The sequence below is a fragment of the Indicator indicator genome, chromosome 1 (genome assembly GCF_027791375.1).
Source record: "Indicator indicator isolate 239-I01 chromosome 1, UM_Iind_1.1, whole genome shotgun sequence".
NCBI classification, from domain to species: Eukaryota; Metazoa; Chordata; class Aves; order Piciformes; family Indicatoridae; genus Indicator; species Indicator indicator.
Window position 1 is genome coordinate 94677636 of NC_072010.1, and position 139103 is coordinate 94816738.

The 139103-nt window shown below is 45.1% G+C and overlaps 3 protein-coding genes and 1 non-coding gene across 4 annotated transcripts; 1 reads left to right on the plus strand and 3 right to left on the minus strand.

The window, feature by feature from the left end:
- The first annotated feature begins 1531 nt into the window (after positions 1-1531).
- LOC128971831 (alpha-2-macroglobulin-like protein 1) lies at positions 1532-33024 on the plus strand. Its single transcript, XM_054387538.1, has 35 exons — positions 1532-1602; positions 2955-3141; positions 5220-5382; positions 6142-6194; positions 6496-6516; positions 7892-8045; positions 8495-8579; positions 9107-9227; positions 10878-10995; positions 12450-12559; positions 12897-13067; positions 13891-14115; positions 14244-14307; positions 14952-15097; positions 15243-15392; positions 16168-16365; positions 18701-18788; positions 19536-19689; positions 21409-21637; positions 22237-22360; positions 22546-22667; positions 23076-23127; positions 23600-23683; positions 24073-24249; positions 24536-24617; positions 25225-25381; positions 26532-26606; positions 27369-27540; positions 27988-28202; positions 28501-28716; positions 29121-29236; positions 29897-29987; positions 30263-30331; positions 32174-32276; positions 32984-33024. Exons 1-35 carry the CDS (start codon positions 1532-1534, stop codon positions 33022-33024), a joined length of 4404 nt encoding a protein of 1467 aa, XP_054243513.1.
- Positions 33025-35726: 2702 nt separating this feature from the next.
- Positions 35727-66981, minus strand: LOC128971840 (alpha-2-macroglobulin-like protein 1). Its single transcript, XM_054387550.1, has 34 exons — positions 66923-66981; positions 66026-66209; positions 64875-65037; positions 64311-64363; positions 61972-61992; positions 60666-60825; positions 60112-60196; positions 58060-58171; positions 54848-54962; positions 54313-54422; positions 53632-53799; positions 52447-52552; positions 51964-52109; positions 50847-50996; positions 50554-50697; positions 49372-49456; positions 48298-48412; positions 47568-47793; positions 47323-47449; positions 46432-46553; positions 45888-45942; positions 45203-45286; positions 42950-43126; positions 42728-42809; positions 41652-41808; positions 41350-41424; positions 39940-40102; positions 38598-38812; positions 38246-38461; positions 38017-38141; positions 37616-37706; positions 36289-36357; positions 35886-35988; positions 35727-35767 (listed from the first exon to the last, which is right to left on the minus strand). Exons 1-34 carry the CDS (start codon positions 66979-66981, stop codon positions 35727-35729), a joined length of 4104 nt encoding a protein of 1367 aa, XP_054243525.1.
- A 10977-nt stretch (positions 66982-77958) lies between these two features.
- Positions 77959-78116, minus strand: LOC128975134 (U1 spliceosomal RNA). Its single transcript, XR_008489351.1, has one exon. It is a non-coding gene; the product is annotated as a U1 spliceosomal RNA (small nuclear RNA).
- Positions 78117-79682: 1566 nt separating this feature from the next.
- On the minus strand, positions 79683-105710 carry LOC128973783 (alpha-2-macroglobulin-like protein 1). Its single transcript, XM_054390253.1, has 35 exons — positions 105649-105710; positions 105102-105285; positions 103983-104145; positions 103604-103656; positions 102702-102719; positions 102003-102162; positions 101350-101434; positions 99839-99953; positions 99385-99499; positions 98862-98971; positions 97997-98164; positions 97452-97682; positions 97003-97066; positions 96010-96155; positions 94488-94637; positions 92380-92496; positions 91410-91557; positions 90862-90979; positions 87857-88082; positions 87613-87739; positions 87219-87340; positions 86667-86721; positions 85712-85795; positions 84680-84856; positions 84447-84528; positions 83934-84090; positions 83666-83740; positions 82882-83044; positions 82218-82435; positions 81814-82029; positions 81206-81330; positions 80728-80818; positions 80140-80208; positions 79816-79918; positions 79683-79723 (listed from the first exon to the last, which is right to left on the minus strand). The coding sequence occupies exons 1-35, from the start codon at positions 105708-105710 to the stop codon at positions 79683-79685; spliced, it is 4338 nt and encodes a 1445-aa protein (XP_054246228.1).
- Positions 105711-139103: the final 33393 nt, after the last annotated feature.

The following is a 139103-nucleotide window of genomic DNA, read 5'->3' on the forward strand; positions in this document are numbered from 1 at the left end:
ACACTGAAAACACAAGCCATCTCCTCCGGGATCTTCTCATGCACTTCAACCTTAGAATCATAGAATCATTCTGGTTGGAAAAGACCTTAAGATCACCGAGACCAACCATTATCTAACTCTGCCATGTCTGGTGATAATCCTTATCCTTCAGCATCACATATCTGCATCTTTAAAAAATCTCCAGGGATTCAACCACCTCCCTGGCAAGTGTTTTCCAGTGTTTAAGAACCTTTTCAGGTAAGATGTTTCTTTTCATCTCCAACCTAAATCTCCTCTGGCACAGCTTGAGATCAATTCCTCTTGTCCTATCACTTGCTACTTGAGAAAAGAGACTAACTCCCACCTGCCTTCAACCTCCTTTTCAGCAAGATGCAGAGAGCCAGAAGGTCTCCTTTCCTCAAACCTATTTCCTTTTCCTGGGTGTCAGCAGTGAAGTGAATGGTGCTTAGATATATCTGCCTTCTAGTTACAACCTCTTCTGAACGTGGATGTCCTCATCCTGCCCTGGCTCCAGCTGTGTTTTTGCTGAGCATGATAGAAGGTACACAATATAGACTGGATTTGCCATTCACCCACACTTTGCTCCCAGCTGAAGCAATCTCTTGGATTTACTTTGGCATGACCCCTACATGTGTGCTTAGCACTGTGGTGGGTTGAAACCAACCCTTAGCATACAGTCTGATGAAACAGGAGCATGTGAGCCTTCAATCTAGCGCTGACGGAGATAATTCACGGGTTTAAAGCTCTCTGTGTCACTGCTCTGGGAGTGCATTTCATTCTCTGAAATCAGCAGGGTTTTGAGTCCAAGCCTAAAGTAGCAGGATGAAAAATAATCTGAGTTCTGTCTCATTTCCGAAACACTCCCGGTAGCCCTGTGTCTCTGAATGGTCATCAAAATGGCTGCCTTGGAAGATAAATGGGAACAGGTGAACAACAAAAAGATAATAACATAGTAAAGTTCTTCTCTTCTTCCAGAGAGGAATGGCAGGGCTGGTCTTGGCTGGAGGCTGCAGGGCAGAAGTGAAATTTCTGTAAGAAGTAAATAATGCATGAAAAAAGAAGTTCCACAGAAGAATCCTGAAGCAAAGTCCACTGATATTGCAAAGAATCATTTTGTGCCAGGATGTTTCTGATGAAATCCTGGTAACAACATCTTTATAAAAATAGACCCCCCCTGTATCAAATGTAGTAACTGAGCACTCTTACTGTGCTGCATAATACAGAGAGTGAGACATCTTCCAGACATATACCAATAAACGCAGCAAAACCTGAAGGCAAGTGCCTTTGGTGTGTAGGCAACAAGTGTTGTCTCCACCCCTGCCACCCGCCCACCTCCCAGCCCCAGCCATGCGCAGCATGATTTCCACCTTCTTGGTTTTGAAGCCAAGAGACGGGCACCTGGGCAGGAGCTGTGTAGTCCTTCAGCTCTGGATGAGGAGGAGGGGAAGAAAGAAGACAGCAGGAGTAGGGGCAAAGGAGGGACGGAGGAGAGGCTAAGCTTTTCCTGGAGGAATTTGACTTGCCATCAGCAATGTGGAGCATCGCTTTCCTGTGGGGCAGCATCCTTCTCCTGCCTAGTATGGCTCAAATGCCTGCAATGCTGTAAGAATCTCAGCTTCTTCCCCTAAGTGCTTTGGTCTGTGGGGAATCCTGGGAGGGTGGTGATGTAACAGAAACAGGATAGAAGTCCTAAGACAAGGAATGTTTCCCCAGAGAGGAATAATTTCACATATTCCAAGGTTTCACTTGGTTCTCATGCACTTTCTCTCACTCTCCATAATCCCATTACTACTTGGCTTTTCCATTAGTTCCTTTTCTGTAGACCATTTATTTCTGCAAGAACTTAGGCAGAGCAGTTATGCCAGCTTTCCATACATGTTTCATTCTGACCTGCTAACATCTCACATCTCCTGCTGTGCTCCAGAATATCTTTCCTTTAGGGCTATGCTTTTCTCCCCACTGGGAGACCATTTAAATATTTAGTGGAAAATGCTGGGTGCCTTTACAACCCTTGTGAACTTGCTTTTTGAAGGCCTTTGCTTTTGCAGCCATGGCATGAGTGCAAGCAGAAGTATGGCTGTGCTCAAGTATTAGATGTTACAGTGGGAAATATGTCACTGAGTCATAGCTGGGTTCCCTTCTGCCATGTGTAGCATACACAAGTCTTTTCCAGTGGGAGTACATCCTCTTCTTCTAGGAGATGTTTCATAGGCTGACACGGCTTCTGCTCAGGTGATACTTTACTACTACCTGTTTCCCCCTGCTTATTGTGTTAAGGATAAGATCCTGATGTCTGCCTGTCTCAGAGCCCAGGACTCTTACCAGAACTACTTGGCAAAATCAACATTTCGCTCTCTTTTCCAGTGCCCCAGTAAGGACTTGCTCTGACACAGCTTCAGAAAGTTAAAACAATCAGATGGTTTAGTTGTTCAAAGTGACAGATGCGACAGATGTGACAGATGCAACAAATTAAGGATTGCCTGCATCTGCAGGCAGGCACTGACTGCGAGGTGATCTTGGGTTAATAAATCCTGTGTAACACCTTGCAGCCAAAAGTTAGTTGATAGGACAAAAAGCATACAACCAATCAAGCAAACTGATGGCAATACCTAATGTGATTTATGGAAAAGTCTGACGTCTCAGGAAACCTCCAATGTAACCAAGTTCTGCTGCTGATCCCTTGGGTGATGTGGGGAGGTCTTTTCACCTTTTTTGACTTTCAGTTTGGGAACAGTGACTCCATCTTTCTGTACGTACATGCAGCATGCAATGCAGACAACGTTAACCTAGTATCTTAGCTGAGTATCTCTAGATGAGAAGAACAGTGTAATCTTGTCACACTGGCATTGGAATGAAGGACTAGAAATCTTATTAAGAAGTACCCAAATCCTATGGTCAAAGTACGTCCTCTTAGAAAATCAATTTCACTTGATTTTTTTTTTCTTTTTAAATAGAAACTATGCTGTGGCAATACCATCTCAGCTCTACTATCCCTTCTCAGAGACAGTGTGCCTCCAGCTCAGCAGAAAGCAAGCAGTCCCAACCCACGTGACAGTAACCTTGCAAAGCAGAACTAGGAACGAGACTTTGATCAGTCAGTCCATCTCTCAGCTCACCTTCTTTCATTGCACAAGCTTCCAGGTGAGGAACAGATTTTCAAGGATTCTCAGTAGGGTGGATAGTGCATGAATTCTGCTCTAGCTGGGCAGGAGGCAATGAACTGTATATGTTGTTTTTGTGCCCCGATTTGGGCTGCCATTGGGCAATGAATGAAGGCACAAACCTCATTGCCATATAAGCAATGAGATTCAAGAAATTAAGAGAGCAGAGAATCTCAGAAGTCCTCCCAGAAGTCCTTTATTGATGCATTGTAGAATCCCCAGCATTACAGAGTCTCAGAGTCCCACTTACAGAAGTAGTCCCAGAAGCCCTTAACAGATGAAACTGCTAACAGAAGCCCCAAGCACATCTCTTGCAGCATCCCTACACGGAAGCCCTTGCCAGAAGAAGTAGAAAACCAACAGAAGTAGAAGTCCCTAGCAGCCGTAACCCCCCCAATCTACCTGGATAGCTCGAGGTGGCTGTTTTTATACTCGTTGTTATCAATCCCTTAACAAGTAAAATCCAACCACACATATAAGCTAAAATATTTTCCCAATAAGAGGTGCCAGCATGTCAAGGAGTTGGCTTCTGCAGCATGTTCCAATCAAAGTGTGCCAACATGAGGATGTTGTTCTTGGCACACATGGAATGTTACTATTTTGCTTTATGCAGCTAAGGAATTGGTCATCTAGGGAGCCATGCACTCTGCACATGTCCAGCAGCTGCCCTCGGAACAGTGGCTGCAACATCTATCTTTCCATGGGAACGTCTTAATAGGGAAGTGATTGTTTCTCTGTACTCAGAATGGAGAGGCCACACCTTGAGTACTGGTTTCAGTTTTGGGGTCCTAGAATTGAGGTCCTAGAATAGGTACAGAGGAGGGCAGAAAGCTGGTGAAGGGTCTAGAGAACAGGTCTTGTAAGGAGTGGCTGTGGGAACTGGGGTTGTTTAATCTGGAGAAAAGGAGGCTGAGAGGAGCCCTTCTTGCTCTCTACAACTCCCTGAAAGGAGGCTGGAGCCAGGTGGGCGTTGATTTCTTCTCCCTAGTAAGAAGTGTTAGGACAAGAGGAAATGGCCTCAACTTGTACCAAGGGAGGTTTAAGTTGGCTTATTAGAAGAACCTTCTTCACTGAAATGTTTCTCAAACACTGGAACAGGCTGCTCAGGGAGATGGTTGAATCCCCATCCTTTGAGTTGTTTCACAGTCACAGAGAAGTGGTGTTGAGGGACATGGTTTAGCACCAGACTTGGTAGATGTGCTGGTTTGAGGCCAGATCGTCTCTTGCCCTGAAAGGGACAAAAGAATGACGATCACACAAACGGATTGGAGAGTGATGGAAAGTTTAAATGGAAAAGCGATTGGTGAAGCTACAGAAGACTACAAAGCATAGTGGCAAAGAGTATCCCAAAGCGTACAGAACCCCTCACAGAATTCCCAAAGGCTTCCCAATCCTCCCTTCCTCCCATCTAAGGGTCTACTCTAAACCCCCAGGGCTCTTTCTTCCCCCCCTTCCCATTGCTAGGCGAGTCTCAGGCTGGCCAGGTCTGAGACTACCCTCCCTCCATTCTCCTCCTGGCATTAGGCCTAGACAGGCCTAAGAGGTCTTGAGGATACTCCCCCGGCATTACCCGATAAGAGAGCATCTCCCATGGGAGCAGAGAGGGAAGCAAGAGAAAGAGAGTGATTCTGCAGATGGATTTATAGGGTGCAGGATTTATGGGTACAAATACGCTGTTTCCTGTGTCCACCCCTATTGGGTGGACATTCAGGACACTGGAGGTGTAACATATGTGGCAGTAGCAGGGGGCACACAGCCTAAACTGCAACATATGTTAGCTAATGGTTGGACTCAATGATCTTAAAAGTCTTTTCAAACCAAAACAATTCTGAGATTCTGCTTTAGCCTCTATAGATCTGTCAGTGTCCTTCCTGCTAAAACACCTGCTCCACAGGTGTTTTACTAGTCTAGAAAACATTCTGAAAGGTACCATGAGGTCTTTCAGGGCAAGAACTCGAGCAACATAAAAGCAGTAGCATAGGTACTATTCCTGGGGATAATGCCTGGGAATGCATGAATGTGATCGACCCTGAATGATGGTTGCAACTATTCCTGCAGGTCCCTCTTCCTGTTGGAAACCCTGAAGAAGTGGCTTTTATTGTGATCACAGTCCTGGTGGCCAACTCAGAGTTTCAGAAGAAACAGAAAGTTCTAATCAAACATGCAGACAAGAAGACTTTTATTCAGACAGACAAACCTGTGTACAAGCCTGGTCAGATTGGTATGGACAGTATGCCATATCTTCTGAGCTTTCAGACCGCAAAATATGGGGTAGCCTCTAGCACTTGGAGTGGGTCCTGCTCTACAAGGGAGATGGGTCATAGACTTCTTCTCCTTTCTAGGGTTTGAGGGATGTGGGGATGCATGTCTTCTACATCAGAATGGTGCATGTTTTCTGTAGTAGTAGCCATACTTGGACCTCATACCAATGTGTTCTGGCTGATGCTTGAGAAAAGGTTCTGACACTAATGTGTTCACAATTGCTCCAGTCAAGTCCACAACAGTCTGTCAGTGCCCTAAATCCCTTTCTCTCACATAGACTTACTCAGATGAAGATCATGGGGTCCTGTGGGCTACATCACTTCCCTATCACAGCTCATATCACCACAAGGTAGAACTGTTTGCCCCATGGCCCTGGCACCCTTTTTACTGGCATGACCTTTACTACAGGCAAGACTGAATGCACCATCACAGGCCCAATGCCCAGAAAAATGATGTTTCTCACCAGCACAGCCAGCCTTCCCAGAAACCCCATATCAGCATTCCTACCAGGCTGCCAGCTGATAACAGGGCTTTGAGCATAGACTCAGGAGTGGATGGCTCTAACTGCTGCACACAGCTTCGCAGTGAAACACATGGGCTCATCTTGGTTACCATCCAGTCTATCCATATAATAACATCCATATTATTATTATTAATATTATTATTTACAGACTTGATTTAATTTCATCCAGTCCTGTTTTTTTCTCTTGCTCTATAGTCAAATTGCGAATTGTAACTTTGGATCGGAACTTTATGGCCAGCAATGAAACGGTAAGTCAAGAAGGGAAAAACTTTAATAAACCTGAAGATGATGTGGGCTGCCTCCATGGCTTCTGGATCAGTGTTTGAACCATCTAGGTGATCCATCTCTGGACAGCTAATCTCAGTGTTCAATTTGGGGCTTACAAACAACATTTACTACCACTTGCAAAACAGGAGTTGCTCATGACTTTGGGCCAAAGGCAGTCCCTGGGAGTTGCTTAGGGAAGGCTGGGGAATTAAAAATGCCTGGGAGGTGGGTGGTACCTTACCTGAAAGCATCCCACCAGTAACTGTTATTTCCTCCCCACAGCATCGCCTGGTGGAACTGAAGGTAAAGCACTTACTTTATTGAAAGTGGGGATCTCAGGTTGGGGAAACCACAGGTTTGGAGATGATGGTGGGGAAATACAGATGCAGAAGGCTAGTTATCCCAAAATGAATGGGAACAGTTTGACCAGTTAGTTTTGTGGCTACAAACCTAGAGAAAGTTTCTAAAGCAGCTTTCAGGAGATTGTTTTTTAAAGTATGTTAGTTTAGTTTCAAATATTATGGATATGTACTGCAATTATCTGAGCTGATGAAAGACACCTGAAAGCAGTGGGGAGTTTGTAAAGACCCATACAGATAGATCACAGTTCCAGCTAGCAGCTGGCACATCTGCCATACCCACCAAACAACCAGAAACACATGGTTTCCAAGACATCTGTCTAAGGCTTTATGCCAGTGTGTACAAAGGTACTCTGATCCAGCTTCACCCTTTCAAAACACAGTTCCCACTTGTTCCATATGTTTATAAAGCACTCATCAGCTCATCACTAGCCAGCTGGATAGTGTGACTGAAGCCCGAGTTCTGCATCTTGACCTCTCAAGAATCAGCAGTGGGAGAGCATTGTCCACCAGGGACTGAGTGTGATAGTCAACAAAGCCTTAAAATTCACTTGTATCCCTGGTCTTTACATTCTCCATTCTATACTGGGCCTCATGGTCCCCTGCACGAAGTCCTGCACTCATCCCCAGAATTTCCTGGGGATTCAATTCATCAGATTCCTCAGTAGTTATTCTCAAGTAGCCCATGCTTTAGGCAACATACTGTCAAGTACTGTCAGGATTCATCCTCTCCACAGCAACCTTAGGGCCAACTCATATTGCAAAAGAGGCCTTTAAGAGGGACCACATCTATCTCTCAGTGAGACAGGTGGGGGGGAAGTAAACGACAGTTTTGCAGCAGTAAGTGAGATATTGGTGTGTGCTTTGCAACCTACATGCCTCAACAGCATTGTGTGAATTATGTGCAAATTATGCTCAGTGAGCCATTTGTCACTGATGTGCAAGCCGAGGTCTGTGTTGCTTTTGCAAACATCTCTCTCCTCCATGGCATTTCTGGGCATGCTTTAGTGGTCATGGTTGGCTGTTGGGCTCAGTGATCTTAAAGTACTTTTCCAACCAAAATGATTCTATGATTCTATGGCTGTGACACCAAAAAGCAACAATAATATCCCTATCTCATTGACTTTGTCAGTGACACAGGGAGAAAAGGCCTACACTCCTCAAGCTCATTCTCACCTGAGCACTGCAACTGTGTCAGAGACCTATAAACCTAAGCTCTCAGGACAAAAGGCTATGTGCTCAGACCATGCTGTGGTAGCTTGGAGCAGAAAAGTCTTTTTGCACTGGGAAATGACTGCTCTTGACAACTGTCTACGTAGGATCCCAAAGGGAACCGAATTGCACAGTGGCTGAATGCTACCCCTGTGGGAGGCATCGTGGATCTGTCCTTCCCTATGGCTGCAGAAGCACCAGTTGGAGAGTACACCATCAAAATACCTGACCGCACGCATACCTTCAGGGTAGAGGAGTATGGTAAGAGTCTCAGGGAGCTGAGGGCAGCTGAAAAAAATGTGTTCCCCTCAGTTCCCCACTTCTCTCACCCAGAGATGAGCGGGCATTGAAGCTGTGAACATCTGTGTTAGTTGTGCTAACACCTGAGATGTCTTACTGCCTCTGCCAGTAGATGTAATCACTGGCTTTCACTCAGCCCACTGGCTTTCTCCTTTGTCATGGCCTGAATACATCCTGAAGAAGGACTGAGGCATTGTCCCACAGCTGTGCTCTGGGGAGGAGACTAAAGCTTGTCTGCTCTCGCTGCACTGTCTTGGCTGGGCTACTGATACATTGCTACCAAGCCCTGTGCTGGTAGTCAGGGAATGAAAGGAGATTACTTTTCTGTGGACAACCATTTGGAGAGGATAAAAGCAAATAACTTTTCTCTCTGTTCTCACTGAATTCTGCTTCTCTCTTTTTTCACACAGTGCTGCCCAAGATCAGTGTCACCGTCCAGATGCCTCAGGTGGTCACCATCTTGGAGGAGAACTTCACTCTCCGCATCTGTGGCATGTGAGCTGACTTACTATGACAGAAGGTGCCTTCTTACTAGTTTGGGAACTTAACAGCTATCAATAACTGAGCTCAAAATGGTCTCTGCCAATCATTCCCCCACCCCAAAGTCTGGTATTTTGGCATCCTTTGAGAAGGAATTCTCCAGAGCTCTTACTTTTCCCATATTCTCTCTCCCTTCTTCTTCCTCTGTGAGTTTGAAAGTTTGAAAACGTAGTAGTGGATTCCTTCAGTGGAGCATGTGCCAGTGTGGAAGGAATAATAACAGTTTGTGGCCAGCACACCAGTTCCTAGCTCTGCCTAGTGGAACTAGTGTTGGCTTGGAGACAACTTGCACATCACTGACTGCCTTCTGTTTCAATCTTATGAAGTAATTTTAACTTTTTGGCCTCAGTTGAGCTCATGAACCATGAAGATACTGCAGGCAGCTGGGTTGTACACCAGCAAACCAAAGTTAGAGCTGAAGTTATTCAGCCCTTAGCCAGTGTTTCTGCACGTGAGCTTAAGTCCTCTCCTCTGTTTGCCAGGTACACATATGGGAAACCAGTCCAAGGTAGTGCAAAGGCTGCAGTGTGCCGTAAACATATCCACTATAACAAGAGGGCTTCCAACGCCAAGAGAAGTATTTGTAAGGAATACACTGGTGAGGTGAGCACCTGGGACATTCACTCCTCTTGCAAAAGAGAGGAACAGGGGCAAAGAGTGCTAGAGGATGAAGTGGGACAGACATCAGCTATTGAACCAACATATTCTTTGCTTGAAGGTGAATAACTGGTATGTCCCTAACTCCCCAGTGTGGCAATCTTGTCCCCACTCTGGTTTCTTTGACTGCACTTAGATGCATCCGAAGGAAGAAGCAAGCAAATAGCATCTTGGCCTGTGTAAAAAATAGTGTATCCAGCACGAGTTGGGAAGTTATCCTATCCCTGTACTCAGCACTGGTGAGGACTCAGTTTGAGTACCATGTTCAGTTTTGGGCACCACAGTATAAGAGACCCTGAGGTGCTGAAGCAGGTCCAGAGAAGGGCAGCGAAACTGATGAACAGGTTTTATTTGTAGCATTTGAGGGAACTGGAATTGTTTAGTCTGGAGAAAAGGAGGGTGAGAGGAGAACTTTTTGATCTCTACCACTACCTGAAAGGAGGTTGTAGTGAGGTGGGTGTTAGTCTGTTCTCTGAAGTGATATGACAATAGGAATGGCCTCAAGTTTTGCCAGGGGAGGTTTAGGTTGACTATTAGGAAAAATTTCTTTACTGAAAAGGTGGTCAATCACTGGAACAGGCTGCCTTGTGAAGTGGTGGAGTCATCATCTCTGGAGGTGGGGGGAAAAAAAAAAAGCGTGGACTTGGCTCTCTCGGACATGGTTTAGTGGGAATGGTAAGTGTTGAGTTGACAGTTGGAGCTGATGATCTTGGAGATCTCTCCCAACCTTAATGATTCTATAATTCTATTATTCTATTGCAGATTTGCCTACAAAAGAGGTATTGCAACAGGGAGATAAAAAGTACACTGTCCATATTGATAGCCTGGATGCTTTTTAGGACCACCTTTCAATCTGGTGTGAACACCTATGTGCTGTTCCCCAGGAGCAGCTGTTCTGGAGACACAGAAACTACTTCTGGCACCTAAGCAAGCAGTTGCAGTTCAACACAGTGTTTACTCATTCAGCTCTAGGATGGAATGAACATATTGTTTGCATATTTTAAAGTAACTTGGCACATATCTATTAATGAATCATGCCATTGTAGAAAAAAACATGTTTGTGGGAAGAAATGACAACTCATGGTTGCTACTGGCACATGGCAGAGCATAAAGATAAGACAGGTGAAACAGCATCACCTTCTAGTGGCTTCTCCACAAGAAAGAATTATGTTTCATGCCAGTATGGAACCTGCTTCTTTAACTCCTGTCTTAGTCATGTCCTTTTAAACTTAGGATGGGGCTAGGCTATTTTCAGTGGTGCCCAGTGAAAAGACAAGGAGCCAGGACACAAACTAGAACACAGTAGGTTTCATTTAAATGTAAGAGAAACTTATTTTCTGTGAGGGTACCAGAGCACTGGAACAGGCTGCCCAGAATGGTTGTGGATTCTTCTCTGGAGACTTTCAAAACCCACCTATGTGACCTGCTCTGGGTGACTCAACTTTATCAGGGGAGTTAGGCTAAATGATCACCAGAGGTCTCTTCCAGCCCCTACCATCTGTAATTCTGTGATTCCTGGGCCTTGGATTTAATCTGCACTGCAGAAGGGATTAGTGCATTCATGGTTGCTTAATAGATACCATTTCACATCCCCAGACTGACGAGGATGGCTGCTTTGCTACTGAGGTGGATATTAAGGTCTACCACCAGAAACGTGGTGACAGTTATGATTTCAACCTGGAAGCTGTGGCCTTTCTGAAAGAAAGTGGAACAGGTAGCAAAAATTAATTCTACACTTCATGGAAAATCTTTTACTTTACAGTCATACAACATTCCTGTCTTTGTTTTTTCATCTGTAAGACTCCTTATAGATCCTTTTGTCTTCCCATCAAACCACTGAAGGTTTACCTTCACTGGCTGCCATGTAGTCAAGTGGGTTGTGTCTTCCCTGCAAGCACCACAGCAGCAGGGATGCTCTCGTGTACTATACCACCCAAGTCAGACTTAGATAGGACATGCAAGTTCTCCGAATTGCAGGATGGCCTTCACCTGTGTGCTTGTTCCTCCACAATCTGTTGTGGCCAGTCCAGCTCTGATAGTCACCTGGGCTGGGCAGATATGGGAAAAAGCTGTTTTTTTTCTAGTATTCTAGTCACAGCAGAAATGTGCACAGAGGTGGGCTGGGCCAGCTTCTCTTGTCCTTTAGGGAGGTGCATTGGAATGAGGAGATACTCAAAACAACCAGTGATAACCAAGGTCCTGACTATGTACTTTTAATACCTCCTTGTCAGACTTATCTCCACATGCCCAGATGGGGAGATGAAGCTACTGTCCAGAGCTACTGTCAAATATTGCATCCTGTAAGGTTTCCTCTCCTGCAGTATTTTACAAACCTTTCTTCAGGCCCTTGCCAAAAGCAGTGACACACATTCACTTAGCAAATAGCTGCAGTGATTTCAGATGAGCACCACCTTACAAGACAGCAAACTGACCTGGTGAAGGCAAGGGAAAATGTTGCCGTCTAGTGACTCTTCTGTGAGAATGGGAGGAGAAGGTGAGTAAGATCATCTTGCAGGACTTCAGGAGTGGCTGAGGGAACTGGGGTTGGTTAGTCTGGAGGAGAGGAGGCTGAGGGGAGACCTTCTTGTTCTCTACAACTTCTTGAAAAGAGGTTGGAGTGAAATGAGTGTTGGTGTCTTCTGTCTAGTAACAAGTGATAAGATGAGAGAAAATGGCCTCAAGTTGCACCAGGGAAGGTTTAGATTGGCTCTTAGAAGAACCTTCTTCAGTGACAGGGTTGTCAAACACTGGATCAGGCTCCCCAGAGAGGTGGTTAAATCTTCATCCTTGGAGGTGTGGACTTGGTTTAGCACCAAACTTAGTAGAGTTAGATAACGGTTGAACTCAATGATCTTGAAGGTTTTTTCCAACCAAAACAATTCTATGATTCTATAACTCTGTCTTAAATAAAGCCAGAAGGAGCATTTGAAAACTGTCTGGCAGTGACCTCCTGGTTGACTGCTGTCATTCTAGAATTTCAGAATGTAGGATGCACTACTGCCAAATGTGTGTGTATGTGGGGGGGTGTTAAAGGACTCCTGAAGTTACATGGAGAAATTACAGTCTCCTCCCTATGAGTGACCATAAGTCCCTTACCTCAGTCCATCCAATCTTGCTGCCTTTGCTCAGACACATGATATTCATGCATGCACCTCCTGTCTTTCCTAGGAGTGGAGTTCAACACCACTAAAAACTGCAGGGTCACTTTTGAGATCACAGCTCTACAGTTCTGGGGCACACGCTACTACTACCAGCAAGGAACTCCCTACTATGGAAATGTAAGTGGAGAGGGTAGAAATATGGAAAGCCTAGTAGCTGTGCTGAAAGGGATGGTGGGCACAGAAATACTGAGAGATCCTCTTGTTTGGAGCTGCCCAAAGCTGCTAGCACAATCCTATGTCCCATTCTCTCCTTTGACCCCTCTGCCAAGAGGTGGTTCAAAAATGTGAGCACAGGATAGACACATGGCACTGCCTGATGAGATAGATGGCTGCTGCGTAAATGGGGAGGTGTTAGAGGGGTTCACAGAGAGTCACTTTGCAAAAAGGGGAACTGGGAGGTAGATTTTCAGTCCTGAGGCCTCCAATTCTCTGTCTGTTCTCTGCATCATTACAGCTGGAACTCAAAAGTCCCAATGGGACACATCTGAAGAACAAGGAAGTGGTTCTTACAGTGTCCTATGGTAGCAAGAAGCAGACCAAGACCTATTTCACAGATGACACTGGGATGGCCTCTTTCATTTTAGAAACATCAGCATGGGACAACAGCAGCAAAGTTCTACTACAGGTGAAGCCAAATAAGTACACTGAATTTGAATTTGCACATCTCAGACCTGTTTTCTATGTCATTGTCTTGATATAGCCAGGGAGATGGAGGCCTGGAGCAGTGAAATGACAAATCCAGGGCAAGAATAGCCCACAGAATAGCAGAGCCAGCATACTGACCCAGGGTGCCACACACTTAGTGAGCAGTCAGGAGACATGGTGAGAGATGAAGAGAGAGATGAAGCTGATACTGAGGTCTACCAACATTGCTCTTCTGTCTGAGGTACAACAGGCTTTGTACAGAGACAGAGCACAAAGGAAGAACGCCCACTTGGAATAGAGGGGAAAAGTAGGAAAGGAGCTAGGGAAGTAGTATCTGAAAATACATGTGGAGAGGAAAATGTTAATGACCAGTTTGCATTATGTTTCCTCATAGCATAAGAGTTAGGCAAGAACTGGAATAAAAGAGACATCAAGTTTAGGAGAGACAGAAGGCAGGCTAATAAGGAAGCAGTTACTGCAAGCAGGTAACCAGGATGGACCTAACAGAATCCAACAAGGAACACAGAGATAAAAGTTTGTGTCTGCTTTCTCGTGAAACATGAAGTCTCTCTTGCCTGGTTGTAGTGGTAGGATTCTAATATCTGTCCTATCTAAACATTCAAGGTCAGCCCTATCTCTTTATCAGAGTGCATAGAGTATGTTAGATGATGAATCCTGGCCTTGCTGGAAGTCTACAAGGTTTAACTATCATAATGTCAGTGCAAATAGGTCATAGGTGCAGGATGAGCAAGGCTGTTGATTTTCAGTTGTCCCCTACCACCTCTACCTTTTCTGTGCTGCAGGCAAAGAGCCACCCGGAGGACCTGAGAGGTCGAAATGTTAAGGTGTCTTACGGCACTGCATCCCTCACACTGAGGGCCTTCTACTCTTCCAGCCGCAGCTCTGTGAGGATCCAGCCAGTGAATGCAATGCCACTCTGCGGGGACATGCAGCAGGTCACTGTGCACTATCTCATCCTAGCCACAGAACTGGGGAACAGGGCTATCAGAGCAGACTTCTACCACTTGGTGAGTGCAGGATAGTGCTGGACATGAGGTCAGCTTTGCAACAGGTCTCTGTCAGCACAGAGCATTTGCTGGTCCAGAGACATGGAGCAGAGGCACTATCAACCCTTTGTCTGTTCATTACCCTTTAGGTTTTGACTAGAGGATCCCTTAAGCACCACGGCCAAACAACAGTACCTCTTGATGCACCATTAGGTAAAAGCATTGATATACCAGGAACAGGCTAAGGATTCAACAGGAAGGTCCTTCCAGCCTAAATGGGGAAGGGGAGTAAAGAGATCTGAGATCAATAAGAAACAACAGATATACCACCAAAAAACCAAGAGGAAATGGCAAATATACTCTCTTCTCTCTTTTGATTCCCCTATTTATTTTTTTTTTCTCGATTCAGATGATGAATTGTCAGATGATGAAATTGTCAAAGCTTATCTGCCAAATAGGAATTATAAGACACCTGCAAGAAAAATCACAGAATCTTTTTTGCTGGACTCAGGTGGAGGGTAATTTCTCTTCCATGTGCATACTGTGGCCAAGACCATAGAATCACAGAATCACAGAATCGTTTGAGTTGGAAGGGGCCTTTAAAGGTCATCTAGTCTAACCTGCTTGCAGAGAACAGGGACATCTTCCCTTCATGATGTAAGGTCACTACTACAAAATTGCCCAAACCTACATCCTGGTCCAGCTGTGGCCTTCTCTGAAGCAAGGCAGAAGAGTTTTGATCTAAGTAGCTGTAATACTTCTGTATTATAGAGGATGGACATGTTGCTGCTGTGATTCTTGGTGACAGACTTCCTTGCTTCTTCCTACACTTACTCCATTTCTCCTGCTTCCTTCAGGTCAGTATAGTGGTGCCTTCAATGTCACTCTGCCCATTGACCTCATTTCACCCATGGCAACCCTCTTTGTTTATGTTCCCTTCCCTGATGGACAAGTGGCAGCTGACATCTTCAGTCTGAAAGTCCCCAAGTGCTTCAGGAACCATGTAAGTAGTGCTGAAAACATAGAGGGGCAGGTAGGCCAGATGCAGCTAATTAACTTCAAAATGGCAATAGATGTCCAGGAGAATCCAGTAGCCACAGGCCCTTTTCTTCCTCTGTCAATGTGTTCAGTCCTTTGTTCTGTTTCAGGTGAAGTTGGGCTTCTCAGACACAGTGGTTCTCCCAGGATCGTCTGTCCATCTCCATTTACAAGCTGCACCAGGCTCCCTGTGTAGCATCCGTGCTGTAGACCAGGGTGTCCTGCTTCTGAGGCCAGAAGCTGAGCTATCCAAGAATAGTGTGAGTCACCTGAGAGCTGAGCTTTGCTGATGTTGGAGAGATGCCTTTTGAGTGTCTGATCACAGGCACTAGTTAATAAGGAACAGTACTACAACAGGGAGAGAACATGGCTTAATGAGAAAAAAATTAAGACCATTATCAAACACAAGTAAAAATTTCCAGTCTCTATGGAGAGACCTAATAAAATAACCTCCTGTCATCCTTAAGAACAACCTAAAATCATATCCTTGTTAAACTACATAGTGCTTTGCCACAGAGGCAACCAGATGGCAAGAGACTTCCATCAAACTGATTCATGACAGGGCTCTGAAAAAAATAGTGATGAAGGGGCGAAAAAAACCCAATGTGTGTTAGGTTCTGTCTTTGTTCCAGCTGCTGTGAACCAGACAGTTCTTCCATTCATACACTGGAGTGAAAGTGGTCCCATTTCTCCTCTAGACCTGGAATGCATTTGGACTTAGGACCCTAGACTTGCCTCTTGACATTCTTGGTGGATCAGTCAGACAGGAAGCTATCTAATGACCCTTACAGGGAAGGTGTCTTACCTGTGTCCATTGAGATCGCAGGTACCATCCGTGAGCTAACGAAGGGTTCGCATTCATCTCTGGCGTTATGCATCTGAAAACTTGCATGGTCTCTCTGTGAAACTCAAAAACCTTTGGGCCTGGGGTTTTGTGGCAGGCAGGATCCAAACTTTGCTTTCTGCAGTCACAGAATATCTCTGGATAAAAATGGAAAACTTTGCGCTTATACTGTTTTTGTTCTCTGTCTTTAGGTATACAACATGTTCACCTACCCGCAAGAGCACTCCAGCACCCTTGCAGACTACTACAGTGACTACTGTACTATTCACAAGAGCCCAGGAATCCTTGACTCCCCTCAGCCCACCATTCCACCAGGAACAATGTCACCATTTATGTATGACAGATACTCTTATGCGGTGTCCCAACCAGATATTTATGAACTTCTGAAGGTAAATCTAATTTCCAGAAAGACTGAAATATCAGAAAAAATATCATACCCCAGGTCAGCACTGTGTGGCTTTGCAGATTATCTTTCCTCTAAACACTGGCAACTACAGGGTCTGAGTTTGCCAAGTGTCTCAACTAAGAGATCTCTGACACTCCGTGCTCCCAGACTGATAAATTCCCATTGATTAGGAAGATGCTTAGAACACAGCTATCCCAACCACAAGACCTTCAGATTTTCTGGGGGTAGAAGGAAAAGCACCTGAAGGAATCATAGAACAATCTAGTCTCTGGCAACTTAGCTCTTGCTGTTCCTTGCCCTCCTTTGTGTTTGGGCTACTACTGGCCCAGGTGAGTGTTTCTAGCCCCAACAGAACAGCAATCTTAGCATCCTCTGGGGCCCTTGAGTCAGAAATTACTGTCAGTGAAGAAGACTTTAGTGATTGCGGCCCGGTTACCAGGAGTATTTGTCCAAAGAGAATGCTATTCTCCTACCAACACCATTCCCAACCCATATGCCTTTTTTTGCAGACTAGTTTCAGGAGCTGCTCCTAGGGAAGCCTCCAGAGACTGCAGCTGGCCTCAGAATTCCTGCCCAGGGAATATACTAGGTTAGGATGGGGACAAGAAATTGCTTCTACAGGAGGCTTCACTCATAGTTGCTGGGAATGAGCAACCTTAATTTCCTGGAGACTCTTGCTTTCTGCCTAGAGAAGATTAGACCTATGATATATTTTCAGCAGAGAAGGGATCCATAGGTGTTACCTTCCCTGTGAATGGCAGTCCCTGTTTGTAGAATGAATGGAGGTTGATAAACTCTATAGACTTCATTCTAGTTGAAACAGCAATTCCAGATATTTCCATAGTGTTCACTCCTGTATGGAGAAATGAGAAATCTGTTAAATGCTAACAAAGGTCTTAGGGAAGCAGAAGACAGGAAGATGCTCCAACATTATCTACAATATCTACAACTCTAAAGAGGAACTCTAAGAGGAGAGGAAATGTGTTCTTCTACATTTCCCTCAACCTTTTGGGGCCCTCTCCTTCATGACACAATGCAGCATACCCTGTAAGTGATGACTGTTTAGTTACAGACAGCTACACTGTAGATACCTAAAAGTGGCCTGAATGACAACCATCCAGTGTGGCAGCTTGACTAATGGACACCTCCAGTTGCCAAAGTTAGGTGCACATTAACACTGATACTGAAAACTTGTTGCCAATATTACGTCAGACTACGAGGGAGCAGAATGGCATTCCTTACAGAGGGAGTGTGTCTAAGCAATCCTGTATCAGGCTTAAGAAATGAGAAGATAAAGGTCTGTGGGTAGGAGCTACCTGTCAGGAGCACAGAATCATGGAATCGTTGAAGTTGGAAAAGACCTCCAGGATCATCCAACTGTCAACCCAACACTGCCATGACCACTAAACCATGTACCCAAGTGCCATGTCTACACATTTTTTAACACCTCCAGGGATGGTGACTCCACCACCACCATGGGCAGCCTGTTTCAATGCCTGACCACTCTTTCAGCAAAGAAATCTTTCCTAATATCCAATCTAAACTTCTCCTCTCACCCTTATGGCCCTCATACATGCTTGGATCACCTGACTCAATACTGGTGAAAGGCTTCCCCACATCATTGTCACCTAGTCATTTGCTCTTGTCCTATCACTTCTTACTTGGAAGAAGAAGCCAACCCTCAGCTCACTACAGTCTCCTTTATGGGAGTTGTAGAGAGCAAGAAAGTCTCCTCTCAGGCTTCTTTTCTCCACACTAAACAACCCCAGTTCCCTCAGATGATGCTCACAAGACCCGTTCTTCAGATCCCTCATCAACTTCTTTGCCCTTCTCTAGACCTCTCCCAGAGAAGATGGTCTGGGGGAAAGAGGGAAAGAACAGTAGAACTGAAAAGAGGTGAAAGAGGAGAACAACTCTGTGTTAGAATGGACAGTAAACTGTGGCTGCAAAATAATGATTTTGCATGCACATGTCACACCGACAATTCCAACTGGAAAAAGCCTCCTTTGGTGTGAGATGCCAGGACTAGGCTTTGGGAGGAGGATAGCTCTTCATTCTCTCTGTATATCTGTTAGCAGGTCAGGCTGAGGTGCAACAACACCATGTGCCTGATATGCTCAGAAGTGTAGAAAGAGATGGACCCTCAGACACACTGTCCCATCAGACACACTTCAGGACATGATGTAGTGGCCATGGTGGTTTTGGGATGATGCTGAAGTTGATGATCTTAGAGGTCTTTTCAAACCTTAATGATTGTATGATTTTATGATCCCCCTCTGCTGAAATATGCCTTCTTTTCTTCCCCTTCTTCCCTCCAGAATTTAGGTCTAACAGTTTTGACCAGCCTTAAAATCAAGTCTCCAATTGAGTGCCGCACCCAGACCACTTTCCACTACGACTACATGTGTACATCTCGATTTATCCTGTGTCTTTGGAAACCATGGGTAGCAGACAGGCTGCACAAGGGCAGCTGAATGTGCAGTGTGCTGAGAGACTGGGGATGGCTTCCAGGAGTTAACACTGGAGATTCGCACCATGGGAAGAGGGGAAGGGTCCTGATGTGTTTGTGTTTCCAGCACAATTGATGGGTGGAGGAATGGTGGCATAGGAAGAACCTGCCAAGAAACTTGTGCTGGCAGGCAGACATAGTGGTGGAGTCACCTTCCCTGGAGTTAATTCAAAGATATGTAGATGTGGTACTGAGTGACCTAGAATTATTGAATTAATGTTTGGAACTGATGATTTTACAAGTCTCTTTCAACCAAAACATTTCTATGATAATATGGTCAAGAAGAGAAATGAGGCAGCTGTCTGAGGAAGGAATATCTATTTGTAAGATTAGGAAAGGTCTTGCTGGAAATGGAGAATGAGGCAAGATTGGCACTAGGCAGTATCAAGCCCTTTCTGCTGGGACTGAAAGCAAAAGTGTAAGCAGGTAGTTTCTCGTGGAGGATTACACACATATTGGAATCCTTGTGGGCTCCTGGATTGTCTCTTGGAAGAAAATAATGAAGTAGATCGAGGACATCTCAGAAAGGACAAGGGGGATTGGAGTGGGAATGGGAGGAATGAAGAACTGAGCTTTTGTAAACTGAACTCTATCCTGATTTCACAGTTGCTCTGCATTTGAATGAATGCTTGTATTCCCAACAGCTTATGATGAGCTGGCAGACTTGGACTACTTGGACACAGAAACAGATGCTGCTGTTGAACGTGCTGAGTCTGAGCATGTTGAGTTGGGCAGTGAGGCAGGGCCAGTGCGTGCCTGGTTTCCAGAGACATTCATCTGGACTCTGGCTCCTGTTAAGTAAGTATTTACAGGCTGTGGACACACATAGATCCAGACAGACCTCCTACCAGCCACAGTGAAGAGGGAACAGGCAGGAGCAGAGCCAGAATATTACTGCCTTCTATACCCACAAAGAAAAGGGAGATGTGAAGAGCTGGATAAGGACAATGCAGGTTTGGTTCAGTTCCTTGTTCTGCCTGAAATTTTTCAAATTATCTTGGGGAATTTAAACCCACATATTCCTATAGGATGGAAGGGACCTCTAAGAGTCTGTAGTTCAAAATCTTGCATAAGGCAGGTCCAGTTAGATCAAGTTGTAGTCAAGTTCACATCTCCGGTGATGGATATTCCACAAACTATATGGACATTTTTTTTCCCAGTATTTGACCATCCCCCATGGGATTTTTTTTTCTTAAGTCAGAATTTCACATGTTCCAACTTGCAACTGTTTTCTTTCATCCTATCAACATACGTCTCAGAAGAGACCGGTTCCATTGTCTCTGCATCTTCCCAACTGGTAGCTTTATAAAGTTGAAAGACTGTCCTTAACCTTTCTCTCTTAAGTTTGAAAATCCCAGTTTTTCATCCATTCCTTTTATGTCAAATGCCCTCTGACCTTTTTTGTAGTCCTCCACAGGATGTATTCAAGTATGTCAGTATCTTTCATATACTGGAAGGCAAAAATGAGACAGAGTACTCCAGATATGGTTCCACCATGAAGGAGTACAGGGGGAAAATAATTTTTGTCAACCCAACGGCTGTAGTCTTCTTAACAAAGTCCAGAGTACATCTTTCATTGCTGTAAGAGCACATGACACGAGTCATGCTCAACTTGTCCTTCACTTCTTCTTAATAGCAACCTTTCCCTCCAGCACAGTCTGCAAATACATAGAATGTCCTCTCTCCTATTATCCAGGTCATTAATAAAGCCATTAAGCAGTATTTGATCAAGTATCAGTCCCTGAAGGATGCCATGAGTCAAGAGCCACCAGTTGGACATTTTGTCACCAGTAACTAACCTTTCTCCCCAGTGGTACAGCAAATTTCCTGCTCACTGTGTTATCCACTTGTCCAGTTCACACTAATATGACTACAAGGATGATGGCAGGGGGGTTGGAACTAAGATGATCCTTATGGTCCCTTCCAGCTCTGATTAATTTTATGATTCTATATGGGAGACTGTGTAAGAGGCCTTGCTGAGGTCAAGTTATGAAGCATCCACTATTCTCTCCTTATTCACACTTCCCAGCTTTCTTAATTCTTCAACATGCCAATGTTCTCCATCTGTAAAACAGAATGTCTACCTCTCCATCTTGTTTGTCTGGATTATGCCCATTTCAGGGCAGCGACCATTTTCCATTTTGCGTATGCAGATCTGTAAGTGACACTTGCAGTGAAGACTGATGAATTGTGGCTGAGATTTTGGGTGGTAGTGTGGTGGAAGTGTCATAAGGCACAGGATAGGTATATAATATGGATTCTTTGGAGCCTTGCTGCCCACACAAAACATGAATTTGGCATGAAATAGTGTCCAGAGGCATATTTTGGGTTTCATTTGCCTCTCAGACCTTCCTTGGCCAGCTGTTTTTTTGCTATCCTTCCCATACTTCTTTCCTATTTCCTAGGAATCACCACACCTTCACATGCATTTCCAGTTCATAGGCGTTTTGCATTTGTCTTCCCAAGGGAAATCTTTAAAGGGATGGGACAATCCCTTCTACTCTGTTTTCTCCTCAGTGATTCAGGGACTGCTGAGCTAGATGTCACAGTACCTGACAGGATCACAGACTGGAAAGCCATGACCTTCTGCACCTCAGTGAGCCATGGACTGGGAATCTCAGAGACCACCACCCTGCAGAGCTTTAAGCCTTTCATCGTGGAGCCCAGCTTGCCCTACTCTGTCTTCCGGGGAGAGTCATTTCCCTTGAAAGTCAAAGTCTTCAGTTACCTGAAGCAGTGCATAGCGGTGAGTGGCTCTCTCCAGGATTACTTTGGGTAAGGGGATGTGTAGTAACAGTATTTCGCTGACAGAGACCCAGACAAGGGGCTGCCTCCTCAGGAACTGGGCAAAAGACACCAAAGAAGCTCTTCACAAAGCTCCGTGCAGAGCCACCTGTGCCCAGCTTATCCTTCACCATAAGTTCAACTCTACAGGACTGCAATATCCATGGGCTGTTGGTTTCCCACAGATATTTCTACAGGACCATCATTGTGGTGGTCTCAAGCAGCACCAGAAGAGGTTTAGATTGGATATTAGGAAAAATTTTGTACTGAAAGAATGGTCAAGCATTGGAACAGGCTGCCCAGCGAGGTGGTGGTGTCAACATCCCTGGAGGTGTTCAAAAAATGCATAGACATGGCACTTTGGGACATGGTTTAACGGTCATGGTGGTGTTAGGTTGATGATTAGACTTGATAATCTTGAGGTCTTTTCCAACCTTAATGATTCTATGATTCTGTACTCACCCTGGGCTTCTGGGCTTGACTGACATTTGGATCAAGGAGCTAGAAAGAAAAACCCAGAAGCAGCTCTGTAACTCAAACTCCCTTCTGTTTCACCTCTAGATTCAGCTTAGCCTAATGGACTCCAGAGATTTTGAATTTGTACATGCAAATGTCAGGTTCACTGGTTGTCTGTGTCCTAATACAACAAAAACATTTTTCTGGGATGTGAAGGCTACCAAATTAGGTAAGGAGACAAGGGATGGGCAAGAGTGGGAGGCACTGTGGCAGAGATGCTTGAGGAAACCAGAGCTGGGCTGGAAAGGAGAGCTATGGCTTGTTATATGAAGCATGAGTGAACTGCCTTGGGCTGGGCAAAGTAAAACATCAGCATGGATGTGCCAGTTCGCCTCTCAATGTTTTGTTCTTTAGGGAAAGTTAATTTCGCTGTCACTGCTGAGGTGATGGAACAGGAAGATATTTGCACTGGGAGTACAGCCATTATGCCAGAGTCTGGAGCGAAGGACACAGTGGTTAAACACCTGCTGGTGAAGGTCAGAGTATGCTTCAGGGTCTTGCAATGTCAGACTCAAAATGAGCTGGGGGGTGGCTCTGGGAATGGAGAGTCAGCATGTCAGATAAGCACATTCCTCAGAAGGTCTGGTCAAAGAGTGATTCTAAGGACAGGTTGGGATGGGGCATGAGTTAAGCACCTCCACTCCATTGGACAGAGAAGTCAGAACTGCTTGCTAGCAAGGCAGTGGGGGCAAACAGGATTTAGCAGCTTAGAAACCTGCTTCCCAGTGAGACCTCACTGCTGGCAACTATATCCCTGCTGTGTGAGGCCCTTTGCATGGCTCATGAGGACATCTTGCAAGAAGGTGAGGTGGTGTGGGGCTGCTATCTCATATTACTGCTCTCCTGGAGCTCTTACTGGAGCTGACCAGACTTCTCCCCACCAGGCAGAGGGGCTGCTGGAGGAAAAGACTCATACCTCACTCCTGTGCCCTAAAGGTAGGTGCACAGGTACCTCAGAGACAGGGGCTGTACATTCACACAAAGGAAGAAGATGACACAGAAGCAGTGTGGTTGGGAGACTATCTGGAAGTGCGTGGGGAGAGCAAAGTCAGTGATTCTGGAGCTTTTGTGAGGAGGCAAAACCATTCAGCTCTATCCAGTTCTACAAGCTCCTAGCAGTACCAAGCCACTGCCTAATCACACCTCAGTTGCTCATCAGTGAGTGGTCTGATCTCTGTCATCCTCTCTTTTGAATGCTGGTTTCACCAACTGATGAAGTGATCCTAGCCTTATTTACACTATCTCTGGGGGATGCCTGTGGGTGTTTTTGTTTAGTAGGTGGTGTCCATAGCAAGGAGGTTGGAACCAGGTGATCTTTAAGGTCCCTTTCAACCCAAAGTGTTCTATGATTGTATAATTCTATTCCATCTCCCTCCTGCCTGTTGTTCTGATGCTTTGCCATTTGCAGGAACATCACCTTCTGAGACAATCACTTTCACTATGCCAGAGAACACAGTTCTTGGGTCGGAGAGAGCTCACATCTCTTTCTTAGGTGAGATTTGGGGGGATCTTGGAAAGGAAGATTTTTCACTGCAGGAATCTTTTTTTCTGGTGCGACCATGTCTGCTCTGTCTGAGAAATAAGAGGAAATGTGTACAGTATGATGTGATACTGGGGCGTTATGTCTTCCAGAGAAGCAGTCCTCTCTTATCCAAGTGACACAGAGCCAGATGGATGTATATAATTTCATCCAGCCAAGGGAAAGATGGACAAATACATTATCACTGTTTCTACAGGACTCTATAGACATTAGAGTGACAGTAATGTGGCCAGAGGTGAACTGGGACCAGTCTTAGCGGGTTGTCTGGAGAATCAGTGAGACCAGATGTTTTTACATGCAAGAACACGTAAAGCTCCCGATGCTGTGCTTCTGTCCTACAGGTGACATTTTAGGGCCTGCGCTGGACAACATAGATGATCTCCTCCAGATGTCCAGTGGCTGTGGTGAGCAGAACATGGTTCATTTTGCCCCCAATGTGTTTATCACACGATACCTTGAAGAAACAGGACAACTGACTCCAGAAATCAAACAGAAGGCAATTGGCTATTTGGAAAGTGGTGAGTAGATTTCTTCTCCTGTTGGATTATTAAATTGGTGATGTCCACTGCAGTAGATTGTGTGGTGGGGGTCTCAGCAGAGGTTTGATGATGAACAGGATTTGTGCAGCATCACTTGTTTGACATCATGGGAATTGCAGCAGTGCAAGTCATGCCCCGCACAGCACGCTTTTCAAAGCCCTTTGTTGAATTTCTCTCTACAATGGTCAGCAGCATTAGTGGGGCAGGGTGACACCTTGAGAATACGACACAGAGCATCTTCACTACTCCCATTCTCTTCCTGTAGGATATCAGCGGCAACTCCTGTACAAGCACACAGATGGCTCATACAGTGCCTTTGGGGAAGGAAGTGAGCCAGGGAACACATGGTAAGCAGAGATATCCAGACGCAGCTGAGGAAACACAGCTTGACCTAGTCAGGCTCAAGCTGGCTTAGATTTTGGCCTGGGGAAACTGAGGAACTTTGGAGGTCTGGAGTTTTAAACTGGAACTCCTCCTGAGACTTTCTGGAAGAGAACTGTGCCAATGAACTGTTCTAAGGTACTCCTGCTTGATTGTTTGTGCTTGCATATGCCAGCTTAGGCTGACTCTGAAACCCTGTTTGCAAAGACAGCCTCTTTCCAGGTTTTCTAGAGTGCTTTGTGCCCAAATAGGATTGGGAAAAGGGCTGAGTGAGCTCACTAAATGTCAACCCTCCTAACTTGAAGTCACATTAAGTGCACCCTGTTGGAATTGACAGACCTTTGGGGGAAGCGTGGAGCTGTTGGTGTTTTTTTTAACTCTCTTGCTTCAAACAGATCAAGAGTGTGTAACTCATATGCATTGCTTCCAGTTCTCCATCTGTACAGAGGCTCTTCCCTGCTGGTATTTCTCCAGGGATGAGACAGAAGGAGACACAGGGACCACTGTCTCCTACTGGAGATGGGCATCAGTGACTGGTTCAATTCAATTTTCTTCTCCATTTCTTGGACCCAGGCTTACTGCCCTTGTCCTCAAGACCTTCAGCCAAGCCCGGGACTTCATCCACATAGATGAGCAGAATATAAAGGATGCTGCCAGTGCCCTGATAAAAAGTCAGACTCACTCTGGCTGCTTCAGGAGTGTGGGGAAGCTCTTCAACAATGGTCTGATGGTATGAAGTGTCCTGGCTGTTCATTAGGTAGCTCAGAGCTCCTTCATATACTGGCACAATTTGGGTGCCAAGAACAAACAAACCCTACTGCAGGAGGGAAGCTCTGATGTGCCCAAGATCAGTCTCGGGTGACTCTCAGGATTGTGCTTAGTCATGGTGGCACTTTTTTGAGTTATGAATGATACATGCGTGGGAACTGAAACAGTGCCCTTCCATTTCAAAAGCTAACGTATTCCCTTGGGAAACTGGCTTAGGTTCCTATCCCATTATTGAGCTGCTCTTTCTTCTTTCAGTTTGAGTTACCACCTCCACAGAAAAAGTCAGAAATTAAGTGAATGGAGATTGATGGCAGCCCCTTAAGTGAGATTCACCTTACTAGGGAAATGTCCTACACATTCAGAATCACAGCACAGACACACAGAGTGCCACCAAAGTAGAGCCAGCAACAGTTCCAGTGGTCAGGACCTCAGACAAATAAACTTCTAAGTGAAGAGAATGATGCCTTTCACTTCCCCTTGCAAGATGTGTCTTTTCTTCTGTTCCTTCACACCCTTGCCACTGTCTTGGCCCTTGAATGAGGTGCCAGCTTTCAATGGGGTTGTGGAATATCACTTGCTCCTGGAACTGAAATCTGCTACTGAAAATCTTATGCAGGGGAAGGGGAAGGGAAAGGAAAATGTGTTCAGAGGGAGAGAAGCAGCTGCCCAGAGGATCTTGGGTCACCATGGCTGAGAAGTGCTCTGGGAAGCAGGACCTGCAGAGCAAAGACCAGCCCTGATACTTCCCTAGCAGAAGGAGGAAATGGCCTCAGTTTGCACCAGGGAAGGTTGAGGCTGAATATTAAAAGACACTTCTTCACTGAAAGGGTTCTCAAACACTGAAACAGGTTGCCAGGGAGGTGGTTGAATTGCCAATCCTGGAGGTATTTCAAAGACACAAAGATGTGGTGCTGAGAGACATAGTTTGGCACCAGACTTGCTGGAATTAGATGATGGTTGGACTCAATGATATTAAAAATCTTTCCCAATAAAACCAATACTATGAATAGGATCAGCACCACTGCTTGCACTGGCACTGTGTCATGTTTGGGGATCACTTCACCTTCTCCCTTCTCACAGCAGCCTTCTTCTCTGTCTTGGGGTGGCTGCAGGGTGCAGTGGAGGAAGGACTGGGGCTGAGCTCTGCAATCATCACAGCTCTCGTGCACTCAGGGATGCCACGCTCTGTGAGTACCGTCTCGGGACAGGCTGTGTGTGCAGCCTCTTGGCAGGCAGTGATGTCCTTGCCTTTGTGCACACAGTTACTGGTTTTCTCCCATGTGTCCTGTCCCTCTTTCCACCCTCCTTTGCACACATCAAAGCTATGTTCCTTCCCCGTAATACCTGCCAGCAACCAATATGCTTTCAATTGGAAAAAGGGGCAATGACACTGGTGAAGGGTCTAGAACACATGTTCTGAGGAACAGCTGAGGGAACAGGGGCTGTTCAGCCTGGGAAAGTTTTCTCACTCTCTACAGATCCCTGAAAGGAGGTTGTAGTTAAGTGGGGGTCAGTCTCTTCTCCTTAGTAACAAGTGATAGGAGAATAAATGGCCATCACTGGAGATGTTCAAGAGAAGACTGGATGAGGCACTTAGTGCCATGGTCTAGTTGATTGCTTAGGGCTGGGTGATCGGTTGGACTGGATGATCTTGGAGATCTCTTCCAACCTGGCTGATTCTATGATTCTAATATTCTAAGTTGTGCCAGGAGAGGTTTTGGGTGGACATGAGGAACAATTTCTTCCTGAAAAGGGTTGTCAAGGCCTGGAACAGGCTGCCCAGGGCCATGGTGGAGTCCCCATCCCTGGAGGCATTTAAAAGCCACACAGATGTCATGCTGAGGGACATGGTTTAGTGGTGACCTAGCAGTCATGGGTTAATGGTTGGACTTGATGATCTTTAGATTTGTTAAAAAACATTTTTGTGATTATGTTATTCTGTATCCTAGGACCCAGTTTTGCAGAAAGCTCTGAAATGTATAAAGGACATGATCAGCTCTGATAATGGCAGCTCCAACCTCTATGACTTGGCACTAGCTGCAAATGCTTTTGCAGTAGCAGGTGATAAGACGTTCAGGCAGAAAATCCTTGACAGATTGGATATGGCTGCCATAATATCAGGTACTAAAGACTGTGGGGCAGGAGAGAGGGACATCGACAGAACTGTGTGGAGATCCCAGGGCTGACAATCAAGGGAATGGAACACAGGAGTGAGGAGCACTGACAGAGCTCTGTGGGGAGCCCAACACTTTAACAACCTCTGTTGGGCCAAGGTGTATTGGTACTGTGAGACAGACTTTCTCTATGATCACACCCCCCTCTGGCAGAGGGGTTGGACTCAATGATCTCCAGAGGTCCCTTCCAACCCCTAATATCCTGTGATCCTGTGATACTGGGAAAAGCAGGGTTCAGGGGACAAATAGGGAAATATGAATCCATATCGTGCCCCAGTGCACATTTTTACTCAATACCTAGGCCCAGGGGTGGAGCAGCACTCCAAGGTCATTACATACAGTCACACTCCATAAGTGTTTTCACACTCCATAAATGTTTTCACTCCATCTCTAGATGACCAAATATTCTGGAGTCAACAGTCCAAAGATGAAGAAGACTCCCTATATTGGTATCGGGCTCCATCTGTCAATGTGGAATTGACGTCTAGTATTCTCATGGCTCACCTTTCAAAGACAAGTTTGTCTTCAGATGAAATCAAAAAGGCATCCCAGATTGTGTCATGGCTCATCAAGCAGCAAAACCCTTATGGAGGCTTTGCTTCAACCCAGGTAATCTCTGGGAGCCATCAGCAGCAAAGAATCAGCTGTGGTTTGTGAGAGCAATGGGTTCTACCATTCCCCATAGTAAAAGAAAAAAAAAATTAAAGTTGTGTGGATTTATAGCTCCTGGGAGCTGGGAAAAGGTGGATATTTGTATTCCCCTGAGATAATCCTGTGCTAAAAGTCCAAAAGGAAAGCTTAACCCTTACTGTGCTGTAGCTGCAGCAAGAGAGAGGGAAGGGCTGAGGATTGGAAATGCAGAAGAAGAAGGGATCCTATTTTGCCCAGTGTGTTTCTCTTCTCATAGGACACAGTGGTTGCTCTGGAAGCCTTAGCCCTGTATGCAACCAAGACCTTCAGCAAGGATGGCCCTGATCTTCAGGCTTCCCTCTCCTCTGAGGGTTTCATCCAAAACATCAGAGTAGACAACACCAATCGCCTTCTGCTGCAGACAGTGGAGCTGCCAGCCATTTCCCAAGATTATACTGTGCGTGTACAGGGCCACGGGTGCCTCTTCCTGCAGGTAAGCCCAGCCATGGAGTAAGAGTCTGTCTAGGGAAAAGCCTTGAAAGCCAGGCAGCTTCTCACCTTGCTTTTTAGCCAACACTGAAAACAAACTGCTACAGAGGCTTGCAAGAACGTGGGTTCACAGCCAGCATCAGTAGCTGAGATCCAACAGGAAGGGAATAGCAATTCCCCAAATGAAATCTGGACCATCTCCACCCAGTCAGAGCTGCTCCTCTTCTCCAAGAAGTCTAGTGAACACCACCAGGGGCACTACGCCAGAAGAATCTTTGCTTCTGCCGCATAGTTCTCTTCTACATCTGCACAAGACTGCAAGCAGCAGTCAAATACTAGACAATGATACTCTTCACCAGAAAGAAAACATGCTGTTCTCTGCCAACTGGCTTCTTTCTATCCTGGCAGGCTGTCCTACGGTACCACATCCCTCCACCGAGGAGTGAAGACACCTTTGCTGTATCTGTGCATACAGAGTGCACTGCACCCAATGCCACCCAGTTCTCTATCACCGTTCATGCTCGGTAGGAGACACTTAGTTGCCCCTCGTATCCAATGTGCTAAGAAAATTCACACCAGCCTCTTAATGGTCAGGATTCGCCTTCACTCATCAGGTCCACATTCATTTAATTATGCTGTCCTCAGCTGGGTGAAAAATGTTAAAGCCCCAGAGGGACGGCTCAGGCTACAGATCTGCCTGTTATTACAACAGTCACCACAAATTTTCACAAGGTCTGTGGGTTTCACTACCTTCTAGGCTTAGGTCTCAAATTACTGGTGATGGGAAAGTCCTGTGGGTCTGACTGCTGACACTGATTCCTAAGTCTTCCCTCCTCCACTCTTCGTTGGCTGTCAGACCACTCTTCTCTGCCACAGATCTGGGACAGGTATACTTGGGGCAGAACTACCAAGGGAGCAGGCAGAGGATGTGATATTCTCTGACATATGTAGAAAAGGTAACTCCAGAAGTCTTCCAAGGAATTTCTTTTCCTTGTCTCAGCAAAATCAAAAGAGAAACTGGGGGAAGCACAAAGATTTATTGCAGTACAGAAAAAGGTATGTTTACAGGAGAAACACTGAAAGTGAAGGCAGATTCCTCCACCTGAGTGACAAAGCTGGGCTGGAGTATCTGGAGATCATGGCTCAAAAAGTAACATTAGTGCTGTCCCGTTTTCCTGCTGCAGCTACACAGGGAACCGTGTGTCCACCAATATGGTCCTGATCCAAATAGAGCTGCTGTCTGGCTACAACCCCATGCCAGGTTCACTGGAAGAGGTGAGACTGTAAGTTTATGTCCAGCTGGAATGAGAATAATGATGAATGTAGGACTGTATGCAGAACTGTGATCATTCCTGTGGGCAGAGAAACACAGTTATTTTCTTCTCAAGAAATGTTTACAGCCTAAGCCTCTTTCAGACCACATTTTGCCTTCTCCTACCCTAAGGGCTCCTTGGCCATGAGAACATTTTGCCCATGCCCTCACAAGGACAAATATGCCTGAATATTTTTGCTTTCTATTAGTCTTTCTGACACTTTCCCTCTATTTTCAGTTAAAGAAGATGCCTTTAGTGAAGAAAGTGGAAAGTAAAGCTGAGCAAGTTGTTCTCTACTTGGAAGAAGTGAGTGGTAAATTTATACTAACATCATACATTGTCATTAAAAGGGCTAAGGCCTGGCAGACAGATTTTAGCCTACTCTTTCATCTTGATTCAAATTAGTATTTTAAGTTTCCAGAGCTGTTGCTCCTGCATCAGCCATATTTGGTGACCTGTCAGTCTGCAGCAGTTCAGCTATATACAGGGGCACTTCACTTGGGTAAAATGAGGATAACACTGATGGCTCAGCAAAATTAAAAGAGAAATCAGGGGACACACAAAGATTTATTCCAGTACAGCAACACATATGCTTAACAGGAGAAACACTGAAAGGGAAAGCAAATTCCTCCACCTGGCTTAAGCTGAACTAAAGTGATGCCCACATGTTGTGAGTCCCCAGTGTCTGATTAGGACTGGGGAGCAGTAATAGGATCCATCTTGTAAATTCAATTCTTAGAAAGCCCTTAAACAGCCTAAATGTAGTAGGGAGCAGCCAAGATTGCTTATGGAGTTTGCCAAGACCACTCAACATTAAAGCAGATGGTCGTGTCAGAAGCAGTGCAGGCTCCACAGCCTCATTAATCAACAGATTAACAACCACTCCAGCCTTTCCGTAGCTACATGCACACCCAAACAAAAGGGGAAATAAGAATGAATTAAAAACGTTCATAATCTCCAAGGAGAACTTTTAGATTTCGATGATTGTTCATGTCCCCCTCTACTCAGCACTGGTGAGGCCACAACTTCAGTACTAGGTTCAGTTTTGGGGCCCTCACTACAAGAAAGACATTGAGGTCCTGGGGTGGATCCAGAGAAGGGCAATGAAGCTGATGAAGGGTCAGGAGAACAGGTCTTGTGAGAAGCAGCTGAGAGAACTGGGAATGGTTAGCCTGGAGACAAGGAGGCTGAAGGAAGACCTTCTCACTCTCTACAACTCCCTGAAAGGAGATTGTAGCCAGGTGGGAATCGGTCTCTTCTGCCTAGTAACATGTGATAAGATGAAAGGAAATGGCCTCCAGTTTCATCACAGGAGGTTTAAGTTGGCTATTAGAAGAAACTTCTTTACTGAAAGGGTTCTCCAACGCTGCAACAGGCTCCCCAGAGAGGTGGTTGAATCCTCATCCCTGGAGGTGTTTCAAAGATGCAGAGCTGTGGTGCTGAGGGGCATGGTTTAGCACCAGCCTTGACAGAGTTAGGTGATGATTGGACTTGACAATCTTAAAGGTCTGTTCCAATCAAAGTGATTCTATGGTTCATCCCTAGCTGCCCCTAAACTGAGCTAAGCTGGCCTCATGGTAAGTGTGTTACCATTCTGTGTATGCACAAGAGTTGCAGAGATGCTGCTTTTGTTACACCTACAGGAGAAAGGCAGCACAAAGATTTCAGCTCAGGTTATCATGTAGCACGAGGTGGATCCCAGTCAATGGCAGTTCATGTAAATACTATCATCCAGCAGACATCTTGCACTTGTCTGCTTAATGATGAGGGTTATGCAAGATGAGAATAAAAGCTGATGTAATGGGACTATGCATGAAAGTAGCCACTGAGGTAAGACACATGAAGGAGCTCAGAGCAGAGATGGATGGAAATGTGAGATTGTTTGGGAACACCAGTGCTACACTGAGATACTTAATGCACAATGACTGTGTGAGTTTGTTGTCTCTCATAAACTAAGTTAAAATTAGTGACCGAAAAGGTGAGACGGCCACAGGGTGAGAAGTAGAAGATATTTCTGAGATGGACTGGGAAGCAGAACAAATCTGTCACAGCGGTGAGGTCTTCACAGAGCCTGAGGGAGAACAGGTGGAAGGGATTGTCTTGCAGGGATTCAATTCTAGCTGTAATCCTTGCATCTCTTGGTCTTAGCTGACTAGACAGCCCCACACCTACACTTTGCTGGTGCAGCAGGACGTGCAAGTGAAGGATCATAAGCCAGCTAATATCAAGGTCTACGATTACTACATGCCAGGTAAGTTCAGATTGCTGTATTGCAGACACAACCCAATTGTACCACTGGAAAGACATTTGTTGAAGTTGTAAAGTCTAAGACAATACCATCCCTTATATGTTTATCTAACTGCCCCTGAGAAGCTGTCTAGTGACAGACTTATCCTCTCGGGTTTCAAACTGTAGGTCCTTCTTTGTCTGGTCCCAGAACTTGCAAGCTTGAAGTTGTCTTGCAGACCAACTTAGGTTCTAAGTCTCACAACAAGAAGGGAATACAGAGCTCAAAGCCATTCTTTTGTACACTCATTTTGTGAGAGGTAGCCAAGGCAGAGGGACTGTGATGAGGGGATGGCTTAGAAGAATGAGTGCCCCCTTGAAAGAGTAACACTGTAAGAAAGTTCTCTGTTCTCTGGGGTCCCTGGTGGGGATAAAAGATAAAACTATGTCAGGGCTTGCTATTGCTTCAGAAAGTGAGGAATGCATAAATGTAATGGAGTTGTTTGGAACTTACAGCTTCAGAAGATCACCAGCCCCATGACCCGGGTGAATCTGGACTAGCTGCACCCAGAGTCTTTGACAATACCAGTGAATTTGTGTGTCACAGTAGAAGGGAGTCACAGTCTGTAAGCTGAGGGAGCACCTTTCCTAGGAACAGAGGCATGATGCTGGGTTCCTTTAGTGAGTTTTTGGCAAGTGTATCTCACCAGTGCTTTTTTTTCTTTCTTCCAGAAGAAACTACAATGATGAGCTACAGTGCCTTGTGTGAGTGAGGTAAGGACCTCTTCTGTTGCCATGGTCTTGAAGAGTCTGGAGATACAGGCAAGGCCAGAATGCAGGTTGATTGAAAGCGATTAGCAATGTTAAATACGAAGGAGTTCCTGTATCCCAATGGTTAAACTAAAGGAAAGGGAGAACTGAAGTGGAAGGTTTGAAGTGCTGAGCTCATAAAAGAGTTGGAGGTACATTTACAGAAAACAAGGACTACTTTTCCTGACTCCTACAACCAGTCCTGGCATTTTGCATCAAATATACTTTCCTCAAATCGACACAGTTCCTTTTCCTGGCACTTTCCTCTTGCCAGGATGGGTAAAGGCAAAACTTGAACTTGATCAGTGCCTGCTTCTGTTCTAAATTCTTCTTCATCGGCATGCTTCCTTGCCCACAAACCATGAGACAGAGAGAAACACTTGCTTCATGAATCACCTGCCCTGCCCTGGAATTACAGCCACAAACCCTCTACCCTTAGTGAAGATTCTACTACAGTTTTGATATGGGTAGATTCAGAGTGAGCCCTCTCTTTGATGGCTTAGCAGTTTCCTTTAGTCACAGGGTGCAAAAAAACAGGTTCCAAGTCATTATATTTAATACTTCAGGAACACAGACTTATTGTCTTTTGATGTCTTCACAGGGATAAGGATAGAGACACCCTCTGCAGTCTCTGTCCATCAGTCCATTGTCACCCTGCCAACAGCCACCATGTGGAGATGAGAAGCAAAGAGAAAATATGTGACATTTCCTGATGAGCAGTTTCTGAAAGGCTTGGACTGTGCCTGGCATCTTATTAAATCTCAGGAGACTGAACTGTCTGATTGAGTGCTTATTCAGGTTTACTCTTTATCTCCCAAACCAGGAAAACTAAGAGCACCAGGATAAAAATAACTTCTTCTCTGCTCTGTGTGCATGTGCACATGCAACATTCTGCTCCTTCAGTTGCAGACTTGCAGAGGAGACGGTGGAGCATGCACCAAGGCAGAGTTGGTACCCAGGGAAGATGAGCATCACACAAAGAGGAGCTGAAGGCAAGGGATACCTGGGATATATTCCCTTGGCTAGCAATTTGGAGAGCATATCGAAACCTTTTTCAAGAGCAATTGGAAAGGTTGGGCTGCTGGGGAGGGATGAGGAGCAGGAGTCTCAACACACTGCATTACTATCTGAAGACTGCTTCCAAGTAGAGCTGGTGACTCAGGAGCTTGCAGAAAAGGCACATGAGACACAGCTGTCACAGCATGTTCAGTTGTACTCCAGTGCTGAGTCCTGCTGCAGGAAGTATTAGGAGAAACCATGGGAAGTGTGAGGACTGAGCAACAGAGGAGATAGAAGTTTTGTACACTCAAGGCAGAAATTATATTTTCATGGGCTAGGCTTGTAGTTCATCAACAACTGTCAGCAAGGTCACGGGTCTTGCTTACTTCAATTCTTCCCAGGTGTGTACCAGATACATGACACTCCCTCCACCACCACCCCAGCCAAGTTCCTCACAGTCCAGACACAACTGCTAGCCTGTTGTGATCCCTCATTCCATCCACTCAAGTGGAGGACCAGGTGAGTTGTGTCCCAGCTGGCTGGCATTTCCTTCCATTCCATGCCCAACCTATAACATTATAATACTGGGCAAAGGTAGGAGTCATGATGTGGCGATTCCTCTCCTGTCCTTCATCACAAGTTTGGGAGTTCCTCCACCTCTTTATGAAGAACCATGTGCAGTTGTGGGGATAGAAAGTAAAACAAACAAGGAGGATATGATTCAGCCCCTCCATAGCTATCATCAGGCTGTGCAAAGCTAGTTGTAGGGAATGGCTCTCTAGGCAGGTCCCTAGGAAACATTCTGTCTATGGTGCCAGAATGCAGCACGCACTTATTCTTCCAGAAGGGACTTCTTCAGACCCTTCCTGGCTTCAGGCTATTACTAACGAGCTCTTCCCTTTCTGGCAGATGGATATGTCACCCTACAAGACATTGTATCTTCCCAGCTTCAACGTACTCCTTTGTCACCCTGAATTCCCCCTCTTCCCACCCTACAATGAATATAAGTGGGGCTGGAGGGAATGGAGCCATGTTTGTCTCTGAGGGCCTTTGTTAGCACAAGTTGCTATAGCTCTGCATTCTTACTCCTTGCAATGCTTCCTTCCTCACTTTCATTTTGAGAGACACTGTCCCTGTCTCTGCCTTCCTCCAGAGCCTTTCAACTGCCTCACCAGCTGCAAAAGAGCTCCATTCTAGATCCACATGCACATCCACAGATAAGTGCCAGATCCTCTTTCTATCTGGATATATACTCCCCACTGATCACCATCCTCCTTCCCATAGAGCATAGAATCATCTTGGTTGGAAAAGTCCTTTAAGATAATTAAGTCCAACCATTATCCAACTCTACCAAGGCTGGTGCTAAACCACATCCTTCAGCACTACATCTCTGGGTTTTTGAAACACCTCCAGGGGCAGGGATTCAGCCACCTCCCTGGGGAGCCTGTTGCAGTGTTTGAGAACCCTTTCAGTGAAGAATTTTCCTCTAATAGCCAACCTAAACCTCCTCTGGTGCAACTTGAGGCCATTTAATCTTGTCCTATCACTTGTTATTAGGGAGGAGATGCCAACACTACCAATCTTTGATTGCTTACATTCCTTCTCTCTTGTCCAAGACCCACCACTTCCTGGTGTCACTGTGTCACATAGAGACTTACTGCTTACCTCAACTACAGACAGCACTGTATTCCACTGAGGCACGCTCCTCTGCAAAAGGAAATGAGGAAGACAGTTACACAGAGAAGAATGCATGATGTCTTTTCCCAGTCAGAGAAACAGGAACACAGCCTCCCAGCCCCAGAACAGGAGGAAACCTGCAACCCACCTGGCTGGTAGTAATCATAGACTTTGACGCTGGCTGGCTTCAGGTTCTTTACATGAATTACTTCATCCAGTTGCAGAATGAAAGTCTGAGATTCATCGTTGAGCTTATGTAGATGAAAAGAAATTAGCAAGGAATGGGAGAAAGAAGTCATCACATCTCCATCTTCCCTAGCTTGAATGTTTTCTTGCACTAAATCTCTCTAATGCATTAAAGATTCTAGAAATGGAGTAAGTGTGAGGAAAAGCAAGTGCTAACCCAATGATAATGAAATTGGGCAACCTTCCTTTACCCACAATTCTTTTTCCCCATACCTAGTGCAGTCTTGAACTTCACACAGAGCTCTCCCTGTCCTCTGACCTCTTGCTCTTGCTGGGCCAGATGAAATGCTTTTATTCCAACATACCTTCTCCAGATAAATGTAGACCACATCAGCTTTCACTTCTAGTTTCTTAATGATGGTTCTGTTCTCCAGCTGGGATAGGAAACAATAACACATGGAAATTTGTCAACACTTTCCTTAGGGCCTCTTGACCTGAGGGACCCACTGTTGGTCTAAATCATAGAATAACTGAGGTTAGAAAAGACCTCCAAGATCAAGCCCAACACCACCATGACCACTAAACCTTGTCCTCAAGTGCCATGTCTACACTGTTTTTTAACACCTCCAGGGATAGTGACTCTACTGCTTCCCTGGGAAGCCTGTTCCAATGTTTGACCACTCTTTCAGTAAAGAAAATTTTCTTAATATCCAATTTAAAGCTCCCAACTTGAGTCCATTTCCTCTCGTTCTATGGATAGTTACTTGAGAGAAGAGACTAACACCCACCTTGCTCCAACTTCCTTTCAGGGAGTTGTACAGAATGAGAAGATCTCCCCTCAGCCTCCTCTTCTCCAGACTAAACAATGCCAGTTCCCTCAGCTGCTCCTCATAAGACCTGTTCTCCAAAGGATCACTGAAGGGGTGGTGTTGAGATGCACTTCATGTGGAACTGTATCTTTCTCATGCATGACTGGTTTGGACTAGATGACCTTTGAAGGTCCCTTTCAACACAATCATTCTATGGTTCTATTATAAGTGTTTTAGTGGTTGTATCTTTGATAGTGTCTCCTGGATATCCCTTGTGAGCATTTCAGGAATGAACTATGCTGTTTCTTCAGTTAGAGCAACCTTACCTTCCCCCCTGGGGACAGAAGGTCATGTGAATAGTATATAGGACCTGATTCACTGGTTAGCAAAGAGGAGCAGGCACCAGTAAAGATTTTTGTTATCTCATCTTACTAACTGCTAGATAGCTCTGAAAGACCTGTCTAGGTGCTGTGCAAATTAAGGATATTTTAGTTTTATGGCTTAATTGAAGGAAAAATTAAAAAAAAAAGGCGAACCAAACCAAACAAAAAACAACTATTTGGCTAGAACTAGAGTTTTTTTAAGAAGTCTTGTCTTAGAATCTCTGCCAGACAAATCCTGGTGTTTAGCACACCCATCAGCACATTTTGTTCCTGGCCCAAGCAGAGTGGTATCAGTGGGAGAAGCTGAACCACCCTTGACCTCCTGTAGCAAACCCTTGTGAGGCCTGTATGAAAATGAGAGGTTTGGGTTCAATTTCAACAGCAAAGGGGCCCCTGCTAATTTAGTTACCTCATGGCTTGAAACAAATAGTTCCCAACAGGAGGAAGCAAGTAGGACCCATTCACCATAGCCACTTCTCTCTTTCTTGCAAAGTCCTTACCAGCATCCTAGATCTGGGAGCCAACATAAACCCAGACAGCAGGGAGACCTCCACAATCACCATGTTGGATGTGACTCTGCTCCCAATGTAGCTGAAGAAGAAGCAGTCAGAAGGTCTGAGTCTGTGAGAACAGTGACCTTCCAGCCATCTTCCCCCAATCACCAAACCCTGTGTCCAGGACTCTGAGACAGGCTGGGCATTAGGGACACAGCAGCCACTGCTCCCTCTTGCAAGAGGTAGCCAACACCTTCCTTCCCCACCACCTGCACCTACCAAGTTCACCCTCTGTCCTGTTTACCCCCAAGTGCCAAGTCCCTCCATTGCAGCCCTGAAGCTTTCACAGCTGCTGTCCTCAAGCACAGTAAGTCTTCCTGGAGGAGGAAATAATCCTTGGGGGTCACCTGGCAAGGATGTGGATGGTGAGGACTCGTGCATTGGCCTGGCTACAGTTGGTCAGCTCTGTGTTGACGTTCAGAGTGAAGGTTACAGCAGCCTCTTGGGGATGCTCTTGGTGCCTCAGCACTATCTGCAGGGCCAGGAAGGAAAAAGACATGCCAAGCATGACCGCATGCTGGGAGAAGAGGCAGAGTCCTCCACCTCTCTTCTCCCACACTTGTCCGACCACCTTACCTGAGTGAAGACACAGCTGCTGCCATGGACCTGCACCAGGAAGTTGCCTTTCACCTCTGTCAGTGCTGCCTGCTGCACCAGAAGTCGATTCTGGCGGTTGACTTGGAAAGACTTCCCAAAGCCCCTCTGGGACTTCACCCTCACAAGTACCTGGCTTGATGTACTGAATGTCCTTGCTGCATATTTTGCTAAGGCTTGCAAGGCTACAACTGTATCCTAGAGAGAGAGAGAGAGAGAGAGAGATAGACAGTTGCTCCTCTGAAAGTATCCGCTCAAGTGAAGCTGACTTGGAGCAGGAAGACCTCAAGACAACTCATCCTGCCAAAAAAATCCACAGGGAGATACTTTTTACCTGGGTGGAGGCAAATCCCCCATAGGCATTCTGCTGCTGGGTCAGCCATGCCACAATACCAGCTGCAGTTGTCATGTCACCTGCATGCACCCGTGGCTTAGACAGGTATGCCAGGAGCACGTAGGCTGTCAACTCTGTGTCCACTGATAGAGTATCAGGCCAGAAGTTTGTGGAAGCTGGGGAGCTTGGCTTGGGACTCCAGTGGATTTGTCCTCCTGCAGAAGGAAAAGGAGAATGCAGGCTATCTGGACAGGACATAGAATCATAGAAACATAGAATTGTTTTGGTTGGAAAAAACTAAGATCATCGAGTCCAACCATGATTAAATTTACCAAGTCTGGTGCTAAACCGTGTCCCTCAGCACCATATCTCTGTGTCTTTTAAACACCTCCAGAGACAAGGATTCAATCACCTCTGGGGATGTGGATTCAACCACTTCTGCAGGGAGCATTTCCCAGTGTTTCAGAACCCTTTCCACAAAGAAGTTTTTTCTAGTATCCAACCTAAAACTCCCCTTGTACAATGTGAGGCCATTCCCTCTTGTCTCATTGCTTGTTACAAGGGAGAGGATACTAATAGCCACCTCACTATAACCTCTTTTTTTAGGGAGTTGCAGAGGGTGAGAAGGTCTCCCCTCAGCCTCCTTTTCTGCAGACTGAATAACCCCAGTTCCCTCAGCTGCTCCTCACAAGACCTGTTCTCCAGATCCTTCACCAGCTTTGTTGCTCTTCTTTGGACCTGCTCAGCACCTTAGTGTCCTACTTGTAGTGAGAAGTCCAAAATTGAACACAAAGTGTGGCCTCAGCAGTGCTGAGGGGAACAATCACTTCCGTGGTCCTGTTGGGCACAATATCCCTGATACAGGCTAGGATGCTATTGGCCACCTTGGCCTCTCAGGCACACTGCTGGCTCATGATCAGCCAGCTGTCAATCAACACCCACAGGTCCTTTTCTGTCGAACAGCTTTCCAGCCACTCTTCCCCAAGCCTGGAGCATTGCACAGGGTTGACATAATTGGGTGTTCATAGGAAAAAAAAAAATCTAGCATGCTTTCAGGGCTTCTTCACTTCATTTCCTGTATTTAGGCCAGAATCACTTTCTTCATCTCATCTTAGCACAAAGATTCTACCTCCTTCCTCCTACCTCCTCACTTTGGGCTAAGCAAATTCATTCTAATAAGTCACCCTCGCAGCTTGTATTTGAGTCCCACAGGGCAGTTACTGCACAAACACAAGGAATACACTCAAACACGTGCAGCATTTATAACTGCTGTAGCTGGGCATGCATTCATCCAGTTCCTAGCAAGTGAAGGAGAAGCATTACCCCAACCAGCAGTCAGCACCTGATTTGATGGCTTGTTCCTCCAGTTTATACAGCAGCTCCTGGGTTGTCTCATAGTCCCCAGCCAGGGCAAAGGCATAGGCCAGTATGGCTTCTGTGTAGATGTTTGTGACGTTGTGAACTGCCTGCTGCAGGCAGCGGAGGGTAGTCTGCATCAGCTTGCTCTGCATCAGGAGAAGAGACACATGACAAACTCTGACGGGGTCAAAGCAGAGGGCAAGGGAGCTCATTCCAGGGAGCTGGACTACGCCTTCCTGATGTCTACATGTTTTTGGATGCCTCCCAGGATGGTGACTCTGTCACCTTCCTGGGCAACCTGTTCCAATGTTTGACCACTCTTTCAGTAAAAAAATTGTCTCTTAGTATCCAACCTAAACCTCCATAGGCACAACTTGAGGTTATTTTCTCTCTTCCTCTCAACTGGAAGAAGAGATCTACACTCACCTTATTCCAGCCTCCTTTCAGAGAGTTGCTAGAGAGTGAGAAGGTGTCCCCTCAGCCTCATTATCTCTAGATTAAACAACCCCAGTTCCCTTAACTGCTCCTCACAAGAGCTGTTCTCCAGACCCTTCACCAGCTTCATTGCCCTTATCTGGTGTGTCGGTGTGAGCTGAAATTCACCCACCCCACCCCACCCCCCAACAATAACCAGGCTAGCTCAGTCTGGAAGCAAATGAAAAGCTGTATTTACAAGCAAAGTCTAAAATCTACAATGAAATGCAATGAATATGTACAAATATACAAAATTCACAACATTCACAAATATATACAATCAACAGAAAAAGCACAACCGATCTCCCTTTGCTTCCCCCCAAGGGGACCCTCCCAAAGGGGCCTCTCTCTCTCCCAGGAGCTTCCCCCCAGACCCCCCTGGACAGAGAAGCAGAGTTAGTTAGAGCAGAAAGTTGTTAACTTAGCTGCCAAGGTCAGTGTGTTATCTTCAGCCAGAAGAGAAGAAGAAACAGCAGCCAGACAGCCCAGCAACTGCCCCCACTGCAGAATGTGCAGAGTGCCTACTTTGTTTTGGGTAATAGTTCTTAAACATTTCTATCTATCCAATGGAAGTGTTTAGAACAATCGTTATTTTGCTTTCTTACACCCAATAGTGACTTATTTACATTCTTTCACTTTCTCTGTTCTGAACTTTGCAAGGAAAAATTAAAAAGACAGTTTCAAACCACCACATCTGGACCCTCTCCAGCACCTTGATGTCTTTCTTGAAGTGAAGGGCCCAAAACTTAATACAGAATACTGAACACAGACTTCACAGTATAGCCAAACATTGTCTCCCTCCCAGCAGCTGTAGGACCAGGACATGTTCCTGGCCTTGAGTATACCAGCATGACAAAGCATGGCAGTGCCCAGGTGTGGGAGGGTAGAGCTGAGCAGGAGGGAGTGGGAGCATGCTCACCTTCAGTGGCTGACCCAGCTCCATCAGTGCTGCAGCAACATATGCACCCAGGGAGATTTCATCATCCATGCTGCCCTGTGAAGGGTATGTGTCTTTCACTTTCAAGGTGGTGTTTGGAGAACATAGGCCAGAAGGAAAAGCAGTCCTTTCATGTTTCCCACCCCACAACCTGCTCCTTTTAAGGCTGGTTGCATGGGTTTCAGGAGAGGCTTTCCAGGATCCTTTGCTGTCACAATCTTTTGTTGTCACAATATATATCCAGCCACTCCCCAGCTGTGCTGCCTGGCTTGTCCCTCATTTACCTTAAGGGAGGAGTGAAAGAGGCTTCCTTTGGTGGCAAAGCAGCCACTAGGGAGCTGTTTTTGCTCTAGCCAGCGTAGGGCATCCTGGATGTTCCTTTCATCTACATAGATGTATTTTCTGGCTTGGCCAAAACTTTTCACTACAAAAGCTGTCAGCCTAGAAAAAGGATAAATTGTGAGACAAAGAGAAACACAAAAAGGGCAAAGAGAATCACAGAGTCACAGTCTGGTAGAGGTCGGGAGGGACCTCCAGAGGTCATCTAGTCCAACCCCACTGCTAGAGCAGGTTTGCCTAGAGCAGGTTGCACAGGAACATGTCCAGGCAGGTTTTGAAAATCTCCAGAAAGTCAAAGGCCCCCTGGTGCTTGTCCTTGAAGTTAACACTGATATAGTGGGGTGCCAAAAAAAAGAATCGTTTTCATAGAGATTGGCAACTTAAAAGTGGAAAAATGGTCCACAGGACCCAAGTGGCTCCTCTCCCTCAGCGTTGATCCACAAATGTACTACTCATGTACTACAGCTTTACCAAGTTGTTTCAGAGGTGTAAAACCTTTTATCCCTTTTAATTTTACCCATTGTACTTCACATCCCCCAAATACCTAGAAACAGTCTTGAACTCCTTTTTTTTCTTCCTCTCTTCATTTCTCCATTTCTCCCAGCCAGACACCACAGGGTCAAGCTGAGCCAATGAAGCTCTTTCAGACACTTCCAAGCAATGCTATCCTTGAGTATATCTTCCCAGATCTTCATGCAGTCAGTATGTACCCCTCTTGGCTACCAAGACACCACCAGCAGTACCTTGTGTTGTCTATAGGGCAACAACAGGGCCAAAGAGACAAAAATGGACCTTCCACACTTGGGACCACATCTTTGTTGTTCCACTTGTCAAGAAACTCTTCTGTGCCCCCTCACTGTTTTTTCAGGTGGGTCATGTCGCTCAATCTGTCTCCCTGCCAGAGAGCTCCTGGGTTCTCCATCCAAAAGAAGGAACACACATCCTAGCAGCTTTCACAGAAACATTAGCTGCTGTAGCCCGACAAGAAAAATCAGGAGCAAGGGATACTTGCTGTGCTTACCAAGTGTTCCCTTCCCCATCCTGCCGCCCAAAGACACTGTATGACCCATCTCTGTGCATATAAAGGAGCTGCATCTGATACCCTGAAGAGATGGGAACAGTCGTTAATGCAGCACAGGCACAAAAAGGGGCCAACATTGACAGAATAAGTGCAAAAGCAAGAGCTACAGGAAGGCTGGACAGAAGGGAAAGCAGAGGCACATGGTGGGTCTGTTGTACTTGCCATTGTGCAGGAATCTTGTGGCCCTCTCCTTGATCTCAGGGGTCATCTGCCTCGTCTTTTCCAGATACTGCAGCACATAGACAACAGGGGCAAACAGCACCATGTTCTGCTCCCCACAGCCATGGGGCATCTGCACCAGGTTGTCCAGGTTCTGCAGTGCCAAACCCAGGAGGTCACCTACCCAAAAGTGTAAGAAACAAAGCAAGCATAAGTACGATTTGAGGTGCTTCTCAGTGAGTAATAGTGCTTTATCTCAGAATCACAGGAAAACAGGAGAGAGGAAGAAAGAAGAAAACAACAGAGTGCAGTATGGAAAGTGGTGTCTGTTTTGCCTCTTCCCAGTCTAGCATCATGATACAGAGTGGCCACACTATGAAGTCCCTGAGGAACTTTACCTGATCAGCTTTTGAAGTCTGAAGAGCTCCAACAAATCAAGTATTGTTTGTAAAAGGCTATGAGCAGAGCTGTAGTTGCAGACGGACAAATCTAAAAGCACTTAGGGAAAGGTTGAGATGTTTCTGGTCTTTAGCCAGAACTATTCTGCCTTTCCATATCACAGAATCATAGAAGCATAGAGTTTTTTTAGTTGGAAAAGACCTACAAGAACATCAAGTCCAACCATTGACCTAACACCACCATGACCATTAAACCATGCTGCAAAGTACTATGTCTACATGTTTTTTGAACACCTCAAGGGATGGTGATTCCAGCACCTCCCTGGGCAGCCTATTCCAATGACTGACCACTCTCTTAGTTAAGAAATTTTTCCTAATATTGCATTTAAACCTTCATTGGCATAACTTAAGGCTATTCCCTCTTGTTCTATCACTTATTACTAGGGAGAAGAGTCCAACAACTGCCTGACTACAGCTTCCTTGCAGGGAGTTGTAGAAAACAATAAGATACTCTCTTGGCCTCCTCTTCTCCAGACTAAACAATCCCAGTTCCCAAATAGAAACATTAAGGATGAAAAAGACCTCAAAGATCATCAACCCAACACCACCATACCCACAAAACCATGTCCCGAAGTGCCATGTGTCAAGCATCAAAATGTCAGTAAGCCAACATGGGTGCTAGTCAGATGGTGTCAGGGTGTCCGTATTTCCTCAAGCCAGACAGAAAACCTTGTATTTGGTTTTCTCCTTTGGTGCTCTGTTTCACATCCATGGCTACTTATGGCAGGCCTGGCTTTGCACCTGTTCCGGCATGGGCCAAATGAGCACAGTGCAAAGAAGTACACTGGGTTGGACATGCGCCTGTCCGAACAGCCTCTCCCAAGTGGGTTTTTGCAACTTAGTAATGCTGAGAAGGTTTCATTCTCTCTAGTAATTTCTATTGTAGCAACAAAACTGAACAGGGAGACAACATGGTTATGGGTTTTTCTAATTGTATGTACACAGATCTAGACAAGGTTTCAAGGCCCCGGTAAAAATAATGGCCTAGAGTCTCTGCTCCAAATTCCTAGCTAGAAAAATAAGGATTATTCTCTTCTGCAGATTAATTTTCCCATGAAAGCCTAAGTGCTAAAAAATCTGAAAGCCTGTTGTTTCCAAACCTTGCAGAGAATGGAAACACAGCATCCCCTCTATTGTGTTATGTGGATACCCTGACACCATCACTAAGTGTATTGGGTTTGGATGAGCTGAAGTTAATTCTCCTCAAGGCATCCTTCTACTGCTGTGTTTTGCAGCAGTAGTTGATAACACAGCATTGTTTTTGCTACTGCTGAACAAGTATCCAGGCTGTGGTCTCCCAATATTTCCCTGACCCAAGAGTACGCTGAGGGGTGGGGAAGATCTTGGGAGGGGACACAGCTGCGCCAGCTGAACCAAACTGGCCAAAGGGGTATTCCATGCCATATGATGTCAGCTCAGATATAAGAATGAAGTGAAAGAAGAAAGGGGGGTAGGGGGGGGAATTCATCCGTGGCATCCGTCCTCCAAAAGAACCATTAAGCGTGGAGAGCCCTGCTTCCCAAGACCAACCATCGTCCCACTGTTGGGAAACAGAGACAAATGTCTCTGCTTTCGCTTCCGTGTGGTCTGTCACTTGTGTTTATTATTGTTGTTAAACTGCTTCTATCTTATGGCTGGCTTCTGTTAATATTTTTCCCTCTCCCCCATCCCTCTAAGGGGGAGTGATATAGCGGCTTTGGTGGGCATTTGGCACCTAGCCAGGGCCAAACCACCACACTAAGTTAAGCCTTGCTGATCTCTAAGATCAGTCAGTGAGCCCACAAGAGAAATCACTTACCTGAGATGGAAATGGAAGCCCTGGCAGACCCCTTTACTATGTTGTGAGGGAGGTGAAGTGACACAGGTTCTTCAGATATGCTTCCTGATAACAACAGGATAAAAGTGTAGCATGAAGAACCAAGCCAGATGCATCTAACCAGAAGAACAAGACTGGCACAGATAAATGGGACTCTGCCTACATCCCGTTCACATACATCTCTCCCTAGAGTCTGTCTCAGTCATCACACCAAGATCCATCAGCAGGAAGCATCAGATTAGAAGAGATGGGAGAGCTGCTGGCCAGGCTAAGGGCTCACTGAGCTTAAAAGCTCAATTCACTGGTGCTTCACAAACCTTACAGTTCATCATCACTTGGCAAGCAGATATCCTGGAGAGATGTAATGCTGCAGGGACAGGGTGGGAGGGTTGGAGCAGTTCTCACTGGTGACTATCAAGCCCTAGCAACACTCCAGAGCAGCTGGGAAGGGGACTACAGAACAGGATGTTGCCACTTACGTTCAGTGGCAAGTTTAGTGGGACAGCATATGTGGAAGTAATATTTTTTCTTTTCTGCCTAAAGGAAGCGAAATTTCTTATGTGAAAAATAACTTGAAAACATTCTTTCATCAGACCTCTCACAGTTTAGTCCTGCTCTCAGGTCTAGTCATTTCAGGCTGCAGAACACATTCAAACTGTCCACATACCTCCTCTTGGGCACAGAAGGGAGCTGTAGGACTTCTCCACTAACACACCTTCTGGCTGCCAGGGCAGGAACATGCACATGGGACAGAAGAAACAAGAATATAGACCAAGTTCCCAAACAGCAACAAAGTGTCAATGCAAGTTCGGATCTGAATAAATTCAGTTAGTTAATCCTCAGGCTGTCAGGGACGCCATTCTCCTCACCTTTGGCAGGTCTGCACTGAGGCCATCTGCTCAAGAGAGCAAGAGCAAGCCTGAGGGACAGGGCTTTCTGCTCAATGAACATATACAAAAGGTCATGTAGAATGGATGATGGAGCTGGGATAAGTACAGGGGAAAACAGACATGAGGTGGGGATGCAGCTCTGGAAAGACTACTGCAAGAAGGGAATAGGCTTGGCTAAGTCTTGAGGGAACCAAAGTGAACTGAGCCACAGCCTTGGTATGCTAGCACTGGACAAAACATGAGGAGATTTAGCCTAGATGAGCTTTCATTCACCCAGGGGCAGGGATACTTGAAGAGAAAAATGAGCCTGCTCACACTGACCCGGACCAGCAAGTGTTTGACCAGCGTATGCCTCCGCCTCATGGTAGCTGGCAAGGGCTTTCTGCCTCCACACCATGGTGTAGCTTCCAGTATCTCTGTCTGCACTGTGATATTCAGAGTCCCTAGCAAATAAATGGAACAAGAGGCTGTTTCTTATAACATGTCAAAGGGACTTGCTGACAGTGGTCTGACGTGCTTTGGGTGGCTGATCTTCATAGTCTCAATGGTTTGGCCAGTGAAGGTGAGCCAGCCAGTACTGGTGGCTTGTTCAGACATGCTAAGCATGAGGGAACTGGGTAACCATATTATCATTTTGGTTGGAAAAGACCTTTAAGATCATTGAGTCCAACCATTACCTAGCCCTACCAAAGCTGGTGCTAGACCATGTCCTTCTGCACCACATTTCTGCCTCTTTGAAACACCTCCAGGGACAGAGATTCAATCATCTCCCTGGGGAGCCTATTCCAGTGTTTGAGCACCCTTTCAGTAAAGAACTTTCTTCTAATATCCAGTCTAATGCCTTGTGAAGTCTAACTTCATTGAACTACATATGATTGTAATAACAGAAGGTCTAGCAGCACCTTGGACACCATTGTATATGAAGGACAGCACTCACCATACAACATTTTCCCACCCACATCCACACAGCCCTTTCCTCCCGAGCTGGTCCCACAACCTTCAAGAGTTCTCTGTGCCACCCATTCAGTTCCTGCTCTCTCTAATGAGCCTAAGAAGAAAGCAAGCAGACAATATGGGTCACATGCTTGAACCACTAAGACTAAATTTCAGGATCTAAAGGAGTCAAAGTTCTGCCAACTCCTCTGTGTCTCCCACTCCCTCTCAGTTCAGTTCTTGGGTTTCCAATCACCGCTCCTATTTCTGCTGCCATACCCAGCTGGACTGCTGTCACATTCCATGTGAAGGTCTTGGACTCCTCTGTACATAGACACTCCTTGTCTCTGCAGGTCTGGCATGGCTCCATCTGGAAGTCTGAGGATTTAGCCAGGGTCACAAGGATCTGAGTGAATATCAGATGCAAGTGAGAGACTGCACAACTCAGAAAAGGTGGTTTGGCACAAGGCACTAAAACTGGATGGCATGGTAGGTTTGGCCACCTGTGGCACAGGCACACACACCTGTATGCAATGCTGCAAGTAGCTGAAGACAGTAGCTTTTAGTGTGAAGGTCTCTCCTTGGATAACAGAATATGGCAGTATCACATCCACAAAGAAGGACTGGACTGTTCTGAAGCTTGTGGATGGGGCAAGGCCAAATCCCCTCCCAGTCAAGCAGAATGTCTTGACTTTCCACTCTGTGGTGGCATCAGGTGCTGTGACCAGGACACTTCTGCTGCCGTTGGAGCTGAGGGCAAGAGAGCACTTGCATGAAGAAATTCACCCTCCTCCCCAGCAACAGGGAGGGCTCCTGGCCCTGAATGATGGAGATTATGCAGGTCCTCATGCTCAGATCAGCCTCTGCTACATTACCAGTTACTTCTGCTCCAGTGGCTCACAGCAAAGCAGCTTTCAGTTTTGTGCCCTAAAGTCATAAAACTCTCCTTAAATGCCATCAGTGATGGCTCTACATCCTTCTCCTGAGCAAGACTCTGCCCAAGCATTCCAGCTCAGCGCACTCAGTCAACAACATAGTGTGGCAGAAAGCAGCAGTGTCAAATCCTCCTGAGTGCTGATTCATCACTCTTAACCTAAACATTGTATCAGTGAGGACTACCAATTTAGCAGGTGCTGAGAAGCTAATGGAATGTTTCCCAATGTGTGAAGAGAGGATACTTAATTATTTGGTCTTGAAATGTATTGGACTTCTCTAAACCTGAAAGTCATCCAAGACTCTGTTGTAGTCACTTACCCAACAGAGAAGAGATTCCAGATCCAAGATTCAGGGAAATAGTGGTGAAGTCTTCTGTGAGCTGCAAACTGGGGCTGTTCCTTAATAATTCTTTGGTCTTCTGTAGAAGGCAACCCTGAATAAAGGAATAAGGAGTCCCACCGGAGTGGGTGAGGTGAACCCTGACAATGATAGACAGCCTTGCACCAGGGCAAGAAATAAAGCATGCAGTAAGAGAGACATGGGAAGTGTCTGGCAGAGGAAAACACAAGGAAGTGGGCTGATTTGATAGGAAAGGGAAAGTAGAAAGGGCAAAGAGAGTGGTAACAGGAGAACCAGCTTGTGGTGAGCTGAGCTGAGTTTTCCAAGATTTGGTTAGACAAGCCCCTTGTTGACTTAGCACCAGACTAGGGACCTTCAGAAAGTATTTTCAATCAGTGCTTCCATAATTCTGTGAACACCAACACTGTTTGCTTGTCTGCAGAAAACTCACAGCCCCCTGAAGCAATGGTTTAAATATCAGCAGACATCTGATCCATCTTAGTGTGATGATCTAGTGCAAATGGGTGCCAGAGCACCTGATCAGGCTGCCCAGAGATGCTGTGGAGTGTTCTTCCCTGGAGACTTCCAAAACCCTCCTGGATGCATTCTTGTGCAACCTGCTCTTGGTGACCCTGCAGGGCAGTTGGACTAGATTATCACCAGAGGTCCTTTCCAACTTCTACCAGTTTATGACATAGTTGAGACATAGAGGAAGGAAGTGATTGTCCCTGCAGCCACAGGCAGGGACAGAAGCCAAGTTTCAGCATAGTCTATGGGCTAGTCACTGGGAAACAGATCATGTCCCACATTTGGTTTTGTCTGTGCCAGGGAAAAGAATGCCACTTTTAATGCTGTAGAACATCCAGTCAGTGACATTCTTCAGAGACCTTTTTATAAGGACTGGGTCATTCCTCATGAGGCTGGTGGACTGGGCAGCCAGGCTGTGGCAAGAGCATCTGTTACTCCTCAAGAGAGCCAATATTGGCCACCAGCAGAGCCCAGAGATCCATCTAGGTGACCTCCCATCCCAGGTAGGCTGAAAGCACCACTCACCTGTGGTCAGCTTCCTATCTGCCCGATGAATGCATTGAGATGGCTTCTTGATTATAAGATTTGAGAAGATCTTCAGGCCCATGTTCTGTTAAGAAAAGAAGGAGGGCAAAGGAAGCAGAAAAGCAGCTGTGAGTGAGGAAAAGAGGCCAGTGCTCTTCAAAATTACTCTGAAAACTCTCAAGACCAGGACAGCCCAGTGCCCAGGTGACCCAGAGTGGCATTGCATTCAGCCCAAGCAAACACTGAGCTGAAGGAGGCCATGGCACAGCCTCCCTGATCCCTTCTTTCTCAAGTTGTCATTAAACCACCACCTCTGTTCTGGGGGATACTGGGATGTCTTGTTCCTCTCAATGCATTTCCAGTGGCAAGGGCATGGAGAAAAGGTGTCAGTGCCCTGCCCCATCCCCTCATGCATACTGAAGTGAAGTCACTTCTGCCCTCTGAAGTCATGCAGCTCTTGGGGCTCTGACATAGACCTGTCTGTTTACAAACACAGGAGATGTCCCTATGCTGTGAAAGAGCCTCCTAGAATGTCTCTCTATTGCTAAATAAAAGAATCACGAAATTATAGAATGCATTGGGTTGGAAGAGACCTTTAAAGGTCATCTAGTTCAACCCCTCTGCAGTAAGCAGAAACATGCCCAAATAGATCAGGCTGCTCAGAGCCCCACATGAAGCCTGACCTAGAAGGCATGGTCTGACTCTCAGGTCCAAGGCCAAATGGTATTACCTGTCTTGTGTCCGGGTTAGTCCTTTCTAGAGGACATCTACCTTAGAGATACCAAGAGATCTACCAGGGAACAGTCCAAAACAGTGCCAGAAAGCAGGGCAACTACTAAACCATGTCAATGATCTGTGATCTAATGCTTGGGATCACTCCCTGTCTTTATTTTCTCCAATACTGCAGACAAACAAATGGCCCAGGACCCCATTCCCAAACCCCAAAAGCTGAGCTTTGCTGGTCCAGGATCTCATCATCCTTCTGTCTGCATCTGTGGAGGAGGAAATACAGATGCCCATATTCATTATGAGATTGCACATCTCTTGAGGGAGCACAGCTAGATTAAGACAGACAGCAGGGGCTGCCTAAAGAAGGCAAGGAGTTCTCAGAACGCTTGGTGATAACGATATTTCAGATGTCCATAATTTCAACAGCTCTGGGAAAAGTCATGAAGTAGTCACCCAGAAAAGTTTAAAGATGTCAGGCTGGAAGGAGTCCTGTGGCTTCCCTCGCAGTGAAGTTGATGTGGACTGGGGTTGAACACAGTGCTCTTCTACTTGGGCAGGGTATCCGTGTCGATAGGCAGCAGGGAACAAACCATAGACCTAGGGAAACTCACAGAAAGGGAAGAATCAGGCAAGGATCAAATACCTCCAGTTGCTTTGCTCCAGCCTCCCCTAGCATACATATCTGTTCCTGCCCCCAGCTCATCCATCACTCCTGGATTTTTTTGCCTGATTGTCCGAACACTCACCATTTGGCTTGTCAACTCAGTCCCTGGTCTCATGAAGAACATATTTTCATCCACTGCCTGTACTGCACACAGGGAGCCAGGGGCTGCCTGAAGTCGGAGCTGCACTGTTGACCCTGAATGGGCTTCTTTAGCTGAGAATCCAACCTTGACCTTGAGCAACACACCAAAAAAGGAAATATGAAAATGAAAGGGAGAAGATTGAGGGGGCTGACAGACAGGTGGCACAGACAGAAAGACGGTCACAACAACCCCACGAACCCTCTAGGCTTGGGGCAGAATGGCTGAAAGCTGTCCGACAGAGAAAGACCTGCGGTTGTTGATCAGCACCTGGCTGAAGGTGATCAGCACCTGGCTGAAGGTGATCAGCAGGACCAGAGAAGTGATTGCCCCTATGTATTCAGCACTGGTGAGGCCACACCTTGAATACTGGATTCAGTTTTGGGGCCCTCACTATAAGAAAGATATTGAGGTACTGGATGCGATCCAGAGAAGGCCACAAAGTTGGTGAGGGATCTGGACAACAAGTCTTATGAGAAGCACCTGAGGCAACAGGTTGTTTAGCCTGGAGAAAAGGAGTGTGAGGGGAGACCTTCTTGCTCTCTACAACTACCTTAAAGGAGGTTGCAGTGAAGTGAGTGCTGGTCTTTTCTCTCAAGTAACTAGCAATAGAATGGGAGGAAATGGCCTCAGATTGTGCCAAGGACACATAATATGATGAATATTAGCAACAATTTCTTTACCGAAAGAGTTTGGGCATTGGAACAGACTGCCCAGGGAGGTGGCAGAGTCACCATTCCTCAAGGTCTTCAAAAAATGTGTAGATATGGCACTTTGGAACATGGTTCAGTGAGTATGATGGTATTGGGTCTGAAGAAATTACAAGTCTTTTCCAATCTTAATGATTCTATGATTGCAGGGAGACCAGCTGGAGTCTTCCCTGCTTAGCCACTGTTATGTACAGAAGCTACTGCTGAAAACTTTCCTGGTCCCTGTGCTGCAGATGTTCCCTTCCTCTCTTCTCCTTAGTTCTTTCTTTGAATAATGTGAGGGTTTTCTTCCCCCATGCCTGCTGACTCTTGCTTGTCAGCTCTCTCCCAGCTGAATCACTGAGCCTTACTTGGTTTTCGAAGCACAAGGCAACATTAAAATGGATGCTGTCAGCTGTTATCCCTCCGCTGGGGAAGATGGCATACACCACTAAGGAAGGCGACGGGGTGAAGTCAGCAGTGAAGGTCAGAGGGATGGAGAAGGAGCCCTTCAACACTGACAAAAGAAAAATACAATGTTCTTACTACAGTTCCATCAGATCTCCTTTTGCCCTCCTTTCTTCTGCTTTCCCACAGTGTCAAATGAATTCCTGCTGCTGCTCTGTGTGCTCTCTCCCTCCATTCTCTGATTATGCATGCTCAACCATCCCACAGGTCCTCCCAGTTTCTCTTTCTACCATTGCTTCCTTTGTTCTGTCTTGTCAGCCTCTTCCAGCTGACACAATTGCTTCCTCAGCCCCTCTCTGTCCTATTCATTGACTGCTGAGGACCTATAGATCTAGGGAATTTCAGGCAAACTCTAGAAGCTCTCACCATCTGACTTAGAAATCCACCAGGGGCAACTGTTTCCCATTGTACAGCTGCCACAGACTTACTGTTCAGCTTCCCGACCTGAACACTCCTCTGGCCCCTGACAATAATTCCAGATTTCCCAGAGACCTGTGGAAGCAGGGACATGGGATGAGCAGACTGCTGTTTGCCACTGGAGCGCAATCACACTCATCCACCTGCATCACGCTTTCCTAAGCAACCTCAAAAATAAACTGTGGGTCCAATCCAACTTCACATCTCAGGTCCATCAGATTTGCAGACACCACAGTGTGGAAGTATAAGCTTTAACAGATGAGACTGTGATCTGGTCTTTCTGGTTAGGGCAATGCATGGGTAGTGGGGTTCACTGGAGGTGAAAGGCAATTAAGGTCTTTCCTCTCTAGTAGACAGGTCTCCAGACTGGACAGGAAAAAGAACACCCTTTCTACTGAGCAGCTGTTGGATAACCAGAGTGAAAAGGTGATCTCCTGTTCAGTTTCAAAGGGAGAAAAGTTAGGTAGCAGAGTCTGCACAAGACACTTCCCACTGCTTAGACCCAAGAGGCTAAGGACATGATGGGCTGTAAAGGTAGAAGCCTCCTCCTGTCCATGGAAGTGATTGGGGCCCTGACACCAGGACCACACTGTGGCGAGGTTGAGCTTTACTGGGTGTAGTGTTCACCTTGTTCTCCAGGACCAAGTTTTTTCTGTCATCTCTTCAGGGATTATCTAAACTCTATTCTCAACATCTCATTGAGCTCTGGTCCCATTGGTGCAGTTCTCTATTACTTTTACTCACGTAATATGCAAAACCTATACGGCTGGTGTCTTCGCCTAGGTCATCTCGACTAAGTGTGAAGGTCACCTGGACATTCTGCTTCTGTCCACAAGGCAGTGTTCCTGTGAGTGGATGTATGTCCACAAAGCTCTTGGTTGTGACATGGGAGGGCTGCAGGTGATGGTAAGCATTGGTGTAAATGAAGTTGGCTTTCCGAGTTGTGTGCGTGAGATCCTCCAGTGTGAATCTTCCCTGAGCCAAGACCAGAGACACACAGAAATCAAGTTTCATGCTTCAATGCCTTATTAGGATGTCAGCAGCTTGGTTTGGGAAAGGCTTTTGTTTAGTGCCGTACTCCTGGTTTTGTGTGGTGAGCCCAGGACTGAGCTGATAGAGGGGTTGGAGGGCAGAGATCAAGGATTCCTGATTACCTCCAAAGAGACTGATGAGCTGTTCCAGGCAGTTGTGTCCAGGTTGAACAATGCTATTCCATTGTCATCTGTAATGTATGTTTTGATAAACCGACGCCTCATGAATTTTATCACAAGATAAATTTTTCTGTTTTTCATAGCATTTCCATAGTGGTCCTGAAGTTTAAGCTGGTGACAACAGGGTGAGGCAGAAAAGCCAAAGTCAGATATTTCTTCCAGTTTAACCCCAAAACCTTCCTCCCTCTGACAAACACAGAGCCTCCTGTGTTAGGTGGACATAATTTCAGTATGTCCCCAAGAAGGCAGAAGACCTATAAAACACCCTCATCTACAAATCTAAGCTGAGAGTGAGTAAAATCTCTCCATTCCAAAACATTTGTGTGTGTGACTAGAAGTATGAGGAGATCATCTCCAAGCCAACAGCTGAGACATCCTTGCATCCCAGCATCCCTGATGAGACACCACCCATTGCTCTCAGCAGAAGCTGCAGTTAAATACATCACGGAATCTGAAATGCAGGAACTGGAGCGGTCAAGTAATGTGACACACTGCAAAGTGTGTGAAGAACTGAAAATGGTCAGCAGGATCAGCAAAATTTTCTCGATGCTGAATTCCTTGGCAAATGGTGAGGAGGGAAAAAGCGAGGAGGGAAAAAGCAAGGAGGGAAAAAAAAAAAATCACCTTTCCCCTGTAGGGTACTCCAGGGATGTAATATGCATTTGGTGTCTCAAACACTGCCCTTGCAGCTGTCCTGGAGATGAGGATTTGTCTGGAAGTGTTGATCTGCACACCTGTTGGAACACAGAGTTCAAGGGAAGTAGGATCAGTATCAGAGGTGACTACCAAACCCTGGTTTAACCTCAGTTGACTATTCCAGCCTCTCAAGTGGAGTGGCTCAAACTTCCTTCCCACCAGTACCCTTCAAGGTTTGGAGGCGCTTCCTATGGCAGGTTCCTATGGCACCTTCCTTAGTTAAGGTGGCTGCAAGCCCCTTTGTGGCCTCATGAACCATGCTCCCAGCCATGCTTTATCTACCTACTGCTGGCAGGGGAGCAATCTGTGGGCACAGTGAGTTCTCCAGGCAGGAGCACTCTCTGTGTCCTATGATGGCCCCAGCATCAGGTGAAGGAGAAGGGAAGGTGTGTCCACTTTGACCATCACACCCCCAGAATGGCCCCTATTGCCCTTGCATCTTCTCTGCTGAGCCCCTGGGTACCTGTGCCTGTCTCTAGGAGAGAAGCTTCGGCATAGAGTTTGCTGTCTTCCTCAGTGGGAGACAAGTTGAAGACTGATGTGCTTGCAGAAGATGTGAAGCACCCCTTGCTTGTGGTCTGAAATAGGAAATAAATATTATTTGGAGCTGCAGAGAAGGGAATGAGTCAAAAGTACAGTATTCTGCCATAACTGTTGACTGCAATGCAGTCACCAAGCAGAGAGAGATATAGTTCACATTTTAAATTATGTGTTTTCTATTTTATGTGAATTAACATGTGCAACTCATTGATGACACAAAACTTGGAAGGGTGGATGACACACCAGAAGGCTGTGCTGCCATCCAACATGACCTGGACAGGTCAGAGAGTTGGGCAGACAGTAATTTTATGAAATTCAGCAAGGGCAAGTGTAGAATCCTGCACCTAGGGAGGAATAACCCTCTGCACTGGTACAGGTTGGGGGTGACCTGATGGAAAGCAGCTCTGTGGACAACAGGATAAGCAGGATCCAGAAATGTGTCCCCTTGGCCACACCAGGAAGGCCAATGGTATCTTCTGGTGCATCAAGAAGAATATAGCCAGCAGGTTGAGGGAGGTTATCTGCTGCCTCTATTCTGCCCTGGTGAGGCCTCAACTTCAACTGGAGTACTGTATCCAGTTCTGGCCTCCCCAGTTCAAGAAGGACAGGGAACTGCTTGAGAGGGCACAGCAAAGAGCTACAAAGATGATTAGGGGACTGGAGCATCTCTGTCATGAGGAAAGGCTGAGGGACTTGGGGTTCTTTAGCCTAGAGAAGATTGGGGGGGGGGGGGAATCTTATCAATGCTTACAAATACTTAAAGGGTGGGCATCAGGAGGATGGGGCCAGTGTTTTTTCAGTGGTGCCCAGTGAGAGGACAAGGGGTAACAAGCACAAACTTCAACATAGGAAGTTCTATCTAAACATGAGAACTTTGCTTTGAGTACTGGAACAGGCTGCCCAGAGAGGTTGTGGAGTCTCCATCTTTGGGGATTTTCACCTGGACACCATCCTGTGCAGCCTGCTCTAGGCAAACCTGCTTTAGCAGGAAGGTTGGACTAGATGATCTCCCTTCTAACCCGTCATTCATTCATTCATTCATCTATTCATTCATTTATAGCACAGAAATATGAAACAAAACACGCATCACAATTTTATTAAAGTTACAACGTTGTCAACTTTCCAGCTTTAGCAGAAAGCTGAAGACTACACTAACAAGCTCACAGAGCAAGTAGATTAGAATTTTAATACATAGTTAGAAAAACTTCAGAATCAAATGAAAATTCAAAGTAATGAATCCTTTCCAAAGCTGGAAGATTACAAGTACTGTAACAAGTCATGATGACAAATCATAAAGCATGAGAAGTTTTCAAACATATGTGTACAAAGGAAGACACCAGCTATGAGGTCCTTTGTTAGGAATGGAAAGATGTAACAAGGAAAATGTAAAAATATGATGTATATATCTCTATCTGTCTATCTATCTATCTATCTATCTATCTATCTATCCATCTATCTAAAGAGAAAATAAGGTTTAAAAGCCATGGTGTGACTTGGCTATGGAATTAACTATGTCTGCTCCACACTTTTACTGTCCTTGTGCAGCTCGAGGTTCACCTTAACATGATAATTTTGCACCTGAGAAAGCTCTATTATTTGTTGTTTCTTATATTGCATCAATTTCTGGAAAGTTATGTTTCTTTCCAGAAAATAATATAACTATAAATCTTTCTGTGAAACTACAGGTTTGCTGGAAGAGACCTTTGAAGATCATCTGCTCCAACCCTTCTGCTAAAGCAGGTTGATCTAGAACAGGCTGCACAGGAACATGTGCAAAGAGGTCTTGAAAGTCTCCAGAGGAGACCCTGCAACCACTCTGGGAAGTCTGTCCCAGTACTCCATCACCCTCAAAGAAGTTTTTCCCTAAATTTTCTTAAATTCCTGTTTTCTAGCCCATATCATTAATAAGTGAAGTTATGGAGAGCATCTGGGGGTAAAGACTTCTCAGTTGGTCTTGGTAACAATAATTGCATCAACTGAACAAAACCAATCATTTATTAGTCTATATATTCATTATAGGCAAACACCTCCTGCATAGCAATTAATTCTGTTCACTCGGCCCTTGACAATCTCTCCTGTGTGGTGCTCCTTAGAATCATAGAATCATTTCAGTTGGAAAAGACCTTTATGATCTTTGAATCTAACCATCATCTAACTCTACCAGGGCTGGTGCTAAACCAAGTCCCTCAGCACCACATCTCTGCATCTTTTAAACACCTGCAGGGATGGGGATTTAACCACCTCCCTGGGGAGCAATTCCAGTGTTTCAGAACCTTTTCAGGGAAGAAGGATCTTCTAATGTCCAACCCAAACCTCCCCTGGTGCAACCTGAGGCCACTTCCTCTCATCCTATCACTTGATACACCCAACTCATTGCAACCTCCTTTCAGGGAGTTGTAGAGAGCAAAAAGGACTCCCCTTGAGCCTCCTTTACTACAAACTAAACAACCCCAGTTCCCTCGGCTGCTTCTCACAAGACCTGCTCTCCAGAACCTTCACCAGCTTCGTTGATCTTCTCTGGACATGCTTCAGCACCTCCGCCCTTGTAGGGGGTGCCCCAAAGTTGAACACAGGACTCAAGGTGTGGCCTCACCAATGCTGAGTACAGTACTCACCTCCCTGGTTCCTGATACAGGCCAGGATGCTGGTGGCCTTCTCAACCATCTGGGCACTCTGCTGGCTCATATTCAGCTGACTGTTAATCAATACCCCCAGGTCCCTCTCTGCTGGGCAGTTTTCCATTGACTGTTCCCCAAGCCTGGAGCACTCGTGGGTTTGTTGTGACCCAAGTGTCTGATTCAGCCTTTAGCCTTGTTTAATCTCATACAGTTGGCCTCAGCCCATTGATCCAGCCTGTTCAGATCCCTCTGTAAAGCCTTCCTACCCTCAAGCAGATCAACACGCCCTGCCAGCTTAGTGTCATCTGCAAACTTACTGAGGGTGCACTCAATCTCCTTGCCCAGATATAGATATTGATAAAGATATTAAAGAGAACTGGCCCCAGTACTGAGCCCTGTAGATTAATTACTTGTGACTGGCTGCCATCTGGATTTAATTCCATTCACCATTCACCATTCTTTGGGCCCGACCATGCAAACAGGTTTTTACCTAGGTGTCTTCCAGGATTTTACTTACCAGACCACTGTATTCCCTACAGATGTTTCTGCTGGCATTCTGAGGATGCCTCCTTGCCTTCTGACATAGAGTCACCCGCATGGTCCCTTGCACTGCTTTTCCATAGCTGTACCTGCAGGGAGAACACCAGAGGCATTTCTTGTTTTGCCAGGCAGGCAAAAATGAAACTAGAGCTCATTGTCTATTTTGGGAGTGCAGCAGCATGGCTCCTCATCCAAAAGAGGCAGAAACAAATCCCAGACAGGAAAGGATTCACTTTCACTGAAGCTTTCTCACTTCAGGGTGCTTGCTGCCACAGAATCAGACAACGGCAGGGACTGGAAGGGATCTTCAGAGATCATCTACTCCAACTCCCCTGTTAAAGCAGGTTCTTCTACATCAGATTGCACAGGAACATATCCAGAAGGCTTTTGAAAGAGACAGAGATTCCACAACTGAACTGGGCAGCCTGCTTCAGTGCTCCAGCACTGGAGCTGGAAAGAAATTTTCCCTCTGTTCAACTGAAAACTGTGTTTGAGTTCATGCCCGTTGTTCCTTGTCCTAGCACTGAGACAAGCCCCATGCTCATGAAACTTTTACATATTTGTAAGAATTTATAAGATCCCCTCTCAGTCTGCTCTTCTACAAGGCTAAAGCACCCTAAGTCTCTCAAACTCTTCCAGTCAGAGAGATGCTCCAGTCCCCTCACCATCTTTGTGACCCTGGTTTGGACTCTCTCCAGTAGTGTCCTGACTTTCTTCAACTGGGAAGCCTTGAACTGGACACACTACTTCAAGTGTGGCCTCACCAGAGCAGAGTAGAGGAATGTCCTGGAATTGTAGGCAGACAGAGAGACCTGACCTGAGCTGATGTGTCCAAGAAGCAACCAATAGAAATATCAGCTCAGTAGCGAAAGTAGCAGAAACCTGTGTCACTGCAGACAGCAATAACAGATGTATGGTATGGCACTGACAGAGCTACAGAGTGTCCTCACACCTGCCTTGCTATGAGCCAATCTCATGATCTGGACTCTTGTTTCCATCATCAGACCTGCTCTGCTGTGTTTTGCAAGGCACCACAGAAGTGTGTCTTGGGCAGTGCAGACATTTCCCCTGCCCACCTTGTTACCTTTACCTTCTTTGACTCCTCTTTGGCTTTTCCTTTGAAGCAATACTCCTGACAATATCAATAACAGGAAGACACCTATGACCCATTCTGGGGATGCAGAGTGCCATACTGTTTTCTACTAGACCTTCATATAGCCCAATTTTAACTGTGCCAATTAATGAGAAATTATGTCAGACCGGAAGCAAAAAGACACCAAAACTCAACCCCAAATACAGATAAGCTCAACCCTCTTTATCTGTCTACAAAGTGCTTTCTAGAACATTCTCTTTACTCCTTTATGCTTACACCGTCTGAGGTCATGCCTTTGTTCACGCCCTCATCTGCTCAGTTTTTGCTAATGACTACGTAACTATAGAAAAACACGCTGCTTCCAAGAAGGCAGTGAGTTGAGCAGCACATGAGAAGGAAGATCATAACCTTATAAAAAAAACACCAGTTCCTGCTCCTTTACCTCAGCAGAGCAGCATCATTGGAACAGGCTGCCCAAGGAGGTGATGGAGTCATCATCCCTGGAGGTGTTTAAAAAACATGTAGACATGATGCTTTGAGACATGATTTAATGGCCATGGTGGTGTTCAGTTGACAGTTGGACTTGATGATCTTAAACATCTTTTCCAACAGAAACAATTCCATGATTCTATATCAGATATGCATTTTTCCCCCACAAAAGGTCTTTCAAGGCTGGACACATACTTCTTCCAGAGCAGGCTAACATTTGTCTAGGACAAGTCTCCATATAGTTGGATTGTCTCTCCCAAGTGTGGCAAGCATACCTCTTCCCCAAGGAAGAACCCCTCAGTTTGACTCTTGCACTTTTTGAGATTCCTCAAAAGGAACAACTGTGTTTGGCCCCTCTTGGCCCTCCTTGATGGATTTGATAGGAGATACACAGAAGGAGAGACAATTTTGATGAGCAATTTCTTTTCGCTCAAACATTCGTCTTACCTGCCACACACACGCAGTGGGTAAGTTTTATCTGAAGCATAAATCTGAGCTGGTCCCTCGAAGAAAACATAAAACTTTTGCAACACTGGAAAGAAATCCCACATAGTTACTCCATCAGAGGGAACAGACTACCTAGACATGCGATTGCAAAAGGATAGCAAAAGGATCGCATGTGTTCATGTAAGGCTGGAGCACCATGGAGGAATACGTTCATGAAGTAAAAGCCAAGGATGAATGAAAAACAGGGAGACCAAAGAAAGAGTCAACCTGTCTTTGCCCCCAACATAAGAACAGTTTCACAGAGGTCTTTAGTGTATTCTCACTCTGTACCAGCCCAGTTGTTAGGAGACACCTTCTACAGGAGTCTCCAGCACAACCTCTCCTGTGTTCATTTCTGATCTTGATATTGCCCACTCCTTACTCTATAGATTTGTGTTTAATCCTAGATCTCAAAGGGTAAATCTTAGTTGGCAATGCTTGGCTATATATTGCTATATAGACAGAAACAAGTGACTTATTCCATCCCGTTCTTTGTTCTCCATACTCCATCTTACCATGTTTCTCCACTTTAAAGGTACTGGATGCTTTTGGGTTCACCACATGGATGGTATAAGTCCCCAGAGCAAGTTCAGCAGCTAACTGGAAAGAGAGTTCTGCAATGCCCTGTTTTGCTTTCACATCCAGCCATTGGCCAACACGGTTTTGGTTTGGGTCCTGAAGTCCAAGGGAAAGAGAGAAGAAGCTGTTGTCAACATCTATTCTCTACCAGAGCCCACTGGACTCAAAGGCATTTCACAGATTTCAGAGGCTATTTTTACCCCAGGTGGTGCTGAAATGACCTGAGTGCTGGAGCACCAACAGAGGTGAACCCAACCCAGCCAGGGTTACTCTACTCTGTAGTGTCATTAAAAAAGATGTTCTGAAATGTCCTGACATTTAGACTCTCCAGTCTCATGTAAACATGAACTGTAGAGTTAGCTAAAGCCTGGCTCATGTTCCTGAATGTAGAAATGGATGGAAACTGAACCATTTGGATCATCAATGATTGCTAGCAAGAAGCACGTGGACAAAGTATGTGCATGCATAGAATCATAGAGCCATAGAGTCATAAAATCATTTTGGTTGGAAAAGACCTTTAAGATCATCAAGTGCAACCATTATCTAACTCTACCAAGGCTGGTGCTAAACCATGTTCTTCAGCACCACATCTCTGAATCTTTGAAACACCTCCCAGGGTGGGGATTTAACCACCTCCCTAGGGAGCCTCTTCCGGTGGCTGAGAATCCTTTCATGGAAGAAGTTTCTTCTACTATCCTCTCATCCTATCAGTTGTCATTGGGAAAAAGAGACTGACACCCACTTTACCGCAATCTCCTTTCAGGGAGTTGTAGAGAGCAAGAAGGTCTTCCCTCAGCCTCATCTCCAGGATAAACAGCCCCAGTTCCCTCAGCTGCTCTTCATAAGACCTGTTCTCCAGACCCTTTGCCCTTTTCCAGACCCACTCCAGCATCTCAATATCCTTCTTATAATGAATGCCACAAAAGTGAAGCCAGTACACAAAGTGTGGCTCCCCCAGTGCTGAGTTCAGGGGGGCGGTCCCTTCCCTGGTCCTGCTGGGCACACTATTCCTGATACAGGCCAGGATGCTGTCAGCTGCCTTGGCTTCCTGGGCACATGCTGGCTCATGTTCAGCTGTCAATTAACACCCCCAGGTGCCTCTCTGCTGGACTTTCCAGCCACACCTCCCCAGGCCTGGAGCATTACATGGGGTTGAAACTTGACTCATTAGGACAGTGACCAATGTATTATCCATACTGAAGTACACTTGCCCATAATACCTGAGGAGTATGAAACACCCACCTGGACTTCCACCACAGAGTACTGCAAAGCAAAGAGACAGAAATGTCAGAAGTGGGCATGGCACAGCAACATGCATATAAAGTTTTCTTACCCACCTAGCCTGTCTGCTGTGACAACACTGCCACTCCCAAACATTACAATACAAGGTTCTTGCTCCTACCAAACCCAAGAGAATGGCTTTGAAACAGAAATGAAAATATGTAGAATAGAAATCTGTGCCATTCTTTAGATTTGTTTTTTGATCCCTCAATTTTTAGGATATATTTTGATAGGTACTTTACAACTATGAAAGACAGTATTTACTAATATAAAAAAAAATTAAAATGAAGAAGGTAGTAAGATTCACAATACCATTTTCCCAAGTTCACAAATATTAAGAAGCATCAATTTTGTAACACAAATCCCAAGAATTAGAAAAACTGCATCACCTTAAGGAAGAATACATCCCACATTTTCCTGTGGAATTCCTGGCCTGGGAAATAAGGCTTGGAGATATGAATTACAGCTGACTGCAACTGATGTTAATAGGGAGTTACAACAAAGGACATACCTCAGACCTTCTAGACCCCTACTTTTCAATTTGTTCATATATGACTGCAGATATAAACCAGGAGTCAGTAAACCTGACCTGTTCTGAATTTTCATCACAGCATTATCCAATTTTGCAATGCTAATTTACTTATACTCAGACACAGACATCAAACGTTTATGGTCAAATATCTTCCCACACCAGTGTAGGCATGGAAAGAAATGTGTTAACTCTGTTATCTAACTAATTTAAGAGATATGACTTCTCTGTTGGGAGGACAAAGGACTCTGATGCTTGACACTCACCAACAGCCTGAAGAATCATAGAATTGGTTTAATTGGGAAAGACCTTTAAAATCACTAAGTCCAACCATTATCTAACTCTACCAAGTCTGGTGCTAAATCATGTCTCAGCACCACATCTCTGCAACTTTTAAACACCTCCAGGGATGGGGATTCAACTACCTCCCTGGGCAGCTTGTTTCAGTGGTTGAAAATCCTTTCAGTCAAGAAGTTTCTTCAATAGCCAACGTAAACTTCCCCTGGTGCAACTTGAAGCAACTTCCTCTTGTTTTATCACTTGCTGCTGGGGAGAACAGACCAACACTCACCTCACTTCAACCTCCTTTCAGGGAGCTGTAGAGAGCAAGTAGGTCTCCTCTCAGACTTCTTTCCTCCAGACTAAACAACCTCAGTTCCCTCAGCTGCTCCTCACACAACCTGTTCTCCAGACCCTTCACCAGCTTTAAAACTTTTCCTTGGACCCCCTCTAGGACCTCAATGTCCTGAGGAAATTAAGAAGACATGAAGTAAAAAATAAATAAGCCAGAGGGTTCTTGCTATTTGAGCAACCATGGCAGGGAGTTGGAACTAGATGATCCTTGAGGTCCCTTGCAACCCTAACAATTCTATGATTCTGTGATTCTGTTTCAATCTACAGGGATTTAATCCAACTCTCTGCTCTTGTGTGCCTTTCAGTATTTTTCTGGCACAGGCTCTCCTTAAACTGCTTGAGGACAGAGGAGTGTAGAATAGCTAGAATTGCTGGCTGCAGGTATAATTGCTCACCATAGAAAGATGCCAGCCTTGCAATTTCCTGGCTAGCACACACACAAATCTCTGGCAACCTCTCACTCCCTTCACCTGGGGAGAATGATTTGCTGCCAGCCACAAGTCAGCATAATTCGGTCATAGTGTTTTCTCTTTTTTGTAACAATCACTTCATGCATAACCTTTTTCAGATTAATTACTTTTTTTTAACGTTTTGCAGCTGCATCACAACTTGCTTTAGACCCTCCTTTAGGTACACCACACTCCACAAAATATTGAGTTTTCCAGAGCTACTGGAGAAGAGCTTCAGGTCTGCCTGAATCTGCTCATAACTTTTCTGGTAATGGTACTTATGGCAAGCAGCCTACAGCCATTCCCAGAAGCTTTGCCTGGTTTATGATAACGACAGTGGCAAGTTCATACAGCTCCTTGTCTGCCCTCTACTAACAGCAGACTGGGTTGTTTTAGGTTAATGGTTGGACTCGATGATCTTAAAGATCTTTTCCAGTTTAAATGATTCTAAGATGCTACCTCAGCTAGCAGAGAACTCTGGCATAAATCCTAGATATCAGCAGCAACTCCAGCCCTCCCACCAGTCAGCAGCTGTCCTGTGAGAGGTACAATTTAGTTCAGTAGAAGCTTGGCATTGGCCACTTGAGTGCTGCAGACATTGGAACTGTCTCAGCGTCCACCATGTGGAGGAGGCAGAACTGACAGAGGGAGCCTGGAGATTTCCTCTTCTCCATCTAGGTGGGCTTTACCTTGCTGTTTACGGGAGCAAAATCCTCAGTCAATGTCACAATCCGAAATCTCACTGGAAGGCGATAATGGAGAAGAGCACATTACAGAGACAGAATGCATTTGGGAATGGACATGCCCTGTGCTTGCCTCATCCCTACCAGCAGCCCCATACCTGCCCTCTACCCCTTCCTCAGCCCTGTTCCCTGCCTCTTCCCTGCAAAACACCTCACAGCAGCAGCACAGCAGCCAGGATTAAAATTTAGGGTCTTTCCCATGGGCTAACCCTGGAGTTACCCTTACATTTCATGGTTTGCAGCATGAGCAGTCCAGTCCTACCTGGCCCTGGCTGAGAAGATCACAATCAAGTTTTCTTGGCTCCTAGAGCATCTGAAACTGACCCTTCCAAGTTCTATCCTATCCCTAAATGTGGTGCATGGATATATCACTCCAGAAGGCTTATTGCTCCATCCCCATGGAGGGAACATGGCACAAAGCACCCAGTGCACCACTCACTGGGAAAATGGGAACAAAATACAGGCAGGTCAAGGCAGCAGAACTGTCAGGATGCTCCATGAAATGCTCACCTGTCTGTCCTGGGTTATAGATAGGCTTATCCATCTGGATGAAGGTGCCTGTGCCAGCCCTGTGGATCAGGACTTGCTTCTCCTCATTTGCATTGAAGTAGTGGCCATTAGAGATGCGCAAGTGGACAATGCTCACCTCCTGGATGCTTGCAGGTTGGGGGACCTAGGATACAAAAGAGAAGCCATCAGGTTAGCAGGCAGTAGAAGAGGACAAAACAGCAATGCTCTTCTCCTTGCTCTTGCTGCACTGTGAGGCCAGCCTATTCTCTGGCCTCGTCTTACTGTGACGGCCAGCACAGTGTGTCACCTCAGTGCTTTTTCTGCAACAACTTCTGTTTATGGAAGCACAAGGGACGATGACTTTGCATTTGGAACAGACCTTGGAAGAGTGAAAAAAGGAGCCTGTTCTGACAGAGAAACTGTCACAGGGACACTGTTAGAGCTTGCATGGAGTGAGATGGAGAAGACTTAACTCAAGGGAAGAAAGGTTCTATGTTGAGGAGAAAACTAGTGTGTGAGGGTCACAGAGACTTGAAATCTATTCTTAGTCATCAGTGCAAATGAAGAAAATAAGGCTCATGAGTTTGGCACATCAGAAAGACTTGAGCTGAGTTTGTGTGCATGCTCTCTCATGTTTTTCCTAGTCCTTCAGCACACTTTCCATCCCTTAAAGAGAAGCTTACAGGGAAGCAGACATGATGGAAGGCTGCCTGAAGGGAAAGCTCTGGCTCTTTCTGCATTGCTATTCACTAATGACACCTTGTAACAGTGCTTCTTTCCCAGAGGAGAGAATGAGTTGCACAACTGCCATTTGGATGCTTCTAAGTGCCTTCATCCTCCTCAATCCTTTAATGCCTGGCCAGGCAGCCTTCCCTAGGTGTGCCAACAAGGTGGATTGTGAGATACAGGAACAATATCACAATCACAGACTAAGGCAGGGGGCAAAACCACCAAGCTCCCACTAAACACTCTTTTCCACGCCCTCTCACCTCCCATCAGCCTCATTCTCTGTTTCTCTGGTGAGAGGAGTCATGAGCCAGCAAAGCACAATGGGAGCTGCTGGTCTGCCCTGCACTAACACATCTAGCAGGGAATGTTGGGAGCACTGGAAATGCAGGGAGTTAGAGGTCCCTGTCAAGAATGATCCTCACCTGAAATTTGGAGCACTCAAAGATCCAGTTGTTCCGGACAACCTTGCGGTAGAGACTGAGGTTGCCAGATGAATGCACAAGAGTTAAGGCCACACGAATAGGCTTCTCCACCCCACGGAGGTCCAAGCACACCCTCTGGGAAGATGGGTAAGGCAGTGCAGCTGGAACAATGATCAGGTACCTCCTGCAGTGGGGAAACGAAAGAGTAATTTGACCAGCTCCTGGCACTAATACTTCGTGGTCTGAGGAAGCGGGGGGGGGGGGTTCCACATCTCCAAGAGCAGGGAGTGCTATTCTGTTGGAGTGAAAGGAGTGAATGAGAGTGTGAAACTCTCACACAGGTGATGGGAGGTTTATAGTTAATTTTAGATGCAAGAGAAATGCTTTTGGATGACCTCGGGTCATGCTGATGTGTACATAGTTTTAGACAATGCTACAGTAGCGCAGAGAAACACAGTGGAGACCATCTCTGCTTCTGCAAAGGGAACCACTCTTGGATGTTCCTAGTACACAACAGTCCAGCCTCTCAACAGAAATGGATTTACCCCTCTTGCTTTGAGACAGCTCCTCAACTACCTTGGCAGCAGACTGATTCCTGCTTAATCATCCCCAGACCTGCAGTCTTTTTCATCTGCCCTTTACTTTATCCCTCCCCTTCAGCCTGCCTCAGCCTCTTCTTTTTCCCACCACCTGTCCTTACCTAGTTCTTATACTGCAGCAATATCCATGAAATAGGTTCCCACCCTCAGGAGGATCCTATGTTCGTAAAAAATCATGTGGTGTGATGCTTACCACCCTACATCTGTCCCTTCAAGGAGGTGACTCCCACTTTCTCTCTACTATCCTAGCCCCTCCCTCAGCACCACAACTATCACCAGATTTTTAAATGGCCCTTACGGTAGTGCCACCAGCCCCAAGGTGTAGAGCAAGCAGCTCAGGAGGAATGAAGTCCACATTTTCATGGGAGAGCCCCAGAGATGATGATTCCTCTGGAGAGCTGGTCAGGAGAGAAGGTAGGGTGTAGCTTGTCTCTTTCCAAGATCTCCAGGCCACCTGCTTCTTTTGCTGTTCTCTCAGAAAGCAGACAAGAAGCCTCAAAGTTCTCGCCCTTCTGTCTCATTCCTGTGTTTATAGTGCTGCAGCCACAGGGTTGTACCATCCAGGATGTACCCCAGCCAATCCAAGTGGTTTTGGACTCTGCTCTCTTACTCCCATATGGATGGATCAGCATGATTCAGACAAATTTGCTTTTGATTTTGCTAATCAAGAGCCTGTTTCCTGTTCACTGTGCTGACCCTGCTCCCCATGCCAATTGCAGCCTCAGCCCCATTGTTCTGCCTCCAGCTGGATTGTCCCACAACTCCTTGGCAGCTCCACTCAGCTGGAGCTCACTGTGAACTCTTGTGGTCAAACTGTCCCCTAAGGTTTTTGAAACTGTAGCTCCAGAGAAGGGACTCAGTCAGCATAGCACTCCATAACTTTGTGGAATGCTTCCCCAGGAGAGGAGCACAGAGAGCAGGCAGTGCTCTCGTCCTACACATCTCTGTGTCTCTTAAACACCTCCAGTGATGGGGGAGTCGACCACCCCTCTGGGGAACCTCTTCCAGTAATTTAGAACCCTTTCAGTGAAGAATGTCCAACCTAAACCTCCCCAGCACAATCTTTCACACTTTCCTTCTCATTCTGTTACTTGTTTAGGAAAACAGGCAAATCCCCACCCTGTTACAACCTCCTTTCAGGTAGCTGTAGAGATGTAGTTGTAAAGCTGTGTTTAGCTTCAGAACTTTTCCCTGAGTATCTACAATAATCAAAAAGAAAATCTGATTCTTGAAACTGCTTATTCTTAAAATAAGGAAGATCTTCTGTTGTGGTGCAATGCCCTTTTCATCTCAAAATGTACCTCTAATTTATCCTCCAGTAGCAAACCGAGCTCTTAAATATGTAGAGCCAGGCAGTATTTTCCTTTTCTTTAGAAAAGACAGATGCATAACAAGGAAACTAAGGTCTGGGGCTTTTTTTTCCACACCCACACCCACACCCATAGCAGGCAGATACAATGCCTCCATCTCCTCTTTCTCCTGCCTTAGGCTTCATGCAGCTCAGATCTGTGGGTGCCAATGGCTGAGAAAAAGGTGTAAGTGCACCTGGATAAACAAGGGAACAGGAACCGGGGCAAGAACATGAGTCATTCTCTGGCACTGGGCTGCCCTTCATTTATTTGCATGGGTCTAAAAAAGTACAGACAGTGCCTGCTGAACAATCCCTGCTGACACTTGTTTGTTCACAGTAGATCCACAGGAGTTCTAAAGGCAGATCCCACATGACAGCACAGGGACTTACAAGGGCAAAGGTATTAAGAGTCCTAGCCCCTACTGACTCCAGCAGCTGTTTTCTGAGAGTGGACCCATAAAAACCTAGGAAGTTCTGGATTTAGCACTAATTGGAAACCTACATTCTGAGCAATCAACTCAATCCAGCTCCCAGACAATGAAGCAGAGTGAAATAAAGGCTGGAGCAGCAAAACCAGCCACAGGTTTGGTGCACATGACCGTTCCGATTCAGCCCTATATCCACCTCCCATTATGGGCATGGTGACCAGCCGCTAGTAGCCAAGAGGCACTCAGGAACAGAACACCTCTTAGCAGGGCTCTTGTGGCAGTATATAGAGCACCTAATTATTGTTACGTGCTGAGACCTTTCCCCAGCAGAGAGACCCATTGATCACTTGTCTCAGAGACAGGCCAAGAGCCACACATGAAGCTGAGGCTGGATTTGTGTCCCTGGAGGTAAGCAGTCCTCTGTGCTCAAGCAGCAAAGATGATTACAAGCTAGATGGAGGCACATTCACCACTAAGTCTCCATGCTGAATCACTTGAATTCCTCAGTTTTGTGAATGATAAATAAGTGTGATGGAAGTCACCATCTTTGGAGGTGTTAAAAAATGTGGCACCTCAGCACATGGTTTAGTGGTCATGGTAATGCTGGGTTGACAGTTGGACTTCATGATCTCAGAGATCTTTTCCAACCTTAATCATTCTATTGTATGTTTTTATGTGATGCTTGACACCTCCTGCTCTAAGCAGAGAAGATGGAAGTTTAGACCACAAAGAAACCAACGTGTTTTGTACAAAACTGGGTGTTTTTTTTTTCTATCTTCAAATTCTCCTGGAGCCACATCCCTTCAAATGCTCTCTGATGTGACCAGACACCACAGGTACTACAGGTTAAAACCAAAAAAGAACATTTTGAAGGACACAGAAGATATTTAAAAAGCGGGAATTGAAATTGCAATTAATATTGAATAAAAAATGTTAGTATGCTCAATTTTGAGTGTAAATGTACACATATGTGACTGAGTGGGCTTTGTGTGTGTGTGTGTGAACTTCTCCTGCAGTAATGGGCTCAAGCATGAGCTACTCCTTCTGGTGTCAGTAAGGGGTAGGTAGAATACATGTGTGTATGACCACTGCAGCAGTTGCTTTCTCAAAAAACACCCTCTGTGACTTTTATCAGCCCTGTTGCCTGAGCTTTGCTAAAATGATTAGAACATGGTGGCATAAGGAGTGTCAAGTGGGGTCCCTCCCCCTCTCTAGCCTTTAATGCTTTTTAAGTACAAATACCAGCTACAGGCCTGACTAGCTCCAGCTCTGCTTTTTAATACTAACAAAGACAGACATTTCCAGAGGTAAAGGCAAGGAAGGGAAGGAGGCATTTGCAAAGAAATCTGCAGTATCTGAGAAGTTTCTCTTGAAAAGTTTTGGGTCAACCAAGAGTCTCCTCCCACGCCACTCTGCCCTGGTGAGGCATTATCTGGAATACCATGTCCAGTTCTGGGCTCCACAGTTCAAGATGGACAAGAAACTACTGGAGAGAATTCAGTGGAGAGCCAGTAAGATGGAAAGGGGGATGGAACATTTACCTTATAAGGAAAGGCTGAGAGACATGGGGCTTTTTAGCCTGGAGGAGAGGAGAATGAGGCAGGATCCTGTGAATACTTACCACAGAATCACAGAACTTTATCAGTATCTAAAGAGTGAGTGTCAGAACAATGGAACGATTTCAGTGGTGTCCAGTGACAGGAAAAAGGGCAATAGACACAAACTAGAATACAGGAGGTTCCACCTAAACAGAAGGAAAAAAGTCTTCCTTTTAAGAGTGGCAGAGCACTGGAGCAGGCTGCCCAGCAAAGTTGCAGTCTCTTTCTCTGAAGGCATTCCAAACCCACTCAGGCATGTTCCTGTGTGATTTACTCTGGGTGATCCTGCTTTAGTAGGGCGAGTTGGACTAAAGGACATTCAGAGGTCCTTTCCAACCCCTACCATTCTATGATTCTGTGAAGACAGTATTCTGAAAAAAATCCTGTTCTTGCAGGGCTGGGATCTGCATTGCTGATGGAATGCTGAGAGAATTGAACACAGAGAAGGAAAAAGCACCTGTTCAAACAAAGGTCAGAAGGAGGGAGAAAGTGACACCTGGAATGAAGCCAACCTCATCACAGCCACTTCTGGCACAGCTTAAGGCACAGGTAATACCCAATGGCTGTGCTGAATTTCTGCATACATTCTTGTCCTGTCAATCTGCACCTGAATCACAGAGCTGTCTCTCAGCAACCTGCCTCACTGGCAGACTCCTTGATGTGTTATGGAGAATGTTCACTCTTAACCAGAAGAACTTGCAGTGCTTGTGTCTTTGCCTCACAAAGGGGGTTTGCTGGGACTTCAGGGTTACTCCAACATTTCAAAGATGACATTTAAACACACTTTCCAAATTGCTCCCTTTAAACCACCACAGATCCCATTCTTGCTGTGGGGTATGAGCTGGAGAACTTATAGAATCATAGAACCATTTTCATTGGAAATGACCTTTAATATCATTGAGTACAACCATTATCTAACTTGGTGAGTCTGGTGCTACGACGTGTCCCCACATCTCTGCATCTTTAAAACTCAGAGGAATGCAGATTCAACCACTAGGGATGGGGATTCAACTGCACCCCTGGAGAGCTTGTTCAGTGGTTGAGAATCCTTTCAGTGAAGAAGTTTCCTCTAATATCCAACCTAAACCTGGTGCAACCTCAGGCCATTTACTCTTGTCGTATCACTTGTTACTAGGGAGAAGAGACCAAAACTCACCTGGCTACAACCTCCTTTGAGGCAGCTGAAGACAGTAAGAAGTTTTCCCCTCAGCCTCCTATTCTCCAGACTAAACAACCCCAGTTGCCTCAGCCGCTCCTCACACTACCTGTTCTCCAAACTGTTCAGCAGCTTCATTGACCTTTTCTGGGTCTGCTCCAGTACCTCAATGTCGTTTTTGTAGTGAGGGCCCTGAAACTGAACACAGAACTCAAGGTGTGGCCTCAGCAGTGATGAGTCCAGAGGGATAATCATTTCCCTGGTCTTGCTGGTCCTGACAGAGATCAGGATGCTGCTGGCATTCTTGGCCACCTCAGCACACACTCATATTCAGCCAGCTGTCGATCAATACCCCCAGGTCTTTCTCTGCTGGGCAGCTTTCCAGTCACACTTCCCCAGGCATGGAGTGTTCATGGGGTTGTTGTGACCCAAGCGGCTCCTCAACTTTCAGAGCTCTAGCTCAAACCAGACCCTCAACCTCTGCCCTGCTCTCAGACCTTCCTCTCCTAAGCCTGACTTTGCCATCACACTCTTACAGCCAGCTCTAGGGGGGAGGGGTCTTTGGAGACCTCCCTGTTTGAGACCCATTTGAAGATAAGAGATCACAAGCTGGACTTCCTTAAATCATAGAATGCAATGGGTTGTAAGTGACCTTTAGAGGTCAGCTAGTTCAACTCCTGTGCAGTAAGCAGTGACATCCTCAACTAGATCAGGTTGCTCAGAGCCCTATCAAGCATACCTTTGAATGTCTCCAGGGATGGGGCCTCCACAGCCTCCCAGGGCAACATGTTCCAGTGTTCTGCCACCATCATAGTAAAGAACTTCCTAATGTCCAAGCTAAATCTCAATCTATATCATCGTCACTCATCACAGTGATATGCAACTTTGTAAAAAGCCCTTTCCCAGCTTTCTTGTAGGCCACCTTCAAGTACTGGAAGGCCACTTATGGCAGTTTTAGGCTGATGATAGAAAATTTTTCCACAGATTGAGTAGAAAGTGGTAGAATGTAAATAAATTGCCATTGGATGTGAAAGGGCAAATAATGGTAAGGTCTAAATAATCCCATTGGGCTGGTAATTAAGAAAAAGTTAGTTGTATAAACTAACTCTCTTTTCGGCTTCTTCACTCTAGCAGATACTAGCTGGTGCTTCTGCTGGCACGCTGACCTTGGCTGCGTTCTTGCTGTGGCTACGTACTAACAAGCTATTGTCTGCTTTTCTCCTCTTCCTTTTTCCCTTGTCTGGAAGGGAGAGAGGGGAAAGCTGTTGGCAATTACATGTAAATATTGTATATTTTGTACATACTCATTCCATTTCATATTTCTAGATTGTAGTTTTGCTTGTAAATATAGCTTCATTTGCTTTCCAACTGAGCTGGTCTGGCAATTTTATTTTGGGGGGGTGATTTCAACCCACCACACCACTATAAGGTCTCCCCAGAGCCTTCTCTTCTCCCAGCATGTCTTCTTAGAGGAGAGGTGCTCCAATCATTCTAATCATTTTTGTGGCCCTCCTCTGGACCCTCTCCATGTCCTTTTGTTGAGGGCCCCAGAATACAGTACTCTAGTTAAGGTCTTACCAGAGCAGAGTGTCAGAATCATCTCTCTCTGCTTCTTTTGATGCAATCCTGTATGTGATTTGCCTTCTGGACTGCAAGTGGATGCTGTTGGTTCATGTCCAACTTTTCATCCACCAGCACCCTCAAGTTCTTCTCTGCAGGGCTGCTCTCAATCATTTCGTAGAGTTATAGAATGATTCTATGGTTTAGGTTGGAAAGTACCTTAAAGATCATCTGGTTCCAAACCCACCCTGCCATGGGCAGGGACACCTGCCACTAGACCACGTTGCTCAAGGCCTCATCCAAGCTGGCCTTGAACACCTCCAGGGAGAAGGCATCCATGATCTCCCTGGGCAACCTGTTCCATTGTCTCACCACCCTTTCGAATATCTAGTCTAATCCACACTCCTCAAGCTACAATCCATTCCCTCTTGTCCTATTGCAACAAGCCTTTGTAAAAAGTCCCTTCTCAGCTTTCTTGTAGGGCCCCTTCAGGTACTGGAAGGCTGCTATAAGGTTCTGTCCTGGGTTAACACAACTCCCTTTCACAAGCCTCCCCACCCTCCCCACAAAGACAGAAAGGAAAGTAACATACACCAAACAACTGCTTTAGATTTATGTAAGGAGTTTTACTGGAAACAATACAATGCACAATTACTGTAGCCTATTTGCAGAAAAGTGAAGCAAAAATGTATAAACAGCAGCAGAAGCCAGTGACTTCTCCCTGCAGCCTGCCCAGTGGAAAAGACCACCACCCCAAAACCAAGAAGCAGCAACCAGAACAGGAAGCCTCTCATGTTACAATCTGAACTTCAAGCCCCATAACACTTTGCTCCAGTCAGCACTTCCATTTTGAAGCTGGCATGACAGCAGCATGATATTGAATATCAGCAGCAGACTCAACTCCACCCATGACATTCTCCACCCCTTGTTCTATGTCATCTATGTCATGCCCAGCAGCAATTAACATCACACAACACACATCATACATAATTCACCATCCATTCTCACTGAAAACGAGATAGATTTGCGCTACACAGGATACTTCTCAGTGCAGATGCCCTGGAGCTCCACCTCGTTCCAGCATAGTCTGGATTAGTCCATGACCAGTCCAAATGGTGGGGCTGTGTTTCCACCCCTGGGGCAGTCAATTTCAGCAACTCCTTCTGTGATGGTTTGAAACTGTCTTTTTAATTTTTCCTTGCAAAGTTCAGAACAGAGAAAGTGAAAGAATGTAAATAAGTCACTATTGGGTGTAAGAAAGCAAAATAACGATTGTTCTAAACACTTCCATTGGATAGATAGAAATGTTTAAGAACTATTACCCAAAACAAAGTAGGCATTCTGCACATTCTGCGTTCTGCAGTGGGGGCAGTTGCTGGGCTGTCTGGCTGCTGTTTCTTCTTCTCTTCTGGCTGAAGATAACACACTGACCTTGGCAGCTAAGTTAACAACTTTCTGCTTAACTAACTCTGCTTCTCTGTCCAGGGGGGTCTGGGGGAAGCTCCTGGGAGAGAGAGGCCCCTTTGGGAGGGTCCCCTTGGGGGGAAGCAAAGGGAGATATATTGTGCTTTTTCTGTTGATTGTATATATTTGTGAATGTTGTGAATTTTGTATATTTGTACATATTCATTGCATTTCATTGTAGATTTTAGACTCTGCTTGTAAATACAGCTTTTCATTTGCTTCCAGACTGAGCTAGCCTGGTTATTGTCGGTGGGGGGGGAATTTCAGCTCACACCGACACACCTTCCACCCCTTCAAGTGTAAGCAAACTGTGGCTTGCATCCCAGTGCTCTGCTTCCAACACAACCAGCTGCTGGGATCCCCCTGTCACACCAGAAACACAGATGGGTTCCACTCCTTGCAGTTTGATGGCATCAGACTGCACTCTGTGCCTGTATTTACTAAAGCTTTGTACTCTTCTTGGTTCAACTTACCAAGCCATCAGATCCACATAGTCCAATGAACCCAGTTGTCCCTCTCCTCCACCCGGTTAGAGGCAGAGCCCCTCTAATTCTGACTGGAATCACTTGTGTTTTGTGAAGATGCTTTGGGATCCTCAGTTTGTCTGCTCTTTTTTGGGTAATCTTCCACTGGAAACTGGAGCAGAGTTCTTCTGGGGAGAATTTCCTTGTAGCTCACATACTCACACAGCTAGGACTGGAGTGGGTTTTCCATCCCACTTCCTCATGCTCTCCATATGGTCACGTAAGTGAAAACACAGGTGTGTATCTCCCAGATCCTCTCCCACAGACAGGGAAGTGCCTGCTCCTCATGGCTGAAACACAGGGCCATAGAGGTGGGAAATAGAACATGTTCTGTTGGATTCACTTGACCTTTCAGGGCAGTTCCTTCACAGCTGACACACAGACCTGTATGTGAGAAGAGAGACTTCCCTCGCATTGCCGAGGCCTGATAGTAATTTCTTCCACTGTTTGTCCTTGGTCATCTTCCAAGGCCAGAGATAAAGACCAAGTGAACATCCCTGACTCTTCTTCCTGTTCCTGTGATGACCTTGATTCATCCTCATCCTTTGCCAGATGAGCTACTTCCCTTATACATTTCTTTTTCCTTGCTGGTTCTGTGGCGTAGCTGCCATGCACACCAGTCTGTAGGTCTAGACACCTTCTCTTGCTCCCGAGTGCTCTGAACAGTGATAAAAAGGGTTTGATAAACACAGGCCACGCCCCAAGACATCACAGTGATTTCTGTCTCTCAGGAACTTCCAGGCTGTCAACAAACTTTTCCCGAACATTTCACCAGCTCACCAGTATTTTGCACTTGTTCAGGGGTGAAATGCCAATGCACTGGCAGTGACCACTGTCCTAGGCACTTGACCATACTCTCCCACATACCCTGCCACTCATAATTATCCAGCCCCAGGGCAGATCTCCAGGTGGTATTCTTGAGAAAGACCTGCATCACTGGACAAAACAACCTGGCCTGCCAGTAACCAGCACAGCACTAAGTCATTCCCCTGAGGTCACAGAGCACACACAGGACCTCAGCGCATCAGCCCCAGCCACCCCCAGAAAGCAAATGCATCAACGTAGTGAACATACCATGAGAAAAAAAACTTGTATATAAAACTCTCCTAACAAGCCTCAAGCCCTAATCGAATCCTCTCGTTATCTCACTTATTGTTATCTCAACCCTTTCATCTCCTGCCAAAATCGACTGTCTTGATTAAGACAGCTTGCTTGTCAAACCCCACAACAGACAACAAAGATGGACTGTCCTGGATTAACACGGCCTGTTCTCATAAATCCCCCCTCTCACTCCACAGAGATGGGAAGGAAAGTAAAACGCAAAAAAACCCTCCAGATTGAGATGAAGAGTTGAGATTAAAAATTTACAGGAAATGATCCAATGTGCAATCACCTTAGCTTATTTGCAGAAAAGTAGCAGAAGCCAGCAACCTGTCCCCACCCTCTGACCTGCAATGTGCCCAGTGGAAAAGACCAACAACCCCAAAACCAGAAGCAGCAACCAGACCAGGAAGCTTCTCATGTTACAATCTGAACTTCAAGCCCCATGATACTTTGCTCCAGTCAGCACTTTCATTTTGAAGCTAGCATGACAGCAGCATGATGTTGAATATCAGCAACAGATTCAACTCAATCCATGGCAGATTTCCCTGCCTGTTTCTTTTCTCCAGGCTGAACAGCCCCAACTCTCACAGCCTGTCCCCAGAGGGGAGGTGCTCCAGACCTCTGATCATCTTCTTGGCCCTCCTCTGGATCTGCTCTAGCAGTTCAGTGTTCTTATGTTGGGGACACCAGGAGTGGACATAGTACTCCAGGTGGGGTCTCACAGGAGCAGAATAGAAGGGAAGAATCTCATCCCTTGTCCTGCTGGTCACACTTCTTCTTTTGATACAGCCCAGGACATAGTTGACCTTCTGGGCTGCAAGTGCACAGTGCCAGCTCACATTGAGATTTTCATTAACTGACAGCCCCCCCACGTCCCTCTCCTCAAGAGAGCTCTCAATCCACTCCTCACACAGCCTGTATTTGTGCTTAGGATTGCCCTGACCTAGGCGTAGGACCTTGCACTTGGCCTTGTTGAACTTCATGAGATTGGCTTGGGCCTGCCTCTTAAGCCTAAGCCCCTCTGGATGGTATCCCTCCAGGGTGTCAACCAGACTACACTGCTTGGTGTCATGCAGAAACCTGCACTCAATCCATCCCACTGTCCATGTTGCTGACAAAGATGTTAAATAGCACTGGTTCCAGTATGACCTCTGAGGGACACCACTTGCCACTGGTCTCCATTTGGACATTGAGCCATCGACTGCAGCTCTCTCAGTGTAATCACCCAGCCAGTTCCTTATCCAGCAAGTGGTCTGCGCCTCACATCTGTGTTTTTCCAACTTGGTGACTGGGATGTCATGCAGGATACCAAATGCTTTACACAAGGCCAGGTAGATGACATCAGGTGCTCTTCCCTTATCCACTGATGCTGTAACTCCGTCATAGAAAACCATCAAGTTCATAAGGCACGGTTTGCCTTTGGCAAAGTCATGTTAGTTAACACCAATCACCTCTTCTTCATTTTCCATATGCCTTAGCAAGGCCTTCAGGAGGATCTGCTCTATGATCTCACCAGGCACAGAGGTGTGACTAACAACTGGCCTATAGCTTCTGAGGTCTTCCTTTTCTCTCTTTTGGAAGGTGGGGGTTATGTTCCCCCTTTTCTGTGAACCTTCAGGATCTTTAAATGGTCTTGAACCTGATCTTTGCTTATAGTGGGTGGATCTTCCTTTTCCCACTCCTTACTTGTATCTTCTGGAGCTTGGGCAGTGCATCTAGAGCCCTTGCCAGTGAGCACTGAGGCAAAATAGTCACTGAGTATCTCAGCTTTCTCCTTATCCCTCGTGACCAGGTCTCCACATTCCTTTTGGAGAGGCCCCACATCCTCCTTAGCCAACTTTTTGACCATGATGTACTCGAATTCTTCTTATTCCTTTTTATGTCCCTAGCCAAATTTAGTTCTATCTGCACTTCTGATTTCCTAACCTGATCCCTGGCTCCTCAGACAACTTCTTTGTAGTCTTCCCATGTGGCCTGTTCTTGCTTCCATTGCTTATAGACTCTCCTTTTTTTTCCCCCAAGTAAGTCTAGGAGCACTTTGTTCACCCATGTCTTTTCATCCATGTCTTCCCTCTTAGGATGCACTGCTCCTGGGCTTGGAGGAGATGGTCCTTGAATATTGATCAGATTCCTGAAGAGAATGAAGTCTGAAAAGAAAAAATTAACCCCCACTACCACAAATTATGCAGCTGAGTTTCCCACATTTGGGTAAATCACAGGGATCAGCAGACCCAGAGTACAAAGGATGAGCCTCACTCTGGAAAAACCATCTGACTGACCATGGTGTTTCCTCTGTCAGGTAAATATCATTCCCCAGCCCATAATGATAATGGGGATTGTCTTGATCCAGGTGTAGGACCTTGCACTTGGACTTGTTGAATCTCCTGAGGTTTACCTGGGCCCACTTCTCCAGCTTGTCCAGATCCCTCTGGATGACATCCCATCCCTCTGGCATATCGATCATACCATTCAGCTTGGTGTCATCTGCATGAGGTTTAATTTTAAAAAGCAGCAATGGATGCTGAATTCTGACATGAGACCCTGTTTGCTCTCCAGTAGCTCATTATGGGGGAGAGTTCAGCTCTGGGGCACTGTCCCTGCCCTACAACTCATGTTTGAATTGTCCTGGGCAAGATACAACTTCACAGGAGGCGCAGAAACTAGAATTACTACCCTTCTTCTTTCTATGCTAAGAGGACAGAAGTGAATATGTGAGATGCACAGAAGGATAGATTTACTTTATGCCCATGTAAAGTGCAGAATCAGCCAAGACCTCATTGCTCAGCTACATCTGTGATGATGCTCAGTGGGATCAGTCTCCATGCAGGGCTTGGAGTTCTCACCCCATACTAGTGGCTGCAGGGTGCTGCTGGAGGGGGCTCCAGTGCTAGAAGAAATGAATACCAGATACATCTCTCAGACACACTCTTTCTGTTAGGGTTTGCTTCTGCTCTCTCTGTCACAGAGTCCAAACACAGACCAAATGAGCCAGATTTATGATTTATATTTTGTTTTCATTCTTTTATAAAAGCAAGAAAAATGCTGGATTAAGACAGTCAGAATTAATCAAACACCCCAAAGAATTCACAGCGAAATGGCCATCAGAATGTGACATAGATTGGGCTGCAGTTAGTCCTGAAATCCAGCCTGACATCTGACGCAGCATCAGTATTCCAGGTCACTGAGATGTGACTTTTCAGGTGGCACATGCCACATCATACCGGAAGCAGTAACTCAGCATGTCCTGCTGTCCTAGGACATCCACACTAGTGGGATCCCTGTGGGCTGAAAGAGTAGACAGTAATTAAATAGACAAACCCTTGGAGAAATGGAAGCAGAAGAGGGAGTAACCCAGACAGCAAATAACATGACCCATGTTATTAACTCTGGGATGCTATCAGCTAGAAAGCCCAGGCTCTATGGGAAACTGTTTCTCTGATTTGATCTAGCACCCTTGTTTCACCTCAGCCTCTCCACAGAAAGAGGGACTCTCCATACTCAGAGTAAGCTGAAACTCGGACCATGAATTCTGCTTGAAAGTTCTTCTGGAGCTGGCAGGCAGACCTGTGCAATATACCTGCAAGGTCCCAGAAAATGCATGACTAATCCTTTAGAGTGTGAACATATATATTAACCACTTCATGTCTTGCCTGCAGGGCAATCCAGGAAAGACCACATTGCAAAGTCCAGAAAGCAGAGGGCAGACTGAAGTCCCTAGAGGCTTAAGGAGCTCCAGATACAGTCCTAGATAAAGGGAACATGCTGAATCAAAGATACGCAGGGCTCTTCCAAGACAGCAGGAGTTAGCTGAGTTGCAGAAGAAACACACAAGGCTGCGAGGTCTATATGGGTGTGGAGGAAGAGACACCTACCTCAGATGCAGAAGACATTATAATCAGCCAGGGCCTGCTCATCTGCAAAAGGACAGGAGAGATCTAAGTTATCCTTGCACAGAGCCAAGTGTAAACACCCAGACAGCTCTGGTATTCCATGGTTCTACACTCACCTGGATGGTAGTAGTCGTAGACTCTGACATGGCCTGGCTTCAGGTTGGTCACACCAATCTTCTGCTCCAGTTGCAGAACATACGTCTCAGACTTGTGGCTCAGCTGGGGAAGAAGAGCAAAAGGTGGTTTGCTTCTGAGCTGTTCTTTTTATTCCTCACCTAAATCTGATCCTACTGAGAGGCAGTAACAACTCTGTGGAGTCAAAGGCAGAACCTCCAAGATGAATCTTGAATATCCTGCTCTGCTAGTCTTAGTCCTTGGTTCTGCACACCACTTTGCTACTGCCTTCTCCTTCTGTAGCTTCTCCAACAGCACACACATACCTTGTCCAAGTAGATGGCAATAACTCCTTGTGTTTTCTCAGCTTTTCTCACAGAGTGCCGATGTTGCAGCTAGGACAGGAGAGCAGAGGAAATAATTTAGTTGAGTATTTTGAAAAGCAAGCATGAGACATCCCAACAAGGACCATGAGACAGGCAGCCCAGATAGAAGCAGTGCCAAGGCCATTACTACTCCCTCTTACAGCAGGCTAACGATGGTTGCACTTCTCTGAGCATCTCTAGCGTATCCCTTAAGCTTGAGTGGGCAGGTTCTCATTTGCTCACTTCCAAACTTATTTTGGGCTCTTAATCCTTCAAGCTGATCTCTATGCAGGGCCAGCTCAGCTCCTGCAAAACTCAAGGACAAGAACCTAGGCTACTTAACTGTCAATGATATGCTGAGAGAATTAGGCCAGAAGGATCACAGAGAGAGACAGTATGAGTTCATGTTTAAGATAGCAGAATGGTAAGGGATGATGAGATTGCTCAAGAGAGAGACAGACAAACACCTTTCTATGCAACCTCCCCCTCTCCTTGGGCATAGATGGTATCACTGACACCACATCACCACCCTGATTGTGGGCTTCTTACAGACATCCTGGATCCTGGAGCCAGGTCAAATCCAGACAGCAGGGACACCTCCACGATCACCATGTTGAAAATAGATCTCTTCCCAGTGTATCTGGGGGAGAAGAGCAAAAGAAAGTCTCTTCCAGCTTCCCCTTCCCTCCACCACCATACCTTATGTGCAGGACCCTAAATCAGGCAGCCCATCAAGGAGCAGGCCCAAAGCAGTCACTGTTTCTTCTCCCAGGGAGCAGATGACAGATGCACTTCTCTGAGCATCCCCTATCTGAGATGATTACTTGCAGTCCTCTCCCTAGCAAGAACCAAAGCCCTTGGAAACATTTTCCTGTTCCCAGAGACAGCTATATCTTTCTTTCTCCATATTCAATCTGGACCTTCTGCTGAAACCATCTGGTGTCTCCATTGCAGCTAATAAGCACCCTTCAGCTATACCGCCATGCCTGGTTGTCCTTCTCAAGTGGAGTAATGTCTTTAGAGTCACCTGACATTGATGTAGAGAGTAACGGAGTGTCTATCATCCCCTGTGCAATTGACTGGCTTGGTTTCCACTCTCAAGGCAAAGGACGTGGAGATCTGTGGGGAGGGCGTGTTGTATCTCAGCACCATCTACAGGGAGAAAGAAAAAGACAGAAGACAACATGGATTTTTATTTCAACATCAACTACTGCACCTTGGTTTTTTTTCACTTACCAACCCTCAAGATACAGATCCCACACAACAGCAGGATAAACAAGACACAGTTAGAACATTCATCCCACTGCCCACAATAAAGGTCATTCAGACTGAAAACCTTCCATGATCTTTCCCGCTGGGGCTCCTTCACCTCACCCTTCCCCTTGAGACTGTGCAAGTCAGGCAGACAGCAGTGGGGCCACAATATAACATTTCAATCCTTCCAATACCCTGAGAGCCATGGAAGCACCACTGTCCTCACATTTGGACATGTTCTGTCTCTGAGTCCTCTCCAGCCCACTGGCTTATTGCATTGACAACAGCCTGGGATTAAAGCATAGTGATAGCTTCAATGGAGAGTTTTGGGTTTTCTAAGGTGAGCAGAGGGTTGTCCTAGAAGGATCTGTGGAAACTTACCTGGGTAAAGACACAACAGCTGCCATTGGCCTGCACTGAGAACTTGCCCGGGACTTCTGTCAGTGCTGCCTCCTGCACCAGCAGCCGGTTCTGATAGGAGACTTGGAACTGCCTTCCAAAGCCTCTTTGGGATCTCACCCTCACTTCAGCAACCCCTTTTGTGCTGTATGTCAGTGCTGCATACTTAGCCAAGGCCTGCAAGGCAACTACCGTGTCCTGAAAAGGAAAAAACCATCACATTTTCAGCTCTGAGACTCAAAGACAGCTGAACTCATCATCACCGTCCTGAGGACCTCCACATACAAGGGCTCCTCTCCTCCAAGTGTTCACACTTGCACATATTATGGATATATTGTGCAGAGGTTCTTTCTCAAGCAACTTCCCCTTCCCTGGCCACCAGTTACCTGTGTGGAGGCAAACCCTCCATAGGCATTCTGCTGCCTTGTAAGCCAGGCCACAATGCCAGAGGCTGTGTTGAGATCCGACTCTGTGACATTTGGCTTGGAGAGCAGGGCTAGGAGGACATAGGCTGTCAACTCCACATCCACAGACAGTGGCTGTGTCCAAGGGTTGGTGCTGAGTCTGGGCTTGGGCGAGGTCTGACTCCAGTGGATTTGCCCATCTGGGAAAGGAAGGGAGTAGATTACATTGAGAGATGTCAGGAAAGAAATCCTGAGGCCTAGGAGGCACAGTGACTTGTGTCTGCAAAGACCATTGAGTAAGTATCCTAATGGCTACCCATGGGTGTCAGGGACTAACAAGAAGTAGAGCAGGTTATCAGCTTGCATCCCTCTCTGGTGCTTTGCAGTCCTGCAGAAGAAAGCCCACTTGTATCAGAGCCCAACCTTCCCTTCAGCGACCAGGAGAAGAGCTTTGAAGGAGATCAGCCCCCATACCCTAGTATTTCCAGCACATACTTTGAGTTCATAGATAGACTGTCTAAAAACTTTCTTTGGTGAAGGATTTAGAGGGTAAAGCTACAGTCATTCCAGGTTGCATGTAACCAAAGGCTCATGAAAGGTTACTCATCCCTTCTCTGAAGTTCACTGGGCACTGTGATTTCTGTACCTGCTCTTATTGCCTTTTGATCCAGCATCTCCAGTAGCTCTTGCGTGTGTTGAGAGTCCTGGGCCAGGGCAAAGGTGTAGGCCAGCAGAGCCTGTGTATAAGTGCTGGTAGCTTTGGGAAGGGAAGGAGCGATGCAGCCCAGAGCTTTGCGCACTACTGTACTCTACAGAGAAAAGTTACATGGAGGTTGGTGACAGACAAACACACTTGAGGCAAGTTGATTGATTCTATTTCTTCACTTGCCAGTACCACAGTAATGAGCTATGATCCTTACCACTTGTAAGAGTTCCCTCTCACTGTTATTACTTATATGTGCAATTCCATCTGCCCTACAACACTTCTTTTGCAGAAATCCATTTTTTGTGAAGCTAAAACGTATTTTAAATGTCATTATGTCTATTTACTTGACTTTGGGAGCAGATACACCCACAAACTTTCCAGCTACAACTCACCATCAGCTCTCAGCTGTGAATGGGTAGCAAGAAGATGGGAGGATGATGGGGATGGAGCAGGAATGGGCAGCCAAGGCTTGGTAAATGGGAATAGCATCTAGCCTTGATATCAAATGGCTTCTGGTAGTCTAACCTTACATTTTCCCCTGCCAGCTATGTCCTCCAAATGGGAGAGTTGTGGCTTTTTCCTGAGAAGTGGTAAGTTCTTCCTCATTCTAGTACTTTGTTCATGAGCCTCTCCAAGGTGCTCTGTTGTCTTCCTTAGTGACACCACTAAGTTCTTCAGATTGAGATTTTAGGGCAAGAGCATGGCAAAGAACCTCAATATTTACCTCTGGTGTCTCTCCTGCCTCCAGGTATGCAGCAGTGATGTAGGCAGCCAAGGGGACTTCCCCATCCACACCTCCCTACAAAATGCACAAATATCCAAAAAGCTGGGGAAGGTAATATACAAAGACCTGATGCTTTTCAGAAGAGGCCCCATTATCCCTGACTTGCTCCCATGCAAGAAAGCAGAACAATGGACAGTGAACCAAACATTTACCAGTACACTTGAAAAGAACTGCTTTGAGTTGTCCTTCAATGTGCTCTGGCTCCTACCTTCATGGCTGTGTGGAAAAGCTGACCCACATTTCTGAAGCAACCATTGGGAAACTGGTGGAACTCCAGCCAGGTAAGAGCAGCTTGAATGGTCCTGTTGTCGATGAAGATGTATGGCTTGGCTTGGACAAAGCACTTAAGTACAAATGCAGTCAGCCTCGTTGGGGAGAGAAAAGTAAAAAAGGCATGAGAGAGAGAAGAGAGAAGCTGAAAGAGATGGAGTGAAAGAGAAGAAGGAATGAGTGGAAAGAAGGAATCTAAGCAGAGGTTGGGGGAGAGGGAAGCAGGGGAAAAAAAAGGTGGGATTTGAAAACTGGTGGGTTGCTCTTCACCTACTGCTGTGTTATTCCTAATTTGCTGGTCCAAAGAGAGCTCCATATCCCCGGGGTGCCCTAGCCTGTAAAGCATCTGGAACATTTTGGATCCAATAGTTCAATGCTGGAAGCAGAAAGCTGCTCACCTCCAGGCTGTCAGACAGCAAGTAGATAGCAAGGAAGAGAGCCCAGGACTTACCAAGTGTTACCATACTCATCCTTGGTACCAAATTCACTGTAGGAACCATCAGAATGCTGATACTGCAGCTGTATCTGGTATCCTGGGAATCAGAATAGGACATTAGTGTGCAGAATAGTATTTGCAGTGAAATCACTGTGAAGGGAATGGGCTGGCTGAGTAAGAACCCAGGTCTATTAGTGAGTCAGACACCGGGGAAGGCAGAAGAGCAACGGTGGGTCTGCTGTACTTGCCATTGCGCAGGAATCTTGTGGCCCTCTCCTTGATCTCAGGGGTCAGCTGCCTCGTCTTCTCCAGGTACTGCAGCACATAGACAACAGGGGCAAACAGCACCATGTTCTGCTCCCCACAGCCATGGGGCATCTGCACCAGGTGGTCCAGGTTCTGTAGTGCCATCCCTAGGAGGTCACCTGGAACAGAGCATAGGCATCTTGACCACCTCCTGGGCAGGACACTTGGGGATTCACCTGGTGGTAATTTTAGGCTATGCTTTTAAAAATTTTTCACAGATCTTGAACAGAAAGTAGTAAAATGTAAACAAATCACTATTGGGTACAAAAAGGAAAATAATGATTGTTCTAAACAATCCCATTGGAGACATATCTACAATAAGATTTGGTTCCCAAAACAGTTGCTCTCTCTTCTTGCTTCTTCACTCAGAGAGACTAACTTGCTTCTGCTTGACCTTGCCTGCATTGTTTTGACTGGTATTAACTTCTCTGCTTCTGTCTCTTGCCCCTTGTGTACAGGAGGTTAGGGGAGGAGACAGGGAAGGGAGAAGCTGTTGCAGCTCCCCTGGCCTTTGGCCAGGAGTGTCCTTGTACTCTTTCTTAATTGTAAATACCTGTAAATATTGTAACTATTGTATATTTGTACATATGCATTGCATTTCATTTCATTGCAGATTGTAGTTTTGGTTGTAAATACAGCTTTCATTTGCTCCCAACTGAGCTGGTCTGGCTTAATGCTGGGGGGGGGGGAATTTTCAATCCACACACCTCCTCCTACCTGTGATCCCTTCCCAGCACTCCACCAGGCAAGATAGCCCCAGTACAACAGTGCAGGGTCACCTCTGTCTTGCCAGTTTATAGGTTCCACTGTGCCCTCCAAATGGACAGCACACATCTCCATCCTGGCAGGGAAAGCCCATAAACTCTCTCCCTTGCTGAGTGTTTTACCTTATTGAGAATCAGGTTTGGGCTTTCCCAGGGCTATACTCGGAAATATGGGATTTGGAAAGGTACTGTCATAGCTGAATTCCTTACCAGTGACTGAGATGGTGGCTCTGACTGAACCTTCAACTGCATTTGGAGGCAACACCAGGGACACAAACTCCTGTGCTGGATTCCCTGACACCAGTGGAGTAAGTTGTGTGTGGAGGACAAAAAGAAAGATTCTGATGAGCATAGCCTTCAAAATCCCCAGAACTTTACAAGGCTGCTCTGTGCTAACATCCCATTTTCTTGTCACAGAGGTTGCAGATCACCCCACTCTGTCCCATTCCATCCTCAGCTTTCTCCATCTACCTCATGGTGACTGCACTATCCTAATAGCCTTCTTTCTAAAGAGCTTGAGAAGATTTGCACCTGCAAACCTTCTGTGGTCAGAGCCACGTAAGTTACTCCATCTCATTTTGGATATTAACTGCAGGCATGTCTTCCCAACACACCTCATGCTATCAAAACCCACTAATGGCCCTGTCATGCACCACAAAATTCAAGATAGGAACACCAATCCTATGTCCTCCTGCCTTGCCCTGTTCAGTAGTCTGCTTTTATTACCAGAGGTGAAAAAGGCCTTATGGTGTCACAGAACAAGTTGCACCAAAGGAGGTTTAGGTTGGTTATTAGAAGAAACTTCCTCACTGAAAAGCTTCTCAAACACTGGCACAGGCTCTCCAGTAAGGTGATTGAATCCTGTACCCTGGAGGTATTTAAAAGATGCAGAGATGTGGTGCTGAGAGACATGGTTTAGCAGCCTTGGTAGAGTTAGATAATGGTTGGAGTCTATGACCTTAAAGGTCTTTTCCAACAAAATGATTCTATGATTAATATCAGGGATGTTGATGCAAAAAGATTGGACCTTCCCATATACTTAGCAAGGAGTTATAGCTGCCACTACAATCTGTAGCAAGGTCATGGTGACAGAAAATATTTCAGTAAGTAGAAAGACCCAGAAGGTGGTTACAGAAGAATGGGGATGAGAAAACAATCTCTCTACCTTTTTGGGGACACAGGATGGAGCTGTGAGCCTTTTCTACCAACACACCCTCTGGCTGTTGGAGTGCACAGAACCAGCATTATGATGAGCACACAGGAGAGAAATAGGATTGCAAGTGAATTAGAAACAGCTATGGACAAAATCTGGGTTCAGGCTGGAAAGTCAGACAGAGCAACATCATTATCACATAAAAATGTAAATTATGGTCAATCATTTTCCAATCCAAAGCATTCCATGATTCTATACGTTTTGTTTCAAATAAGAAAACAGCATTTTCAGAATATCATAACTTCTGAACGTTTGCTGAAAGATTCAGCAGAGAGCTCAAGAGTGAGGATGTAGAAAGGTGTACATGTTTAAAGTTTTCTATGGTATGGGCACACCTCTATCTTCCACAGCCATCAGCCCTTACAGTTGGGTCTGACTTCAGCCCTGAGATTCTAATTACACATCTTGAATTGCAAAGAGTAAACCCCAAGATTAACCCCCACAAAATCTGTGAATTGCACGAAGCCCACTTTCAGGTCTAGGTAACATAACAGTTTGTCTGACCCGGACTAGAAGGAGTTTGATGATTGTGTCTTTTTGTCCTTGCTTTGGAACAAATGGTATCTCTTTACCACAGAGTTCTTCAGTGGCCACAGCCTCTGCGCTGAGGGTAATATTCATGAGCCCTGAAAATAACACACATTTAGGTACATAAAGCATCTTTTCACAAAGCACTTCCCATTAATACAACAAAAGTCATGTAATGACAACCAACAGACATATCAGAGCCCTTTATGGCTTACTTGCTGGTAATCGTGACTATAGGATGAATGCAAACAAGTACTCTCTTGTTAACAGGGCAAATGACTCCTCATTCCATGTCAGCTCTTAGAAAACATCCCCACTTTGGTCCCATCCCTTCCCAAATACCACCCCACTGACTCCCTGTTCTTCTCACCCAGTTGCTCAGCTGTGACACTCCACTGAAAGGTCTTAGCTTCACCAGCACATAAGCAGCTGCTGTAGACACAGCCTTTGCATGGCTTCAGCTGCAAGTGTGCAGACTCCTCCAGGGTTACTGTGATCTGAAGGGGCAGGAGGGATGGCAGGTAACAAGATAAACATCAGAGGCCATAGATTTCATCCATCTCATACCTACCCAAACCGTGGTTTTCTTTCAGAACCTATAAGGGCTTGCCTACCTTCATGCATCGCTGCAGGTAGTTGACGACTGTGGCCTTCAACATGAAGGTCTCACCCTGGATCACAGAAGATGGTAGTGGGAGGTCCACAACAAAGGGCTTGAAAACAAGCAGACTGGAAGCTGGTGCAAGTCCAAAGCCATTACTTCCTGTGCAGAACATCCCTGCTTTCCATTCTGTGATGGTGTCAGGCACAGTGATAGTGACATTCTTGTTTCCACTGGGGCTGAGAAGTAGACAGCAACAGAAGCATTTAATTGAATCTTGCTGTACACAGCACCAGGTGACCTGGTCTGTGCTCTTCTCTCCATTGCACCCCATTCCCTGTCTTAATCCTAACCCCTAACCTCTGATGAACTGGTAGCCTTTGTAGGGTTACCAGTAGGCCCTTGTAGAAGTAAGGAGCCCTACCTCAGAACATTTTTGACAATACATGACATGACTGCAAGATACCATCAATCCCATTCAGTGCTTTTCTCAGGCAGTGCTTGGCCCTTTGCATATCTAAAAATGGTTTACATATAACATCAGTGTTATTCTTCTTGGCCTAGGGATGGAGAACCACAGAGTAGAAGAGCAATAGGACTGGCTCAACATCAGTAGAACTCAGCAAAAGAGACTGATGATTGAGTTGAACCAGCACTTCTTATTCTTACCATGTTGCAGTCATGTCAGCTTCACAAATGAAAAGTGCTAACTGGAGCTTTTATTGTGGGGCTTGAAGTTCAGATTGCAACATGGGAGGCTTCCTGTTCTAGTTGCTGGTTCTGGGCTCCAGCTTCTTGGGTGTTGGCTTTTTCTGCAGGCATGGTGGCAGAATGAGTGGGAGTTGGGTAGCTGCTGGCTTTGGCTTTCTGTTTTGTGCTGGTTTTTTCTCCCTGGTGTATTTCATTGTGCTTCTTCTGCAAATAGGCTAAGCTAAGGTAATCATGCATTGTATTATTAGATTAATTAGATTATTAGCTAAAGTAATTACACATTGTGCTTATGATGTCTTATGTTACATTAAACTCTCCTTTCTTTATGTTAGCCCTGAGTTTTGTGTTTCATTCTTCACCTCACTTCTGTGTGAAGGGAGCAGGGTTTAGCCCTTGTGCTACGCCATTACATGTAGGCATTCACCTTCCTGTGAGACACTGACAGCTTCAAGCCCACCATGAAGACAGGGCAGAGATTTGCCTTGTGCCTGCATCGCAATATCGGTGAGCAGCAGACTGTTCTGTGGATACCACTGCAGAACACAGAAAGACAGATCTAGCTAAAGCTAGTTGTATTATTTGACTCCAGTAATGAGACGTTCACTTTTGCCAGGCACACACAGGATGGCAAACACATACAATATGAGATCTGGACAGGCTGGAGAGCTGGATGCAGCAAAATTCATGAAGTTCAATAAGGACAAATGTAGGGTCCTGCACCTAGGGAGGAATAACAGCAGGCACCAGTACAGGTTAGGGGTTGCCCTGCTGGAGAGCAGCTCCACAGAGAAAGACCCTGGAGTCCTAGGGGACAGCAAGTTCTCCATGGGACAGCAATGTGCCCTTGTGGCCAAGAGGGTCAATGGTGTCCTGGGGCGCATCAAAAAAAGTGTGTCCAGCAGGTCTTGGGAGGTTCTTCTCCCCCTCTACGCTGCCCTGGTGAGACCATAGCTGGAGTATTGTGTCCAGTTTGGGGCTCCCCAATTCAAGAAAGACAGGGATGTGCTGGAGAGAGTCCAACAGAGAGCCACAAGGATGATTAGGGGACTTGAGCATCTCCCCTATGAAGAGAGACTGAGAGACCTGGGGCTGTTTAGTCTTGAGAAGACTGAGAGAGGATCTGATCAGTGTCTATAAATATCTGAGGGGTGGGTGTCAAGTGAAGGGGGCCAGGCTCTTTTCAGTGGTGCACAGTAATAAGACAAGAAACAACGGATGCAAACTTGAACATAGAAGGTTTCACCTCAACGTGAGGAGAAACTTCTTTACAGTGAGAGTGACGGAGCACTGGAACAGGCTGCCCAGGGAGATTGTGGAATCTCCTCCTCTGGAGACTTTCAAAACCCACTTGGATGCATTCCTGTGCAGACTACCCTGAATGATCCTGCTTTGGCAGGGGACTTGATGGATCTCTGGAGGTCCCTTCCAACCTCTAACATTCTGTGATTCTGTGCCACAATGACAGAATCACAGACTGGTAAGGGTTGAAGGGGACCTTTGGAGATCATCTAGTCCAAAACCCCTGCTACAGCAGGATCACCTCAAGTGAATCACACAGGAACATGTCCAGATGGGTTTGGAATGCCTCCAGAGAGAGAGATTCCACAACCTCTCTGAGCAGCCTGTTCCAGTGCACCCAGGTAAACTTTTTCTTAAGTTCAGATGAAACTTCTTGTGTTCTAAGAAACCTTTTGTTGCTCAGAACAGGCTCATGGACAAATGACATAGGAGATATCTGCTGCTAGAGGGTGAAGAGATGGAAGTAGCTGGAAGGAGAGGGCAGGTCTGGTGGCATCTGGCCTAAGCAGACTCCAGTCTCCAGAAAAAAAATTCTTCACTTCAGAGATTAAAACCTCCTAAAGCTCCCTCAGCATACCCTGTGTACTCACTGACCTTTTCTCATAGGACACAACAGTCCTGAAAAGAACACGTGTGGAGATCAGCTTCCCCTGCATCCCAGGATACATCCTGTGAGCACAGTTTGAGAAATGCTGTCCCTCTTGGCTATCACAAGCAGACTGTGGCAGTAAACCAAACTGTTTTGCTGCACTGCACCTACTTTCCTATAGTCCCATGTCAGTCACCTTCCATGGGTAGACAATATTTCTACATGACCATCTAGCAGAGGAAAATGCATTTAATGCAGACCTCAGCTCCAATGCAAACTGGTATGACAGTTTGAGTGAGCCCCATGACGTGGCCCTAGGTGTCTTCCTTAGCAGCTTACGGTCTTAATTGTATCTGCTGCCATTCCAGGTCACACTGAGTTACTCAGACTAGACCCCCCTTATTGCTCACTTGACTCACCCCACAGAAAACAAATCCCATATCCAGGTTTTGGGAAAATCCTTGTGTAGTTTCTCTTCAGCTGAAGAAACAGGTGAAAAGATAGTGGGCTGAGAAGTAGATGTTGTCAGACGCTCCCCTGGAAATAACAAAGACCCAGTTATTCAAGAACCCTTAGTGCAGAGCTCCAGTCCAGCTCAGGTCATCCAGCCAGCTCTTGGGAAGCATGGCACTGCAACATGAAATGCTATCCAAATGTTAAAATGTCTTGCCTCAGTTCAAATGACAAGAAGTGCTTTGGACCTTACTTGCATTTGTGGGCACCATGGGAAGGATGACAATTCCCTCACCTCACAGACAAAACCTGGAATCCAGGTAGCTTGCTAACATTTCAGAGCTAGAAGTCGTGAACCCCAGGCAGTCTGACACTAGCACAAGAGGTTTCGGCTCCTGGAATGCTCTTTCTGTTCTCTTTGCAGTTACAGCAATTACTAAACCTTAGATCACACCAGTATGCGATTACTTGACCAAGCATCGCATATAAGAATAAGCAGCTGGCAAATGCTTACTACTACCTGCTCTGTGGGACTGGGCAAACGTCAACATGGGCCTGAAAGTCAAAATTCTTCTTTCCTGCAGCACAGTGGTCGATGAAGTGGTTAGACACACTCCGGGTTTCCTGATATTGGTGTTAGACATAACTTTCAACCCCATTTCCTATATAATAAAGAACAAACTGATGAACTAAATGCTTGTCCTCTCTTCTCTACCCTCTACCTGTGCCTTCTTGTCCCTGTATGCAGTGGACACTTGGCCATTCTCTGGCTTGGCAAAGTACTCTCTCACTTCATTTTCCAAGAGAATTACTCAGATCCTCATCAATGGGCTGAGCTAATCCATCTGGCCTAAATCAGCCAGATTTTTTTGGGTGACATAGTCATTTAGGTACTATTCCTTCCCAGCCTGCAGAGTGCAACTGCTCATGCTATGGAGATTAAACAAATGATGGGAAATCCAACTAAAGTAACCAACAACCCCTAAAATCCTGAATCACACAACCAAAGCACAGTGACCATACAACAATTTCTTCTTGGTCAACATTTCAAGTATTTTAATAGAGTAACAAGTGAGTCACAAGGTCCTAAAGTTGACGTGTTTCCTGTACTGTCTGGAACAGCATCCCTAAGATATTGGTGAAGTCAGCAGTCCACATGTCTCCCATTTCATGAATCATCCTAACCCACAGAATCATAGAATGTCAGGGACTGGAAGGGACCTCGAGAGATCACCTAGTCCAAGCCCCCTGCTAAAGCAGGATCACCTATACCAGGTCACACAGGAACTCAACCATGCGGGTCTTGAATATCTCCAGAGAGGGAGACCTCACACCCCGCCTAGGCAGCCTGTTACAGTGTTCAGTAACCCTCACAGTGAAATAATACCTCCTCTTGTTTCCATGGAACTTTCTATGCCTCAACTTCCACCCATTGCCCCTTGTCCTGTCATTGGGCATCGAACTACAAAATCAACTCTTTTTACCTTGAATGCTGTAAATATATCGGGATCATCAACATTTGGGAAGCCGCATGAATTATCATCTTCAGAAACCTGGGGAGGATACCTGGAGCTAGAAACAGATGGGAACAGCCCATATATCTGAGAAAGCAAGAAAAAAAAAATCAGCACAAAAAAAACCTGACATTCACTTCCTGTCAGACATCCAAGGCCTGTTTGAATTGCTTTTGCTATCATGCATCAACATATGCCATAAAGTCCAGACTCACCGGCACTCTTCCCTGGCTCTCTCTTCTGGTAGAGCCGGAACAACCCACCAAGCTGAACACAGAGTTACAGAATCACAGATTCTTTTTGGTCAGAAACAACCTTTAGGTCACAGAGTCTAACTATTATCCAACTCTGCCAAGTCTGGTGCTAAACCATAGAATCATAGAATCATAGAATCATAGAATCAAGAAGGCTGGAAGAGACCTCAAAGATCATCGAGTCCCTTGATATCACATCTCTGCCACTTTTAAACACCTCCAGGGATGAGGATTCAACCATCTCCCTGGGGCACCTGTTAAAATGTTTTAGAACCGTTTCAGTCAAGAATTTTCTTCTAATACCCAACCTAAACCTCCCCTAGTGTGACTGGAGGCCATTTCCTCTCATCCTACCACTTGTTACTGGGGAAAAGAGACCAACTCCCACCTTGCTACAACCTCCTTTCGGGGAGTTGTAGAGGCCAAGAAGGTCTCTCCTCTGCTTCATTTTCTCCAGACTAAACAACCCCAGTTCCCACAGACACTCCTCACAAGACCTGTTCTTCAGACCTTCCACCTGCTTCATTTCTCTCTCTGGACCCGCTCCAGCACCTCATTGTCTTTCTTGCAGGAAGGGCCTCAAAACTGAACCCAGTACTCAACATGTAGCCCCACCAATGCTGAGTCCAGGTGTACGATCACTTCCCTGGTCCTACTCGCCACACTGCTCCTGTAGGTAGTGCTAAGATCCCTTACCATGAGACCTCAACATAGAATCATAGAATTGAAGCATCTCTCACTCCATTTCTTCAAGTTGATGTCTCAGAGAATCATAGAATCATAGAATCATAGAATCAAGAAGGTTGGAAGAGACCTCAAAGATCATCGAGTCCAACCTGTCACCCTACACCTCATGACTATCTAAACCATGGCACCAAGTGCCATGTCCAATCCCCTCTTGAACACCTCCAGGGATGGTGACTCCACCACCTCCCTGGGCAGCACATTCCAATGGCCAACCACTCTCTCTGTTGAAGAACTTTCTCCTCACCTCCAGCCTAAACCTCCCCTGGCGCAGCTTGAGACTGTGTCCTCTTGTTCTGGTGCTGGTTGCCTGGGAGAAGAGACCAAACTCCTGCCTACAACCTCTCTTCACGTAGTTGTAGACAGCAATGAGGTCTCCCCTGAGCCTCCTCTTCTCCAGGCTAAACAGTCCCAGCTCCCTCAGCCTCTCCTCATAGGGCTTGTGCTCAAGGCCCCTCACCAGCCTCGTTGCCCTTCTCTGGACATGCTCCAGCAATTCAACATCTTTCCTAAACTGAGGGGCCCAGAACCGGACACAGTACTCAAGGTGTGGCCTAACCAGTGCTGTGTACAGGGGTACAATGACCTCCCTGCTCCTGCTGGCCACACTATGCCTGATGCAGGCCAGGATGCCATTGGCTCTCTTGGCCACCTGGGCACACTGCTGGCTCATGTTCAGGTGGCTGTCAACCAGTACCCCCAGGTCCCTTTCTGCCTGGCTGTTCTCCAGCCACTCTGACCCCAGCCTGTAGCTCTGCATGGGGTTGTGGCCAAAGTGCAGCACCCGGCACTTGGATTTGTTGAATGCCATCCTGTTGGACTCTGCCCATCTGTCTAGATGGTCAAGGTCCCTCTGCAGAGCCCTTCTACCTTCTAACATGAGACAGAACAGCAGAAGCTAATTTACCAGTGGCACACTATGTGACATTCAACCTCTTTCTTAATGCATGACCCCAAGTCCTTATCCATGCCACACTGAGAGCACTACTGATCCCTCTGGGCGGTGCAATGGCCTGTGGCTCTCCCTCCCTCTTCAGGTCAGTGCAAAGGAAGGGAAACAGTCAGAGACGGCTCACTCACCAAAGAGCTGCTGAGCTCTTTTCCTGGCTTCCTCAAAAAGACACTCTGATCCAGAGCCCAGACCGCACAGGTGGACCCAGGAGCTGCTCGGAGATGGAGACCAATCTGTGAATCAGGAAGGGCCTCTGGCGTTGAGAAGCCCAGCTCCACCTGGATAGGAAGAATGTGATGGTTTTAAGACTGTCTTTTTAATTTTTCTTCACAAAGTTCAAGCAGAGAAAGTGAAAAAAGGCAAATAAATCACTATCAGGTGTAAGAAAGCAAAATAATGGTTATTTTAAACACTTCCACTGGAGAGAGAAATGTTAAGAATCTCTGTTCAAAACACGATTGGGGAGTTGGGGCAGTCTGAGTCTCGGCTTGCTGGGCTTCTGTCTGGCTGTTTCTTCTTTTCTGGCTAAAGATAACACACTGACCTTGACAAGCTAAGTCTAACAGCCTCTCTGCTTCTTGACTCTCTGCCTTCTGCCAGGGAGGTCTGGGGGGATTCCTTCTGGCTGGGGGGAAGGCCCCTTGGGGAAAGGCCCCTTGGGGGAAGCAAAGGGGGCTTGGTTGTGCTTTTCTGTTGATTGTACATATTTGTAAATGTTGTGAATAGTGTATATTTGTACATATTCATTGCATTCCATCATAGATTATAGTTTTGCTTGTAAATACAGCTTTCATTTGCTTCCAGACTGAGCTAGCCTGTTTTTTGTTGGTGTGGGACAGGGATTTCAGCTCTCACACTGTTACAATGCCTGAGTAACATTTCTGCTGCTGGCCAATTTACCACTTCCTGAGCAGGGAAGGAATCTCCATGATAACTCTTGAAGGACTTGACTTGGATGGAAACCCAAGGAATCTTCCAAGGACTCCCAGAAGGTATTTTTAAAAAGTCACAATGAGGTTTTAATAGTAAAGATGGCAGAAGGGGAGCCATCACTGTGCACAGCTCACAGTGCTAGAGACATTACTGTGTCAGAACCCAGCGTTCTTTACACAGCAAACCAGCCAGTCATGACCACACACCTCACACAGTTGTCCTTCTCCTCTTTTTGGAGCCCCAGATCAAAAACAAGCCTAGTCCTTTTCTCCATGCTCTTTGTGGGCTTGGTATGATTTTCCTGAAGTACTTCCTGCTCTTGCTTGAATCTGATTGTCCGTGGCAGATAACCAGAGTAATGCCAGTCCTCAGAAGTTCACCTTTGAAGTGCCAAGCAAGCAGATTCCCACAGACATCACAATAACCACAAATGCTCATCCCTTTCTAGATGGCCAGTAAAATCCCCTTCTTCCATCAGCCACTTTCAGCTGTTTTCCCAACACCACATATTAATAAGCTCAAATGTTTGCTGCAGAGCAGCCTTGGGAACCATGCACTCAGCATGTACTTGCTCCATACGTCACAGCACAGTGTGCTTCACGTGACAGCATCCCACACAGTGTCAGCCACAAGCAGCCACACATACATTCCTCAGTCCCTTCTTTCACTGCAGCAGACACATACACGTTCAGTCATAGCCTCAGACACAAATCCTACCTTATTCCTGAAACACATGTTGATGCTGAAGACGGCAGAATCGGCAATGATTTTTCCATTCGGGAAGATAACATAAACAACAAGTCTTGGAGATGAGCCATAGATCGAGGTGAAAGTCAGTGGAATGGAGAAGAAGCCTTTCAGCACTAGAGGAGGGAGGGAAGAAGAGAAAGTAGATTTGGTAGTGAAAATGGACTCTGATCAGCTTTTACCATTTTGTATGAGTCTGTTTAATTCTTTTCCTCAAGTCTTTCACAACCAAGGAGATTTCTGGAGACCACCGAAACAATCAGCACATCTCCGGATCTAGTATTCAAGATCACCAAAAGATTCTTCCTGGTTTTGTTCACTGTCTCAAGGAGATGAAACATCTCTCTGGACTTCAATTGCAAATGAAAGCAGGAGAGTTTTGGTAAAGGGTAAGGCTAGAGTTTCATGCTGCTTTGCAGGAGCAGCAAAAGAAGACTTTGAAAAGGAAGACAACAAGGGAAGTTTAGATTAAATATTAGATTAAATACTAAATATTAGATTAAATAAAATTAAATACATTAAACATTACATTAAATATTAAAAGTAAATATCTTTACTGAATGAGTGGTCAAGCATTAGAACAAGTTGCCCAGGGAGGTAGTGCAGTCACCATTCTTAAAAGAGTTCAAAACATTTCTAGATGTGGCATTTTGGGACATGATTTAGTGGGCACGGTGGTGTTGGGCTGATGGTTGGACTTGATGATCTTGGAGATCTTTTCCAACCAAAACAATTCTGTGATTCTAGGACCCTATGGCCTGGGGAATGCTGAGTATTGTTCCCCAGTAGCAAGCAGAAGGGTAAAGAAAACACGAAAACTGGAAAGGCATGCTGCTCTGATGCAACAGCAAAGTGGTGAGCCAGCTCTGAACTCCAAAGAAGTTTATGCCACACATCCAAGTAAAATGGGATGCCACTGGCCACTGAGTGATTGATAGACATGAAACAGGGGAGTGCACTTACTTCTTGGCAGCCCAACCCATATCGTCTTCTGACCTGCATGGACTATCCCTCTTTTCCCTGTGACCTAGGGAAGAAAGGGAAAGGAATGCCAGTCACAGTTTTGAGGTCACTATGCAGACCAAAATAACCCTGAAACTGAGTATTAAATGGGGGAAGAGGGAGGGATGTGAGCTTTATTTGCTTTCAGGTAGCAGGGAGAGCTCAGGGGATCGAGAGGCTGAGGGTAGGAGAGGCAAGGATATTACCTTCCCTACACCTGTACAGAGCCCAAAAGAAAGGTGCTGCCTTTCTTGCTATTATTGCAGCCCCAGGACCCCAGGTGGTCGCTAGATGAGCTTACCCCCCGTCCAGGGTTGAGTCAAACCTATCAAATATCAGGCTTGAATCTGTAGGAGATTCTGGTCTTGTGTCTTGAGCTATCACTCACTAGGACATCCCCAGAAACTCACAAAGTAGGAGAAAATGACACGCTTGGGCCCATGTTCCAGGTCCTCCTGGTAAATGCTGAAGTCCACCTGGACAGCCTGCTTTCTGTCACAAGGCATTGTTTCAGGCACACGGACTATAGAAAGAAAACTCCTGCTGGTGCTGTAGAACGGATGTACAAAATAAGAGGCTTGCTGGTAATTTAAATCAGCTGTCCCAGTCTCTCTGTCTGAACCTTGATGCAGGACACTTGCCTGTTGAGACAAAACGAAATCTCCACAGTTAATTTTGCAAGTTAAGCAAGTCAGTGGGAAGTCATCGTAGCTGTGGCTTGGTAAGAAGCTCAGGCTGGGTCTGAGTAACATCACAGCATAGGTGTGCACAGTTAATGAGGAAAGCTACTGGGATTCAGAGAATAATCTCACAGTGAGCTGACCCCCAGAACATACCAAGGCATTTCAGGTTTGAATCACTATCTTGCAAGAATGAGGGAGATATCTGTGGGGCAGTAAATAGCTCTGAGATGTATGCATACCTCTGCCAACCAGTCAGGCCTTTCCTAGCTTACCTCCAGGGAGACTGAGGTGCTGTTCCAAGCAGTTGTGTTCAGGCTAAATGAAGTTGTTCCAGAGTCCCCAGTGATGTACTTCTGCTTAAACTGATGCTCACCACAGGTTACTATGAGAAGGACTGTTTTGTGCTTTAGTGCCTTGCCTTGGTAGTTGATGACTTTAATCTGAGAACATCATGGTAAGCAAGAGAAGTGCAGAAGAGCCAAATCAGTCGACAGAATCTTCTGATTCTCCAGTCAGAAGCAGCATTTCCAAAGATAACAAGGTCACCCTTTCAGTCACTAACATTATTATCAACACTGCTACTGGTCACCTCCTATTATCACTTGCACTACTGTGTTCACTCATGCCTCTGCTCTCTACCCCTTCAGAGCTGAAGGCCTCCCAGCTGCTGCAATTCCACCCCAATATGGACCACCAGAGTTGTTGCTCCACGAGGCTTATTTGGCAAATTGTTGTGCCAGGGGAGGTTTAGACTGGATATTGGGAAATTTTTTTTTACTGAAAGAGTGGTCAAGCACTGGAACAGGCTGCCCAGGGAGTGGTGGAGTCACCATGCCTGGAGGTGTTAAAAAAACCCACATAGACATGGAACTTTGGGACACGTTTTAGTGGGCACGATGGTGTTGGGTTGATGGCTGGACTTGATGATCTTGGAGATCTTTTCCAACCTTAAGAATTCTATGATTCTAAGATGCTAAATAGAAGTCTTGAGTGTTATTCACACATTTGACAATTCAAGTGTTATTTCTGGGAGTCATTCATGCCCTCCCAAGCTGGAGGTGAGGTTGCAAAAGACACTAGCTAACAGTCACTGCAAAGGCATTTGTCATACTCTCCCCACCACAGGACTGTAATTACCTTCCCTCTGTACACTTCTCCAACATGGTAGTAAGAATTCACATCACCGAACAAGACCATCCCAACAATCTTGGAGATGAGTAACTTGTGGGAAGCATTGGTGTGTATCTCTAAAAGAAAGCAGTGAGACAGAAACATAAAGGAGGGAACAAGGAAGCTAAGCACCCCTCAGCAATTTCTCTGCAGTGTGACCCACTGGTAATACTAATGCACATGTTCAGTCCCATACATATCTCACGCCAGGGAGAGGATCTGCACAGGGCTCTGCATATTTAGTCTCCCTCCCACTTAATTCTAGCCCTTAGAGAGGTCCCTAAGCTTCACCACTTGAGACTGCAGGTACTCAGACTGAGCATGTCATGCCATTCTGATCTGGTACCTCTGTCTGTATCTGTCAGGTTAGATGGCAGACTGATGGGCTCAGAAAGCTCAGATTTCTTGCTAGCCTGAAAAGTTCCAGTGTTATTAGAAAGACTGGTTTATCATGTACCTCTTCCCAGTGACTTGAGTTGTTTCCAGTTACCTGTGCCATCCTCCACCAGCATGGCCTCTGCAACTATGCTATCCTGATAGTACCGAAAGTCTCGACTGAAGGAGGAGAGACTCACATTTGTGAAGAAGCAGCCTGTCTCATCTGTCTGAAAGCACAGAGAGAGGAAACAAGGTCCAAGCAAGAGATGTATATTAAAAACTACCCAAATGGGGCAGAAACAATGCAAAATCCCTGCCCTCAAGGAGCTTGCTTTTTGATACAGCAATCCAGGATGTGGAGGAGGCACATGATGCACACGATGCACACCCAGTCACAGCCACCAGCACAGTTACTAAGAGGCAGCACCAACAGACCACTGGTGAAGCAATCAAAATCAGTGGGTGGCATCACTATTGTTTCACTGAAGCATTCAGCAACCTTGCCTTATCCTGGAGCTGAGCACAACTGCCTCTGAATACAGCTCACAACCTCCTCAGCATCTCACCTGGTTGTGGAATTCCTGACAGAGATTAGGTTTGGAAGCACTGGGCAGGAATGGGGCTATCTTCTGACAAAGGCTCACATGAAGCATCCCCTGGACATCTTTCCCATAGGTGTATCTGTTTTGGAGAGGAGGGAAAGGAAGATAGTCACACACAGTGAGAGGACACAGGCCTTGCTTTGCACCACCTCAGAAACCACTTTTTCACAGAATCACAGAATGGTAAGTGTTGGAAGGGACCTCTGGAGATCATCTACTCCAATCCCCCTGCTAAAGCAGGTTCACCTAGAACAGGTTGCACAGCAGTGCATCCAGGCAGGTTTTGAAAGTCTCCAGAGAAGGAAACTCCACAATCTCTCTGGGCAGCCTGGTCCAGCACTCAAGCACCGTCACAGGAAAGTTTTTCCTTCTGTTCAAGTGAAACCTCCTGTGTTCTAGCTTGTGATCATTGCTCCTTGTCTTATGACTAGGTACCAATGAAAAGAGACCATCCTCTTGACCTCTACCATTTAGATATGTATAAGCATTGCAAAGATACCCTTCTCAGTCTGCTCTTCTCCAGGCTAAGAGCCCTAGGTGTCTCAGCCTCTCCTTAGCACCACTTCGCCTCCACTGGCACCACTTGAGGCCACTTCCTCTCATCCTAAACATCAGCATCACCTGCAAAAACTCCAGGATATACTGACTGCATACATCATCTTATGAGCAGAAGCATGGGTGATTAACAAAGTGCCTTTCATAAGAAAGTACTTTTACAAGAGGTTGTTAGCCCTAGTATTGTCCTTGGGCCGTGCCTGGTACAATCAGGTTTTGCCTTTCCCCAGCTTCCTCCATAGCAGAACCTGGCTAAACTTCCCCTCATTTCCCATGGAGATGAACACCAAACACCTGCCATGTTCTGGCCAACAAATGGCTGCTCGTCAAAGGGCAGGCTGTTCCCCTGTTTTGTGTGTAGAGAACTTAGGAAGTGTTTTTAGAAAAGGGTTCATTCAAGTACCAGAAGGATAGCTACAGGAATTTTTTTAGTTGATTCAGGTTGCAAGCAACTGCCAAGGAAGAAGAGGAGACTGAAAGGGGATCCCATTAATGCTTATAAATATTTAGAGGGTGAGTGTGAGGATGGAACCAGACTCTTCTCGATGGTGTCCCCTTACAGGACAAGGGACAATGGACACAAACTAGAAAATAGCAGGTTCCACATAAACAGAAGGAAAAGTTCTTCCCTTTGATGGTGGCAGAGCACCTCTGCTCAGAGGATGTGGAGTTTCCTTCTCTGGAGGCATTCCAAACCCACCTGAATGTATTCCTGTGTGATTTACTCCGGGTGATCCTGCTCTAGCAGAGGTGCTGGACTAGATGTTCTTCAGAGGCCCTTCCAACCCATACCATTCTGTGATTCTGGCCTCCTTAATGAAGGGTAGCAAATTTCCCCTGAGCCCCTCATGATTACCTGGCCATCTTGTGCTCATCAGGCCAGAAATTAAGTCGGCTATCCCTCCAAGCAGAGTCCTCACCTGCCACATATCCGGAGTGGGAAGCTTTTATCTAGTACATAAATCTGATTTGGTGCCTCAAAGTACACTTCAAATTTTGATAGCACTGGAAGAAAAAAAATGGAGAACTGTAGGAAACACTGGCCAGGAAATTCCAGAGAATCAACACGAAGATAGACTATGGTGGAATAAGAGCCAAGAAATGGAGAAGGAAGGTGTTGAGAAGGCAAAAGGCAAGATTTCCATTGTTTGTATGTAGTCCTTGGTTGATTGCTCCTTCCCAAACTAAAATCCAAACACGTCCATGCCTCTGCACTTCTGACAGCTATCTACATTGAGAGGGCTAGACTTGCAACTCCAATTAGGGGATGGCACTGGACCTCATACTCTTGGAAGAGTCCATCCTTAGTGACCTCGTTTTGTCTGTACAGAGAACTGCAGGAATCAGCTGTGTCAATGGTCTGGGGCCATGCATAACATTCCTCCCACACGGACCCAAGGTCCCAAAACGGTTTCTTTCAGCTCAGACTCTTTTCTATGACAGATGCTATTACTTTACCCATTTTCTCGTAGGAATAAACATTTGGAATATTATGGAATAAACACTCAGCTTCCTGGATCAAAAGGGCAAGGTCCTCGCTGCAGCTCAGATACGTAACCCCACAAGCTCATACCATACTCCTCAACAGAGAAGGTGCTGTAGGCTTTTGCACTGGTTACACTGATGACATATGTCCCCAGTAGAGGCTCATCACTCAGCTGGAAAGACAGATCTGCAATACCATCTTGGGGGACCACATTCAGCCACTGCTCTATCCGGTTGTCTTTAGGGTCCTACACTCACAAGAAAGGAAGAAAACAGTTGTTTCAGCATCTCACTGATCCACACATCACTAGAAATTCAGTCTTAGGATTTCAGTGTTGCTAACTGAAGAGCACATTCTGTTAGCTAAGGAATGAGATTTGCTGTGGGCTAGTTAAGAAACTTAGAAGAAAACATTATGCTTGCATTCTGCTCCCAGCATCTGAGTTTCCTTCTATACATGTCTAAATTCTAATCTCAAGGAAAGACCATAGAATCAGAGAATCATTTGGGTTGGAAAAGACCTTGAAGATCATTGAGTCCAACCTTTCTCCTAAAGGTCTAAGTTGATCTATCTTATACTCTTGCAAGTCTAGAACAACTCAAATTTCTATGGAAGCCAGTGGGAGGGTAACCTCAAGAAGCCGTTGGGAGTATGTTAGTTTAAGAAAACTTAAAGTTCTACCATTCCGCTCACAGGTCAGTATAATCTATCAGAATCAAACATCAATAGGCCAGTGAAATGTCTACCATCAACATTACCATAACACTAGATTTCAGCATCACTCACCTGGAGAAACAGGGAAATCTGGAAGGAAAAAAAAAAAACAAGAAAACAAAAACAAATGGCAAAACCATCAGAAGACAGAAACACATATCAGCAACACACAGATGCAAAGCCTGCTCTGAAGGATATGCAACTAATGACTTGGAAATTTAGAGCACTGACAATAGTATGAAGTAAAACAAGTCACAAAAAATGAAAACCACTGAGTGGGTGCAGTACAGTCACGTCTCAAGAAAGAGAAAGGAAAAGATAAATTGGAGCTCATCCAGCATTTGCTAATGCCTTTCTGGCAGAGTCCTCTGCCAGTCTTGATGGGCTTACAGAGGAACTGGATCACAGTTTGGAAGGAACCTTTGGAGGTCATCTAGTCAAACACCTTGCTGAAGCATGTTTTCTTAGAGCAGATTGCTCATAGACTTCTTAATCTGAGTTTTAAACACCTCCAAGGATGCCTTCTCTGGCCACCTGTTTCAAGATCTGATCATTGTCACAATGCACAATTTTTTCCTAATGTCTAATCAGAATTTCCCTTGTTCCAACTCATAGGAGCCAGATTAAGAGCATCTCTCCCCAACACACCCCCCAGAAAACCTCACTTCCAAAAACTCTTCACTTTCCACATGACCATATCCCCCTCATAACCCACATCAGAAATCAGTATGTCACTTGCTTGTGCTTGCATGGCCATCTTAGCAAGATGAGCAAGAGGCATGTTGACCTCTGCCATCTTCCTGAGTCACCAGCTTTAACTTGAGTCACTATTCTACCCTGGACACTCTTCAAGCACAGCCCAGGGATTAATGTGGAAAAGCTGGAGATTTGACAGATGAGCAGAGTAGAAAGGAAGTAGGATCTATGCATAGAACAAGGCAGCCTTATCCACTACCCCCACAGTCATGGCTTACCGAATCGTTGAGTGAATTGAATTCCTCATCCAGAGTCACAACACGAAATTTCACTGAAGGCAATAAAATCAGGGAATATATTTATCAGATCCCAATCCTTCCCTATAGACCCCTGCTCTCTTTGCTTCCCCAGCCCCTGTCTCCATTCTGTAAATGTTTGTGGTAACATCTGACATGGACCTTCACATACATAAATTATGGACATGACCTACTGCCTCCTGCAGCTTCACAGTCACCACTACCCAGACTGAAAACATCACATCAACAGGACACATTGCCTCAAAGCCTTCTGCTAGGGCTATCCATTAATTTTAGGCAATAACACAATTTCCATATGGTCTTACTAGTAGAAAACTTAGGGCCCATTTGCAGCTCTCACCTGTCTGTCCTGGTTGATAGATGGGCTTGTCTGTTTGGATGAAAGTGCCGCTGTTGGCCTTACGGATCAGGACCTTTTTCTTCTCCTCAATACTGACCCCTTGGCCTGTGATGATCAATTTAACAGTAGCAACCTCTTCTGTGCCAACAGCTGGAGGTGCAACCTACACAGACAAAGAGGAGAACATGCATCCCCCAGATAATCTTAGAGGTTCCTGAGCAGGAATTGAGAGTGAAGAACTAATCAGTTCCCCTCCATCTGTCCCAGGACATCCCCTTCAACGTTTGGGTCCAGATAACATCCAGATCTCAATGAGTCCTATATGACAACAAGGAGACCCTGCATGTCATGGAATCTGTCCTTTCCCCCCTGGTTAAGGAATTTTACTTCTAGTGACAAGCAGGCACCTGACACTTGTGGGTCAAAGGTGGGATATGGTAGCAGAGAATCAAAGGAGATTGAGCTGTACTAGGTCTTCAGAACTACCCAGCAAGCACAAGTATGAAAGGCAGATTAAAAAAGACAACAAGAGGGTCTTCCTGAACCCAGCAGATGAAGACAGCAGGAGCCACAACATATACTGTGTATCAGAAGAGTATCAGAAGGGATACTGTTTAGGCATGTCTGCCTTATCCTATGTTTTTGCTAGATTCCCACTAACAGTGGATCAACTCCACAATGCTGTTTAAAAATAACAAGCACATCCATTTCCATCCAGCAGCTCTTCAGTAGCTCCTAAGAGCTGAGCTGCTGCCTGACTTTGGGTCCTACAGAAACTGCAGTCTGTCATGCAAACCACCATTGCCCCAAGCTTTAGCTGTGGAGCTGTACAAGTCATTAAAAGAACTAAAGCTGCTTCATGTGGGTTCTTCTTATGTATCTAGAAGTGTGGTATATTTTTAAAAAATCTAACTTCAGTTTAAAAATCAGATTGAGAAGGGTGATCCACTGATGATCAACACATACTGTGCTGGCCTACACACCCCTATGCACCACTCACTACACTTCCTAGCAGGCTTGCTCCAAGGCAAAGTACACCCTATCATCCCTGCTTAGGGAGTAACACAAGGGATTTACACAAGGGAAAACCAGTGACGGTATTTGCCTAGGGTAGCTCACCCAGAACTTGGTACACATGAAAGTCTTCTCCTTCCGGATGGTTTCTTGCACTAAGAGCTCACGTCCTGCAGAGCGCTCCAGGATCAGATTCACTTGAAGCTTCGCTTCGTAACAGGTGATATGGAGGCAGGCAACTTGGGTGGATGGGTAGCGGAGATCTGCAGGGACCACCACCAGGTAATGTCTGTGGCAGGAGAAATAAGACATCAAGAGGTGGTATCTCATCTTCTTAAAATCCCTTATTCCAGTCATCTCCTGAACTCCCCAAAGCCATCCCTTGCAGTCCTCAGAAGTGGCCTTGTAAATCTGTAGTCTAGGCACTGGCAATCTGGCAAAGCAAATATCTCATGGCCTAAGGTCTGACTTAGATGCACCCCAAAAACGTGGCTTGAATTTTAACTCAATCTAATGCATGGGAGGCAAGGCTATGCTTTGGTGTGATCTGATAGAGAAGAAAGCAAGAGAGCTGACAGCATGTAATGTGGTCTATCTACCTAGATTGATGCCTTCATGAAAGAAACTGAAACAGAAGCTCAACGTCACTCACAGTTGGTGAAAAGCAGCTGCAACATGGAGCAGAAGGCTTAGGAAGACAGCTATCCTCATCATGGGGGCTCTTGCTGCCTTGTTTCCAATGGCCCTCTTCTTCTGAAATTACTGAGGCTATTTTTAAGGGCATCATCTCTCTTCTTACAGGCTAAATGAAGAGATGGGATGGGAGGAGGAGCCAGCCTTTCCCCACCTCTTTACCCCTCCTGAGATTATACTCAGGCAGCAGTAGAGATGTGTGTACCGTGCCAAGTGCCCCTTAGCCAATAGCAGCAGCATGGACTGCCAGCCACCAGTTCAGAACATTCCCTCCTGCAAGGCTGTCATGAAGACATCTAACCAAATGGACTTTTCATGAAAAAAAAAAAACAAACAACAAAACCCCAAAAAAACAGAGGGAAGTTTGCTGATCAGTGACCCAGGCCAGGTCCTGATCACTTGTCAACTTGCATCCTTTTGTTTCATGCTGAGATGGATCGCTGCTGTGCAGCCAGCAGCAAGAGCTCACCCCAACACACAGCAAGCAGTGTCGTCATTCAGGACATTGGATCAAATTATGTGGATGTGGACCTCCTTAGGCTATTTGGCTTGGGAATGGGAGCAAATCTTTATATCTGCACAAGGAAGTACAAGTAACAATACCACCATCAGCCAGCAACCAGTAATGGGCTAATGACTTTGCTTTTTCCTTCCCTGCATACAATGAGAGAATATACTGGCCATCAGAAGTCTCCACCAGCTCTCCAAAACATCCTTTAGCAAGGAGGGGGCCTCAGGAACTGGTTCCTGTTCCACATTGTTCATGTCTCAGTCTGAAAGTTCTAAAGTACAGGGATACAGCCATTTGATTTTGGTTTTAAAGCTAAGGGTCAGATTAAAACTTGCAAATTAAGCATACAGGACGTTTCTCTAGCACTGATGATGCCCTGCACAGAAGGGTGGACCATCATGCTGTTTAACCAGTCTGGCCTCCAGAAAAGCATGGTCAGCACATAATCTGCCTGTTGGGAGCTGTATATGGATGGCATCAACTCACAAACCACATAGAATCATAGAATACAAGGATTTGGAAGGGACCTCTGGAGATCATCTAGCCCAATGTCCCTGCTCAGAGACTTGTGTGAGAGTGTTAGTCTAAGGTGTGACAGCTACAGACCTGAACCTGGAAATCTTTCCCAGTCTTCTCTAACAGTGCTGGTGCAGCCTCAGCCTTCCCCATCTGGGTCCCCAAATGGTGTAATTCAACCTGAGTGCAGGCGGTTAGGATCTTTCCATCTGGCAAAACGAGGTTCAGGGTCGCCCAGAAATTCCCAGCTACCTTGTGATCCCTGTTCCAAAAGCTCTCCATACTCTTCTTCTAGTTGAGAATTCTGATTTCCATTTTATCTCGATCACTTGGCCACTCAAGAGCAAGCATGCATGATGCATGCAGCACTGGTGAAGCTGCACCTTGAATACTGTGTTCCATTTTAGACTCCTCAATACAAGAAAGACATTGAGGTGCTGGAGTAGATGGGCAAGGGAACTGGTGAAGGGTCTGGAGAACAGGCCTTGTAAAGAACAGCTGAGGGAACTGGCATTGTTTGGTCTGAAGGAAAGGCGGCTCAGGACAGACCTTCTCACACTCTACAGCTCCCTTAAAGGAGGTTGTAGCAAGCTGGGAGTTGGTCTCTTCTCTCAGTTGCACCAGAGGAGGTTTAGGGTGGCTATTAGAAGAAACTTCACTGTAAACATTCTGCAGCACTAGAATAGGCTCCCCAAAGAGGTGGTGGAGTTACTGGAGGTGTTCAGAAAATATTTAGATATGGCACCTCCCAACATGGTTTATTTGGCATCAACTCAATGCTGGAGTGATAGTTGGACTTGATCATAGAGGTGTTTTTCAACTGAAACAATTCTATGATTCTGTGCTGGCTCTATGTTACACACAGGAGCTGCTGGTGCTAGCATTGTCTTTCTCTGGTGAATATTTCACTGCTCAGCTGATTGAGATGACTGGCCAGAGGCCAGATACCCCAGCTGATTTCAGAAATACTCTTTGACTTTGTCTAAATCTAGGCTCTTAGGGAAGGAAGACTAGACACTTCTTATTTTTACAAACACATTCTCCCCATTCTTGTTTCTCTGTGAAGGACAGAACCCTGTGATTTTCTTTGAGAAAGCACTAGCCAGACCTGGCATAAATCAATAAACCATAACTAGGGAGGTCCACCTGCTTGTAGACTTCTGACAGGAGCTGCATCCACTGAGGTCAGCACTGACCCTGTCCCACTGTGCTCCTTCTACCATGTTTGTTCAGGTGTGTTCTCTATTCCTTGCTTGGCTTCAACAAACCTTGCTCTTGGTCACAGGAACCTACATTTGAAGGATCTGCATTCAAGGCAGTGATGGACAGCTGCACAGGTGTCCTAGACTCAAAGTCTGACATAGACAAAGCACAGCAAGGCAGTCTGTAGTTCTGCTGTTGCCTTCTTCAAAAGGACTTTGCGACAGAAGTGCTGAGCCAAGAGACCCATTGGGAGTAAGGACTCTACCCGTCCTGAAAACATACTGTTCAGCTGGAGGAAAGGCCATTGTAGATACTGACAATGCAAAAATCACAGATATACCTGACCTCCACAGGTAACTTGAATAAAAATATCACAGTGTCATTAAAGTTGGAAAGGGCCACTAAGATCATCAAGATCATCATGAAAATGAAAAGGACGAAAAGGAGACTTGGTAAAGTTCACACTTACAATCATGAAGGGTATCTTCCATGGTTCAGAATGAGGACTAGAACCAAGGACACGTTGGAAATCACTCCCATGTTTTAGTATGTTCAAAGAAAACAAAAAGGCAATGGTATCAAGGCTCTGTATGAGAAGAGTAGTAGGGAAGCACTGATGCCTGCAGAGCACTTTGGCAGAAAACTGTGCAAAGAGGAGAAAGTAATTGGTTTCTGTAAAATATCACATCTAATAGAAAGCCTGAAGTGCAGGATAATTCATCAAAGCAACTGAATCATTCTTCGTTCTCCTCAAAAACTTGTCATTAGCTGCACACAGGCCTAAGGTCTTCAATACTGCCTTCCTTCCAGTCACAGACTTCACACTCCTAAGCACAGAGTCACAGAATGGTAAGGATTGGAAGGGACCTCTGGAGCTTATCTCCAATCCCCGCTGCTAAAGCAGGTTTGCCTAGATCAAGTTGCACCAGAATGCATCCAGGTGGGTTTTGAAAGTCTCCAGAGGAGACTCCAAAACTTCTCTGGGCAGCCTGCTCCAGTGCTCTGGCACTCTCACAGGAAAGAAGTTTTTCCTTCTCTTCAAGTGAAACCTCCTGTGTTCATGTCTATTGCCCCTTGCTTTATCACTGTGAACCACTGAAAAGAGCCTGGCCCCATCCTCTTGACCTCTACACTTTGGATATTAACAAGCATTGAGAAAATCCTCTCTCAATCTTCTCCCACCTAAAGAGCTCCAGGTCTCTCAGGCTCTCCTCTAAAGGTAGATGTTCAAGTCCCCTCATTGTCTTAGTGGCTCTCTGCCAGACTCTCTCCAGTAGCTTCTTGTCCTTCGTGAACTGGGAAGCCCAGAACTGGACAGAGTACTTCATATGAGGCGCCAGCAAGGCAGAGTAAAGGGCAAGAAGAACCTCCCTCGACCTACTGGTGACACTGTCCTTGATGCACCCCAGAATACCCCTTCTTGACCACAAGGGCACATCAACCTAATGATGGACATTTCCAGCTCACCTCTTACACACAAATTCTGTATCCTCTGTGTAGCATTCAGAAATCATGACATGTGATATCCTTGTGTTCTGACAGTGAAGCAGACTGTTGCATTAAGACTATTTCATGACCCATTCAAGGTTCATAAATATCTGTGCAGCCACGTTTCTACAACCAGACTAGCACTGACAAAATAATGGAGTCGCTTGAATTAGGTCTGAATATGAGCCAGCAGGTGCCCAGGTAGCCAAGAAGGTTAACACCATATTGGCCCGCAGCAGGAATAGTGTAACCAGCAGGACCAGGGACATGATTGACCTCCTGACTGGTGAGGACACACCTTAAGTACTGGGTTCTGTTTTGAGGCTCTCACTACAAGAAAAACAACCAAGTACTGGAGCAGGCCCAGAGAAATTGGTGGAGTGGGTGAAGGGTCTGCAGAACAGGTCTTCTGAGGGCAGCTGAGGAAACTGGAGTTGTTTACCTTGGAGACAAGGAGGATCAGGGAATACTTACTTGCCCTACAACTCCCAGAAAGGAGGTTTGCAGGGAGGTGAGGGTTGGTCTCTTCTCCCTAGTAAAAAGTGCTAAGATGAGAGGAAATGGCCTCAGGTTGCACCAGGCGAGGTATAGGTTGACTTTTAGAAGAAACTCAAACACTGGAATTGGCTACTCAGGGAGATGGATGAATCCCCATTTCTGGAGGTATTTAAACGAGGCAGAGATGTGGTGCTGAGGGACAAGGTTTAGCACCAGACTTGACAGAGTTAGAGAATCATTGGTCTTGATGCCCTTAAAGGTCTTTTCCAAACAATTTTATGATTCCATGAAATAATCTCTCCATAATGCCAAGGCAGACTCTTGTACCCACTTTCTGCTGCCTTGACAGCAGAATTTGTCCACTGCACCAAAGCCAAGCAAGGAACTGAGAACACACCTGGACAAACACAGCAATAAGAGCAGGAACTGGGTCAGAAAGCTTGTAGGCATGACAGTGTAAACTTTTCTATGCCCCTCTCAATACTTGGCTCCTATACCAAGATCATTCAACAAACTGCAAATCCTCTATAGCTTTTTCCCAGAAATGTAGTGCATGCCTTTAGATTGTAGGCTTTCACATTTGCTAATTGGAATTGAGCTTTGGAGAATCACAAAACTATATTCACAGGAGTTTGGAAACCTTCACAAGAAGGATCCCAAACCATAGGTGAGCCATGGATCTCTCTCCAAAGAACAGGTGTGAATCCTAAAACCTGCAGCTTTTCATGCTTTTCACAAAAAAGGCATAATTAAGTAGTGCAGCTTATTTCTAGCTAAAACTCCATAGAACTCCTTTGAAAGAGTCTATTATCTTCTGAACCTTTCTGGCCCAAAACGTAAACTCTAGCTCTTGCTTCATCTCTCCTACTCACCCCACTGAACTGAGCAAGACTCATCAGAACTTCAGGCATAGTGACTTCTCTGAATTGAAACACCCTGAGTTGTAAATTCAGATCTTCTCATCAAGTAGATAAGCACCCATTGAAGCTGAAAACTGTTTACAAGCTGGCAAACTGGTTTAACCAAAACCACCACGACTTCCAGATGTGAATGGCATGGCTTAGGAATCATCTCTAGTGTTAAAAAGAGTGAAAACCCAAACCAGAACCTAGTGGTGAAGTTTGGGGTCCTAGATAAAGCAAGATCCACCAGAAATAACAGTGGTTAAGTTTCAACTACATGTAATATATTTGTAGAGCCATTTGTCAGAAGTTATTTGAGATTCCTTTTGGCAAAGTCACTTTCTCAATTAAGTGGCAACTTCAGTTACACCCAGGAAACTCCTTCTTGGTGGAAGGACCAAACAAAACTAATTTTGTATTGGAATTAATTCTAGGAAATTGACCTGAGACATTGCAGTAGCTTGGAGGTGATGATCTTTGTGGAATACTCTGAACACTGCCAGATGTGAGCAGAAGACTACACTCAAAGTCAGGATATTTTCTATTATGGACCATGCAGCAAGTGATAGAGACCTGCCCAGGATTACCAAACACAGGCTTGGAAGTTTAAGATTAGGAGGTGTGTGGAAGAAGCACTAGTGTAAAACTGGTATTCAGTGTTAGACACAACTGCTCTGTCTGCACCAGCTATTTGGATGACACACATACACAGGCACTCCATCATTCTGGAGGCTGCATGAAGGACATGAACAGGGCAGGTAAGGAAAGGTATCAGGGATTCTTCTTTCTCTGGCAATCTAATCCCTTCTCTTGCTTCCCTGTCTTTACTTTGCTATCTTCTTTGGGCAGCCTCCCTTTGCTGAGACGTAAAGGACCGAGCACAATAAGTAGCTGGACAGGTCACAGATGTGCAGAACCACAGTCCCCAGGCACTTGGAGGGCAATGATCTGCTACACTCCCCTCCTGGACACTGGAAGGGCAACGAAACTAGTTATGACTCTGGAGAACAGGTCAGCTGAGGGAACAGGGGTTGTTTATCATGGAGAAAAGGAGGCTCACAGGAGACCTTCTTGCTATCTACATCTTGCTGAAATGAGCTTATAGTGATGTGGGTGTTGGTCTCTTCTCCCCAGTAACAAATGATAGGACAAGAGGAAATGTCCTCCATTTGCACCAGGGGAGGTTTAGGTTGGATATTAGAAGAAAATCTTCACTGAAAAGATTGTCAAACACTGTAACAGGCTGCCCAGGAAGGTGGTTGAACCCCCCGAGGTGTTTCAAAGAGACAGAGATGTGGTGCTGAGGGACATGGTTTAGCACCAGACTTGGTAGAGTTAGATAATGGTTGGACTTGAAGATCTTAAAGGTCTTTTTCAACTGAAGCAATTCTATGATCATATGTTCCCATTATGGAAAGTAAAGTCTTCCTCATTTGCTAAGGGTTTTCAAGCACCAGTATCTGCTCACAGCAGATTTTCACTCCCTGGATCCAAAATTCTGTCATGAATGAGGTCCTTATTGCCTTTTCTGCTCACATCTACCTTTTGGGCAGAAGGGGAAGTGGCAAGACTTCTCCACCAATATGGTTTAGAGCTTGTGGAAAACAGAGAGAGAAACACATTAAAGACAGTATACCAACAAAACTGTTCATATCTGCAAGGCTTTGGGACTTTGCATGAACAAAGACTTTATACCACACATTAGGGGCCAGCATGCCTCTTCCACATGCTCCAGATGTAAAGGACAAGTCTTGCATTGGGAACATCTTGGCACATCTGTATTGTTCTTCCATAATGGTGGCCAGTGAGTGTTGTGTGTCTCATGCAGCCACATACCACAACTAGGCTCAGGCTTGATTACAGAAATCCTCAGCAAAAAAGAAGAATTAGAGTTTTAGGGATGCAGAGCTTAGAGGGCAGGTGACTTCCGTATAGGACAAGCTCATAGCTTAAGGAGAAGATATATTGGTGCTCTGAAGTGATCTTTGTGTTTTACCTGCATACACAACTTGACATCATATCCCAATTAGAAAGACAAAAAAAAATATTCAAAGGCTTGCCATATTCTGTAATATTTAATTATTAAAATGGAATGCCAAACCCCAGGACTCCCACAAGATTAGGAAGATCAATCAACTATCCAGCATTGCAGAAGCAAACTGGAGAGGACAGACTCCTGGCCTAGGTCAAAAAGCAAAGCAGAATCCTGAATCATGGGATCATAAATGTTGGAAAATACTTCTAAGATCATCAAGTACAACCATCAACCCAACACCACCATGCCCACCAAACCACGTCCCTAGAGTATCATGTTTACATATTTAAGTTTTTGCGTGACAACCCTCCATCTCCTCCTCTTCTTCCTACAGTCTTTCCTGAGATCTTTACATAGAGCTCAAGGAAATTAGAGCATAATGACGAGTTCATAACATGGTTGATTGTCCTGTTGGCTACTAGAAGAAACCTCTACCCTGAAAGGGTTTTCAAACACTAGATCAGGGAGGTGATTGAATCCTCTTCCTTGGAGGTGTTTCAGAGACACAGAGATGTGGTACTGAGGGACACAGTTTAGCACCAGACTTGGTAGTGTTAAGTTATTGGTTGGACTTGATAATCTTAAAAGTCTTTTCCAACCAAAACGATTCTGTGGTTTGTCATGATCAGTGCCAGCAGCAGAGGCCTCAAGAATCAGTCTGTTTTTTCAGCAGCACAGAGCGAGCACAAGGCTGTAGTCCAAGTCTGATGCTAAAATGAGAGCTGAATGTTTAAATATCTAGTTGAATCCTTATTAGTGCTAGTTGCTTGTTTGCTTTTAACTTGGGAGGAAAAAAAAATTCCCAAATCTTTTTGCAACTACAGGACTAACAGATAGAAATCATCATGCAATTTTACAGGGTCAAATGCAATCTTTAGAACCATTCTGATATGTTCATCTGCATTACTCCCTGCTCCCATGAGATCCCATCTGGAGTACTGCATCTAGCTCCAGGATCCCCAGTACAGTACAAGAAAGCCATGAACTTCTTGGAGCAAGTCTGGAAGAGGATAACAAAAATGATCAGAGGCCTGGAATACCTCTCTTATGAAGAAAGGCTAAGAGTTAAGGTTGTTCAGCTTGGAGAGGAGAAGGCTCTGGGGAGACCTTATTGCAGCTTTTTAATAGTTATAGAGAGCTTGTAAGAAAGATGAAGACTTTTTTATCAGGGCCTGTAATGACAGAACAAGGGGCAAAAGTTTAATTTTAAAGATTTAGATTGGATATAAGGAAGAAATTCTTTATGATGAGGGTGCTGAGACACTGGAACAGTTCGTGCAGATAAGTTGTGGATAGAAGCATTCAAGGCCAGGCTGGATAGGGTTTTGAACAACCTGGTTTAGTGGAAGGTGTTCCTGTCTATGGCAGGGTGGTTGGAACTAAAAGTTTGTTAAAGGTCCCTTCCAAGCCAAACCATTCTCTGATTCTATGAAGATCTTACCGGAACCTGATCTAGTGTGAGGTGTCCCTGCCCATGGCAAGGGGGATTCGAACTGGGTGATCTTTTAGGTCCCTTCCAACCCTGACAGTTCTGTGATTCTGTGTTCTGTGATTCTGTACCTGTAGAAATTTGAAGAAATCAGCTGGTTGATTAAACCACAAAGAAAGATATTTCTTATGTTCCAATGACATATTGGAAATTACCTTACTCCCAAGTACAGTGCAGTCAACAACCTAGCAGAAGCATGAACCAGTCTTGCTGATAAACATATGGTGACCAGAGCTGACACAGAGGCTGGCTGACAATTCGTTGGTCTCTGTTCCCATGGCACCAGGGAAGGGTGCAGGGTAAAGGCAAAGGTCAAATAGTCCCATTCCCACCTGTAAGCCTGCTGACAAGACACCAAGATTAGGAAGCGTTTGTGCACTTGATAAAGGAACAACGACTTGACCACAGCCCCCTGCACTCTGCACAATATTAGAGATTTGAGTATTACCCTGAATTTTTTGCCTCATCTGGAGGTAAACAACTATTGATGCCAAAGGGCAGGGACAGATCTCTTACCAAATAAATGAAACGTTCTCAGTGACTTCACAGCCTCCATCTCCAGAAGAAGCCAAAAGCTACACCTGCACAATCACACACAAAAAAAAGTTAAAAAAATTAACAAATGGCTCATGCTGAAGACAAAATATGATAGATTGCTACCCAACCATCACCCTACAGATTTCACTCTTGATTCTTAAACTTTTTAAATACCAGCAACCTAGCATGTTCTGTAACTCTCCAAAATACAAATAGGTCTTTTAATCAAGATCAGTCATTTCTAGAATGATAGAATTTCGGTGTCATAGAATCATTTTGATTGGAAAAGACCTTTACTATCCTTGAGTCCAACCACCATCCAACTCTGCCAGACTTCGCAGACATGGGTGCTAAACCATGTCCCTCAGTGCCACATCTCTACACCTTTGAAACACCTCCAGAGATGGGGATTCAGCCACTTCCCTGGGCAACCTGCTCCAGTGTTTGAGAACCTTTTCAGTGAGGAAGTTTCTTTTCATACCCAACCTAAACCTCCCCTGGTGCAACCAGAGGCCATTTCCCCTCATCCTATCTCTTGTTACTAGAGAGAAGAGACCAACATCTACCTCACTCCAACCTCCTTTCAGGGAGTTGTAGAGAGCGAGGTCGTCTCCCCTCAGCCTCTTTTCTCCATGCTAAACAACCTCAGTTCCCTCAGCTGCTCCTCACAAGATCTATTCTCCAGACCCTTCACCAGCTTGTTGCTCTTCTCTGGACTCTTGTAGTGAGGAGCCCAAAACTGAACGCATTACTCAAGGTGTGTCCTCACCAGTGCTGATTCCAGGGGAACAATCACTTCCCTGGCCTTGCTGGCTATATTGTTCCTGTGGCAGGCCAGGATGCTGTTGGTCTTCTTGGCCACCTGAGCACACACTGGCTTATGTTCAACCATCCAACACTCCCATTTTTTTTTTTGTACTGGGCAGCTTTCCAGCCCCTTTTCCTCAAGCTTGGAGCACTGCATGGGGTTGTTGTGTCATCTAATCATGGTTCAGCAGACTATTGTCAAAAGTTCCAAAGTCACTGGAAAGCTAGAGTGACTAAAAAAGATTTTTTTTTTAACTCTTAAATAACAAAAGAGAGACCAGATTTCCTATCTCCCGCTAAAGAGGAACATGCTGTTGAAGATCAGTGGTGCTGTAAAACAGACACATTTTGGACTCAATGTTCTTAAAGGTTGTTTCCAACCAAAACAATTCTATGATTCGACATAGCCACTCAGTGAGTAGACAGGTGCTGGTTAGTCAGAGAGCAAAGAGCTCTTTAACTAAGAATATGTATTGCCTCCTGCCCTCATCAGAAGTGAAGAAATACAGGAAAATGGGTTATTATTAGGGTTAGGAAGCTGGGAATACATAAACAGGGAAGGTTACAATGAAGGAGAAAGGTGTAGACAAATAGGATACAAATCTCTAAGTCAAGCTGTCTTATATAGCTTGGCTGAAAAATAAGCCTTTTCAGAAGTCCTTTTAAAGTTCTAATAGACATATGCTGAGTTCTAAATATCTTCTGATGAATTTTAATGAAACTTAAGAATACAGACAAAAAAAAAAAAAAAGATTTGTGCATTTCCTACATTTTAAACATTTTAAACATAGACTACTGACCAAGGATAAGTCACTAGTGAACATCCAGAAAAGTTTACAGAGGTGTTCAGCCAGTTTTTGACAAGTCTGTTCACAACTCCTGCAGGGATTGGAAATGGCAGTTTCTAAGTCCCCTTTAAGAGATCAGGCAGGTAACAAAGAAGTGTGCTTGTAAGTTCAAAACTGTGGGATGAAACCTTTCTGGTACCTGTCTGAAAGAGGCAACTCTCCTGTTTGTGTCTCAGCCTTGTTAGAATAGCAAAAGGAATGTATGCTTGTTATTTTAGTACAGCTGCAAGACTTGTTATCTTTACCCATATATTATGTCAATTGTGTTCACAGTATCACAGTATATCAGAGGTTGGAAGGGATCTAAAGAGATCATCAGGTCCAACCCCCCTGCCAAACAGGATCACCCACAGGATAGTCTGCACAGGAATGCATCCAGGTGGGTTTTGAAAGTCTCTAAAGAATGAGACTCCATAACCCCCCTGGGGAGCCTGTTCCAGGGCTCTGTCATCCTCACTGTAAAGAAGTTTCTCCTCATGTTGAGGTGAAATCTTCTATGTTCTAGTTTGAACTCATTGTGCCTTGTCCTATCATTGTGTACCACTGGCCCCCGCCTCCTGGCACCCACCCCTCACATATTTATAGACACGTGTTAGAATGGGCTAATTGGTACAGCTCTGGGCTTTGTATCTTTTATGTGTTACATCACTCATTTTTGGGCAGGTATAAAAGGACATTCAGATGCTATAATTAAATGTTTTCGATTATCATATTGAAGTCTGTGATCAATCCGCCGTGACAAACTCCACAGAATATTTCTTTTCTTTTTTTCCCCTGTTTATTCACCCAGTTCCAAATAATGACTAGCTTATTCAATTTGAAAAAGCCTTTTGGGGACTGCAAAAGCATGGAAATTGCTTTTGTCCTCTATACCTGCAAATAGGAACTAGTCGTGAGGAGCTAAGCAACCTGAGTTCTGAAACACTGAGGAACAGAGTGTCCAGGAGAAAGAAAAAATACCAAGGCAAGCAGTTAATTAATTTTTGAGATAAATCTTGCTTTGTTTAAACTGAATCCATGTAAATGTCAAATATGTTTAGACAAGCTTACTTTCCATGAATCCAAAACACCTAAGGTAATTTAAGAGCTGGGAGGTTTGTGCATTAACTGATTTTCAGCTTCCATTAAACTATACTGGAATGAATTGCAAAACAAAACCTGATACTTGTCTTGTTTTATTCTCATCATGAAAAACTGATCCAAGCATAAAACAAAGTGTTAACTTTTCCTGAGGCTTTTTTGCTTTTCCTTTGGGAATGATAAAAGCATTCTCCTCAGAAAAGGAGGCTGAGGGGAGACCTTCTCACTCTCTACAGATACCTGAAAGGGTTGAAATTCCCCTCCCAACATTAACTCCACCAGACCAGCTCAAGTTTGGAAGCAAATGGAGCTAGCTTTACAAGCAAAACTACAGTCTACAATGGAATGCAATGAATATATACAACTATACAGTATTTACAATATTTATGGGTATTTACAATTAACAAAAACAGCACAAAACCTTCCTGGCCAAAGCCAGGAAAGCTGGCTCTCTGCCCTCTTCCTCCCTTCCCCGTTCAAAGGAAAGAAAGAGAGAAAAGAAGTAGAGATTATGTTAGAACTTGCCAAGGTCAGTACGCAGCTGTTATCTCCCCAGTGAAGGAAGCAAGAAGAGACATGACAAAACACCCTGCTAGTCTGCACAACAGAAACCAAATATTGCTCTGAGAACAAAATCTTAAGGGAACTATCCCTCCAATGGAATAGTTTAGAATAAACGGTTTTACACTCAGTAGTGATTTATTTACATTCTTACTACTTTCTGCTCAAGATCTGTGAAAAATTTTAAAGGCATAGCCCTAAACCACTACAGGAGGTTAGAATGAGATGGGAGTTGGTCTCAAGTTGGTAACGAGTGACAAGATGAGAGACAACAACCTCAAGTTGCACCAGGGGAGGTTTAGGTTGAATTTAGAAGAATCTTCTTCACTGAAAGGGTTCTCAAGGACTGGAACAGGCTCCCCAGAGAGGTGGTTGTATCCCCATCCCTCCAGATGTTTCAAAGATGCAGAGATGTGGTACATGGTTTAGCACCAGACTTAGTACAGTTGGATGATGGTTGGACTTGATAATCTTGAAGGTCTTTTCCAACCAAAACAATTCTACAATTCTATCCAGTACAAAAAATGTACTATCATCATTCTGGAACCCAAGTTGAGCTTGGAAACTCCACTTCTGAACCAGCATCCCAAAATGGAAGAATGCTATAATGCCACATTCCACACTAATTTGTTTTAACGATGTGACTTGCTCTGGCAGATCTGTTTGAGGATTTCCCATTTTGAGCTGGGGCAGGATGGTGAGAAATAGAAATAAAAGGAAAACAGAAAGACCTGAGAGAAGGAGATGTCTATTTACAATACACCTGGCTTTTATTTGCCTTGATATGATTTCACCTTTATAAGAAGAACATGCATTTCAAAGGGAAGTAGAATCACAACACAAAAACTATATAGAATTTGTTAAGAGTCAAGGCAGCAGAAAAATGTTGAGTGAAGCTGAGAGTGTTAGATTATGTCAAACTGAGAGATATTGGCAAATTCAGGCTGAATATCAAGAAATCTTATTTAACAATAAGCATTTCTAACAATACCAGTAAGTTAAATAACAGACATTGTCACTTTATTCTTTGAGAAACAGACTCTAGCCTGAAGCTTTTTGAAGAAATTCGAGTCAATTAGATCTCTCATACACTTACAAGGGTGAAAACTAAGTGTGTTCTGCTCAAAGGAAAGTTTCATGGCAGGCAGATGTCCCAAAGTCCACAAACCAAAAGCAATTAAACAGGATGTTTTGCTTACCTGTAGACTTTGCTCTTTGCACATCCTTTTTCCTGATTCTCATTTTCTCATTCCCTAATGTTTTGCCCTCAACCTTCCCTACTTTTCCCTCTGCCTCCACTTAAGATCTCCTTTGCAGAACGCAAGAACGGTGCAAGAATAATTTCATTCCCTCAGAATCCATACACAGTCTCAGTCTGCCACACTTTTGACAAAGATCCATGCAAAAATGTGCAGACTAGAGCTACTCCACCAAAAAAGCAATATAAAGGTTTCAGGCAGGTCATAATCACTTCATCACAAGGCACATAGTCTTGCTTTTCCCTAGAGCTGCACTAAGATGACAAAGTTATCAGCAAAGACAATGTTAAATCTGGTTAGGTGAATGGATATGACAGATGGGTAAGCCTGGCTTTCAACAGAGCATCACTCTGACCGAGCAGAATTTACTGTCTTCAGAGGAGGCCCAAGTTAAAGCCTGAGCTGTTCTTAAAAGGACCTTTAGGTATTGGTATAGTCAACTAAATAGGAGTCAGCACTGTGCCTAGGTGGCCAAGAAAGACCAATGTCATCCTAGCTTGTATTAGAAACACTGTGACCAGCAGGAACAGAGCGGTGATCATCCTCCTGTACTCAGCACTGGTGAGGCCACAACTCAAATACTACATTCAGTTCTGGGCCTGTCACTACAGAAAGGATATTGAGGTGCTGGAGCATGTCTAGAGAAGGGCAACTAGGCTTGTGAGGAGCCTGAAGTGTGTCCAGAGACAGGCAATAAGGCTTGTGAAGGGCCTAGAGCACAAGTCCTATGAGAACGAGCTGAGGGAGCTGGGGCTGTTCAGTCTGAAGAAAAGAAACCTAAGGAGAGACCTTACTGCTCTCTACAACTACCTGAAAAGCGGTTGGAGTGAGGAGGGGGACAGCCTGGTGGCAAGCAACAGGACTAGAGGAAATAGTCACAAGCTGCACCAGGTTTAGGCTGGATATTATGAAATACTTCTTCACTGAAAGAATTATCAAACATTGGAATAGTCGTCCCAGGGCAGTGGTGGAGTCACCAACCCCCAAGGTGTTTAAATGGTGTATGGATATGGTGCTTAGGGACATGGTTTAGTGTTGACCTTGCAGTGCTAGGCTGAAGTTTGGACTAGATGATCTTTGAGGTCGCTTCCAATCAAATCCATTCTGTGACTCTGTATGTTCTGGTTTTAACTCATCTGGCAGCTGAGCCCTGGTAGCCCATTTACAACAGAGGTGTTTCTCCTCCCCCCTCACCCCTCACCTCTGCATGGGAAAGGAGGAAAAGGACAAGGAAGGCAGAGATGTTATTTGAGATAAGGACAATTTACTACTCTGTGGCAGGGATATCAGATTACACAAAATTATGCAGAAATACTGGCATACGCAGCAGCAGGGCAACAGACAAAAAGTGAACCACCTGCCTCTGTGATACCCAAAGACAAAAAAACAATGGACACACCCCTGACCAGAAGCTGAGAGGAAAAAAACAACTAAAAACAAGCAAATGAACAAAAAAATCCCCCAACAAAACAAACAAAAAAAACCCCCAACAATAAAAAAACAACCCAAACAAACAACAATGACAACATACTAAAAACCCAGAGCAGGAAACTTTACAAGCTATAGAATATACTTCATGTCCCATATGCCCTTCCTGTCATGCAGTGAGCATGGTGTTAGCATTGTGTATAATATATGATCCAGTTGGCACTGTGCTACATCCTCCTGCATCACCCACCAGGTACACCCATGTTCCTGGGCAAAAGCAATCCCACAGGTGGGTTTGCCTTTACCTGAATCAGGACCAAGCCAGACCTTTTCCCCTAAGATATTCTTCATGTGTACAAGGAATTGTATCACTTTCTAGAGCACATGGCAGTTTGGATTGGGCAGGGCCAGCTTGACTAGTAGTTGACCAGCCAGACGTACATCTCAGTTTTTAAGGGTCCCTCCTCCCATTGCTCTCAGAATGGTTTTCAGTAGGCCATTGTAACATTTGACCTTCCCAGCAGCCGGTGCATGATAGGAGATGTGATACACCTGCTCAATGCCATACTCCTTCGCCCAAGTGTCTAAACAAGGCTGTTTTGAAAATGAGTCCTATTATCACAGAATCACAGAATGATAGAGGTTGGAAGGGACCTCTGGAGATCATCTGGTCCAACCCCCACCACCACAGCAGGTTCACCTAGACTTTAAGCTGGGCATGGAGGTTGTCAGCTTTTCCAAGCAGGACACAGAGCTGCAGCCACCTCTCCTTAGATGGGGAGCAAACACTGACCACAACAGAAAGCACCAGAGGGATTCAGGAGATGGCTGCTGAGAACCCTTGACAGGCAGCACCCCCAGCACCCTCCCAGCTGCCAGTCCAGCCTGCATGGGCAGCCTGGATCCCTTTTCCAGGACAAACCATGTGTTCTACCTAGAAACATGCAGCTTTTTTTTAAACTTTATGTTGCACTGCAGTTTAACAAAGGTGGGAACAGGCAGAGTAATGTCAGCTTATCCCAGGTGAATAAGACTCCCCGTTCCACCCCATTGTGTTATCAGTGCAATCCACTTGCTCCATGTGGTATCCATTGCATGATGGGTAGAGGAGACTTCCTCTGAACATCCAGCCTAGCACTGGCAGTTGGGGTGCCAGGAGGAGCTGTGTTTCAGTACCAATCACCTCCAAGGCAGTTCAAACTCCTTCATACATTGCCAGTATCTTTTTTTTGGTTGGAGTGTAGTTGGCCTCAGCTCCTTTATAGCTTTGACTTCAGAATCCTAGGGGATGACCCTGTCATCTCTCTGGATGTTTCCTGCCAAAGGCTCCATATGGGACCGCTCTTCCTGGCTGCAGTATAGAGCATATTTTTAACATCTTGTCCTGTCCGAACTGGCCCAAGGGCTACTGCATGGACAATTCCCTGTTTGATCTGTTCAAAGCCCTGCTGCTGCTCAGGGCCCTATTGAAAATTGTTTTTCTTCTGTGGGAACCCAAGGAAATAGTTAATGGAATGTTTAGCTGGCCATGACATCTATGTGGGAGCCCAGAGAGTGATAAGTGATGGGACATCTTGTGGTACCTCAGAACCATGTAAGAAGGGATGGGACTGTGGAGATAAAATGCTGTATCACTGAAATGGATAGGAAAAGCAGTTGGGGGAAAAACTATCTGTTAGAATAAGACAAAACAGTGGATTTGAGGATTGGTAGGCTGTGGGAAGGTGAAGTAAAGCATGTACAAACGTCTCAATAAACACCTTCTGGTTGTGCAGTTTGAGGCCATTTTGGCCCACCTGCAGCTGTGGTCACCTCTCCACAACTGGTCACACCTAGGCACCAGCAATTCAGGATGTTCCTGGAATGCACAGATGACAACTTCTTCCTCTACATGGTAGAGGAACCCACAAGAAAAGGTGCTATGCTGGACCTTGTTCTCACCAATAGGGAAGAGCTGGTGACCAGTGTGAAAATCAGGGATAACCTTGGCTGCAGTGACCATGAAGTGATAGAATTTAAGATCCTCAGGGCAACTAGGAAGACATATCCCAAGCTTATAACCCTGGATTTTAGGCATGCAGATTTTGATCACTTCAGGGATCTGCTGGCCAAAGTCTGACAGGACAAAGCCCTAGAGAGAAGAGGGGCCCAGGACAGCTGGTCAGTATTCAAGGATCACTTTCTCCATGTCCAGTAGCGAAGCATACCCACAAAGAAGAAAGCAGGAAAGAATGCTAGGAGACCTGCCTGGATGAGCAAGGAGCTTCTGGACATGCTGTCACACAAAAAGAAACCCTACAAGGAGTGGAAGAAAGGACAGGTAGAATGGGGGGCATATAAGGAAGCTGCCTGAGAAGCAAGAGACCTGGTTAGAAAAGCTAAAGCTCAGTTAGAGTTAAATTTAGCCATGGAGATCAAGAGAAACAGCAAATATTTCTATAGGTGTATTAATGGTAAATAGGGAAGGTGTGGGCCCCCTCAGAAAGGAAACAGGTGAACTGGTGACAAGTGACATGGAGAAGGCTGAGGTTCTCAATGACTTCTTTACCTCAGTCTTCACTGGCAAGGGCTCCAGCCACACTCCCAGGATCATGGAAGATAATGGCAGGGGATGGAAGAAGGAACTGCCCATTGTGAGTGAAGATCAGGTTCGTGACAATCTGAAGAACCTGAAAGTGTTCAAGTCTATGGGACCCGATAAGATGCGCCCACGGGTGCTGAGGGAACTGAAGGATGAGGTTGCTAAAATGCTTTTTATTATATTCCAAAAGTCATGGCAGTCTGAGAAGTCTGGAAAAGGGGAACCATAACCCCCATTTTCAAAAAGGGAAAGAAGGATAACCCAGGGAACTATAGGACAGTCAATCTCACCTCTGTGCCCGGTAAGATCATGGAGCAGATCCTCCTGGAGGCATTGCTGGTTTCATTACCCCTGCTTGCTGGTATAGTCCAGTCTCTGACAGAAAATGTTTCCTTTCCAAATGTAAATGTACACACAACAATGCTTAACAGTTTTCAGTCCTTAAACACCTATGTGATATCTGAAATTTGGTTTGATCATACTCCACCTATCAGAAGATGTGACTGAGGGATTGGTAGGCTCTGGTGTTCTTTATAGGTGAACATTTTTCTGTTCTTTCCACTTCTGAAAGGATAAGACAGACTCCCAAACTCTCGTCAGCACTGTTATATTCTAACTTTGCTAACATGAAAACAACCTGAAGTACGACCAAGCAAACTATCACAAATATACAGGCTGCTAGATATCCCAAAGGACAGCTGTTTGCATTTTCTGAATGAACCTGGATTAGTTTGCAAGTCCTATTATCTGAAATCTTTCAGATGGCTGAGAGGGAAGAAAGGATCCTTATGATTTTGAAATCCAGTAACCCAAGGTCTTGAAAAGACTGTCTCTACAGCTTATTCTCTTTAGAGTGCAAGTGACAAGAAAAATTAGATTGAGATCATTCAAGGACTGTGTTCATCTAAGGAGTACGTACCATTTTTGATACCATCTCCTTGTGTTTAAACCAGAGTATCTTCTATGGTTGTTTTGGCTGTTATCTCACAACTTGGAGAACCACCTCTGATAGAAGAGGCAAAAGGAGTCTCCCATGAGCAATCAACCCAAAGAGCCCATTTCCACATTTGCAATATGCAGCAAAAAACGCAAGGTATGTTACACCAAAGGTAGTTTGATTCTCTAACCTATCCAAGAAGGACAATCTAAAGAGGACTCCAGAAAAATTCAGGCCTGCAGAGGCTCTGCAAGAACCATGGCTAATGTCTGAGACGTTCAAAGGGAATAAATTAAGGGAACAAAAGCCAATGCTTGTCACCTAAACTTCTCTTCTGAACAGTACATGGCCAGGATGATCAACACAGGATGTACTGTTCAGAAGAGAACTTTGGGTGAAAACCTCTTACAGAGCCCACACGCTACCTTGACTATAGTCATCTAAGTCATACACATACATAGAATTCACTTTGTAGCATGGAAGATGTAAGGGCTTAAACCTGGACTGTAATTAAAACTGCTACAGTATTCACAAAAAGTTTTGAAAAGAGCTTGGTACAGATTTTTGCAGCTATAAATTTCCTCCTCCAAGTACAGCACAATCCTGTGAGGAAAAACAACAACTTGTATATTTGCATATGCAAAGCAGCTCTAAGAAATACTACTGTAGGCATGAAAATCTAAATAATACAAACAAGGGAAAGAAAACTACATTTTAGAACTCCTTATGAGCAACTTGAACAAGGATTTTATGTGGCCTACCTTATCCAGACGACATTATCTTAACAATTTCATATGGGTGTTATAGTTATTAACTATTTTAATACTTGTAAGGAAGGTCTGAGGAAGCTTTAGCTTCTACTCATGTCAGCATACATGCATCTGCATAGATTGTATTAGAATTTCAGGAAATCAGTACTATTATTCACCTGTTTCTAAATGACCCAAGGCGTTAACTTCAATCTATTTTTTTTTTCTTATCTATAGCAGTTTTACAAGTAGAAAATGGTAAAAGGGATGTAAGGCCAGTGTGGCTTATAATTATTCTTTTTAATTTTAACATGCAGTGCACAAATGTTAAGATAAATTCTACAAAGTAACTTGGACTGACTAAAATATTAGTAGTTTGAGGGTTACCAGTGCCTTACTAATTACTCTAGATGAACAAAGCCAGGAGACTCAGAAAATTATCATTTTGTTTCCCAATCTAACTCATCTCAAAAACCCCAGAAAGTAGCATGCATATCATACTCAGAAAAACTGGCAGGTCATTCTAGTCCAATGTTCTGCCCATAGCAGAGACAGCTTTACAAAGTATCAAAGAACTATTTTGGTTGGAAAAGACCTTTAAGATCATTGACTCCAACAATTATCTAACTCTACCAAGGCTGCTGCTAAACCATGTCCCGTAACAGCAAATCTGTGAGTCTCTGAAACACCCCCAGGGATGGGGGTTCAAGCACCTCCCTGGGCAGCCTGTTCCAGTCTTTGAGGACCCTTTCAGTGAAGAAGTTTCTTCTAATAGCCACCCTAAATCTCACCTGGTGTAATCTGCAGCTGTTTCCTCTCATCCTATCACTTGTTACATCTAGGTCCTGTTACTCGTTAGCACTGTTGTTGTTTTTTTTTCTTAATTTAATTTTTAGTAATATGCCATATTTGGTCACTGAAAAAGACTGTTTAAATGTTGCTTGGGATTACATGGAAGCAGCAGTTTTGGAAGCTTGGTTTTGAAAAAAAAAAAAAACAAAACCAAAACCAAACAAACAAAGTCAGCAGTATTAACTTCATGCCAGCAGAGGGAAACATAGTCCCATGAAAACTAATTCACCTTCTTGGAAATGTTAACCCATTGCATCTATTGAAATGGACTGATGCAGCCAAGGATAAATTACACTCATTGACATGTGGTAGGCTATGTTGTCTGATATCTTGTATTTACTATGTATGCTGATGGAAATAAACCAAAGTAATCTCTGCTTTGAGTTGTAATCTGTTCACACATGACTCACAGAATGATTGGGGTTGGAAGGATCTCTGAAGATCATCTCATCCAGACCAGTGCTGGAGCAGGATCACCTAGAGTAAATCACACAGGAACACATCTTAAGCAGGTTTGGAATCTCTCCAGAGAAGGCAACTCCACAACCTCTCTGGGCTGCCTGGTCTAGTGCTCTAGCACCCTCAAAGAGAAAGTTTTTCCCTCCTGTTTACATGGAGTCTCCTGTGTTCTGGTTTGTGTTCATTGCCCCTTGTCCTGTCACTGGACATCACTGAGAAGAGTCTGACTCCATTCTCCTGACACTTGCCCTTTAGATATTAAAAAGCACTAGTCTGCTCTTCTCCAAGCTAAATAGCCCCAGCTCTCAGCCATTACGTGTACTGTAGATGTTCCAGTCCCCTCACTATCTTACTGGCTTTGTGATTGGCTCTCTCCCCAGTAGTTCCCTTGTCATCCTTGAACTGGGAAAGCCAGAACTGAACACAGTATTCCAGATAAGGCCTCACAAGGGCAGACCAGAGAAAAGACCCTCCCTCAACCTGCTGGCATCTTGGGCTTCATTTGTTTCAGGTTTTAAGTGTTTCCCACCCTCTGTTATGTTAATGGGTCCAAAGTGCACTTGGCAAAACTATGATCCAAATCCCACACAGGCAGAAGCGACTTCAGCTTGGAAGATGTCATTTGACAATTGTTGAAGAACTACATGGTTATGACAAAAACACTCCTGGAAAAAAGAAAGAGAACAAACATGCACAATTGGCAAGCTCTAAGAGCACGTTTCATACACTAGCTCAATGCACTGATAGCCCACACCCTTTCTATGCAAGAGGGAAGTGCAGTACCAGGCTAGGTTTCATCAGGAGCTCAATGACAGGGGATGATTGCTGTCTTAAGGAGACATGTTCAGACAGCATGTATCCAAAACACTCTTGAGAACCAATGGGGAAGGTAGGAATTGTACAAAAAGCTTCCAAGACTGCATACAGTCATAGAGATGTTCTGGTTGGAAAAGACTTTAAGGAGTCCAACCATTCTTTAACTCTACCAAGCCTGGTGCTAAAACATGTCCCATAGCACCACATCTCTGTGTCTTTGAAACACCTCTAGGGATGGGAATTCAACCATCTCCCTGGGAAGCCTGTTCAGAGAAGTTTCTTCTAATAGTCAGCCTAAACCTCCCCTGGTGCAACTTGAGACCGTTTCCTCTTGTCCTATCACTTGTCACTAGGGAGAAGAGACTGATCCCCCCATCTGGCTCCAACCACCTTTCAGGTAATTTCAACTCTCTGAAAGCCCTTCACCACTCTGGGCTCCCTCCAAACCAGCTTGCTTCTCATACTCACTGTTCTAGCTCCTAAGGGTTACATCTGCTAAAGGACACTTATGAAAACATGCAATCAAAAGATGCTGAACTCCTCCAGGCAACCAAAGAAAACACACATGCTATGAGCTGCTTGCCAGCTCTATGCAAACAAAACAATGCTCCGTGCTCCACTCCCAGCAACACTGAATGCAGTGGGATTAAACATCAGTCATTCGTGCTGAAGATGGAAATTTAAAGTTGGTGGCTATGGCAAATAACTTTGCAATATCTGACTGCCTTAAGAACACACTCTTTTCTTTCCCTTCCCCTTGTTCAAGGTTAGCTACAGCCTTCATTGTGGAAGTTTTGAGCACCTTCTTTTTCCTCTGAAGTCAGGAGGCACTGACAAAATTAAACACTTCATATCATTATCACATCATAAGGAAAAGTTTCTTTCCCTCGAGGGTGCTGGAGCACTGGACCAATCTGCCCAGAGTTGTAGGATCTCCTTCTCTAGAGACTTTCAAAGCCTGCCTGGACCCATTCCTGTGCAACCTGATCTAGGTTAATCTGCTTTAGTAGGAGGGTTGGACTGTGTGATCTCCAGAGGTCACTTCCAACACCTACAAGTCTGTGATTCTCTCATTTCCCACAGAGCATTGCAAATGCATTCCTCTGACTTTTACTGTAGCCCTGTTGCCCACCATGTGGAAGAGCTTAATGCCACTGAATGCCACATTAGAGACCTGATGTGAATTTCTGAGTTTTGGTTACCAAAAGTCAGGCTGCACAGTGTACTTAGTATTAGATTTCCATGATTGCACCCACACTTCTGTTGCTGGCATCTCCAGATGCATGCACCTCACTGGGAGCTCCCTATGCAACAAAGAAAACTCTGTCAACAGAGGCCAGGAAGGTGGATCACCCCTCCTGTCAGCATCCTGTCCAAGAAATACAGTAGCTGCTCAAGAACCAAAGTATTGGCAAATGATGTATGACTCTGGCAGTAATTCCATATACTGAGGGTGAAAAATAGGGTGCACGCAAAGTACAGTAAATCAGCAAACATACAGAATCTTGGTAGTTTTTCATCTCTTTCCACCCTCCGCAGAGCAGGGATGTGTTACAGCTACTAATTACTCACATGCTGCTTCCCTGCGTCTCTCTACCTCATCATCTGCTTTGACTGTATGCCCTCCAGAGCAGGCTCATCTTTTATACAGCCTGGAACAGCACACATTCAATGCCGGTTTTGTCTCAGTAAGTAACCAAACTTGCATGGAAACAGAGCAAACTCAATTGATCTGAAAATCAGCAGAAGCTCTATACCAGGGAGGTCACAAAAAAAGTGACATTAACCCACTAAAACTGAAAAGAAAACCATAATGCATCACCCTCTTCATAACCTTTTAGACAAGGTGACAGAAACACAGATTCTTGAAACTAAGGGCCAGTCTTTTAAGAAGTGCCACAAGATCTTAGATCTGCTGTGATAAAGCAGACTGTTAAGAACTGACTACAACAAAAACATTGAGAGGTGAAGGTCCAGAGCAGGGCAACGAAACTGGTGAAGAGAGCAGAGAACAGGTTTTATGGGGAGTGGCTGACGGAACTCAGATTTAGTCTGGAGAAAAGGAGGCTCGGGGAAGACCTTGTTCTCTCCAACTCCCTGAAAAGAAGTTGCAGTGAGGTGCATGTTGGTCTCTTCTCCCTAGTAACAAGTGATAGCACAAGAGGAAATTGCCAGGTGCAGTTTAGGCTGGCTACTAGGAGAAACTTCTTCACTGAAAGGGTTCTCAAAGCCTGGAACTGGCTTCCCAGGGAGGTGGTTGAATCGCCCTCTCTGGAGGTGCTTAAAAGATGCAGAGAATGTGGTGCTGAGGGACATGCACCAGAGTTAGATAAAGTTATGATCTTAAAGCTTTTCCAACCAAAGCGATTCTATTATTCTGTTTCTGAAATTAAAGCAATAAAGCCACCTACCAAATCACTCTGCAAAATGTTAGTAGAGCAAGGACTGAGAACAGTTTAGAGAAAAAAACATCTTTAGGAAACCCTTTTATCATTATGCTAGTATGCCACCAGTATGCCAAGCAGTCAGCTGCATCTGAAGACCATACTCCTTTAACATCTCCCATCCAAGTAAACTAACCTAATATGACAATTATGTTTTAATAAAAAAGCTACAGACTCACTTAACAAAGGAACAAAGTAACTTAGATGCCAAAAGTTTTCCTTCCTTCCCTCCAGGTCATGTTGTTTGGGGCTCTAAGCAACCTGCTCTGGTTGGGAATGTCCCTGCTCACTAGAAGGGAGTTGGACTAGACAACCTTCAAAGGTCCCTTCCAATCTAAACCATTCTGTGACTCTACTGGGTCTCATCTCCCATTCAGGGTTTGCTTGTTCCAAAGTGAAGCCTCATTTCCATTCCCTGCTCATACATTCATATTAGTAAGACTGGGCTAAGATGGAAGATCACCAAGCCAAGCCATGAAAGATTTTGAGCTGCAAAGACTGGATTTTGTGGAGTTCTTCTCTCGAAGACTTACCTTGCGAATAGAACCCCAGAAAGCTCTGTGTTGTGATGTTACAGGGAAGACTGAGGAGACAGGCTTCCCTGTGACAGCACTGGCCGCGAGGCTGGAAAGAAGGAACTAGAAAATTGTGGAGGCTTTATTTCTCCAAAAGCCCAAGCTCTTCACTCCAACCATAGATGTGATCTCTGGTCCATCAGTGACCTATTACAGCCAGAAGGGATTATGTCCGTTCCCTACTTCCCCCTCTCAATTTCATATTCTTAGAGAGACAAGCACTGTCACCACTAACCAGCTGAGCACAGATGGGTATTGGAGATGCTAGAAAGCAGGATCTTACTCTTTTCTCTTGGAAGCTTATCACTGTATTCTTCTGTACCTTTTCATCTTGAATCTGTGGGGAAGAGGCAGCAAGTGATACTACACAGACACTTCTGCCAGCTCCTGTATGGTCTCTCTAAGATGGGCAGAACTAGAACTAGAAATCTTCAGCAGCACTGTCTCACACACACACACCCTCAGAAGAAGAAGGAAAACAAGTGTTGTTTTTTTTCATTAAAAAAAATATCTGCAGAAAAATACACAGCAGTTCTGACTCCATCTTGGGGAGAGCTCTTCTTAGTGTGTTCTGCATGATTTTGGAGCCCAGGACACATCTCACACAACCTCTCTGGACAGCCTGGTACAGCACTCCAGCATCTTCACAGGGAAGAATTTTTTCCATGTTTTAGAGAAACCTCCTGTGTTCTGGTTTGTGCTTGTTGCCCCTTGTCTTATCACTGGGCACCACTAAAAAGAGCCCAGCCTCATCTTCTTGACCTCCACTCTTTAGAAATTGATAAGCATTAAGAACATCCTCCCAGTGTTTGCTCTTTTCCAGGCTAAAGAGCGTCAGGTCTCTCAGCCTTTCCTTGTTAGAGAGATGCTCCAGTCCCATAATCATCTTGCAGCCCTCCACTGGACTCTCTCCAGTAGTTCCCTGCCTCTCTTGAGCTGGGGAGCCCAGAACTGTGCAGAGTATTACAAGTGTGACCCCATCAGGGCAGAGCAGAGTGACAGAAGAACCTCCCATGACTTGCTGGCCACACACTTCATGCACCCTGGTGTACCACTGACCTTGGCCAGCAGGGCACATTGTGGCTCATGGTGAACTTGCTGCCCATCAGCACTCCCACATCCTTCTTTGCAGGGCTGCTTTCCTGCAGATCAATCCCTAACCTGTACTGGTGCAGGGGGTAATTGCTTCCCAGATGCAGGACTCTACACTTGCCCATTAATTTCTTTTAATTTCCATTTAATACCTAATGCATTTTGGGCTATGAAATGCTAGAAGAAAATGCAAAACGAAAATGTACAGTAACAAAAGATGTCTTTCTCCCCCCTCACCAAAAAAAAAAAGGAAAATGCATTTTATGGTAATTCACATAAACATCAAGGAATAATTGTCTCTTTTAGATACTGAGTAAGAGACACTCTAAAGCTCCTCTGTGTGTGCTTGGGACAGGAACAAGGGCAAGAACAAGTAGAGTTAGTGGTTAACAGAAACAACAGTGGGTCTTTCCCTATGAGAAAGAAGCAGGAATATTTGGAAAGAAAAAGGCATTCTGGACTACGAAGGCAGAAGGAGGAAATCTATGAAAGTCAACCAATAGAACAAAGAGAACATTACTGAATGTCTGCAAAGGAAATAAATGAGAACTGAAACACAGAGAGAAAGCTGGAACTAGTTTAGCAAGACAGGATGTATGAAACTGAAAAGGAATTTAGAAGGTTGTCAGTTGTTCCATTTTTCTAACAAGAAATCTTAAGGAAAATGAGACAAAAACACTTATGGAATCATTACTGCATGCATCAGCATACTTATAAGTAGTGGCTCACGAGACAAAATGGACACAAGTCTGCAGAGGCTTTGCCAGCTTACAGAGTACTACCAGAAGTATGGTTTAACAGAGAGATTTGCAAACCAACCAACCAACCACAAACTGCAGGAGGAAAGGCATAACTGTGACAGAGTACCAGTCATTTCCACAGACACATAAATAACTGTAACAAGCATACAGAAAACAGGACTGAAAATATCTGTATCACGTGAAATCTTCAGTAGCAGCCTTCACTCTTCAACAGGTTTCAGAAGACAAGATGGTGAACTGTTTATTATAGAGAATGGAGGATGTATTATCCTAAAAGATAGGCCTCAGTGTGAGGAATTCTACATCAAATCCAAACCATCAGAGCTGTTTACAGCTTTAGAGATAATGTCTCAGCTTGACCTTGCACAATAGTACTGAATAGCTCTCTAGAAACATCTAAACATTAAACTGCTTGCCTTTCTCATTGCTACAATACACTGTTCAGTCATCATGTAGATGACAGTAATGTAAGTGCTTGTAAAAATAAAACAATTGCTTCACTCCTGCTAAAGTCTTAGCCTGCCGAGCACTTTGAAATCAATTCCTTCATCTTCCAATCTAAAGGGCACTGGCACTTCATACATAAAGTGTATTATATTCATTTCATATGAGTTGTGCTAGCTTTCAGCACGGTGTGATGTAATCTAACTTAAAAATATGGGATCACCAAAGTTTTGGTTGGAAAAGACATTTAAAATTGTCAAGTCCAGCCATTACATAACTCTACCAATTCTGGTGCTAAACCATGTCCCTTCAGCACGTTTCTGTGCCTTTTAAACACCTCCAGGGGATTCAACCACTTCCCTTGGGAGCCTATTCCAGTGGTTGAGAACCTCTTCAGTGAAGAATTTTCTTCTAATGTCTAACCTAAACTTAACCTAGTGCAACTAGAGGCCGTTTCCTCTTGTCCTATCACTTGTTACTAGGCAGAAGAGAGCAACACCCACCTGGCTCCAACCTCCTTTCAGGGAGTTGTAGACAAGCAAGGTCTCCCCTTAACTTTCTTTCTCCAGACTAAACAACCTCAGTTCCCTCAGCCACTCCTCAGAAGACCTGTTCTCCAGTCCCCTCACCAGCTTTGTGCCTTTCTCTGGACATGCTCTGGCAACTCAAATGTCTTTCTTGTATGGAAGGCCCCAAAACTGAACCCAGTACTCAAGGAGTAGCCTCACAGGTGCTGAGGTTAGGGGGACAATCACTACCCTGGTCCTGGTTGCACAAGATTTGAAGCTCAAGGAGATACTTCCCTCTTACTTCCTTATGCTCCCTCTTGCAGTCACCAATTAGCCAAACATTTTACATTTGACTTCATTTTCCACTTCTATTCACAAATGCTTTGTTTTAAAAGTGAATTTGTCTAGCTTTATAATGCATTATTACAGCCTTCTTTAGCCAGGATTTCAAGGACAGAAGGAAAAGATTACAAAGAACCTGAACATTCTACATTTGCAAGAGATGTTTACTGATAAGGTACCAACTCAGTATTTTCCTCCCCTTTTTTGCTTCACTTTTATAACACAAATTTCAAGTTGGCACATTATAGAAATAACATTGCTGTATGTCTAACTCTTTACAGTGTTTACAGTGTTTCACTAAAAACAAAGCAAGAGAGGTTTCCAAGGCATTCGGAAGATTATTTATGTCACTATAAAGCTTTTTAGCACTCTTAGGAACAAAATTCCTGAGGAAAAATGAGAGGCTAGTATGATGAAGAATATCCAATACGTTTTACTTCTCTGGGTTAGCTGTATCTTTTACATAAGATGAACTGATTTCTGATTGCTAACCAGCACTTTAAGAAAGGGGAGTTGATGCAGAAGTTACCAAAAAGAACCTCGTACTCTCATGAGTTAAGAGTTCAACCCTTTTATTCAGTTCTCCATACTGGTAAAATAGTGTTCATGATGACTGTTAATCCCAACTGTGGACATCACCCCATTCCACATGCTGCTGGTCCGTCTGCTCTTTCCTTCGTTGTGAAGGGGGCGTTATCAAGAGTTAAGTGCCCCAGTAGGAGAGAAGACATCCTGCTGGTGTAGATAAAACCTAGGAAAACAAACCATTGAAGAAGTCAGTAATTTCCCACAAAATATTAATACCAGAAATTCAACTAGGCTTCATCAAAAAAGATTTCTGTAGCTGACATCTTATCTGGCTTCCTTGACAGCTGCATTACAGATGCATCAAGGGCTGAGCCATGGGTACCAAACTCCTCTTCTGACCTTGGAAAAGGCCTTTCCAGGTCAACGGAGTGAGATGCGGTGTTCTAAAGGTAAAATCTAGTTTCTGTTACCTTTCCTGTGGGTAGAGGAGTTCAAGCTCTGGAACTGCTGATCCAGCATCTTTCACAAGCATTACATTCCTGTGGAAATATTTCATGTGGGGGAAAAATTGTATAAAGGTATAATAAAGTCAAAATGCAGCAGCCTCTTTATGCTTAAATTCTCTCACTGAGAAGATTCAGTATTTGCCATCAAGTGAACAAACATCTGCATTTGGCTATGGAAAAGCATTCCTGCATCACATTAGGTATGTGCTACTCCTTCCATAGACTGTTGTAAAGATGGGTGGGGAGAGTAGCCATAACATTTGTGATGTTTCTGTTGGCCTTGTATTTGTTACAAGGATACGAAAATACATACACAAACACTCCAGATCTAATCCTGAAACTCACAAAACACTTTACAAGTTTGGGGTTTAATACACAGTATCATTCAACAGATAGAAGCCAGAGAATAAGAAATACAAGCAGACAGTGCTTTGCACAGTAGTAGTGAGGAAGAGAAATTGCACAGGTATCCTTGGGCAAGACACACTTCTTGTAAACAACAGATGGGAAATATTTACAGTTGCACAGTCAGTGTGATGCTGCCACTCCTTATCATGGTATAAATGAAACAGTCCTCTTGACTCCTGGTATCCCACTATATTGATAAGACATAGTTCAAAGGAAACCTGTGTATACAGCCACTGCTTAGTCTTCTCTCTCTGCTTCATGGCACCTTTCAGTTTAGTCCATGTAACACTGTAGACAGCTGTCATCTCTCTGGTTCCTTTCTCCCCAAAATGTAAGTATTTTATGACTCAAATAAACTAAGCATCAAGGAAGCTCAGTAGTATCATTGCTTCCACCATAAACAGGGTATCTGCATAGAAAAAATGTGTGACTGGCCAAAGAGGTAGCAACAATTGGGTTATTGGCTAATACAATATGGGTTTTGCCTCCCCTCTACTAACAAATGCAATTTTGTACAAATGAGATTTTCCCAGTAAATTCTGGAAATTAACATATATCCCTGAAAATTTTTCAGTGTGATCAATTAGGTTTTTCTGATGACAAGAGTTTATTGGAAAAAAAAAAATCCAAAGACCTCTATTAAACTCCATTCCTGTGTTAATATACTCTAATTACATTGCAATTAGTCTAAGACCAAAAATTCAGTCCTGATTTGGAGAACTGTATATGTATTATACTACATTAAACCAGAATAACGTAACACAGTAGCTGTACTTGTGGAAAATGCAAAGCATAAGGGAAATGCTGTAACTTACTGTTGATCAAAAGCACTTTCTAGTGTCAGCTACACAGAATACTGTTGACAGGTTTCTGCCATTATTGCATATGTCAGAATAAAAAATATACAGACCAGCAAAATCTAGGTTAGACTGTAACTAGAGGAGGACAGACAGTTAAAGTCCAGATTAGCCCAGCTGACTGTTCCTGGTTGGAGTGCTCCATACCTATTCCTCCTCTTCAACTGACCTCAGCACTAAGGACCAGACACCTTCCAGCAGCTGCTACTTTTTAACAAAGATACATGTACAGAAGCACATCAAAGAGTTCTGACAGCAAAAATGGCATGACCACAGATGTCATTCAATGTACACATCCTTTATCAGATGTTTCTTTGTCCCCTGTTATTAGCAGACCAAAAAGCCTTCTCCCTAGTGACATCAGTACGTACTCAACTAACATCAGGCTTCGGGTGAAACTAGTTGTGTAGTTCCTATGCATTTTGATTGCTTTCATTCAATCACAGAATCATTTTGATTGGAAATTAACATTGTATAGTCCAACTGTTAACCCAACACCACCATGGCCACTAAACTATGTCCCACAGTGCCATATCTGCATGCTTCCTGAACACTTCCAGGATGGAGATTCAGCCACCTCCCTGGTGACACCGTTCCAATATCTGGCCACTCTTTCATTTCAGGAAAGATATTTTTCCTAATACCCAATCTAAATTTCCCCTGCTGCAACATAAGGCCACTTCCTCTCATCCTATCATTTGTTACTAGGCAGAAGAGACCACCCTTCACCTGGCTACAACCTTCTTTCAGAGAGTTGTAGAGAACAAGATAGTCTCCCCTGAGCCCCCTCTTCTACAAACTAAACAACCCCAGTTCCCCTCAGGTGCTTCTCACAAGATCTCTTCTCCAGTCCCTTCACCAACTTCATTGCCCTTCCCCTTCTCTGGACTCAGTCCAGCACCTCAATTTCTTTCTTCTACTAAAGGGCCCAAGACTGAACCCAGTACTCAAGGTGTGTCTTCAGCCATTTTGCTACCTATAGACACAGGCAATAGAAGGACATATCTAACTCCCCAAACACATTTCCTTACAAACAAACAAACAAAAATTTTATTACACCAAGACAAGAGTACCATATGGAGTTACATATACACATCATCTCCAAATAAAGAAGTAGGTTTAACAGACACACACAAATTCTTAATAATCTTTATGAAGGCCTTTCCCACATAGATTTCACAGAGCTTAACATATTACTATGCAGGCTCTGTATATTCTAGTAATATTTCTATTTTTTTCTACATTAAACAAAAAGGGGATGCAGAAATACCTTGAAAACACCTTGCTTAAGTACAATGTAAATGTTAACTTTTCTATCAGCCAAATCCATAATCTACCTTTCAGTCAGCCTGAGGGACCCTTGTATTCTTCTTTTTGCAGGCATACCACCCCTTCCCTACCCATGGAAGTCCAGGATATGAACAAAATATATGTTGCCTTGTTCAAATTTCAATGTTGCAGAGAAAAGGTTGCTTTGCTATGTCCCATTTAGTCGGAATAAAAATATCCTTTTGTATTGACAGCTACAGGTGAAAATTACTCTAAGTCGCCTAGAATGGTCCCCATGCTCATTAAAAAGGTTCACATGCATTTTTGTCCCTTTCTCTCTTTCTATAGAATCATAGAATAGAATCATAGAATCATTTTTGCTGGAAAAGACAGTTAAGATCATCAAGTCCAACCATTATATGACCCTGACAAGTCTGGTGCTAAACCATCTCCCTCAGCACCACATCTTTGCAACTTTTAAATATCTTCAGGGATGGGTATTCAACCACTTCCCTGGGGAGCCTATTCCAGTGGTTTAGAACTGCTTCTGTAAAGAAGGTTCTTCTAATACCCCATCTGAACTTCTCCTGATGCAATTTGAGGACACTTCCGCTCATTGTGTCACTTGCTAGTAGGGAGTAAGAGAGCAAGACCCACCTCACTAAGACCTCCTTTCAGGTAGCATAGACTGAGGTGATCTCCCCTTCACCTCTCTTTCTCCTGAGAGGCAGAAGGTTATAGGTACAGCTGGTCAAATAAGACCACATTTGTGGCCAGATGACCACCATTCTTCCTAAATACTACTCTCCTGCAAACTCAGTGCACTAACATCTTTAATCCACATGACCAACCATTCTAGTAGGCAAGTGCTGAAGCTAGTTTCCCTGTCACAGCTTGCTCTTGATTTTCCAGCTCTCCTTGATACACAGTCCCCAAAGACTAGCATCTTCAGCGTGTACTATGGACAGAAAGTCTGGTGAGAGTCCTCCTTACAAAAAAGGCTGGGAATGCTCAAGATCAGCAAAAGCTCTTTCACTCACTCTCTTCCTACAGATCGACATATGCTTCAGACTCCTTTGCCTCTACTACCAGAATTCACTTTATCTTTCAAATTTCCAGGCTGACTCTGGATTTGAAAGAACAAAACCCAACTTTCTCCATGAGTTTCATCTCACACATAACACTTTGCTCATTGTTATATTTAACAAAACTTTTTTCAAATCTCTATATAGAATGTTTTCACTTTGCAGTAACTTGGTTCTAGGATTTCCAGCCTGTGGTCCACATAAGAGTTGCAAAGGCTGTATGAAAAAGTAAGAAGCTGATGAAAGCACACCAGTTGTCTACAGTTGTTAAGTGGCACCTTACTGTGCACTGGAGACTTTTTAGTTGCCTTAATAGCAAAACCGTAGATCCAGCTTAATTCCCTTATGTAAGCTTTGTTCCCAATCTTAGTGCCAGATAATGACAAGAAACAGAAACTCCAATTTATCAATGAATACTTAGCTGCAAGTGAACTAGAAATATTTATGAAAGTACAGAAGCTACTGCTATGTTCTGCATATTGGTATATATTCACCAAGGGGAAGTCATGTTTAACCAATGTGGCAGCCTTTTACATTGGGCATAATTGGATGGACAGATGAGGGGAGAACAGCAGACGTTGTCTACAACTGTCAACACTGCCTCCCACAGCATCCTTACAGCCTTAAAAAACAGGAATTGGATGACTGGATAGTGAGGTGGAGTGAGAACTGGCTGAAGGACAGAGCTCAGAGGGTTGTGGTCAGTGAAGCAGAGTCTAGTCATAGGCCTGTGATTAGTGATGTTCCCCAGGGGTCAGGACTGGGTCCAGTCCTTTTCAACATTCATCAACGACCTGGATGAAGGGACAGAGTGTACTCTCAAGTCTGATGATGATACGAAATTCGGAGGAGTGGCTGACACCACACCAAGCTGTGCTGCCATTCAGCAAGACCTGACAGGTTGAAGAGTTGGATGTGGAGAACAAGGGCAAGTGTAGAGTCCTGCACCTGTGAAGGAACAACCCTGGGGAGGATACAATCTGCAGTTCTATCAGTACAGCCTGGGTGTTGGCCTACTGGACCTGAGGAAAAGGACCC

Coding starts and splice junctions, on each gene's coding strand:
- LOC128971831 (XM_054387538.1), top strand. CDS start 1,532: ATGTGGAGCATCGCTTTCCTGTGGGGCAGCATCCTTCTCCTGCCTAGT. Junction 29,237..29,896: donor TCTATCACCGTTCATGCTCG/GTAGGAGACACT, acceptor TTCCTGCTGCAG/CTACACAGGGAACCGTGTGT. Junction 32,277..32,983: donor CTACGATTACTACATGCCAG/GTAAGTTCAGAT, acceptor TCTTTCTTCCAG/AAGAAACTACAATGATGAGC.
- LOC128971840 (XM_054387550.1), bottom strand. CDS start 66,981: ATGTGGACTTCATTCCTCCTGAGCTGCTTGCTCTACACCTTGGGGCTG. Junction 60,826..61,971: donor ACTCTGTGGTGGAAGTCCAG/GTGGGTGTTTCA, acceptor CTTGGACTTCAG/GACCCAAACCAAAACCGTGT. Junction 41,809..42,727: donor GATGGGGAAGGGAACACTTG/GTAAGCACAGCA, acceptor TCCTTTTTCTAG/GCTGACAGCTTTTGTAGTGA.
- LOC128973783 (XM_054390253.1), bottom strand. CDS start 105,710: ATGATGAGGATAGCTGTCTTCCTAAGCCTTCTGCTCCATGTTGCAGCT. Junction 104,146..105,101: donor TCATGTGTACCAAGTTCTGG/GTGAGCTACCCT, acceptor TTGTCTGTGTAG/GTTGCACCTCCAGCTGTTGG. Junction 81,331..81,813: donor GCTGTTGTGTCTTTACCCAG/GTAAGTTTCCAC, acceptor TTCTCCCTGTAG/ATGGTGCTGAGATACAACAC.